Genomic DNA, 144,179 nt, shown 5'->3' with positions numbered 1-144,179 from the left:
GGAGACCAGGCAGTGATAGGAGGAGACTTGACCTGGGTCGGTGAACACACGGTACACACACGGGGGTCCTCGGGTTATGATACAGTTCTGTTCCTACAACAGTAACGCAGCACAACTTTTGGTGTAAGCCGAAACACACCCTAGCCTAAGTCACTTATCTATCCTAACGTGGTTGTAAAATCATAATCTAGAACATAAAAACACAAGTAAGCCACAAAAAAAGAAAAAGGACATAAATATACTGTACTGTAGTAACAGAAAAAAATCACAAAAAAATTTTCTTACTTTTATTCCAAACTAGCTTGCCCAAATAGTCTGTATGTATGCTGCTAGTGGCATAAGCCCAAATACTCATGTCTCATTGTTTTTAAGTTTTAAGGGAGTGGGTGTCATAAACTCAAAACATCGTATGTCAAGACTGTCGTAACACAAGGACCCCCTGTATATAGAATGTGTTGTAGAATTGTGCTCATGAAACCTGTATAATTTTGTTAACCGGTATCACTCCAATGAATGCAACTAAAAAAAAAAAAAGAATTCTAAGAATTAACTTCTAAAGAATCAGACTCTGACTTTCAGACGTTTTAGCTCCAGGATATTTGCTGGTATTCAGCCAGTTATCTGAAGAGACTATGTTGACCAGAATGCAGTCCCCTAAATGGAAACTCCCAACCTCCTACTTTCCATTCTTTTTTTTCCTTCCTCCTCCACTCATAAAAACCCCTGTATGTGTGTCCAATTGTTTGTAACAAGAGTACACCATCTTCTCAAGTTGCTGGCTCTTGAATAAACCTACTTTTCTTCCACTAAAAAAAAAAAAAGGAGGTTTATAATTGTTTGTACGGAACATAATACAATAATTAAATACTAATACAAACATGAACTCTGTTTCATGGTCACAACTATCAATCTACTTTTGCCCCATCCAGCACACTGATCACTTTAAGGGTTAGGTCACACACACATACTTTTCTTTTTAAGGTCTTTCTTTTTCTGCTGTTTTTTACTTGCAAAAGTAAAAAATACTTATGAAAAAGTCAAACAGCACAGAGAGATGTAAATCCACTTTCAATTACCGCAGGCGAGTGTGCCGAGTGTGTCTGTAACCTCCCTTCTGTGGGACATGCCCGGCCCCAGTGCTCAATTCAATGCATACAGAATCATGTTCCTCACCAGGCTGGATGGAACCTTTAAGGTTGTCAGTTACTTCATTTTATGAATGGGGACATTGAGACCTTGAGAAGAACAGTAAACTCAGTCAGGGTCCCTGAGCTGGTTAGTGGCAGCGCCGTAAATAGCTCTCACTATCCTTAAGGCAGCCTTTGCCGGTCACCCCTCAAGGGGACCCCACAACCACAGGGCTGGTGAAGCTCCTGTTTGTCCTGCACCAGCACCTCCTCTTCCTGCCCCCACCCCTCCGGGCCCCTTCTTGATTGGAGCTGAGGGAATGGGAGGGCAGATCCCAGCCCCCCAGGCTGTCAGATGCAGCCCCCAGAACCACTCTCTGAGGCTGGTGTCCAGCCGAGGGCGTCCTCCTCAGTTTGGGGCAACCCATTCCCTACACCAGCACCAACCTCCCATACGCAGTGCAGTGGGATTCACTTTCTGAAGCAAAATGAAAATTAGAAGGTGTCTCTTAAAGCAAATAGATATTCAAAGAGAATGCTACCTTTCCAGCTGAAACAGAGGTAAAGGAAAGGCAGAGGGGGTGGGGGGTGGGAACTCACACAAGTTCTAGGTTGTAATCTAGGCTCCCCAGGACCACCCTCTAACCGGCCCTCCCAGAGCACCCAGAACTGTCAGGGCCACAGAACGGGGGTCTCCAGGCTGCTCAAAGCCACACAGCTGGAGATCTAAAGAGTTGTTTGCACAAGGTTTGCCCAACGTGAGGAGAAAACCCCTCTAGACCAGGGGAGGGAGTTTCACTAGAGGGTCTAGATCTGTGCTGCCCAACACGACAACTGCTGTCACAGGTGGCCTCTAAGCACGGGAAATGTAAGGGCAAGATGCACACCTGATTTTAAGGACAGTTCAAAAATAAGTGTAGAAATCTTATTAATAATTTTATGTTAATTATGTTAAAGTGATAATCTTATATATCACTTTATATAAGATGACATATGATAAATCACACATATTTAAAGGATGTATACCCCATGAAACTACCACTGTAGTCAAGGTAATGAACATGTCCCCAGAAAGTTTTCTCATGCCCCTTTGTAGTCCCTTCTTCACACTCCTCAGCCCAAGATAATCACCGATTACTCTCGTCACTATAGAATATGCATATTCTAGAATTGGAATCATGCATTTTTTTAATGTTTTCACTCAGTATAATTGTGAGATTCCTGCACAGTGTCACATGTACCAGGTGTTCATTCCTTTTTCCTGCTGAGTTGTTGGTCAAGTAAGTTTATAAATAGGACATATATGCTTGCTCGCTTATAGTTTGCATTGGGTATGGGGACAGGCTATAAGCAGGCAGGGTTGTTAAAGCCTAAGGCTTAGTTTCAAAACTAAGCTTTTCCCCACACCCTTGACTGTTGCATGATGTGGGGTAGTGAACTCTCATGAGGAATCCCATTATGCCTCAGATAAGTGACTTTGTATCAGAGACTTCCTTGTTTATATATTGAATTAAAGGTTTAAATTTCTATACTATAAAATGGGGCAGAGGAGCCCATACTGGTGGGAGAGCAGAGAAAGGCCACGTGGAGGAGAGGAGAAGCAGCCAAGATGGCGGAGTGCTGAAGGAGAAGCCAGTTTGTGCAGAGAGAAGGATATGGGGAACAGAGGTGAATAAGGCTGGTGAGGTAGAACCTTTGATTCTACGAAACTTGGATAAATCAGTGGCTTTGGGAGTCCTGAATGGAAAGGGAAGTGTTTTCTCACTGTGTGTATTTTTTACCTGCCGGGTGCAAGCTAGGATTAAAGCTAATGGCCCATCAGTTCTTGGCCCCATTGTTTCATTACCATCTGTCCGAATCAAATGTGAACCTGCATGGGCCAGGTGGTTGTGATGGTGGCCGTGGCTACTGGCTTTACAGTAGTGTTCTATCATGTGAATACACCACAGTTTGTACAGCCTTTAGACACACTTTGGGGTTGCTTTCAGTCTGGGGCTATTACAGACAGAGTAGCTATGAATACTTGTTTACTTCTTTCTTTTGACTTATTTTTAATGTTACAACTAGAAAATTTAAACATGGCTTGCATTACATTTCTATTGGACAGTTCACATCTGGATTCTCTTTTAGGCCCACCATTTCCCCAGCTCAGGCCAACTGCCTATTTACAGGAGTTTAATTCAACATACTGGTGCCCTGGCCCAGGTGCAGAGCGGGAAGCCGTTGTCACAGAGGTGCAGGGCCTGGGGAGAGGGGTATACCAGGTACATCTCCCCTCTGTGCCCCCCAGACAGGCCTTTTCCAGGGATCACCTCAAGGCACTGGCCCTCGAGGGGAGGGCAAGCAGATGCATAAACAGTCACCTCAAATTCAACATGAGAAGCCAGAGAGAGATGCTTAAAGGCTCTGGTCAGGCAGCAGAGGAAACACTTCCGCCTGTGAGGCTGGGGAAGGTTTCCCCAGGAGATGATATATATATATTTTTTTGTATTTTTCTGAAGCTGGAAACAGGGAGAGATAGTCAGACAGACTCCCGCATGCGCCTGACTGGGATCCACCAGGCATGCCCACCAGGGGCGATGCTCTGCCCCTCCGGGGGGTCATTCTATTGCTACCAGAGCCACTCTAGCTCCTGGGGCAGAGGCCAAGGAGCCATCCCCAGCGCCCAGCCATCTTTGCTCCAATGGAGCCTCGCTGCGGGAGGGGAAGAGAGAGGCAGAGAGGAAGGAGAGGGGGAGGGGTGGAGAAGCAGATGGGCACTTCTCCTGTGTGCCCTGGCCGGGAATCGAACCCGGGACTTCTGCACGCCAGGCTGACGCTCTACCACTGAGCCAACCGGCCAGGGCCCAGAAGATGATATTTGAACTGGGTCTTGGAGAAAGAGTAGAATTCACCATGCAGAATGGGCAAAGGGCTTTGTAAGAGCAGGAGAAAGCTCTGAAATGCCCCAGGGCAAGGCAGGCTCCAGGAACGGGGAGCTCTGAGCAGAGAGGAGGCCTGAGCTGGGGGCTGGGGTGGCCGTGAGCAGTCTGGAGCAGACAGCCCAACCACCTGGACAGGCTGGGGAGCTGCTCTGCTAGGTTGAGGTCCTTGCCCTCTTGTAAGTGACACTACAGAGCCTGGAGAAAGAGCCAGGCTAACTGCACTTTGGAAAACACTCAAGGTAGAAAAACATGAGTGATGTGTACGTGGGTGATCCACTGGGAAGAGACAACAGGGACAACTCTCCTGAGTCCTGGGGAGGTGAGAAGCAGATTGAACAGGAATCGGCTCCTAACTGGATGTCAGGTGGGCAGACAGGCCCAACGCTGGGGTCCCTTATGGCAGCACTTCTGGGTGGATGCTATCTTCTCTCGTCCAGACTCTGACCTCAGCCTCCCCCCAAGTGTTCCTTTTACCCTGTTCAGACCACCCACCACACTGTTGGCACAGGGAGATTTAAACTCCCGCTGTCTCCTGCGAGCTCAGTGTCCCCCGTAGCTCCCCACCACCCACAGAATGACATCTCACTTCCCTGGGCTGCCTCTTCTCTCCACACCCTGTGCACACCAGCAGCTCTTCCCTTCTTCCTCCTCTATCTGTTCTTTTTCCTCTCTTCCTCCTCCCTCCCTCCCTCCCTCTCTCTCTCTCTCTCTCTCTCTCTCTCTCTCTCTCACACACACACACACACACACACACACACACGATACAACAGTGCATTGACTCTTCATCCCTATGTCATCCTCATGTTCCATTGGCCTGTGTGCCTTGTCATGTGGCCCAGCCTGGACTGAACACAAAGCCTTCCTCTCTTCCACCCAGTCTGAGCGCCTTCCCCAGCAGCTCTCCCGAGGCCCGAGGCCCCGAGCTCACCCCTGCTTCCCTGTGCACTCGGTGCCTCACCCGCGCTACCCTCCTTCATGCCCACTAATCTGTCACCTCTTGATGGCAGCAGCTAAGTCTTCAGTTTGGGGAACTGGAGTGCTGGAGACAGATATTGAGAACAACCTGATGTTGGCAGTAATGGCCGTAGGAAAGCTGAGATAAGGAGGGTGTGTAGGATGAGGGCGGAGCCCCAAGGACAACGCTCTGGGTTGGCACCAGGATTTCTGACCCAACACAATGTGAAAAGAGGGTCAGAGGTGATTTCTCCAGATGGAATAGTTACTCTAGCCTCTGCTCTGAAAAGTCCTGGGGGGAAAAGCCGTACGGAGATAAAATAGCAAGAGGTCTCTGCCCTTAATAATTAAGATGAAGAAGGCAGAACAACCATACATTGAAGGACACATTGAGTGCCCAATGATTTGCCAGTGCTTTAAAAGGACCAACAAATAAATGGGCAAATCAGCACTGAGTTAAATAAATACTTACTGAGTTCTTACAACATGCTCAGTGTTGTCTGGGAGCTAAGAGATACCATAAGGCCCCGTGTCCTTGTCTGTAGCTGTTACTACTCATACTGGGGAGGCAGGATCCACAAGTATGAAGACAATGGGAATATATTGCTCACTAGGTGGGGATGACCGTTGAAAAAAGCCGTAGGTGTCGGGAACAGGGCTTACTCAATGTCACTGTGCACACAGAATACCCAGGGGTCTCGTTCAAATGCAGGTTCTGATTCAGCAGTTTCCAAGGGAGTTCAAGATTCTCCATTTCCCACGTGTTCTGAGAGGAGGCTGCTGCTGCTGATCAGGGACCCATCTGGAGTAGCCAGGACCTTGTGAGGGGAGAAAACCAGGTAAGCCTTCACTCTGTAAAGAGAGAGGCCATGGCTGGAGACTGAGGCAGGGTGGACCGGACCAGGCGCAGGCAGGGGCGTTCCCGCTGGGGCAGGGGCCTGAGCAGGGACTTGAAGCAGAGGGAGGCTCACAGGTGGGGAGACCCATGGGCCCAGGAAGTCAATACACTGGAACTAAAAGTTCTCACTAGCCAGCAGCAGGAACTGAAAGGGACTAGGACATGTGGAGTCTCACATGCCAGGCTGAGGAGTTGCAATTTATTTAAAAAGGGAGTGGTAAACTGGGGCGGGTTCCTGAGTCAGACTGCGCTGGCTGACACATTCAGGGAAAGAAAAGGGCAAGGAATGTGCGTTCACGCAGAGGAGAAGGGGAGATGGAGTACAGTGGCTCTCACTTCTTACTTTAAGACATTCGGTTCAGCTCCTTGATGCTGGGCCCCCATCCCTCACCCTGCGTCCCCTTGCCTCACTCCAGACCTTGCTCTCTGAGTCCTGGTGACGGAGGACTACGTGTCAGATGATCCGGGAACACGAGAGAAGAAACCTTCTTCTGTGGTTCTGTGGAGCCTTTCTCTCTCTCCACGGATGTATAAACAATTCAGCAGCAGCACACGATAGAAGTGAAGGGAGGGGGACCCACATTAACTTCGTGCAGGCAAATGATAAGCTGGCAGGTTTGGCTCAATGGGAGGAGATAAAAGCTCCAAACAAGGCCAAATGACTCTTGGGATCCGAGCCTGGTACGGATACAAATGGAAATAAAAACTATATAAACAGCGGCACAATCACACCATTCAGGGCTCTTCATTAGCAGCCAGCTTTCCAGGGCTGTGGCCCACAAAGACAACTCCCCTTTCTTCTCCCTCCTCACTAATGTCCAGGCTGGTCAACAAAAGGGGGCAAAGAACAAAAACAGCTCTAACTGGGGAAGCTCTAATTGATGAGGCTCTGGGGAGAGGGCCTTTAGGGAGATTAATTTTTTGTGCGCAAATCAAAACACAAATATGATGAGTCAAATGAGCTGAGGACAGGCTTCCTGCAGAGGATTCTGGAAGTGCCAAGTGCCTCTGCTCAGAGCTCATCACAGCCGCATAACAAGCCAAGGGTCACATCCACCAGCCCCCGCTTCCCGGGGCCTGAGAGAGCCTAGTTCCCAAGACGCTGCCTTGCACAGGGGCCCCACTCCCAGCCAGGCCTGTGATGTAACACTCACTCCCATAGCGCCTCCACTCTTCACTGTAGGGCACAGAGTTCATTCATCGGGTTATCACGAAGTATCATTATTGTGGGCAGTCATTAGGGTGAGGACACACCGTTTTACTAAAATCCACCTGTTACTGAACTTTCAGGGTCCAGAGGGGAACTTCTGCCCACAAACTACAGGTTTCTCTCATCTTCTTCCCATTTGGTTGACATTCCTAATCAGCAACACGTCTCCAAGAACCTCTTCACATGACAGAGCTCTCTGACTGTATGTTCCCCTACAAACCCTGCTCTCCAGCCGGGAAGATTTCTTCATACTCATCCTCCAACCCACGCTCCTCCCCAGGCTTGGAGCTCTCTGCTATTTCCCTGCTGCCCACCTCTGTCCTCGTAGCCTCACAAACCTCTGTTTTCTCACTTTTAAATGGGATAATAATCCTTCCTGTACTTACCTCAAGGGCTGTTGGGAGACTCAAATGACATGAAGCACATGAGAGCAACCATGAATGATATACATGTATTAATAGCAATGTCTCGATGGAGGCCATCGCATGGACCATTTTGTGAGTACCAAAAGTCTTCCCCTGTATTGTTAAATGAGACAAATGTGTGTGTGTGTGTGTGTGTGTGTGTGTGTGTTTCCAGCTACCAGGACAAATGAAGATTCTTGCACATCAATGCCAAAATGAACTGGCAACATTTTTAAATGATGGCAGCTCAAACAGCCACAGCGAGCCATTCTCACCTTGACCCCTTAGTGCAGGGGTCCCCAAACTACAGCCCTCGGGCTGCATGCGGCCCCCTGAGGCCATTTATCCAGCCCCCACCGCACTTCCGGAAGGGGCACCTCTTTCATTGGTGGTCAGTGAGAGGAGCACATTGACCATCTCATTAGCCAAAAGCAGGCCCATAGTTCCCATTGAAATACTGGTCAGTTTGTTGATTTAAATTTAATTTTCTTTATTTTAAATATTGTATTTGTTCCCATTTTTTTTTTTTTTTACTTTAAAATAAGATATTTGCATGCCTGACCTGTGGTGGCTCAGTGGATAAAGTGTCAACCTGGAAATGCTGAGGTCGCCAGTTCGAAACCCTGGGCTTGCCTGGTCAAGGCACATATGGGGTTGATGCTTCCTGCTCCTCCCCCTTCTCTCTCTCTGTTTCTCTTTCTCTCTCTCTCTCCTTTCTAAAATGAATAAATAAAATAAAAAAATAAGATATGTGCAGTGTGCATAGAAATTTGTTCATAGCTTTTTTTATAGTCTGGCCCTCCAACGGTCTGAGGGGCAGTAAACTGGCCCCCCATGTAAACAGTTTGGGGACCCCTGCCTTAGTGGGTCCCAGAGAGTCTGCCACGCATGCGCACATGCCTGGTATTCACTCAGTTTCCACAGTCCCTGCTCTGGACCCACTGCTCTGACGTCAGGTGGAAAGGTGGGTGCCTGGGAGAGGGAAAGCCAAAGAGAACAGAGAAGATGGGAGGGTTTCTTTACCCTAAATTTAAATGTTGCTTTGCTTGGTGCCTTCTGGCAAGATTTTATCACTTAGAACAGTGGTCTCCAAACCCCGGGCCACGGACCGGTACCGGTCTATGGGCCATTTGGTACCAGTCCACAGAGAAAGAATAAATAACTTACATTATTTCTGTTTTATTTATATTTAAGTCTGAACGATGTTTTATTTTTAAAAAATGACCAGATTCCCTCTGTTACATCCGTCTAAGAATCACTCTTGACGCTTGTCTCGGTCACTTGACACATTTATCCGCCCCACCCTAAAGGCCGGTCCATGGCCCAAAAAAGTTTGGGGACCACTGACTTAGAACATAGATTGCGCTTGCTGTCTAGCTCACGGCAGCTGCTGGAAACAGCTGCACAGAGCTTCCCCAGCTCACAGGCTCAGAAGCGGAGGGAGAGGGGAGAGAGGAGCAACATGGCAGGCCCGCAACGCAGCTGCCTTCCACCCCTCCCCAGCCAGCCAGCGGTCACTAAGCTGCAGGGTTAGTCTCTCATTTTCCCAGCTGATAAGGATAAAGGAGTGTTATCTACTATGGGCAGCCCCTGGCTTTAGGGGAGGAGAAACCCCAGCACTGTTTTCCTCAACACTTACAGGCCCGGCTGCCTCAGCCCAACAATGCTGTTGAAAAGATAATGATGTGGGGCTGCTATGGTCAGGTCGTTAAAGTCTTTTCCGAATGACACTCACATTGCCACTTGTATTAGTGTCCTAGGGCTGCTGTAACAAATCACCATAAATTGGATGCCTTGAAACAAAAGAAATTTCTTCTCTCGCACGTATGGAGGTCAGAAGTCCAGAATCAGGGTGCTAACAAGACTGGCGCCTTCTGGAGTCTCTGAAGGAGAAGCCATTCCACGCCTCCACCAGGCATAGACCTTGGCATCCCTTTGGCTTGTGGCTACATCACTCTAGTTTCTGCCTCAGACTTCACATAACCTTTTCCTTTGTGTCTGTGTGTCCTTACCCCTTATAAGGACACCTGTCATTAAAACATTGGACCTAGGGCCCACCTTATGTCCAGATGATCTCAAAATCTTTACATCTGTAAAGACCTTCTTTTCCAAATAAGATTACCGTCACAGCTGCTAGGGGTTAGGGCTCAGACGTATCTTTTGGGAGGCCACTATTTGACCCACTGAAGAAGCCAACGGGGAAGAGAGAAGATGACGAAACTGCACTGAGCTTCTGTTCAAATCTGTAAAAAGTCATGGGACAAGGTAGTGACTGGAGTTATTCAGCCAAATTATGGTAGCCAGGGCCATCGGGCACTGAATGAGCCTTTAGCATGGCTGTAATAGGGAAGAAGGGGCACTAAGTTGGGATCTGTCCTCCATGAGACCCATAGAGGGCACTGGGTGGTGGGAATACAGTCACGGGGAAAGAGCCATGTCATCAGTATTTCTCTCCACTTACACTCACCCTTCCTCCCACCTCACCTCTGCCTGCTGGGTAACCTCTGACTGACCCAGAGCATCTTACCATCCCGGGGATGTGAGCAGCAGGCTGAACCCTGAAACTCTCCCAGCAGCCTCTGGGTCTAGCACTCTGCCCTCCTGCCTCGTGGAGGTCAGCCAACTCTGTCCGCTCTGGGGCTGCTTGAGGAGCTGCACTTCCACCACTGGTGTGTGAACGCGGGATTCAGCCTTTCACTTTCTTCTGCTGCTGTTATGTTTACAAAAGGAAAATCCCTCTGTAGTAATTTAGGTAACAATCTAATCTAACAATCAGAAAAAGGCACACAAGGTACAAAAATTAGAAAAGTTTCTCTCTGTAAGGGAGAAAATAGTGAATGAATCACCATTCTTAAGTTTTAAAAGAACCGTTCTGTTCCTTAAGTTATTAATGTCACCTCCCTCCAATAAATCCCTGACAATTGCATAAACAGAGAAGATGTGTCAGTGATAGTTACTAAGAAACTCCTGAGACCTGGGATTGCAGGTCTGTGGGCAAGGCCATGTCTATAATATATGGCTTGTTTTTTCGGCCTGGAGGTCTATTAACAGTTGAAAGTCAAACTTTTCCCCACAGTGTTAGGAAGAGGAAGTATGACAAATGTGGTCTAAAAATGTTCTAAGTTGAGTTTTACAGTTGAAAACTATATAGTTTAGTAAACTGTGTCAACTCAAGAAATTTTCAAAATTTCTGTGGATGAGTGAAGGGGTTGGACATCAGCACATATTTGCTGAGTATGTACTTGTTTTGGTCACTCTAATAGGTGCTAGGAATATAGCCAGGGACAGCAATTCAAACTTGTTCCTGCCTTCATAGAGAGGAAAAGAGGCATTAAATTGATCATTACACAAATAATTGTAACTGAGTTTATTGCTACAAAGCAAGAGTTTGGGGTGTCACCAAGGCATACAACAGGGTACTGTGCGCACCAGCAGATGATTTAAATGAAACACAAGACGTAAGTACGTTGCCCCACTGATAATGAAATCCACAGTGTATCTCCTCTGAAGGGTTTATACACACTCCCCTCTCTCTCGAGGACAGTAGATGGAGGTCCTTGCCCCTCCAGCAGCTATAAGTACTTGAAAAAAATCTTCAGACAGGTTTGGGGGCCATGTGCCCAAAGAGCCCAAAGGTATCGTAAAGCCCCTCAGTGTGGGAGAGAGGTGCTCTTGGAAAGATGAATAGAACAGAAGCAGGTCCCCAAGGCGAAGATCAGGAATCAAGACTCTAACCACCTCATGCTTATTAGGATGGCTATTATCCAACAAGTCAAAGGACAAATGTTGGCAAGGATGTGGAGAACAACACTATACAATTATTGATCGACTTACGACCATTCGACTTTACGACCACAATCGCTAGCCAAGACTGCTCCGCGTCTGGCAGCTCAAGCGTTGCCCAGCTGGGTGAACAACAGTGCGGACCAGCTTCCGGCAGCACTACCATCTCCGCGTGCACCATTTCAACTATTATCCCAGACTCGGTACAGCAATTTGTGTTTTGTGTCTTGGATATTTTTCATCAAACCCCTCCCAAGATGTCTACCAACAGGAAATTGTCTTTGCAAATATTAAACCAGTTGTACCTGTAATACAGTGTTTTACTTAAACCTGACGAATGTAAAAATAAAAAACAAAATGGTGTAGAGATGATACAAATGGCATAAAATGAACAAAGAAAATTATGATATATAACAGTAATGAAAGAAAATTATGATAAAATATGACTTAAAGATTTTTATAACATCGTTTCACAGTACTGTACATATAGCCTACTCAACTTACAACCAAATTGTGTTACGACCGATCTGTCAGAACCAATCGTGGTTGTAAGTCGAGCACTAGCTGTACATTCTTATTATTGGTGGAAATGTAAATTGGTGTAGCCACTATGGAAAACAGTATGGAAGTTCCTAAAAAAAAATTAAAAATAGAACTATCCTGTCATCCAGCAGTCCTATTTCTGGGTATTTATCCAAAAGCATTGAAATCAAGATCTCAAAGAGATATCTTCCCTCCCATGTACGCTGCAGCACTATTCACAATAGCTAATATAAAAACAACCTAAATGTCTGGATAAAGGAAATGTTATATGCGTACACAGAGTATTATCCAGCCTTAAGAAAGAAGAAAATCCTACCATATATGACAACATGGATAAACCTTGGGGGTGTTATGTTGAATGAAGTAAACCAGTCACAAAAGGACAAACATTGCATGAGTTTATTTACATAAGGAATTTTAAATAATCAGTCTCATAGAAGCAGAGAGTAGAATGATGGTTGTCAGAGGCTGGGGGGAGGGGAAACAGGGAGTTGCTGTTCAATCTGTATAAGATCTCACTATGTGAAGCAAATGAGTCCTAGAGATCTACTGCACAACATTGTGACAATAGTTAACAATACTTCAGAACACTTCAAAATTTAACAGGCTTGATCTCATGTTGTGTTATTATAGGGAGGAAGGAAGAGATGAAGAGATAAAGAGAGGGAGGGAGGAAGGTAAGGAAAAGAAATAGGAAAAGAAGACTTAAGACCAAGGGTTGACAAACTTGGCTATAGGTCAAATGCAGCTCTCTGCCTGTTTTTTGTAAATAAAACTTTATTGTCACACAGCCACACTCATTTATTTATATATTGTTTATGGCTGCCTTCACACTCCAACAGCAAGTTAAATAAAGTTGTGACAGACACTATATGACCCACAAAGCTGCAATTCCTAACTACCTTGGACAAGGTGTCGGCTATGGGTCATCTGGTATTCACATTTCTGTTCTTGATATTCTTCTACCAGAAAACTTAGTACATTTCCCTACTGCTGATTAGTCACTCCATCCACAGACTGGATTTAGCCTATTTGCCATGATTCTAATACATATGCTCAAGGTGGGTGTGTTCAGTAAGGTAGCAACCAGACTCACGTGGCTATTTAAATGTAAATTTAAAATGATTACATCTGGTCCTTTACAAAAAGAATTTGCCACACCTTGCTTTAGATTCCTCAGACTTTTACCACCACACCAAAACATGTCAAACATTTTTACTTGGACTGCTTTGGAGGAAAGAAGGCCAAAACTCAAAAAAAAAAAAAAAAAAGTCCGTGTGCCAAGAATATCAGAGCACACTCAACAGCACCTGTGAGCCAGGCTCTGTTTTGGAAATGTCACTGCATTTAGTCCTCACGTCAGCTTTGTCAGATAGTAATAACGTCGTCATTTTACCCAGGAGAAGACAGACGAAGATGTTAATTGCTGAAGTGACAGAGCCATATTCAAACTTAGATCTGCCCATCTTTCTGCTTTATTACTGCATTCAATACCCTGTTTGCTGCTTAAAACATTTCTATGGACTTATTTCATCACTTTGGATAATGAGATGATTAGTAGGAGCTACACCAAGTGAATTCACCCTGCACAACAGATAGTGTCAGGCTGTCCCCACAGCCCAATGTCACTGCTGGCTCCTGGGAGACTGGAACCTTGGAGGGTCAGTTACAGTTGGGTTGCTTCTGGAGTGCTTATGGTTGTGTGCTGCCGTAAGGCGCAGAGACCGGGTGCCATTCAGGGGAACGTCTGCCTTTATTATAAGACCATCAAAGACCTAGGTGCTCCCTGCCAGGCTTTGTCAGATTGTAAACACTCATGCTCCTCCTCTCATTGAGGAAACCATAATTGTGAGGCAGTCCTGGAAGCCCCATCAACTAAGGACAGCTGTGAGACCAGGGATGTTTAGTTCAGCAAGGACGAGGCTGAATGGCAGCATGGAAGCTCAGTATTATTTCCTCGGGAAGCCTTGCCCTTCTGTATGTCCCGTTAGAGTTGAGAAGGAAGACCAATAGTTGAAAGTAAAACGTAAGTATATTTTTGGCTCAAAAGTTGAAAGAAATGTCCCAATGACTGCAAATATGTAACAATGGTAAAGATGAGAGGCCCACTCAACCCTGAAGGTGCCCAAGCAAGAGCTAGCTGACATCTGTCAGGGAGTTATGGTGTGGATTTCTGGAAAGCAGAAAAAGTAAGACTGCTTTACCTCTACGGTCCCCTCCAATTCTAAGAGCCCCACAACTCTGTGAACAAAGAGACCAGTCTGAAGATCACAGTGGGATAAATCAGTACTTTGAACCAATTCGCTCTTTCCAACTCCTTCCATACTCTAATCACAACATCTTACTAAAAGCTAGTGCCTGTTATCAACCAAGGCCTAGGCATCTATGGTCACAATCCAGGACTAACCAACTATTTATGACATAACTGTAAGAATGATTTTTCAGTTTGTCAAGCGAAACTGTAAGATCTGGCTTTGGAATACGCAGCAGAGGATGGGTGATCAAAACAATAGTATCTAATGTTTACGCTAAACTGTGCCATCTACAGGGGGACCTACAATCCAATTAATCTTCACAATACCCCTGCAAAGGAAGCAAGCCGTGTTAGTGCTTCTTATCCATTTGCACAGTGTGAGGTATCCAGGTTCCCCCACAGAAGCAAATGGCTACAGACCTAATGAGCGAAACCTCGAAGACAGTATGGATCACGTTGGTAGATAACATTTTGATCAATGCCCTACAGAGACTAGCTGAGAATTTAGAACACTTAGTTAAAATTTGTTTGTGGTTTTTTATAATGCAGATGGTCATTTTGACACATGGACCCCGGCAGAAGCGAATGGATTGCTCAGGACGTCACGTACTTACAGTATATAATTATTATAAGCCTACCAGTATTTTCCAGGACTTAAATCTTTAGTATGAGTTTCACATCCGGGGAGGCCAGATACTGCAACGGATAATTATCAAGGCTCCTGCTATTTAAATATAGGTTGTCATTACTGTTCATTGCTCCTATCATTGGTATTGGATTTTATAACCTGCATTCCCATCAGGTCTGGATTGAATCATCTTCTCTTCTGTCACAACACTGGCCTTTGGAGACACCCGGTAGGAAAACAATGTGCAAATATTAGTTAACCTACATGCTGATTAGAGGATGTTTACAAAAAATCACCCAGAGAAACCCTCCCGTGTTGCTGGGGTTCTGTGACAGTGATTAATGAGCCTGTGAATCACTGGAGATAACCACCTTTGCTTCTAAAACTGGAAAACATCCCTCATCAGAAACACACCTAGCAGCACTAGAGGCAGGCAAAGCTTTTATTTCAAGACCAGGGTTCCTAGGCTTACTGTAGCGATCACTCCGTAAGGCATGCATACGTTGAGTCACTATGCTGTTCACCTGAAACTAACATAATATTGTATAACAAGTATAATTCTTAAGTTTAATTGAAAAAGAAAGAATTGGGCAGACAGATATGGGGTAAAGAGCGGCCATTCCAGGCAGAGGAGCCATGTGAGTACAGTCAGGAAGGCACGGAAACGGACAGCCTCTTCAGTTTACCCAGAGCCCGGAGTGTGTGCAAGAGGCAGCAGGAGGCTGGACAGGTGGCTCGGAGCTGCAATGTGAAGTCCCTCTGATGGCAAGCTTCGGAGAGTACTTAGTGCTGTAGTCCAGTGCTCATGACACATGCATCTCCTGATAGAAGTACAATGGAACATCAACAGTTTTTTTAATTACCAGATGAAGCACACCTTTATAAAACTCTAGAATGGAGTTTTTAATCCCAAAACACATTATCTTCAGGTCAGTTTTTCTAACGACATTTGTCACGTTTGTCATCGATGGCCTCACAGGAATGTTTCATAGCGTTTCTTCCCCGACCCCTGCTCGCCTAGGTGATGGAGCGGGAGCGAGCAGTTATGAGATTTCTTCTGGAACACCTTGAGTTTCACTTTCATTACAGAAATGGCAACTAGAAAAGCACAAGGAAGGCCCAAGGATCTGCCTTGTCTCGGAAATTCTGACATGGACCCAAACAGGAAAGTTGTTTTCTAGGCTAATCAGTTACAAAGATGCTGCCCTGACTAAGCTGGGCATGTAGTTTAGGGCAAAGCAGAAGGGAAAAAGAAAATGGAAGTTTTTACCAGTGGTAGGGATGGGAGCAAGTCAGTCTTCAGTCCTACCCTATTGGCCTGGTGGATGTAAGAGAAAACTATAACCACCCACACTGGAGTACTACTGAATAGCGCTAAAGGCGTGGCTTCATTTTATTTTCTTAAAAGGAGGTTCCTAGAGCCAAACACTTTAGTTCAGTCTGGTGGGCGAGTACTGTATTCTGACGCTACACTGAAGAAGGAAGTCACCTGGCCTAGCACGTGGAAGACCCAGGTTCTTTCCCTGGTTCTGCAATTCTGAGTTCGAGTAAGATCTTTTCTTCTTTTGACTTTAAGATTCATTTGGGAAAAGAGGGAAATTGTACTTGGTTGACTGTACATACTGCTCACAAAAATTAGGGGATATTTCAAAATGAATATGAAACTGTAAAATATCCCCTAATTTTTGTGAGCAGTATAATCCCTGCCATCACGGGTCTTCAGTGATTCATCGCCAGCCTATGCTGACGCCAGCTTTGTGGAATGACAGTGGTCTTGAGCGATGGTCATGACTCCACCTCCCCACCAGATGCCAGTTTCACCTGAACCACACTAAGTGTAATTCCCAGGCGCCATTAGTATTAACCTTTGCACTGGCCAGGGTAGAGAGGTTTCAGTATAAACCAGTAAGACAATGACCTAGGAAACTAATGGTCTCATCTGGTTAGAATGAAAAAAGAAGGTTCAATCATCATCTTCTCACCAGCGTTATTGAGAACATTTATGCCACAAAGAGAAACACCATCAATGACTTTGAGGGAATTCCACGAGGCCACAACACCATCCTTTCCAGCTGGGTCACTAAGGTTGGCCAATCCCATACTCAGCTCACAGTCAGTGCTTTCTCTCCTTCCCTATTACCCACTCTGCTCACTCACCTGTACGCTGTCAGTTTCCCTAACCACCCATCACAATGTGATTCTACGAGGGCAAGGGCCATAGTTAATTGTTCTTTACCTCATCTTTGTTTTCTGAACAAATCAAATCTGGGGAAGTAATTAAGAGGACACAAGGCAAAGCATGTCACATTTCCCTCTGAGAACGACGGGGAAAGCTTCGGTTGCTCCACAAACCATCAGCTTCGTGGTACAATAGAAATCAGAGCAGTGGCTTCTGTCAGAGGCAGGTCGGAAATAAAGGAGGCTTATCCTACATCTGATGATCTATAACCTGCAAGGTTCTCATATGGATGAAATGCATTTTCTCAAGTGGCAGCCTGGCTCAAAGCCACCGGCTGCTGTTACAAAAGCCATGTGCTGCACTTCTCCGGGAAAGAACTATTTCCAAGTCATTCCTCCTACTGTGGTGAGACGTAAGGGTGAGAAGCAACAGAACAGGTGGCGGCAGGGAGCAATGAAAGCGGAGAGTGCTCCAGGCCCAGGGAAAGCAGAGCACACAGAGCAGCTGCTGGGAAGACAAAGGGCTCCGCCCGTCTGTCTCAGTGTTCCTGCCCTGAGAGAGCACTGAGTCACCGCACGATCCTACCATTCTGGCATTGATCGCCTCAAATCATTAAAGTAAAAATCATATATTTAAGTTGTAAATCTAAGAAACCAAGACCCACACTACAAAAGTTTAAAGTTTTTAAATATTTTTTTCAAGAGGCAAATTTTAGATACTAGAAAAAAATATGGTATTTGGAACTCATCATTCCTCAAGAAGGCTAGAAAGCTGGAAAAATGTGAACATCCATAAAACAGGCTCTAAATTTCTGCCTTATTGTACATCCTTATCTAAACAGTATCAGGATGATAGTTACCACAAATGGGAAAAAGAAAAAAGCCTTACATATACGATGTTGATGATGATTACAGAACACAGAAATTGCACAGGTATTTTGGATGTTGTATGCAAAACCTCCTCTGAAGAGCCAATGGCAGGCCCTGGGGGATTCTGGTCCTGGCAATGTACCAGGACCACAAGCAGCTACTCTCCAGGTGCCAGAGGCTGTGATCCTCCCAACCACGTTGCTGACAGCCCAGACTCTGAAAGAGCTACCAAAATCAATACTGATCACTAGACAATGACATTTAGAGGACAGCAAACACTAGATTGATTGTGTCAGGGCGTCATTTGCTAGAGTCAAATGCTTGCATTTCCAAATGGCAAACCCTTTTCAGGAGCAGATGTATGACAACAGACAGGGGCAGGTCTGGCAGTGCTGAGAGCCATGGAAACTGTTTTGCAAGCTGCTATCATTAGGCAAGAAATACTCCTAAACCTGGCATCGTTGCATAATGAAGACAGGTTTCAACTCCTCATCCACCACACCCACTGTCTAAAAGCATGCTAAAAGGACAAGTATGCATGCAATAAAAGGGACTAGGACAAAGTTAACAGCTTCCAGATAAGCTATGCTGTCAGAAAACTGGGCCTTCTAGAAACAGCAGGAGAGAAGCCCAATCTCCAGTGCTCCCTAAGACCACCTGCCGTTATCCCTCTGAATAAGCGGTCAACGGGGGCGCAGCGTCTTGCTGCATCCCCGCAGTGCAAGAAGGAGAGGGACCTGGGTGTGTGGTCAGTCTGCAGACGCATTCTTTCCTTTTCTGAGTTTTGTCATCTTCCACATATGTAGCTGGGAACCAAGAACATGCAGGCTGCCATACAAACACGGCGGGTTCAGTCTCAGATGGCTTCTCAGCTAAACGCTGAGAACAGGAAGGTGCGTTGTGCTCACCACAAGCAGCCTAACTAAGCACAACACACATCCTGGGTTGAGTGTCGACACAGTCAGTGCTGTGCTCAGCAACAACGGCTCTGCGGGTCCCTTTTCCTCTAGGAGCTGCCTTCTCTGGGCAGAATCCACACATTTGCCCTCAGAAATCTGGGAAGGATGGGCAGGAGCTGGTGGGGTGGAAAGGTTATGGCTTTAGAGCAGGGTGGACCCGAGTTACAATCCTGGCTTCTGTCACTTATTAGCTGAGTTGTCTATACCCTTTCCACTAAGCTCTCTGAGCCTGTTTCCCCAAGTATAAGCGGGGACTAATAAGACCCAGCTTCCATATCTGTTTTAAGAATTCAAGGTAATATAATATTTAGCAGAGTGATTGGCAATAGAAAGTACTCAGTAAACCGTAGTTATTATTATTAGTGATCATCTATTAGTGACCAATACTAATGCTCATTACTATGTGGGAATGATAAAAAGGGAAGCAGGAAAAAGAGAGAGATTGGCACAAACAATGAAATGGGCTTCACTTGTATCATAAGCATTTTCAAACTATCATGTAGCCCCCACACACACACAGAAAATGTACACCAAGGTGTACTGAGACGTGTTTTGGAAATGTGTACCTGAAACCTATATAATTATGTTAACCAGTGTCACCCCAATAAATTCATATAAAAAAAGAAGAAGAGAAAATACTTAGCAGGCCAAAATCCTGCCTCCCTCAAAGATTTTATGAGTGTATAAATGGTCTTTATTGTAGCTAAGTAAGTTTCCCACAGCCCTGTGATTGGCAGCAGGCAGGTTTCATCCTGTTTCCGTGGGTAGGAGAAACTGAGGTACAAAAGATCACCAGCTCTCTGAGTGAGTCAGAGATACCACCTCAAAATAAACCCAGGGGCACCTCAGTCTCTACTCTTTCTGGACTCAAACTGTTCTAACAAATGATTTATATAGGTACAAATTCCTACCTAAAAAAAAAAATAGTCCAACAATGCCACTCCCTAGGTTTTGACATCCAGGAAGGTGACCTGCGGCAGCCCGGGCTGGTCATCCACAGCACACTCTCCACCCTGTCCTGTGTCAGCCTCTCCTCTCTCGGTTGAGTCTGGTTCTCAAAGGAGTGAGCAGGAGCGCACACAGACAGAAATCCACAGCACACCCTCTTCCCTATGGCTGTACGGGCTCAGCCAACAGTGGCTGTGTCCACTCCAGGCATCTGCCAATCACTCAGATCCTGGAATTGTGTATCCCACTCTCTAGTTCTTGGGAACACACCTGTCCTCCCAGCAGGCCAGTTCAGATTAGGTTCACAGAACCTGGGTTGAACACAGGCAGAGCGCCGCTGCTTGTTGTGTAAGAGCAATGGCTTCATCAGAGGCAAGCCAGTTCCTGCCAGTTTGCAGGGCTCCGCTCTGGATTTTGTTTCCCATTTCACTAGATTATTCTCCCATCTCTTGGTCTAATGCCTCCTGCATACACACCCTGGGACAAGGACCTTTTCTGCTGAAACGTGACCACCTCACAAAGTCCTGAAGGAAGTGAGGCTGACTCCTGTGGCCCAATGGCTGCCAGAGACCACTGAGCAGTTCCCTTCTCTCCAGGTCCTTCCTATAGGCGGGCAGTTCACGTTTCCACTGGAATCCCTTGGTCAAGTAGTTGCAGAGTGTCCTGATCTTGTACATTTAGGAGGATAGTCAAGTGAGGCTTTTATAAACAGGCACTTGGTTTTGTGACTAGCAGTGTCTGTTGAATGAATGAATGAATGAATGAATGAATATACATTTTATCAACACTCCTGTGCTCTCATTTTATGTCTTGTTACTTTTTAGTTGAATTTAAGGGACAATATGACAGCCTTTATAAATGCAAATTCAAATTAAGTTCTTTCAGAGACTGCAGCTATGTTCAGGACGTGCTCAAGAGAGCAAATGCAAGGACCGAAATCATCCACCTCATTAGTAATTTTTCCCACTAAAGTGACTCAGAGTACCATCAACTGTCACCTAATTCAGGGACCACAGGTACTCCTCTGTATTCAGGGAGAGGAAACCAAAGCAACTTCCTGTGACAAGTTCAAAAAAAGCCAAAGAATCGAATAACTTAGAAAGGGCTCCCTGGGCCCGTGAGACTGTGCTGCCACGGTCACCAAGACAATAGCAACATGACAAACGTCAGGAGCATGGGGGCCTGTCTGCAGAGAGTGCTACAAAGCCCACCTGTGCTTGGGCCCTCGTTTCTCTCCTCTTCTGCTGGCTAATGCGACTGCAGCAAGCAAGGCAGAAGCTCAGCATCGCGGGGCGTCTCCCTCTCCCTGCACATTCCTCATGCCAGTCCCCTTGGTAAATGTTTGCTTTAAATGTAATCTGCAGCTTTACTATGTCCCCAGCACACATTTTTAGACTCCTGCATCCTCAATTCTTATTCCAGCTTTATTCCTTTCGGTTCTGATGGGGGAGTTTCAGAGTCAGAGCACCACAGAGTCCTGGGGGATGCAGACCACTGTTTCTTTATACTATATAGCTTCTCCGCGCCTCACACACGGGAGGCACTTGGTAAATATTTTTAGCAAACCGCTCCACTCATTGCTCCCTGAACTCATCGGGCACATTTCCATCTCAGCCCTTGCTGAGCCTTGTCTTCCTGCCAAGAATGCACTCTCTGCTTTTTTCCATTTATGCAAATCCTGACTGTCCTTCAGGACCAAAATCAAACCATCTGAGACCTGAGCCTGTTCTTTTAGCAGTTAACATACTGTTGTTGTTTTTTAAATTTGTATCTAGGCCTTCTCTCCCGTTACTCTGAAGTCCTATATGCTCCATCTGAGCTGAAGCAACTTGCTAGGACCCAAACCAGTAGGCTGGCCAAGAAGAAAAAGGGGTCCAGGACCCAGGCTTTGTGTCAGGGGTGGTCAGGGTCTTTTCCAAATCAGACACAGGGATAACAAATGAAAGACACCCACGTGGAGTCAGAGTCTATGTGGAGTCAGAGACTGAGACTCTAAAAGGCAGGAACAAAGGAACAGAACAGGTGCAGAAGCCAAGGCCAGACTGTGAGCAGTCCAGAGCAACGCCCGTGGTTGGACAAGGCTCGTGAGCTCTAACCCTGATGCTGAAAGTCCAGGGCCTGGCCCTTCGGACAGGAGAGGCTGGCCCTTCGGGATGTGCGCCCTGACACTGGCTCTGACACTGTTGTACAGGAACTACTGAATGCTGTATTATAACACATTCATTCCTACCCAGGACCTAGTACAGTGTTACACAAATCATAGGATTTCCATTGGAAAGAAAGAAGGAAGGGAAGAGGGAAGGGCAACAATGGAATGTTAGTTCACACCCTTCTGCCAGTTCAGAAGGCCAGAATGAGCCCAGGCAAACTGCTCTCTTCACACCCGCCCACTCTGACCAACACAGCCAGTTGTCTTGGTGTGATTACATCTTTCCTGCTCTGGGGAGGGCTTTAATCTCTCTGGTAGGTCTTGGGTTCCTCCAGCACAAGGACTTTACCTGCTCTTCTTTTTGTACGGACCAGTGAGGCACTAATTCCAGCCACCAAGGTGGGTCCGGAGGGTAACACCGCACCACTCACAAGGGGCTCTGGATGAGACACTGCTTCCTGCTAAGCCCGGGTGGCTGGGGCACGGCTGTGGGTTCCACCATTCTGGTTTTCCCACAGTTGTCTTTCTCCACTGCCCCCTAGAACACCCAAAGCCAATTACATCAAGAGGGGAGCAGAGTCCCCTCCAAAAAGCCTTCCCCAGGCCTCCCCTTGTGGGAGAGGGGGCAACTGTGTCCTCATGATTCTCCCCACAGCCATCAGCAGAGGGACAGGGCCTAACACCAGATCCACATTGACAGTCCCTTCTGAGTCCTGCCGAACACACCACTGCCAAGTGCACCAAACATGGACAGGCTGTGAGCACGACTTGGCCTTGGGACTGGGTCTGCTTTGCCTCCTTCTACTATTTTTCAAGGCAGAATCACACCCAGGGAAAGGAAAGTTACTACCTTCCTGGACAGATAGCTCCGCTGGTTAGAGTGTATCCTGCTAGTCAAAGGATGCCGGTTTGATCCCTGATCAGGGCACATACAGAAACAGATTGACGTTCCTGTCGTTCCCTTGCTCTCTCTCTAAAATCAATTAATAATATTTTTTAAGTTACTATCACGCTGTGGTGCTTACAATAGCATCTCTGCCTAATCACGTGCAAGCTTGGGAAGCTAAGTACAGCAGGGGAATTCTGCGCAGTAAAAACGAAACCCGCACTCCTCAAAACCAAAAGAATGGGAAATTCTGCTCCATTAGGTGAAATCCGACTTCAGATCCACTGAGGGTAGAGGGAGGAAAAAAAAAGCCCGTGTGACGGGTGAATTAAAGCAGCCAAGCAAAATCCAAACAACAAAATGGAAGTGGTGTGTCGTTATTTTTATAATCAACATGAAAAAGAGGCAGGACGATGGGATGGAGAGGCTGACCCAGTCGCAGCTGCAGAGAAGCGGCTCTCTGAGTAGACAGGTGAGTGAGGGCTCACCTTTCCTGTTCTGGGCCCAGTTTTATCTCTGAGCAAACAAAGCTTGTCTCTTATCAGCTGGAGTGTACACCCAGCACCTGAAGCACACAGAGGCTTCCCAACCTCCCTGTAGACTGCAACCCTATGGGTATAATGTTACATCCATTGTGCAGACAAGGAAACCGAGTCCCAGAAATATTTACTTCAGGCCTTCTAATTAGAAAAATAATGTAATCAGAACTTGAATTTGGCTGCTCTAACACCAATCTTAGAAGTCCCTGCACTGCCCCACGGGGCCTCTGCAGGAAGGGAAGGAACTCAGCTAGGCAGTCAGTGAGGTCCATGGGCTTCTCTCATCCTTTTAAACAGGAGGTGAGAGCACAGACTCCCATCCAACCCCCAACCTGCCCTATTATTCCAGTTAACCCCTGGGGCTCAACAGACTTTAGATGACTGTAAACTGGTCCGAACCAAAGACATTCATTCAGCCACACTCTTTTATGCTAAAGCTACTTTTGGTAAAACAAATCTATACAGAGAGATTTCTACTACGGAGGCCCTACGCCCCTCAATCAAAGGGAGATAATGGGTGGGTGACATGGCTTCCTATTTTAGGAAATCTGTCAGTTTGCTATCAGTATGGCCTGGGCCTCTGGCCAAAAAGTCCCTGGAGACAGGAAGAGTGAGGAGTTGGGGCAGCTGTAGAGAACTCACATCCCCATCAGAGGCTGGAGGGCCATAGGGAGGGGTGACTCAGGCCCTCTGAGCTCATGATAGAGCAAGGCCACTGCGGCCTGGCTCCCCTTCCAACTCCTCAGGCAGAGGCACAGCCTGGCCCTGAGCCCATGGGGGGGGGGGGTTGAGGGTGTGTTGCCCCTCCCCCAACAAAGTGGAGAACAGACCCACACCCATCCTCTACTCCTATTCCTCCTCAGGTAGAGGTGGCCCCCTGCAGTAGCTGGGTGACCCTGGGCAGTTTCTTCATCTATTAAAAAAAATGACAGTGCCTGACCAGGCTCATCTACAAAGGCTCATCTGCTAATTTGCAAAGGAAAATGTGGATACTGACCCTTATTTCTATTTTCAAATAGTGTATGTCTCTTTGCCATAGAGCGTCGAACTGGGACGCAGAGGACCCAAGTTTGAAACCCTAAGGTCGCTGGCTTGAGCGTGGGCTCATCTGGTTTGAGCAAGGCTCACCAGCTTGAGCCCAAGGTTGCTGGCTTGAGCAAGGGGTCACTCGCTCTGCTGTAGCCACCCCGTGCCCCCCTCCCCCATCAAGACACACATGAGAAAGCAATCAATGAACAACTAAGGTGCCGCAATGAAGAATTGATGCTTCTCATCTCTCTCCCTTTCTGTATGTCCCTATCTGTCCCTCTCTGTCTCTGTCACACACACACACAAAAAAGTGACAGCAACACCTACATCATACATGATTACGTGAGGAGAATATCTGTGAAGCACCTGACACATCGTGGACACAACTAAAAGGTATCTGAGGATTCTCTTCCTCCCGGAACAATCCTGAATTCTCCTGCAGCCCCAGCCTCTCACAGATCTTGTCCTCTGTCCTCAACCACAACCCACCTCGAACCCCACACACATTCCCTTCCACCCTGCTGCAGACTCCTGTCTGTAGCTCCCTCAGTCCCAGGTCTGGGCCTCAGTCCTGCTGTATATTTTAAATGTCAAGCACTGAAAGAGCATTTGCGACATACCCAGCACTCTTCTGAGACCTTTCCAAATCCAGGTTTCTCAAGAGTGCTGGCGCAATGCACTGCGGAGTACAGAAGAAGATCCACGCGCATCTGGGGCAGTGAGACAACGGCCGGACAGCCCCCAGGCGCGACGCGTTCCCCTTCATCACCACAGCGTCCACCTCGTGCTCCCAATGGCACCCATGAGGTGCTAATTTGCAAAGGAAAATGTGGCTACTGACCCTTATTTCTACTTTCAAACAGTGTATGTCTCTCTGCCAGGTGTTTTCAGCCTGACTGCAGATTTCTGACGTTAACGTGCTATCTTTCTTTAAGAACTTCCCCTGGCTCAGCCCCGCCCACCGTGCAGACCAGGACAGAAGCAATCTCACCAGCTCGGGCCAAACTGCTGTGCCCACGGATTACCTGTGGACACCCTCTCCTCTCAGACTGTTTCCAACTCAACAGTAAGAAGGATGTCACTGACAAGCTGAGGTCCCAGCAGACCTGGTGGGGGCGGCATAGGCGACAGTGTCAGCAACTTCCAGAGAACGAACTGAGATGTTTCAAGCTAAAAAAAAAAATCTCTGCACGGACCTGAGCCAGTGCAGCACAATGCAGTGTGATTGCAGGGCACAGTGTAAAAATCAATGCTGCACGAATGCAGCACCTACCAAAACAGCCAACCTCTTCCCAGGATCTGGCAGCTCCCACCCGCGGCAGCAAGAACAAGTGAACTTTTTAAAAATAGTATTCTGAGCTTGAGAAACAATGAAAAACAAATCACGGGCGCGCGGGAGGGGTTGCTATAAAGTCCTAAAGCACCTCTGCAAGAAGCTAAAATAAGATAAATCGCCGGAAGGGCTGTCAGCCTCCTCTTTATGGCCCCTGTGAACTAAGGGTAGTGACGAGGAGGAGGAAGCTATTGTGTCCTCAACATCAACCTCATCATCCAGCAATGGCCACATTCATCGCTGGACACAGCTCCTCCTCAGCCCCTGGGCCTACCTGCAGGTCAATGCAGCAAATAAAGAGGCTAGATTTGTTTAAAGATGCTGGTTTGGGGATAACAAGAAATAAAAAGAGAGAGATGTAGAAGCACCAGCTCCTAGCAGACAGGCCTACTACCAAGTATTTGAGACTGTGCCGACTCCTCTGGCAACATAAGGTGGTGGGTGGCCCAAAGCACGGGCTTTGCTTGTGTCTGTCCCCCTGCCGGCTCTCCCTTCCCTGGGATCTTCACATTGGAGCACGTTTTGAAAGTACCAGGGGACATCAGATTTGCAAGGCCTTGTCCCACATCTTTTCCTGTTTCAGCAAGGACACTGTTTTGTGGTTATTTATTTACTGATACTTTGCAGACAATTTTCTTCTAGGCCTAGGCTGCTGCCCACCACCACGTCCCACTAGGAAATGAATGCTGCAGGAGGGTTGGTTTATTAGCTGGAGAAAACAGGAAAGCCTTACACACCCAGAGCAATGGGTCCAGGACATGGGGTGGTTTATCTAGGATAGGCGGGTTCCCCTTCAGGATAGGAAGGGGATCCTGAAGTGTCCCGCCACGGGAGCCCCTCTACTGCTGTGCTTCGTGCTCTAAGGCTCATGTCTTGAGAGGACATCCCGGTATTTGATAGCCCAAGCCAGGCATTTGTGCCTTTGTCCAGCAAACAGAGGTTCCACTCAAAGTGAGAAGTCACCTCTGGTGCACACAATCCTAACAGCACCTGGCCTGAGCTGCATCCAGTACACCTGCCTCCCTTCCCCTTTTCTCCAGCTCAAAGAATGGGAAAGGGTGTCTCTTCTGCCCAGCCCACAGCTGAGGAGCTGTAAGACACAACCTGAGGTGATCTCCCTGGTGTGGTTGCTATGGCTCCCTGCAGGGCTCTCCATCCAGACACAGCCTGCAGCTCCTTAGGCAGAAAGGCAGAAGCCTAGAGGTAATAAGCAGAGACGTTGAAACCTCATTTCAACCAACACATAAAATCCTAGTCGACAACAACGAGCATTTGACTGCCTTTTATACTCCCTGTCAATCCTAGAGAGCAGAGGTTAAAGGAAACCTTGAGAGAGCAGGACTGATGAATGGGAAAGAACAAAGAACCCTGCCAGCCCATAACGCAGAAAGGAAGCCCCTGGCACATGGCAGGTGCTCAATAAGTATGTGCTAGATTAACAAATGAATAAACGCAGCTCAAGAATGGTTTAGGCCTCTTGAAGGACATTTTCTGGAAAAAAAAATATGGTTGGAATTAATAACTGGTACCATTTGGTATATCATTTTCTGCCTTCTGAAATGCTTTCATGTGTTATTGAATTTGATCTTTGCAACAAGAAAGGGCACTAGAGCTGGGCTGGAAAATCATCCCCATATTGCAGCTGAGAAAACTAAGGTGCAGAGAGGGGAGCTGATTGACTCAGCGCGTCAGTGGAGGTCATGTGATGGGACCCATCCCCCACACCCACTGATGGCTCCACCACAGGCCCTCCTCCTCCCCCTTCCCTGGGCACTGGACACCTGAGAGGCAGCGGGGGACTTGGATGTGCACTGAAGCCCTGTCCATGCCTCTGCTCACTGGGGCCTCGAATGATAAAATATTTATGCGGCGATAAGACCTTGCCCTTCAGATCAAATGGCTGCCCTTGCCTGGATCGCCTTACAGTAAAATAGACCCAGTGTCAGTGTCTGCTGCCCGAATGGCTGGAGGTCCCCCCACTCCAGCGTGCACTTGAGCCCGGGAGAACTGCTCCCCACTGCACCCTGCCCACCCCCTATGATAGGGAGAACCAGGAGATAGGCACCTCTGAGGAGCTAGAGAGAGCTAGAGACACCGCGGTGCAGGCCAAGCCCCACCCACCCCGCTCCTCAGGGCCCCAGGCTGCTGGCCTGGCTGTTCCCGTCCTCCCTTGGGGATGCAACCAGGGGCCTGCTTAACACGGTCACTGCCCGCAGCCTGCCACAGGATCTTCTCCCCAAAGGTCGGCCTGTTGAGCAGAAGACAGCTTTCTACTGCTGGGAAACATTCAGGATAAAAAGCACAAATGTGGGGACACTACAAAGACCGAGGAAAGTGGACAAAGTGCCACAGTCACTGTTCCAGTGCCTTCCCCCCTCGCTGGTGTCCAGAGTCTCTTTGGCTTCAAGCACGTGAAGCCACACCCCAGCCCGCTACTCTGAAAGCCCCTGGCTCAGCCTGTTGTAGAGTGATTTCAAAAATTAAATGAAGTAACCTATAAGAGTCATATGAAATGTTTGAAACTAGATATGGTACATGGTAATCGAGTTAGCTGTTACTCTCCGTTTAACTCACCTCCCCTGTTCTCATCCACTAGGAGGCCAGCCCCTGAGGAAGGCCTCATCCTGGGCACCCCTGCTGGCTGGCGTCTGGTCTGGTCAAGGGGCAGCACCCAGCAGGAAAGCAGGGGCAGGGGATTTCCCCGTCCCCTCCTTGCTTTGGTGCCCTGACTCTGGAGGCCTCTCCATAGTTCCAGCACCCACTGGCTCGGGCACCAAGATGCCCTCCTTCCCTTTGCCCTTTAGCCCAAGGGAGGTAATGGCTCCCCATGGATACAAGTCTCTGGCCACCTCAACCTTCCATGTTTGTTCCCTTAACCCTGTCTGCACCTCTGTGAATCCCTTTTTCTAAAGTGTTTTAATTTGAACCACCTGGGATAAATTACGTTTCCCTGTCAGGCCCCTGAGAAGCTCAGAGACACGCATATCTGTGTCTCATCAGCTGAGAGGGTCTGCCTTGTCCTCCTCTATCACCGTGAGCTAATCAGATGAGAGGGACTACCTTGTCCTCCTCTGTCACCGGGAGCTGAGAGACTACAGCGTCCAACGCTGGTGAACTGACCTCCAGCGCTGAACTTCCAGATTCCCAGAGAGGCGAGCTTGACCTTCCTTCCTCCTTTCGTCTTTCTAGAGGCAGCGGCCTCGCTGCACATTCCTACAGAGCAGCTCAGCGTGGGCTGCCAGCAATCTGACATCAGGGTGGAAGAATACAGAGGCCTCAGAGGTTGTGCATTTTCTGGAATCTAATGATTCTGCTGATCCTGTGGTGGTTGGCAATAGCTATTTCAATTTCGAGATGCTTAAATCACCTCTTTGTTCTTTCTTCTGCGTAACTAGGGCACCACTAAGATCGGAAGAATTGCTGTTTGGGGTAGGCAGGGGTTTTTTTGAAGGGGAGGTGGTTGGGGGAGGTTGTTCTTTTGTTCTTTGGGTTTTTTGTCTTCCTTCTGGAGGAATCACACCATGCACTTGGATGAAGGTCAAGTTTGTTTGGGATTTTCTCCTGCAGTGGGGCCACAGCTGATCCCTTCTTCTGTCCCTCGGGCTCTAACATTACTCCCTCCTCTTGCTTCAGGGTGGGCGTCTAGTTTGAAAGATCCATGGCCTCTCCTTCTCTGTTTACCTCCCTGCATCTCCCAGGGAGCTGTAAGCTTCACTGCCAGGTGCTGTTCATTACATGTTTATTTATCAAAGGCCTGCCATGTGCCAGCTGGGACCCTGGGCACAGGGCTTCAGTGGTGACCACACACTGACCCTGCCTCCAGGATCTCACAGTGCCACAAGAAGGGAAGACAAGAATAAGTTCAGGGAATTAACAGGAGCTCCCGGGAGGGGTGTGGGGGTCCCACCGGGCTCTGCCTCCTGACCTTGAACATTCTAGGGCAGGGATCAAGTTCACAGTTAGCCTATTTTCCACACCTCAGAGGAAATGTGCTTCATAAATAAGTAACCACACCTGAGCTGCTATGCAAATAAGCTCAGCCCTGTGCTCTGAATAGCCAGGTCCACTTTTCCACTAGCCTCTTCTCTCCCTCTGTGCATATTTACACAACTCATTTATCATGGTCTGTCATTACCTAATGAGACAACCAGCCTGGAAAAGAAAAGACAATTTGAAGGGCCTCTACCAGGTGTCCTTGAGCCTGAATTCCTTTCAAGGGCCAATGTTTAACCTGGCTGGTCTCATGCATTAAAAAAAAAAGCAAGCCTGATTGGTGGTGGCACACGTGCTCACGCACTAATCAAGCAAAGTGCTTGCAGTTGGGAAACCAGCAAGCAAGCCTAACACAGCTGTTTTCCCCACAAGCACTGCCTGGGATGCTGAGGTCCCAGGTCTGAAACTCCAAGGTCGCCAGCTAGAGGACACGGTTGCTGGCTTGCTCAGCTGGAGCTCCCCTGCTGCCTGCCATAAAGTAATCAATAAAATGACTAAATTGCCATTACTACAAGTTGATGTTTCTCATGTTCCTTCCTGTCTGTCTCTCTTAAAAAAAAAACAAAAAAAAACAAAAAAAAGGCCCTGGCCGATTGGCTCAGTGGTAGAGCGTTGGCCTGGCGTGCGGGGGACCCGGGTTCGATTGCCGGCCAGGGCACATAGGAGAAGCGCCCATTTGCTTCTCCACCCCCACCCCACCCCCTTCCTCTCTGTCTCTCTCTTCCACTCCCGCAGCCAAGGCTCCATTGGAGCAAAGATGGCCCGGGCGCTGGGGATGGCTCCTTGGCCTCTGCCCCAGGCGCTAGAGTGGCTCTGGTCGCGGCAGAGCAACGCCCCAGAAGGGCAGAGCATGGCCCCCTGGTGGGCAGAGCGTCACCCGCCCCTGGTGGGCGTGCCGGGTGGATCCTGGTCCGGCGCATGAGGGAGTCTGTCTGACTGTCTCTCCCCGTTTCCAGCTTCAGAAAAATACAAAAAAAAAAAAAAAAAAAAGACAACTGCTACAGAGAATACCAACAGTGATAGCTAAATCCATTTAGATTAAGAAAAAGGGAGGGAGGCCAGCAGAATGAAACTGGCAGGAAACTCTCTTGCTGCAGTGAACTCCCCTGAGTATTTCAAATTCAGCTCAAGACAAGTCCTGTCTCACCTTCACTTGACTTACCTCACAGGAGAGATCCCAGACAGAGGCTCAGTGCAGCTGCAAGACAGGAAGCTAAGACCTTTTTAATTTCATTTCAGACTGGTTTCCACAGTGTTCTGGGGATTCTAAACCTTCACTCCCCCAAATATAAATACATCAGGCTATGGTATAACTAATCCCATATCTTGCATTTATTTGGAAAAGGAGGCTGAAATATTCTATGTGGGAGAGATAGTAAGCAAAAACTAAATACGGAATCTGGTATCCATTTTGTTCCCATTTCCTTTTGTGAAAATCCTTCAAATCAAAAAGTCACTGCATGTTGGCCCTGGCCATTTGGCTCAGCGGTAGAGCGTCGGCCCGGTGTGTGGAAGTCCTGGGTTTGATTCCCGGCCAGGGCACACAGGAGAAGCGCCCACCTGCTTCTCCACCCCTCCCCCTCTCCTCCTCTCTGTCTCTCTCTTCCCTTCCCGCAGCCAAGGCTCCAACTGGTGCAAAGTTAGCTCCGGGCCCTGAGGATAGCTCCATGGCCTCCGCCTCAAGCTCTAGAATGGCTCCTATTGCAGCGGAACATCGCCCCCTGGTGGGCATGCTGGGGTGGATCCTGGTTGGGCACATATGGGAGTCTGTCTGCCTACCCTCAACCCCACCCCCGCTTCTCACTTGGTGGGGGTGGGAAATACACACACACACAAAGTCACTGCATGTTGGCGTTAGAAGAGATGTTGGGGATCACTTAGACCAATGGTCTCTCCTCATTTTAGAGAACTAATCAAGAAGACAGGCCATGATCAAAGTCCCCCAAACAGGCGGCTAAGCTAACCCAGGCTCCAGTCCAGTGTTCTGTCGGCTGCACTGCCGCCCTGGGAATTCATGCACAAGGTACTGGCAGAGGGCAGAGGGGGAATATGTGCCCACTAAGGGAACAGTGGAAAAACTCCAAAGAGGAAGAAGCCAGTTGGCCTGTAGCTCGCCATCCAGGCTGGATGTCACGCCGTCTGGCTGCCACACAATTCAAATTGGAAGCAGGTGAATCTGTCTGATGGGAGCTGAAGGAGGGCAGGGAGGGAGAGGGTAGGAGGAAGAGGGAAGAACACAGAACAAACAGAATCTGTGACTGCATTTGCTCTGTCGACTAGGGTGGCAAGGGCCGGGTGGGAATGAGAGCAAAGCAAACAGGTTCCTGAGAAGGGAAAATGCTTCTTGTGTAAATGAGCACAGGGTCAAGGCAAATTTCAGGCAGGAGCAGAAGACAGGGAAAGCTGCCACGATGAACACAGTGATGCCCCCACCCCAGGCCCCTTCCTGAATGCAGGGTGTATTCCCCTCCGTGGTGGGAATGCTGCTGGAAGAAGACTCTCAGCCATTTGGCCCTCTTTGGGGACAGCTTGGACTAAAGGAAGCTGCCCTGCCCAAGGTAACACAGCCCCCATCCAGAGACTCATCCACAGGAATATAAAGGCTGGCCCCTTGCCCCAACTGGTGACACCTCAGGGCCCATCATAGTGTTAGATGTTTCCATGTGGTCAGCTGAGTCCTTTGTTGGGATTGTTTCAGAGCTTAATTCTCCCTCTGCCCAAGCCTGCTGCCTTGCTCTCCCCTCCACTACTCCCTAGGGAACAGCCTGCACACAAACCTCCATCTCACAGTCTTATGAAACCATATGACAACTGTTTGTCTAAGTTAATATACAGAGCTCCACTGAAGGCAAGGAGAAAACCTCTATCTGTTGAATCTGGTTGAATAACTCACACCTGTGAAAAAACACTGCCCAAGTCCTGATTTAGTGAATGAAGTTAAACGCTGTTGTAATGCCAGTGGTCGAGGCCAGGCAAGTTTACACTGAATTCAAGCAGACGGTAGAGAAACTGCAGAGCCGGAAAGCGTCAGGCCATTACTTGTTGATTGGAGGTTCACAGAGACAGGCAAGCGAGTGAGCAAAGGAAAACCACTTTTTGCAGTGGAAGGCAAGAGATCAGAAAAATTGCCCCTCACAGTGGCGGCTGAAGGAATCAGGGAATCGCACCTCGTGGTGGCGGGAGAGCGATCTGGGACACTTGCCACTGAGGGAAAGTACCCATAGCTTTTCATTAAGACACACATGTAGGCCCTGGCCGGTTGGCTCAGTGGTAGAGTGTCGGCCTGGCGTGTAGGGGTCCCGGGTTCGATTCCCGGCTAGGGCACACAGGAGAGGCGCCCATCTGCTTCTCCACCCCTCCCCCTCTCCTTCCTCTCTGTCTCTCTCTTCCCCTCCCGCAGCCGAGGCTCCAGTGGAGCAAAGATGGCCCGGGCGCTGGGGATGGCTCCTTGGCCTCTGCCCCAGGCGCTAGAGTGGCTCTGGTCGCCGCAGAGTGACGCCCCAGAGGGGCAGAGCATCGCCCCCTGGTGGGCAGAGCATCGCCCCCTGGTGGGCAGAACCTCGCCCCTGGTGGGCGTGCCGGGTGGATCCCGGTTGGGCGCATGCGGGAGTCTGTCTGACTGTCTCTCCCCGTTTCTAGCTTCAGAAAAATACAAAAAAAAAAAAAAAAAAAAAAAAAAGACACACATGTAGCTTTCTGCTACATGCTCACACAAAGTGCTTGCAGCTGGGAAACCAGCAAGCAAGTCTAACACAGCTGTTTTCCACACATCCGTCTAGGTTAGGGGTAGTCAACCTTTTTATACCTACCGCCCACTTTTGTATCTCTGTTAATAGTAAAATTTTCTAACCGCCCACCAGTTCCACAGTAATGGTGATTTATAAAGTAGGGAAGTAACTTTACTTCATAAAATGTATAAAGCAGAGTTACAGCAAGTTGAAGCATATAATAATAATTACTTACCAAGTACTTTATGTCGGATTTTCGCTAAGTTTGGCAGAATAAAAAATCTTTATATAAGTTGTTTTATATATAGTTGTTTTAACTATAGTTAAATCTATCTTTTTATTTATACTTTGGTTGCTCCGCTACCGCCCACCATGAAAGCTGGAACGCCCACTAGTGGGCGGTAGGGACCAGGTTGACTACCACTGCTCTAGGTGACAGATGGTCACCTCACTGCCAAGCCCAGTATATGTAACTGAGCCATCCAAGTTCCAGAGCAATGAGACTGAAGAGGCCTCTTGCAGGACCACACTCTACCTACACCTCTTAGCCAGGAACAAATTCAGGCAATTCTTCAAGACCTTAAAGAAGATTCTAAAACCACCCTTGCAAAGTTGATAAACTTTAACTATCACAAGTGTTTCCTGAAATACATCTAAATTCCTCACACCCTGTATTAATTTATTTTTGTTATCTTAGAGGTAAAACAAAACAAAACAGCATTTAGAAGCTTCTCTATTTAGAACCCTTAATGATTCTTCTTCAATCCTTCTTCAATGTGAATGATCCCATTTCTACTAGTTTTTCTGCAAAAGGTCATGCTTTCAACCCTATCACCATCTCTGTGGCTTTCTGTAAAGGCCACAAAGGAACCTCTTTCAAATCTTGGTTTGAGTGTTAGTTAATTTAATGGCTATGCCAGTTTCTCACGTTTGAGAGCCAACTTTATCATCCTGTGTGGCAAACGGCACTCCAGGACAATAACAAGTCACACCTACACGCTGTCCAGGGAAACTGCCTTGGTTTCCACTCTTCAAAGTAGGCATTTCTGCGGCTTGGAGATCTCGACAGGGCTTCTAACTGAAGAGGTAGGGAGGGATCAAGAGTTGAGAAGAAAAAAGGTTAAACCTGAGGCTGCACGGTTCCTGGGCCAGAGCAGCTGCTGTGCCCCCGAGAGCAGAGCAGCGGGGAGAGGAGGTTCTGCAGAACTCGGCCAGGCGGGCCGCTCACATTTGGGGGTTAATGTACTTCTTCTGCCTGTGAGAGAAATCTGAGCACACTAGTTACTTCTTTCTTGCCAAGAATTCTTAAGATATTTAGATATTTTGGTAACGAACTGGAAGTACGGTAAGTCCTATTTTCTATTTCGTTCATTTGTTTCCCTGCACTTACCTTAGGGCACTTTCTGGCTCTGCGTGAAAGTCACGATTTACGGGAAAGAAATCAAGGAGGTACATTCACTTACTTCGTTCTCTTCGATCCTCTTTGCAAGAGAATTACCCAGTAATTATTATGTTTAACTGTGGATTGGTAGAGCTTTTATATTCATGCGGAAAACTGGTGATTTTCAACCATTTTGCATGGAAGGCCTAGAGACCTGTCCGCTAGTCATGACTGCTTGCAGCGGAACAGGGAGCGCTACCGGCCTCTAGTGGAGAGAGGCCGGAACAGCGCTAAACATCCTACCGTGCACACGGCAGCCTCACACAACAAAGAATTATCTGATCCAAAATGTTGATAGTGCTGAGGTTGAGAAACTCTGATTTACAAATAATTCCATGCCCTCCTAAATGTATTCACCTCTTCAGAAGATTCAGGCATTGCTGTTTCTCCTCCTTTCGACACTCAACTGGCCTTGGAGAAATTACAAGCTCTTAACCAATGAGCTCAGTGTCTTGTATTTGATGGAAGCAGAGGAACAAAGACAGCAAGTGAAACCTCAACTGTGAGGTGAAAACAAGCTTGCCCTTGGCTCCTGGGCTCCGTTCAAAAGATATGTGTTATGCAGGGATCTGAGAGCAGGCAGGCTGAGTCATAAAATAACAAGGATTCTCAAAATTGCTTCCTAGGTCTGGGTCCTATTCAGAGGCACCAAGAGATGTCTCTTAATTCCAACTCTGTAATAATCTCATCTCCCCACTTTGAATCAAAGAGTGAACACTGTGTAAGCAGAATAACCAGGTACCTTCTTCAACTGGTTTTGAAACCATCTCAATGATTTTCAGAAGACAGACTCCCTACAATCTAGCAATACATTGATCAGCCTGGGATACTGTTGTGTGTACATTTCTTACTTTTCTGATGAGTAGACTGGGCAGGTCAATATTTTTCAAAGCTAAAATTTTAGTATAAGCAACAACTTTGAAGCTAGCCTGTTCTTCAACCTGGAATAACACAAACAGAAAAGTCAGCCAGGCCACAAGGGCCTGCTCAAGCATATAATTGTGGGATTGCTGCATAACGGCAGGGTCCTACTACAAACGGCCTTTGAAATGTCTTGAAAAGAAACCCTATGTTAGGTACTCAACTCAGGGACCTGGGTTTTAAAGAGCATTTTATGAATTTGACTCCAATGGCAAGAGAAGTGAAGGCAAAAATTAATGAATGGGACTACATCAGACTAAGAAGTTTTTGCTCAGCAAGAGAAACTGATAACAAAATAAACAGAAAGCCAACTAAATGGGAAATGATATTTTCAAACGACAGCTCAGATAAGGGCCTAATATCCAAAATATACAAAGAACTCATAAAACTCAACAACAAACAAACAAACAATCCAATAAAAAAATGAGAAGAGGATATGAATAGACACTTCTCCCAGGAAGAAATACAAATGGCCAACAGATATATGAAAAGATGCTCATCTTCTTTAGCTATTAGAGAAATGCAAATCAAAACGGCAATGAGATATCACCTCACACCTGTTCGATTAGCTGTTATTAGCAAGTCAGGTAACAGCAAATGTTGGAGAGGCTGTGGAGAAAAAGGAACCCTCATACACTGTTGGTGGGAATGTAAAGTAGTACAACCATTATGGAAGAAAGTATGGTGGTTCCTCAAAAAACTGAAAATAGAACTACCTTATGACCCAGCAATCCCTCTACTGGGTATATATCCCAAAAACTCAGAAACATTGATACGTAAAGACACATACAGCCCCATGTTTATTGCAGCATTGTTCACAGTGGCCAGGACATGGAAACAACCAAAAAGCCCATCAATAGATGACTGGATAAAGAAGATGTGGCACATATACACTATGGAATACTACTCAGCCATAAGAAATGATGACATCGGAACATTTACAGCAAAATGGTGGGATCTTGATAACATGATACGAAGCGAAATAAGTAAATCAGAAAAAAACAGGAACTGTATTATTCCATATGTAGGTGGGACATAATAGTGAAACTCAGAGACATTGATAAGAGTGTGGTGGTTACGGGGGGGGGGGAATGGGAGAGGGATAGGGGGTGGGGAGGGGCACAAAGAAAACAAGATAGAAGGTGACAGAGGACAATCTGACTTTGGGTGGTGGGTATGCAACATAATTGAACGACAAGATAACCTGGACTTGTTATCTTTGAATATATGTATCCTGATTTATTGATGTCACCCCATTAAAAAAATAAAATTATATAAAAAAAAAAAAAAAAAAAAAAAAAGAAACCCTATGTCTAGAACAAAGCCCTCATCTCGAGGCTCCAGCTCACCCCACCCTCATTCCTATTTCAACTGAACAGCTCAAAGAAAAAAAGTGCTAGAATTTTAAACATTTTCATGTAGAGTAACATTTTTTTTTTCTTTAAAGGGCCATCCTCCTAAGAACACAAATCCGCCAAGAATGTCCTCGAGGAGGATTCTGGGAGGACGGAGGAGTAACAGGCACCAGGAATCTGTCTTCCTACAATTACACTAGCAAATCCTGTCTGACGTAACTATTGCGGAACTCTGGAGTCTATTGAAGACTTGCAACTTCCAGGGGAAGTCTTGGACAGTAAACTGCAGTTAATTCCAATCAATTTCAGCTCTTATACAGTAGCAGCTACCCATCCCACACTTCCAGCCTCATGGCAAGAAGTTGTGTCCCCATTCCTGGAGCAGCTTACACACAGATTGCCAGAGCCAGGGTGAGCAAAAAGGACCCGTCTTCCAAACATAGGGGATCTGTGCTCTGATCACTGACTGCTGCTCCTGATCTCAGAGATGCCAACAAAATGACAACTGGCCATTGCTATTATACCTCCCTCCACTTTTGCAATATTCCACCCCTTCTGGCTAAAGTGACTTCCAGGGGATTTAAGAAGCTGGCCAGTACTCTTTTTTCCCCTCCCTTCATTTTTTTTCTTTTTCCCCTTCTGGGAGTCAGACACAAAAGAGAAGGGCATTCCCCAAAACCATCCCATTATACAGGGGAAATTAGAAAGTCATCATACACACCCAGGGCCAGTGCAGGCTCAAAGAAAACCTGAGAAGGGCTTCAGTTCGCACCTCAGGAAGATCACCAGCACAGAGACAGCCTCCAACAACCAAAACAAAATAAAGCAGCAACAGCAAATCCTGAGGAAGATGGGGAAAATCTGATGTCCAGAGTTACCGCATTTTTAGATTCAAATGTCCAAGTTTTCAACAATAAATCACAAAGCACATAAAGAAATAGGAAAGGGGGAAGAATCAACAGAAAATGTCCATGAGAAAAGAACTGATAGCAGATCTATTAGGTAAAGCCTTAAAAATAACTGTCATAGAGATGCTCTAAGAACTAAAGAAATGGTAAGAAAAGTCAAGAAAATTATGCCTAAACAAATGGAAATATCAATAGGAAAAAAAATCACAAAAGAAACTAAACAAAATTCTGAAGTTGAAAAATATGATAACTGAGATGAAAAACTGACTAGGGGAAGTCAAAGGCAAATTTCACCAGCAAAGAAAAAATCAGCAATCTTGAAGACAGGACAATGGAAATTATTAACTCTGAGGAACAAGAAAAAAAATTGAAGAGAAGTTAACAAAACCTAAGGGACCTGTGGGGCACCATCAAGTGGGGCAACATATAAACTGTGGGGATTCAAGAAGAAGAGAGGATATTTGAAGAAATCAGAGCTGAAAACTTCCCAAATTTGATGAAATACATGAAATAAACATCCAAGAAGCTCAACAAACTTCAAGATCAACTCAAGGAAAGCCACAATGTGACACATTATAATCAATTTTTTGAAAGACAAAAATAGAGTCTTGAAAGCAGTCAAAGAGAAGCAACTCATCATGTACAGGAAATCTTCAATAAGATTGTTAGCAGACAGCCCTGGCTGGATAACTCAGTTCATCTGAGCGACTTCCCAAAGCACCCCGGTTGCGGTTCCATCCCCAGGTGGGATGCATACAGAAACAGGTCCATGTCTGTCTGTCTGTCTGTCTCTATCTCTCAAATCAATTTTTTAAAATATTTTTTTAAAAAAGTTTGTTAGCAAATTTCTCATCACAAACTTTGGAGGCCAGAAGGCAATGCTAGTCAAAGTGCCAAAAGAAAAAAAAACAAACTAGAAACTAAAGAGGCAGGGATAAATTAAGACTTCTCCAGATAAACAAAAGCTGAGGGAGTTCATTACCACCAGACCTGCCCTGAAAAACAAATGCTCCACAGAGCCCCGCAGGATGAAATGTAAGGACACTGGATAGTAACCTGAAGCCATATGAAAGAATAAAAATCTCAATAAAGGTAAACACATAGGCAATTGTAAAAGCCAATACTGTAGCAATGGTTTGTAACTACACCTTTTGCTGTCTACATGATTTAAGAACCTAACACGTTTTTTAAAGGTATTAGTCAGCCCTACCTGTGGCACAATGCATAAAGCACCAACCTGGAACGCTGAGGTTACCGGTTCAAAGCCCCTGGCTTGCCTGGTCAAGGCACATACAAGAGAAGCAACTACAATGAGTAGTTTCTCTCTCTCTCTTCTAAAACCAATCTTTAAAGAAGTTATTAGTCTAAAAGCTAGTATGACTATAACTGGTTTATAACTCTTGGTTTTTGTTTTCTACATAATTTAAGAGACTAATGCATTTAAAGGAAATACTAGTTTATGGTTTGGGGCACATAGTGTTCAAAGATGCAGTTTTGTGACAACAACCCAAAGGGTTGGGGATAGTTGTTACCGAAGCGAAGTTTGGGGAGGGAGGGGACTTGCTGCATCCAGAAGAAGGGAAAGGCACCTGGGTGTGCAGTGAGTTTGCCCCTACAGTTCTTTCCTTTTCTGAGCTTTGTTGTCGTCCACACAACTGGGAAACAGGAATATTCAGGCTTCTATACAAAAAAAGCGTGGGTTTGGTCTCAGATGGAGTTTAGCCAAGGGCCAAGAAAAGATAAGGCATTGTATTGTGCCCACCCCAAACAGCCAATCACAAAAAGACAAATGCTGTATGCCCAATTATATGACTTAGTCAAAGTCATAGACACAGAAAGTAGAATGGTGACTGCCAGGGGCTCAGGGAAAGCAGAGAATGAGGAGTTCTTTATGATGGGTATAGAGTTTCATTTTTACAAAAATAAAAGTTATCGAGATGAATGGTGGTAATGGCAGCACATTATGAATGCATTTAATATCACAAAACTGTACACATAAAGTGGTTAGGATGATAAAATTTTATGTCTGTTTTACTACAATTTTTAAAGTTAGAAAATGGTCCTCATATTACCCAAGCTTGTAAACCAAATGCTATTTTTCAAAATATGATCAGCAACAATAAGCAGCAGCCTCACTTCTTCCCCAGAAAAACAATTCCATGTACTGGAGCAGAGGTGAAGGTCCTGCTGGCATCTCTACCGCCACCTGCTGAGCCAAATCATACTATATTCTCATCAGTCCCAACCAAAGACAGGTCTTTATGCTGCATATGCTTCTCTTTTAACTCTAAGAACTGACGTCTCTCTGCCAATCGCTTTCCCACCCTCATTATTGATCCTAATATCAGCAAAAACTTTTTTCTATATGCTGAAACAGGAAGTTATCAATATAAGTAGTCACCCAAGAGAAGCTGGAAATAACAGCATACAGACTTTTCAGACTGTTGCTCTTTGGATTGGTTAGGGCCTGCAATTGAAACCCCATGACTGTTGACCCATAAATCCCTAGATCTTTAAGCAACACGGCAGAGATCTTGATATGGCATTGGTGGAATCTGCCTCCAAATTATACATCCTCATATTGAGTCTGTGCTTTCAAACTGTGTGAGCATGTGTGATAATAGAGTTTCAAAAGGAAATGGACGGGGGTTTATTAGATATCTCAATCTGTATACAGCGAGTTCGAGGATGACATGCACTTTATGTTAAGCATATATGCACCTAAAGTTGGCTCTTTTTGTAATAGTATTATATGATCTGACCCAAGAAAACAAGATAATAGAATATAACAGAAACATCTTCAGTAGCCTTAACGGTCACTATACATGGAGCTTCAAGAGTTTGCACTCCATGGAGCAATGAAAATTAGTGGTAATTATTCCTGAAGGCAGTTTGATAATACAATGTGATAATGGCAGCCCCCAGAACCACCATGGAATTTCTAATAAAAAGCTAACTAAATAGACAAAAGGATTCAATTAGGAAAATCTTCAGAATGTATCTCAGTAGCCTTTTTTAAACAACTGTAATATTGCTTCTTTTCCATCTTTATTACAATACCGTTGGGGAAGATTACTGATAGAGTAATCCTTTAGTGTGAGAAATAAGGATGTCAAACTTCCTTAAGAAGCATGTATCTTTTCCTCTTTCTTTTTTTTTTTTTTTTTTTTTCATTTTTCTGAAGCTGGAAACAGAGAGAGACAGTCAGACAGACTCCCGCATGCGCCCGACCGGGATCCACCCGGCACGCCCACCAGGGGCGACGCTCTGCCCACCAGGGGGCGATGCTCTGCCCATCCTGGGCGTCGCCATGTTGCGACCAGAGCCACTCTAGCGCCTGGGGCAGAGGCCACAGAGCCATCCCCAGCGCCCGGGCCATCTTTGCTCCAATGGAGCCTTGGCTGCGGGAGGGGAAGAGAGAGACAGAGAGGAAAGCGCGGCGGAGGGGTGGAGAAGCAAATGGGCGCTTCTCCTGTGTGCCCTGGCCGGGAATCGAACCCGAGTCCTCCGCACGCTAGGCCGACGCTCTACCGCTAAGCCAACCGGCCAGGGCATCTTTCTAACACCAACTACACCTGCGCTACTTTCCAAGTTCCTGTGTATTAGAAATCAAAATGGCTTCTATTCGGCACTGGCAATACATATATTCAATAGTAATGCTATTTTTTTGGTTAAAGAATCCTGTCTTCTACTACCAAGGCATCAGTAAATTGGGCATTCTGCAGTACCTTTTTCTGAATGAGAAAATATGGCAGATCTTTACTTCCTTTATCCACTCAAAAAGCTTCAGTTAAAGTGAATGATAACAAAAAAGTTAAATCTGGCCTCCTGAGTTAAGGAAAGATGTTTCAAACTGATGGCCTATAGGTCAAGTTTGGTCTGTACGTGTGTTTTGTTTGGCTTACACAGTACTCTGAAAATCAAGACTGCTCACATCAAATCTACATTTCCAGCTCCTGATAGGGTAATTCTTAGTCCATAATCACACAAGACAAAAACTGTCTGGAGCACTGAGGTCACCAGCCTGGTGTCACCAGCTCAGTTCTGGGTTTACCAGCTCATTCTCAGGTCAAGGCACATATGAGAAACAATCAAAGTCTGTACAACTAAGTGAAACAACAAGTTGATGGATCTCTCTCTCTCTCTCCCTCCCCCCCCCCATGACTCTCTTTTTTCTCTCTCTCTCTCAAAAAACTTAAAAATCCTCAAATGCCCCTATGCCTAACTATGAAACATCTCACTCACTTGTGGTAGTGTAACAGGCTTCTGTAGATAATTGTGACCTTTTGTTTGAAGTCTAAGTAAAGAACACAAGGATAGATTGACAGATTCCCAGGACAGATAATTGACAATAAAAAAGGAACAAATGAAAATAAGCTAAGTAAACAATAGTACCTTTATTATGTATCTGTTTTTTTCAAAATTTATTATTTTAGAGAGGAGCAAAAGAGAGAGAAGGGAGGAGGAGCAGAAAGTATCAACTCCCATTTGTGCCTTGACCAGGCAAGCCTGGGGTTTCGAACTGGAAACCTGTGTTCCAGGTTGATGGGTTTTCCACTGTGCTACCACAGGTCAGGCTGTATATATTTTTTCTTTTTTTTTCTTTTTTTTTCTTTTTTTGTATTTTTCTGAAGCTGGAAACGGGGAGAGACAGTCAGACGGACTCCCGCATGCGCCCAACCGGGATCCACCCAGCATGCCCACCAGGGGGGGACGCTCTGCCCACCAGGGGGTGATGCTCTGCCCTTCCGCTGCGTTGCTCTGCTGTGACCAGAGCCACTCTAGTGCCTGGGGTAGAGGCCAAGGAGCCATCCCCAGCGCCCGGGCCATCTTTGCTCCAATGGAGCCTTGGCTGCGGGAGGGGAAGAGAGAGACAGAGAGGAAAGAGAGGGGGAGGGGTGGAGAAGCAGATGGGCGCCTCTCCTGTGTGCCCTGGCCGGGAATCGAACCTGGGACTTCTGCATGCCAGGCCGACGCTCTACCACTGAGCCAACCGGCCAGGGCCTGTATATATTTTTTATTCAAAAATATAACAAATTATAACTACTAACAAATTGACAATGTTATAGGTTCAATAATAATACACTGGTTTAACTTTGTCAAAATACTGTTGTTTTTTTCAAGAAGAAAAGGAAGAAATTTATGATCTTTACATAAAATGAAAAAATAAAAATATACCAATGAGGCCTGTTCTTTGATTTTTTACTTATGTTTTAGCAATCTAACAGAATAAAGGCAACCAAAAAGGAACATTTTCATATGTTAAGGTTTAAAAAGTGACTGAATGCAGTGACTATTTCTTAATTAATCCAGGATTTAGAAAAAATCCTGTTAACAAGTCTTCATTAGTTTAAATTGCCATTTCAGAAAATTTCCAAACCTTTCCAAGTGAATGAAATTAATAGAAACTCATTTTGATAAATGCTTGACTATAATAGTTAAACAGAAACGTAACTAGCACAGTTAAGTCTCTCGGGCTCTGGAGGTAACATTTTCCTCTCCCCACTGGTCTGATGGAAAGGACACCTAATTTGAAGTCAGAGAAACTTAGTTCATTATGACCCCTGCAATATGATCTTCAGCATGTTATTCTGCCTTCTGAACTGCCTTTGTTTCACCTATAAAAATGAGGATAATAATATCTATTTCTAAAACTGGTGCAAGAATTTAATAGGAATATATAGTAAAACAGCTAGCACAGTGTCTGGCACACAGAGAGCACTTTAAAAATATTTTCTCCAGCCTTGGCCGAGTAGCTCAGTTGGATCGAGTATCATCCCAATACACCAAGATTGCGGGTTTGATCCCCAGTCAAGGCACACACAAGAATCAACCAATGAATGGATAAAGAAGTGAAACAACAAATTGATATTTCTCTCTCTCTCCCTTCCTCTCCCTCTAAAATCAATTTAAAAATTTTCTTTATATATGGGAGGCAAAAAGGTGTCCCATATTAAAATGGGGGGGAAAAAAATCCATGAGGGATAAATAGGTGCAGAAAAACGGATTTTTAGAGCAGTAAAACTATTGTGCCTGATAGTATAATGGTAGACACATGTTATTATAAACTTTTCCAGATCTATGGTAGGCACACCAAGAGGGAACCTCAATGTTAACTGTGGACTTTGGATGATAATGAAGTGTCATCCATTATAACAAGTGTACTACTCTGGGGCAACGTTGATAATGGGCGATGCTGTGCATATGTGGGGGGAGTGGGTATATGGAAATCTCCATACCTTCTGCTCTATATTTCTCCGAACAGAAAACTGCTCAAAATATCTATCTTTTAAAAAGTCATAGATTTAGAAAAATATGACTTATGTTGGCTATTTCTAATCCAATGCAGAGTTTCATTACAGCAGAGGAGAATAATGTTACAAATCAAATATTAATGCAGTGCTGACCCTAAAGAGTATAGCTACTAGAATGAGTTAATATAAAGCCATCAATATACAACCTAAAAAAAAAAAAAAAAAAAAAAAAGTAGTTCAACAGAAATGCACACATATGTTCATGTACAAGCGTTCATGGAATGTGTATTAACCCTACACTGTAAACAACTTAAATGTCCATCTGGAACTGGGGTAGAACTGGGGTATATTTAAACAATGGAATAAAAATAGTGATAAGAATGAACAACTAGGCCCTGGCCGGTTGGCTCAGCGGTAGAGCATCAGCCTGGCGTGCGGGGGACCGGGGTTCGATTCCCGGCCAGGGCACATAGGAGAAGCGCCCATTTGCTTCTCCACACCCCCCACTTCCTCTCTGTCTCTCTCTTCCCCTCCCGCAGCCAAGGCTCCATTGGAGCAAAGATGGCCCGGGCGCTGGGGATGGCTCCTTGGCCTCTGCCCCAGGCGCTAGAGTGGCTCTGGTCACGGCAGAGCGATGCCCCAGAGGGGCAGAGCATCGCCCCCTGGTGGGCAGAGCCTCGACCCTGGTGGGCGTGCCAGGTGGATCCCAGTCGGGCGCATGTGGGAGTCTGTCTCTCCCTGTTTCCAGCTTCAGAAAAAATAAATAAATAAATAAATAATAAAAAATAAAAAATAATGAACAACTACACACAACATGGAAAGGTCTCATAAGGTAATAAAGAAAAGACCCAAATACACACAAATACATTATAAAATCATTTATATAATATTTAAAATCAGGCAAATCTCATCTCTGGTATGAGAAGTCAGGATAGTGGCTATCTTTGGGAGTGGATAATAGTGACTGGAAGGGGGCTTCTAGGATTCCAGGAGTATTGTTTTCTTACCTGGGAGTTTGTTACACAAATATATATTGAGCCCTACAGTTATAATCTATGTATTTTTTAGGATGTATTATTATGTATATGTATGTTTATATACCAATAACATTTCCCAAAAAATATAAATAAAGCAAGAGTAAAGTTAAATCACAAGATTGGCATTAAACATGAAAGATGCCAGGTCCAGCCTGGGTATTTATTCATTCAACTACTTACTGAAATTTACTTTGTACACAGTACTGTGATTTTGGTAATATAATAGCAACTGTTATGGGTTCTGTTGTGTCCTCCCAAAATCCATATGTTGCAGCCCTAACCCCTAGTAACTCAAAATGACCTTATTTAGAAATAGGGTCTTTACAGAGGTAATCAAGTTAAAATGAGATTATCAAGGTGGGCCTTAGTCCAATATGACTCGTACTTATAAGAGGTCATCTGGATATAGACATTCACAGAGTGATGATGACAAAGAGACATGAAGAAGATGGCAACCTCTAAGCCAAGGAGAGAGGAAGAGGCTAGAGCAGATTCATCCCTTACAGTCCTCCAAAGTAGCCAAGCCTGCCAATGCCTCCATCTCACTTCTAGGCTCCAGGACTCTAAGACGATACCACAAGGCTGTGATTTTCAACCCGTGTGCTACATACAGCACACCGACATGCCACAAGAATTTTTAAAACATGCAATATCTGACTAATGAGGACCATTGACCTCTTTTCCCTTACACTGTCAAATTAAAACAGCTAACACAACACCATCTAGTGTGAATTAATCAAAATTATACCTACTTATTTTGTAATATTGGCAAAAAATATATATTTTTTGGTATGCCACAGAATTTTAGTAATTAGTTTACATGTGCCATAAGATGAAAAATGTTGAAAATTGCTGCCATAAGGAAGCAATCAGACAAACTTAAATTTCTGATGGTTAAGCCACTCAAGTTTCTGTACTTCGTTTCAACAACCCAAGAAAACTAATACAGTAACTCCTCCCCCATTTGTCACACCCTCAAAAGGTATTGTCCTTGTCTTCAATAAAAAGTATTGTTCAGTGACTACAATCATAATTACTCATAATAACAGCAACAAAGGTCAGCCTATAAAAGGAAACACTGGCATAATTATAGAGGTCATCAAAGGCTTCCTTGAGGAAATTTTAAGTAAGAGTTGAGGTAAAAGAAATGACTGGCTAGGTAAAAAGAAGCCCTTTACAGGAGGAGCAGACAGAGGGCAAGTGTCTAGCTCAAAGAAAGTCAAGAGCACGGTGTGAGATAAGTCTATAGAAGCAGCTAGAATCCTGATTATGCAAGGTGTTTTTAGTGCATGTTAAGAATTTTGGGCTTTATCTCAAGAAGCAATGAGATGAGGAGGTGGGAGGAGGTAGAAGAGGGTATGGGGGAATAAATGGTGATAAAAGGAGACTTGTTTCAGGGTGGTACTCAGATGATGTATTATAGAATTGTATATCCAAAAATTTTATTAACCAATGTCACCCCAATAAATTCAATAAAGTAAAAAAAAAAAGCAATGAAATAACTAAACATTTGACAAAACGTGAAGTACTCAGCATCACCTATGATGTATCCTTAACAAAATAGTTGAGTCTAAATTTAGTCAAGTCTTTAGCACTAACTCCCATTTATAGGAAATATGGGAAATAAAAGAACAAGTTAAATAATAACAGGAAACAGACAAATCTAGAATGTGGAATATTCCCTGTAAGAACAAGGTCAGGCCACCCAGTCAGGAGAGGCATACTCTAGATTCAGAGACACAGCAACCAAATAGAACACACAAATCTTGTTTACATCCTAATTAGAACAACTCAACTCTAAAAAGGCTTTTTTTTTTTTTTTTTGACAGAGACAGAGAGAGAGTCAGAGAGAAGGACAGACAGACAGGAAGGGAGAGAGATGAGTAGCACCATTTTTTGTTGCTGCATTAATTGTTGTTCATAGATTGCTTTCTCATATGTGTCTTGACTGCGGGGGGCTACAGCAGAGCGAGTGACCCCTTGCTCAAGCCAGCGACCCTTGGGCTCAAGGTAGAGACCATGGGGTCATGTCCATGATCCCACGCTCAAGCCAGTGACCTTACGCTCAAGCTGGTGAGCTTGCACTCAAGCCAGATGAGCCTGTGCTCAAGTCGGCAACCTTGGGGTTTTGAACCTGGGTCCTCCGAGTTGCAGTCCAATGCTCTATCCACTGCACCACTGCATAGTCAAGTTTAAAAAAGGCATTTTTTAAACAACTGGTAAAATTTGAAGATGGACTGGATAATTCGATGATACTAAAGAGCTACTGTTAGTTAGTTTAAGAAAAAAGTATCAAAGTTTTTATAGAGAGAGAAAGGAAGGGGAAAAAAGGGTAGGGAGAGAAAGAGAAGCATCAACTTGTTGTTTCATTTGGTTGTGCATCCATTGATTGCTTCTCATATGTGCCTTGACTGGGATCAAACCAGTGACCTCGGCTCAAGACCATGCCCAGCAACCTCAGCACTCTGGGTTAATGCTCTATTCACTGCGCCAGCATCAGTCATGCATAGTTAGTTACTTTTTAAAATGTTGAATCTTGCCTGACTGGTGGTGGCGCAGTGGACAGAGCATTGACCTGGGACCCCAAGAACCCAGGTTCGAAACCCTGAGGTTGCCAAGGTTGCTGGCTTGAGCCTAGGTTCATCTGGCTTGAGTGCAGGCTCACCAGCTTGAGCGCAGTGTCGCTGGCTTGAGCGTGGGATCATTGATATAATCCCATGATACCTGGCTTGAAGCCTAAGGTTGCTGGCTTAAGCAAGGGGTCATTGGCTAGCCTGCCCCACTCCACATCAAGGCACATATAAAGAAGCAATCAATGGACAACTAAAGTGCCGTGCAACTACGAGTTGATACTTCCAATCTCTCTCCATCTCTCTCTCCCTCTATAACAAAAAAGAAAAAAAAAGTTGAGTCTTTATACTGAAATTGCGATCTTGATAGGAGAGACCATACACAAAATAGGTATTTAGAATGTGTTATTAATGCTGATATTGATCTTGGCATTTAAAATTTAGGCAGAAGCCCTGGCCGGTTGGCTCAGCGGTAGAGCGTCGGCCTGGCGTGCGGGGGACCCAGGTTCGATTCCCGGCCAGGGCACATAGGAGAGGCGCCCATTTGCTCCTCCACCCCCCCCCCCTTCCTCTCTGTCTCTCTCTTCCCCTCCTGCAGCCAAGGCTCCATTGGAGCAAAGATGGCCCGGGCGCTGGGGATGGCTCCTTGGCCTCTGCCCCAAACGCTAGAGTGGCTCTGGTTGTGGCAGAGTGACGCCCCGGGTGGGGCAGAGCATCGCCCCCTGGTGGGCAGAGCGTCGCCCCTGGTGGGCGTGCCGGGTGGATCCCGGTCGGGCGCATGCGGGAGTCTATGTGACTGTCTCTCCCCGTTTCCAGCTTCAGAAAAAATAAAAAAAATAAAATAAAATTTAGGCAGAAGTTTAAAAAGCATTGGGAAGTCACATGTAATTTTGTGGAATGACTGAACTTTTGAGTTATAAATGACAAGAGGAATTACATAGTCAAAATAAACTCATGAGGAAAAGGACACAGCTAGATGGCAGAGCCGAGAGTGCAGCCCCTTGCCGTGTGACACCTGTTTCAGAGCAGCGTGGGGGCTTCTGACCGCTCCCTAGCTCTGTGGCTCACAGCTCAAGTCTTTCTCCTCCCCCTCTGTACTTCAGAAAACTGCCAAAGGTAAGGCTAACAGAGAAGGAATAGTAATGCGTGGAAGAAAAACATTTTAAAACCAAACTAAAATGAACAGTTAACAGCAACAGCAACAACAGCTACTATTTCAAGCTTTTTCCAGATTAATGTCCCTACTTCTTCCTCCACGCTTTCAAGGACACATTTTTCTTTTTCTAAGTTCTATCAACAGACACATAATAGCTTTCTATCAATCATACAAGTTTCAAAGAAAAAAATATTTTAAGCCATTGGTACATAATAAAATAATGCTGCTGAAATAAACTTTTGTTCCCTTCCTTTTTTCATCCTTCATCTTTTCTCAAAAAGCTCAGCTAATGTAAAGGTGAGAAGGCCAAAAGTCAAAATAATATTAGTTATTATAAGCCTTTTACTAATATATTGCTTTTTAAACTATATACATTACTTTATTTATTTATTTGACAGAGAGAGAGAGAGAGTCAGAGAGAAGGACAGAGAGACAGGAAGGGAGAGAGATAAGAAGCATCAATTCTTCGTTGTAGCACCTTAGTTGTTCATTGATTGCTTTCTCATATGTGCCTTGATGGGAGGGGGGGGCTCCAGTAGATTGAGTGATCCCTTGCTCAAGCCAGCGACCTTAGGCTCAAGCCAGCGACCATAGGGTCATGTCTATGATCCCATGCTCAAGCCAGAAACCTTGGGCTCAAGCTGGCGACCTTGGGGTTTTGAACCTGGGTCATCTGTGTCCCAGTCCAATGCTCTATTCATTGCACCACAGCCTAGTCAGACTACACATTACTTTCAAAAAATATACATTTAAGCCTGGCCTGCGGTGGTGCAGGGGATAGAGCGCCGACCAGAAACGTTGAGGTTGCTGGTTCCAAATCCTGCAAGGGCTCATCCACAGGGGATCAAGGCACAGACAAGCAAGCAATGATCAGCTAGAGTGAAGCAACGACTTCCTGTCCCCCTACCCTCCTCTCTCTGTAAAATTTATAAATAAAATCTGTAAAAAAAAAATACATTTTGAAAAACTGAATTATAATTATCCACTAGTGTGTTTAGCCATATATGGGAAAATTGAAAATTCAGTCAGTATTCTGGATTTATAAAATAATCCAAGCACCCTAATATTAGTGTAGACAGATAGCTTAACATAGACAATAAGGTGTGTCAGAGGCGTTTTCACTCTGGAGAGCACAGCACGCCTTCCCTGCCCTCCTCTCTTCCCCGCACTGCCTTTGCCTTCTCTCTCCTGAACTCCAAGGGCCCTTCTTCTGCCTCTGTAACTCATTTCCTCAGCACATGCAGCCCAGCAGGCTCACTTCTATTACCTCGGTAGTTTTCTAAATTTACTTTCCCCTATAATTTGAAAAAAAAAAGGATAGATATACAGAGTTTAGTAAGTGTAAACAAGTAAAGAAATGTGGTTTGGGGACCTATTACATAAAAATAACAGTTATCTTCTACCAAGTTTCTCCATTATGTTATATACTTGTACATACCTATCACTGCTCCTCTCAACAAACCTTTCGGAGATATCACTGCTCATATTTTACAAAAGGTAAAAGGTAGGACAAGAACTTGAATACCAGGCTCTCTGATTCCAAGTAAATATTTTTTCCACTCTAAAATTAAAAAAATATATATTATATCCAATTTAAATTTAGGAGAGGAAAACTTACGCTGTTTACTCTTCCTCTAACAGCAGCTTATTTTTACCACGTTTCATGATCAAGGCTGGCATCCCGTTGGTATGCTGTGGTGTGGCATCAGGGCTGCATGTTGTTCTGATTAGGTGGGTATCTGTTCTGATTGACTGGTGCCCATGGCATACTGACCATTAAATGTTTTGAAAATCACACCTATCCGTGACACAGAATTCTTGAGTTTTTAATTAAGTGCTCAGATACGTGAAATCATCCAAACCCACTTCTTATGACATTTTCTGTGCCTACAGGTATCTCAGGTCTACTTCTATGCAAAATGTGGCTTGTCCTCTCTCTAGGTAAGAACATACTATGGTTCTAATTTTATAGAAGCCTAACATCTGCCATTTATATATACAAAGTATGGGGCACATCTTTAAATCTGTAGTGCAAAATTATTACACTCTATGTTTTCATCAGTGAATCGAACATTGAATGAAATCTTGTTTTTCTTGTTAGAAGCCAGGTTTATGGCATTTGATATTTGGGAAATGAGTCTGACAGAATACTATCACACCTTCCTTAGTTCTTGCTGTCAAATTAGATGACCAGAAAGGAACATATCTATTGAATATACATAAGCTTATGCCCTTAGATAGAAATACCTAAACTGAATTTTATAGTTATATTCTTGGATTTTATCAAGATTCAATATAAGAAATGACCATATGGAGGAAAAACCAATAATATAAATGTTTCAAAAACAAATCTAAATATCATGATAACAAAAGAAGCATGATTTATTTCTGAGAGCTTCATACTCTAGATTTAATTATAAGTTAGTTATTCCAAAATCAGTTTCCACAACCAACATACATAAAATGTTGTAGAAGCTCCCTCAACTGGTTAAGATACAGAACTACCAAAACACATGCTGCATTAAGTTGACTGTATCATCCTCTTCAGAAATTTCTGTAAGTCCAGCCTGAGATCGAAGGATGAACATTATATCATCATATAATCTGTCAAAACCATTCTGTAAACATACGTTTGCCACTTCTTGCCACTTTTCTAGGCAGCAAAATGGATCGTTTATCATAAGATGTTCTATTGCACCTAAGAAAAGAAATACAATATTATCATATAGCACTTACTCTTACTTGATAATCCACACTTAGCAATTGTTCAAAAATATAAAGGGATATCATTTCAACTCAGTAACTCTCAAACCTGATTCCTGTACCCGAGTTCAATAAGTTTAATGTGCTCAGTCCCGCTCATGGTAGTCCCTCTCCTCCTTCTCCACTAACCTTTTCAGTCCTCAATTCGACCCTCTACCATTCTCATATTCCCCACTCCTCCCCTGAATTCCTCCTTCGTAGGTTAGCAGGTGCTGACGACTACAAGGAAGGGAGCTCAGAAAGTGAAGAATATGGGCTCAGCCTTATTCAGAGTCGATAAGGTACCACTAGAAACTATCAAATAACCGAGAGCTCACAGGTCTAGTTTTCATGACCCTTCAAACCCTTTTATAAATGCATTAGTAGTGCTGACCCAAAGAGTGAAAAAACTCTGGCAAACCCACCATTCTATCTCTAAATAGAGACCTCTTAATAATGGGGCTTCTATAATAAATATTTTTCTAAAGGAAATAATATTATTTATTTTTGAAAATAAATTATACTGACCCTCTTTGGGACATATCTATTGATGGAACTCATTTCTTATCTATTACTTGCATTGCTTAATGATACATAATAAAAGAGGTTTTCATTTTAGAATCCTGTAATCACTTACTTTTTTATTTCTACCATGATCATTATTGTTTTATCAAATAAAATGTTTTAATTGATGTATAATGATAATTTCAAAATTATCTTCCCCAATATTTTCATGTAATTTACTATTCTTACTTTGACCCTATATAATAATTTAAAATCAAGTTGTCTGTTCAAGTTCCTATACTAAATTAGAACAGCAATTTTCAACCAGTGTGCTGCAAGAATTATTTATTTATTTATTTATTTTGTGAGGGAGACAGAGAGAGAGACAGATAGGGACAGGCAGACAGGAAGGAAGAGAGATGAGAAGCATCAATTCTTTAATTGTTCATTGATTGCTTTCTCATATGTGCCTTGATCGGGGGCTACAGTAGATCGAGTGAGCCCTTGCTCAAGTCAGCAATCTTGGACTCAAGCTGGTGAGCTTTGCTCAAACCAGATGAGCCCGCGCTCAAGCCAGCAACCTCAGGGTTTTGAACCTGGGTCCTCTGCGTTCCGGTCCGATGCTCTATCCACTGCGCCACCACCTAGCCAGGGCTGCAAGAATTTTTAAAACATGCAATACTTGATTATTTAGTCAGAGGCACTGACCTCTTTTCCCTTAGACTGTCAAATAAAAAATTGACAATAGCCAACACAATATTCATCTGGTGTGAATGAATTAAAAATATACTTCTTTTTGTCAGATTGGAAAAAATTTACTTTTTGGTGTGCTGCAGAGTTTTAGTAATTAGTTTATGTGTACCATCAGATGAAAAAGGTTGAAAATTGCTGAATTAGAGACAGGAAAGGAGATATAGTTATTTTTTATCCTAATACAGAATAGGTTCAGAATAAATATCATATATAAATTTTATTTACATATATATTTAATTTAAGAATAAAAATATAGTTTATGCTTAAACATTTAAAATACATATAAAATTACTAAATATACACCTATGCTAATATAGTTTTTATAATGTTAGCTATCATAATTATTATGATGTTCACCTCACGCTTCATAAAGATTCTCTCTTCATTCTAATTCCCTCAAAAAATATATGCTATTGCTGACAGACTATCATTAACATGGTGATCTTTACATTTACAAACTCAAGTTAACTCTTGTGAAGAAAAAACTCAAAATTGATTTAACTGAAATATAATAATCTTGAACCTTTCCCTAAATAACCCACTACTATTTCTTACATATCATTTTACTTTACTTACCTTCCCCACCTTTACTTGTTTCTTGAAGTAGCTTAATGCCAACTTCTTCCATATCTACAGAGAACAAATAAAGTACAGCAAGACCAAAAGATAATAATGGTGTTTTCCCATTCCATTCTTTAGTGAGACACTGAACTAATTCATGGTTGGGACATAACTTTATTAGCTGCATCAGGTCATCTGAAAGCAAAAATGAAAAACTATGTCTCTACAGCCTAAAGTAATAATAGAGACTGAAACTAGCTAATGTTTATACTTGCTAATCAACATTTCTTTTCCAATCCTTCCAACAAAGAGGACCAAGAAAAATATTTATCAAAAACCTATAATGAAAGAAAGGTGATAAAATAAAAAGGATTAAATGGTCAGTCAGGAAACCTGAATCCTCATCAGTGCTCCACCAGTCACTCAATCTTTTGGATCTCAGTTTCTGCATCTTAAAAGTGCTAGACTTGGTATCTCCAATTTTTAAGTTTCCACCTAATACTATGTTATGTTTGACTATATCTTATTGCTCGTATTAGAGCCAACTTCTAATGACTATAATGTCTTTCTTTCTGTGCCTGCACAAAAAAAGGGGGGGCTCAGTAATTTTTTTCCTAAAAATATCAAGCATTTAGATACTCAAAAATGAAGATTTTAAGAAGCCATTAGCCAGGTCAAGTAGCTAGAGGTTGGGCCATATAAAGTTGCCTAGGCATCTGGCCATTTTTTACTCCAAAAAAAGCAATTTCATATAGTTTAATCTATTGGTTAATCAATGACATAATCAAAAGCTACAATCATAATTTATATTCCTTTTTTTTTTTTTTTTTTTTTTAGTGAGACATAGAGAAACAGAGACAGACAGGAAGGGAGAAAGATGAGAAGCATCAATACTCATAGTTGTGGCACTTTAGTTGTTCATTGATTGTTTCTCATTCTTGCCTTGGTCGAGAGGCTCCAGCCTAGCCAGTGACCCTTTGCTTGAGACAGTGACCTTAGACTCAAGTCAGTAATGTTGGCTTCAAGCCAGCAATTGAGCGACCATGGGGTCATGTTTATGATCCCATGCTCAAGCCAGATGTGCCCACGCTTAAGCCGGCGAACTCAGGGTTTTGAACCCGGGTCCTCAGCATCCCAGGTAGATGCTCTATCCACTGTACCACCACCTGGTCAGGCTAAAATAATTCTTACCTATGGAAGAGTAATAATATAGGAACTAAATCTGTATACAGATAATAATAAAATAATTTTAAAGTGTATATAAAATAAATATCAGGTAATTCCTACTATGCCAGACCCTGTTCTGTTGTTGCATGCATATAGGCAAATTACTTACCTCTCTATACCTTAGCCTCTCTGTAGAAACATGGTGGGGGGTTTTTTTCCATCTATAAAACTGGGATCGCCTGACCTGTGGTGGCGCAGTGGGATAAAGCATTGACCTGGAACACTGAGGTCGCCGGTTCGAAACCTTGGGCTTGCCTGGTCAAGGCACATATGGGAGTTGATGCTTCCTGCTCCTCCCCCTTCTCTCTCTCTCTGTCTCTCTCTCTCTCACTCCTCTCTCTCTAAAAAATCAATAAATAAAATATTTAAAAAAAAAAACTGGGATCATAATAAAACCTACTTCAGGCCCTGGCCAGGTGGCTCAGCTGTAAAGCATCGGCCAAGTGTGTGGAAGTCCCAGGTTTGATTCCTGGCCAGGGCATACAGGAGGAGTGACTGCTTCTCCACTCCTCCCCCATCTCTTTCTCTCTCTCTCTCTCTCTCTCTGTCTCTCTGTCTCTCTCTCTCTCTCCTCCCCTTCCACAGCCATGGCTCCAATGGTTTGAGCAAGGTTGGCCCCGGGTGCTGAGGATGGATCCATGGTCTTGAGCTCAGACACTAAAATAGCTCAGTTGCTGAGCAACGAAGCTGTGGCTCAGCCAGGCAGAGTATTGCCAGGTAAGGGCTTTCCAGGTGGATCCCAGTTGGGGTGCATGCGGGAGTCTATCTCTGCCTCCCTGCTTCTCACTTAATATAAATAAATAAATAAATAAATAAATCCTACTTCATAAAGTAACATAAGGATTAAGTGAGATAATGCAGGTAAAAAGCTGAACTATTAGCTATTATTAAAGTAACAGTATCTGGCATGCTATTATACAGTGAATGAAGAAATTAGTAATTTTAAAAAAAGATTCTAAGTAAGTCAATTTATTGTTTGAAAATAATCAGATTCATATTCTTTTTTCTAGAAAAACGTGGCCTGAAAGTGCTATGTTTAGTTTCAATTTTGCAGCTCTTAGAACTGTAGTATCTAGCCTGGACATCAGGACTGACACAGGCCTGAGATACGGGGAGACGTCAGGACTGCCTGTACACTAACGTTGCTGCTGAACTAATTCTTTTTATTTTTATTTTTTATTTATTTTTATTTTTTACAGAGACAGAGAGTGAGTCAGAGAGAGGGATAGACAGGGACAGACAGACAGGAACGGAGAGAAATGAGAAGCATCAATCATTAGTTTTTCATTGCGCGTTGCGACACCTTAGTTGTTCATTGATTGCTTTCTCATACGTGCCTTGACCGTGGGCCTTCAGCAGACCGGGTAACCCCTTGCTGGAGTCAGCGACCTTGGGTTCAAGCTGGTGGGCTTTTGCTCAAACCAGATGACCCCTGCTCAAGCTGGCAACCTCGGGGTCTTGGACCTGGGTCCTCTGCATCCCAGTCCGACGCTCTATCCACTGCGCCACCGCCTGGTCAGGCTGCTGAACTAATTCTTAATAAGAGACAAGATTACTCAACTAGGGTCACTATAAGGTTCACAATTCTCTCAGATTACTGCCCAGTTGCAACCTGGGTGTTTCAAATTTTGAAATGAATTTTATTTCATCAATTCTTCATTTCTAATGCTTATATCATAATTCAGAACATTATATATGACAAATAAGTTCAGCTATTTTTTTTAAATCCTTTAAGTAGCATGGTAAAACACACTGCAAAATTTATCTTTAAAACTGTATATTTAGTAGAAGAAATCTACTTATCAGAAATCTACTTGCTTGTATGCTCTGGACCTGCTTGAATATGACTTTGGTTCAGGACCATCAGTTTATTGTTTATTAAATGTTTATGTATTGAGAAAATACATAATGTATTTGAATGTCAAGCATAAAAGTCAACCAGCTTAACTGTTCTATTGAAAATGACAAAAGAAATCTACTTATCAGTATATAGCGAATGGACTTTATAATGTAAAGCCCAAATATTGCCTACTAACATGGGTGATAGATCTTAAAATTAAAGTCCAGAATTTGACTGTATAACAATAAGTAGGCTTTGTACTTACCAGATGTCAAGTCCTTGATTTGGTGTATGTATTCCATGGCCTCATGAATCTGACCCTGTTTACACATGCAAAGAACAGCTTTGCTGTGCAGGTTACACTCATTGTAGATAATCTGAGCTAGAGCCAGGCACTTGGACTTGTTATGGGTATTCTGCTCCCCATATTCACAAATCACATCCCCAGCCTCCTCAGAAAATGTGAGCCTAGTGAAAGCAGATGAATAAGGCACATATTAGAGACTTATTGATGAGAGGATGAAAATGAAATATTTGAAAATTCAGCACACTAGAAGTGGATTTTCTATGGTCTGTAAGAATTCCAATTAGGCAATTAGTGTAGGAGAAATTAAACACATCTACAATTTAACAGCAGGAACAAAAACAATCAGCATTTATTTCTTTGGGGGAAGAACTTTTGGCAAAAATGGGCGCAAGTAATTTTTAAAATCTACAAACAATGTTAAAACTCTCCTGAAAAGACTGGTGGGATTTCAAATTATAAAGTAAACAAAAATTCTCTTCCATTTGAGAGTGTCAAATGTTTCTCTACCCGCTGGTCTTAGGCAACCCCACCCTTGCATGAGACCACATTTGCACGCTATGGAAGTAGTTATCAGGCAGTCAGTGATAGTTGGCATAGGGTCTTGGCCACCTATTTGTGAAGCTTGCTTGTATGCTCCGGACCTGCTTGAATATGATCTTGGTTGTCCCTGATTTTGATGAGTTCTGTAAGGCCAGTGGCTGTGGTCATGGCCATTCAGGTTCTCACTGGATTTGGGCAGATGGTAAAGGAGCAGTGGAGCCAGAAGATGGTGGGCCATTCCATTTATTAGAGTCTCTGAACAGTGGACAAGTAAACAGTCAGGGCTCCCAAGTTCCTCAGCATTCTGGGCTCACCCGGACTCACAGGCCCCCACCAGCCTCAGCAGTCCCCAGCAAAACAGCCAGGTGGAAATCAGGGTTCCCAAGTCCTGACTCTGTCTCCAGTTCCACAACCCGGACTCATTCTCTGGACTCACCCTCTGGACTCCTGTCACCACTCCCTCTCCCTCTCTTCTCCCTCTCCCTCTCCTTCTCCCTCTCCCAGCAAAACAGGCAGGGGATGGGGGTGGAGGGGTGGGGGGTGGCCTTCTCCAGCAAACAATAGCAAACAATGGCCCCCCAAGCAGGAAGGCAACTCGCAATTTGCAATCTGCTGCCCTGAGGGCAAGAACCCACAGCCTTCCATAGACTATACACACATGGCTCTGCCCCTGTACAAGCAAGCAAACTTAAAAAAAAAAAACACATTTGTTTACCCAACAGGCTCTTTTGAGCCCATCTGACCTTATGACTTGGTGAGTCTGCACAACTCAGTTCATGATAAGGAATTCTAGTTGCACAGTCATTGATGTTCTATGAATAAACACTCCAACTTTAGCAGGACCTTAGTTGTTTTTCAAATGGTATATAGCTGTCTGTCAGATAGCAGATGACTTACTGGGATGTCTCTGAGCAGCCCCATGCCAACTGAAAACTGTTAGTGGGTAAATCAATAACCATGGTTTGCCTGACTAGGTGGTAGCGCAGTGGATAGAGTGTAGGACTGGGATGTGGAGGACCCAGGTTCAAAAACCCAAGGTAACTGGCTTGAGTGTGGGCTCATCCGCTTGAGCATGGGCGCACCAGCTTGAGTGCAAGCTCACTGGTTTGAGTGTGAAATCATAGACATGCCCCTATGGTCACTGGCTGGAGCCCAAGGTTGCTGGCTTAAGCAAGGGGTCACTCACTCTACTGTAACCTCCCATCAAGGCATTTATGAGAAAGCAATCAATGAACAACTAAGGAGCCACAACGAAGAATTGATGCTTCTCATCTCTCACTTCCTGTCTGTCTGTCCCTATCTGTCCCTCTCTCTGACTATCTCTCTGTCTCTGTCAAAAAAACAAAACAAAACCAGTTTGATAAAGCTTGCTAACCACAGTTAACCCATCAGATAAGCCACCAAGACCATCAGATGTATAAGAGTAAAAAGAATCTGCCTGACTTGTGGTGGCGCAGTGGATAAAGTGTCGACCTGGAAATGCTGAGGTCGCTGGTTCGAAACCCTGGGCTTGCCTAGTCAAGGCACATATGGGAGTTGATGCTTCCAGCTCCTCCCCCCTGTCTCTCTCTTCTTTCTCTCTCTCTCTCTCTCTCTCTCTCTCTCTCTGTCTCTCTCTCTCCCTTTCTCTCTCCTCTCTAAAATGAATAAATAAAATTTAAAAAAAAAGAGTAAAAAGAATCTAACATGGGTAATAGAAGAGAAAGATGGTGAATACTAACTAAAAGTGATGAATCTCAAAATAATTATAAGTGCAAAAAGCTGAACCAAAAAGAAAAAAGAATACATAACATATGATTTTACTTATATAATATTCTAGAAAATGCAAACTAATCTATAGTGACAGAAAGCAGATCAGTGGTTATCTGGAGATGGGGAGGAATGTGAATGGGGGAGCGAGGAAGGAAGGAGGAGGCATTAGAAAAGCAGAAATATAGGGACACATTTGAAGGTCATGGATATGTTTATTATCTTGATTGTAATGATTTCACAGGCAAAACTTGTCAAATTGTCCACTTTAAACACGTGCAGTTCATTATACATTAATTATATCTCCATATCTGTTTTTTTTAAAAGCTAATCAAATTGTACACTTTAAATATGTATACGTTACTGTATGTAAATTACATCTCAATAAAGTTATAAAAAAATTTATAGCCATAGGACCAATTATAACGACTAAGACTATAGTTCATCCCACTAACCCTCCTCTTATATGTTTCTCCGAGAATTATGACCATAGAATCCTGGAGAAGTTGTGCCTGGATGGGGTGAACTTAATGTGAGAAGCAAACAGATGACTGATAACCTTTAGCATTTTAATGATGTTGTATCTTAATATGGGGCTCTTTTGGTTTATCTTGTTTGGGATTCTCTATGCTTCCTGGGCTTGTATGTCTACTTCCTTCACCAGATTAGGTAAGTTTTCTGTCATTCACTCTTCAAATAGGTTTTCAATTTCTTGTTCTCTTCTCCTTCTGGCACCCCTATGTTGTGAATGTTGGTATGCTGGATGTTGGTATGCTGTTCTGTTATCTTGTCCATATGCTCCTTACTGGGCCAGTACACTCTTCCTCAGTTACTCTAAGACAGGGGTCAGGAACCTATGGCTCACAAGCCAGATGTGGCTCTTTTGATGGCTGCATCTGATTCACAGACAAATCTTTAATAAAAAAAAAAAACAACGTTAAAAATATAAAACATTCTCATGTATTACAATCCATTCATTTTCTACTGCTCATGTTCATGGTTGCAGGTGGCTGGAACCAATCACAGCTGTCCTCTGGGACAACACCAAATTTTTATTGGATAATGCATAACGTACACGGGTCATTGTGAGGTCAGGAAGTAAACTTCCCTTCTTTTAATCAAGTTGTCAGCTAGCTAATTGCAAAAACCCTTTTGACGAAGAAGATGGCTAAAAGAAAAACAGATGAGGAGTATCGTCCTTTTCAGCAGGAATGGACAGAGAAATTTGCCTTTGTGGAGAGAGCAGGTTCTGCAGTGTGTCTAATATGCAATGATAAAATTGCATCGATGAAATGGTCAAATATAAAGTGGCACTTCAACACACGCCATACTACATTTGCATCAAAATATCTAGCGGGGGACAGCAGGAAGAAAGCATGTCAAGAGCTACTGTGCAGAATGCAAGCTAGTCAGCAGCAACTCCATGTTTGGACCCAATAAGGTGAATGGAATTTGGCTATCTTTGCTGGTGCTTTAGCAATTGTGAGAAATGAAAAGCCATTCATAGATGGGGAGTATGCCAAAACATTCATGCTTGATGTTGCCAATGAACTTTTTGATGACTTTTCGGATAAAGATAATCAAATGAATAAAAGACATGCCTCTGTAGGCAAGAACTGTTCACTGATCATACCATCATGATGGCAAATCAAATTGAGGCAACACAACTGAAGGACACAAATGCAGCACCATTCTTTTCTCTCGCTTTGGATGAGTCAACAGACATAAGCCATTTATTCCAGTTCAGCGTGATTGCAAGGTATGCTGTTGGTGACACACTACATGAGGAAAGTCTTGCTGTTTTGCCTATGAAAGAGACAACAAGAGGAGAGGATTTATTCAAGTCTTTCACTAAGTTCACTAAAGAAAAAAAATCTACCGATGGATAAACTTATTTTGTTGTGTACTGATGGTGGTCCGTGCATGGTGGGGAAAAACAGAGGATTCATAGTGCTTCTTCGTGAACATGAAAAGAGACCCATCCTAAGTTTTCACTGCATCTTACAGCAGGAGGTGCCTTGTGCTCACATGTGTAGCAAGCAGCTTGGTGAGGTAATATCGCTGGTCATTCAGGTGGTCAACTTTATTGTTGTCTGAGCTTTAAATGATCACCAGTTTAAAACACTGCTGGATGAAGTTGGGAATAATTATCCTGGTCTGGCTTCTGCACAGCAATGTGCATTGGTTGTCAAGAGGGAAGGTGCTCAGCCATTTCGTGGCATGTCTGAGCAAAATCCAGACTTTTCTTGAAATGAAAAACGTCGAGCATCCTGAGTTAGCTAACACTGAGTGGCTCCTGAAGTTCTACTATCTCATGGACATGACTGAACATCTGAACCAGCTCAATGTGAAAATGCAAGGCGTTGGAAATACAGTCTTATCCCTTCAACAAGCAGTGTTTGCATTTGAAAACAAGCTGGAACTCTTCATCTCCAACATTGAAACAGGTCGTTTTCTACACTTTGAAAAACTGGGAGAGTTTAAAGATGCATTCACAGCAAGTGACCCTGCTCAACATCTTGATCTCCAGCAGCTAGCAGGCTTCACATCTAATCCCCTGCAGTCATTCAAAGCACACTTTGGAGAATTTCGTGAGCGCACTCATCTTTTTAAGTTCATCACCATCCACACGAGTGTGCAGTGGACAGCGCCGACCTGAGTTACATTCCCGGTGTCTCCATCAGAGAGTTTGAGCTACAAGCTGCTGACCTGAAGGCCTCAGACATGTGGGTGAATAAGTTCAAGTTACTGAATAAAGATTTGGAAAGACTTGCACGACAGCAAGCAGAGTTGGCGAGCAAACACAAGTGGGGAGAAATGAAAAAACTTCAACCGGCAGACCAGCTGATTGTCAAAACTTGGAACGCGCTTCCCGTCACATACCACACACTGCAGCATGTGAGCATTGCTGTACTAACAATGTTTGGCTCTACGTATGCATGTGAGCAGTCTTTCTCACATCTAAAGAACGTTAAGACCAACCTACAATCACATTTAACGGGTGGAAGTCTCAATGCCTGCATGAAGCTTAACCTCACAATGTATCAACCAGACTACAAAGTCATCGGCAAAACAATGCAGCACCAGAAGTCACATTAATGATAAGAAGTACTTTATTCATCATTGGTTAGCAATAGCATAACAACATTATTAAAAAGAATTCAGAGACTTATTGTACTTTAAAAGTGTTGGTCTTACATAAATGCACACATTTACTTGTATTTAGTGTTAAACATATTGTATGGCTCTCATGGAATTACATTTTAAAATATGTGGCGTTCATGGCTCTCTCAGCCAAAAAGGTTCCTGACCCCTGCTCCAAGAATTGGCTGTCAGTGGGTCAGAGGTTCCTCTACTCTAGTGAATTGCCCTTGGCTGGTGGGAGCCACTATGCCCATGAAGTTATGCACTCCCACCCCATCCAGACAGCCTACAACCCCTGATAGAGAGATATAAATGGCCAGCCCCTTGCCTCAATGGGGATCAGTTGTGTGGTGCCGTTTATGCTTCAGAGCCATCCCTCTATAAATAAGGCCAAGGTTAGAACTTGCCTGAGGTCACAGCCTTGCTTGGCTCTTTCCTCATCCCTGTTCTGCTTTATTTATACATTTTTATTCTGAAGGCCTAACTCTGTCAATCATGTGCAACTAAATTCCTGTCTCAGGCTTTAGTTCCAGAGAATCCAATCTAAGGGAGCCCTTGTACTAATCGACCAGTCTGTGTTCAGATCCAACTCCAAGGAGCCACCTCCCACCTGTTATTTCTGGTTTGTATGTTCCCCTGAATGTCCATGCTCCTCCTGTTTATGAATTTTCTCCCCATTTTATCCTTTATATGTATCTACAGCCTGTCAGGAACCAGGTTCCTGCCTTATTCCTCTATACAGCATGATACATACAGATCAATCCTTTTCTATCCTTACTAATCAACTTCCATCCACCAGGAAGTGGTCAGGAATCATCTTGTGAACTGCTAATGTGGGTCAAATAAGTTTTCAAATATGATGTATATGTTTGCTCGCTTATAGTTTGCATTAGGTATGGGGGACAGGCTGTAAGCAGGCAGGGTCCTCACAGCCTAAGTCTTAGTTTTAAGACTAAGCATTTCCCACCCTTTTAATACTAAGATCTTCTCAACATTAAGCTTTTCCCCACACCCTTGAATGTTGCATGATGTGAGGTGAGGCATTCTTATGAGGAATCCCACTTATGCCTCAGATAAGTGGATTTGTATCAAAGACTTCTTTATTTGTATACTGGCTTAAGGGCTTTAATTTCTACACTATAAAATAAGGGAGACCAGGAGCTCTCACGCTCAGTTCCTGAAATTAGCATGGCAGAGGAGAGGCAGCCAATATGGCGGAGTACTGAAGGAGAAGCCAGTTTATGCAGAGTTTGTGCAGAGAGAAGGAGATGGGGAACAGAGGTGAATAAAGCTGGTGAGGTAGAAACCTTTGATTCTAGGAATACTCAGATGAGTCAATGGCTTTGGGAGCCCTGAATCAGAAGGGAAGTGTTTTCCACTGTGTGTATTTCTCGCCCACCAGGTGTGATCTAGGATTAAAGGTAATGGCCCACCAGTTCTTGGCTCTGTTGTTTCATTACCATCTGTCTGAATCAAATGCAAACCTATATGGGCCAGGTGGCTGTGATGGTGGCCACGGCTACTGGCTTTACATTCAGGGCTGCTGTGAGTCAACTCCTGATCAACTGTGACTAGGCCCATTACTCCATGAATGCTTAGTGAATACTTTCTTACTGATTAGTTATAATAGGGACCTGAAGTAAATGCTGAAATAATGTATTGATAAGAAAACTATTAAATTTTTTAAAACAACTTCATTAACCAAATATCAAAATTAAGGTAAAAATTCAATTGTTCTTACCTTTCCTGAGTGACCCAATTGATAACTAAATTTAAACGCTTTTCAGATAATCCACATTTGATTCCTTCCAGGGTCAGTTCTGCATCAATAGGCCTTCTGTGAGCATGACTTGTACTAAATATAGCCTCAAAAAATAAGAGTAAAGGAAAAGGCTTTCCTCTAATTTTTCCAACAGCTACAGAGAGAAGAACAGTTTTTAAGTCAAATGCTTTAAGTAATAATTTGCTTTTTCTTACTTCATATTATTTTCATCTCTTTGCATTTTCTAAAAAATTTTAATCTAAAATTACATATTTGTCATTTTTAACTAAGGCTTTTGAATTCAACTTTGTATTTTGGATAATGACTAAACATGACATGCTTTGTGAAAACCAAGGCAGTGATTAAAGTGATGTGTCTATGAGCCAAGGAATGTCAAAAATTGTTAATAGTCACCTAAGAATTAAGAGAGAAGCATGGACTGTGAGAACTTTAGAAAGCTGAAAGAAGCCCTGGCCAAACAGTTTGGTTGGTTAGAGCATCGTCCCAAACTGCAGAGGTGACCAGTTTGATCCCTGGTCAGGGCACATACAGGGATAGATCGATGTTCCTGTCTCACTCTTGCTTTCTCCTTTCCTCTCTCCAAAATCAATAAAACCAACATTAAAAAAATGAAAGACTATATCAGCAGCAGACTTGAACTATAAGAAATATTAAAGGTTGTCTTTCAAGCAGAAAGAAAATAATACCAGATAGAAATATGAACCAACAGATAGGAATGAAGAGCAAAAATGGTAAAAATTTAGAAATATACTGTTTTCATATACTATATCATCTGAGAGTAGAATGTGGTAAATTAAAGATTTAATCTATAAAACCTAAAGCAACAACCAAAATAAATCAACAGAAGATTATAGCTCATATATCAACAAAGGATAAAAATAGAATCATAAAAAATGAAACAAATCCAAAAGGAGGCAGAAAAAGAGAGAAAAAGTAACAAAGCAGAGTTAAGGAAAACAGAAAACAAATAAAATTCAGCCATGTCAATAATCACATTAAATATACATGACCTAAACACTGCATTTGAAAGACAAAGATTGTCAGATTGTATTAAAAAGTAGGACCCAAGTATACATTATCTAGAAGACATTGACTTTAAACAAAGACACAAATAAATTGAAAGTATGAAAATATATACTATGCTAATACTAATCAAAAGAAAGATGAGGCTCTGACAGATTGGCTCAATGGTAGAGCATCAGCCTGGCATGTGGAAGTTCCGGATTCGATTCCCGGTCATGGCACATAAGAGAAGTGCCCAACTGTTTCTCCACCCTGCCCCCTCTCACTTCTCTTTCTGTCTGTCTGTCTCTCTCTTCTCTTCCCCTCCTACAGCCATGGCTCAATTACAGTGAGTTGGTTCTGGGTGCTGAGAATGGCTCTATGGTCTCCACCTTGGGCGCTAAAAAGTGGCTCCAGTTGCAGTGGAGCAAGGGCCCCAGATGAGCAGAGAATTGCCCCTTAGTGGGCCTGCCAGTATAGATCCTGGTCAGGGCACATTCGGGAGTCCATCTCTGCCTCCCCTCCTTTCACTGAAAGAAAAAAGAAAAAAAGAAAGATGCACAGTCACCTGGCCTGTGCAATGAATAACACATTGACCTGGAATACTAAGGTGACCAGTTCAAGACCCTGCACTTGCCCAGTCAAGGCACATACAACAAGCAACCAATGAACAACTGAAGTGAAATAACAATAAGTTGATACTTCTCATCTCTCCTCCCTCTGTAAAATCAATAAATCAAATCTTAAAAATAAAACAAAATAAAATAAAAAGATGGCCTGACCAGGAGAGACCTGAAGATGGCAGCGGAGTAGGCAGACACACAGACTCCCAGCTCACACCACCGAACTGGATTATAAACTAATTTATGAACAATCAGCATGAAAAACCAAATCTGGACTACAAGAACAGCTTTCAAAAACCAAGGAGCAAAGAAGAAGCCACAACAAACCTGGTAGAGAGCGCCTGAATCTCCCCTGCATACAGGAACAGCGGGGTGGGGGATGAGGCTGGGCTCTCACTCCAAGGAAAAGAGCAGTAAATACTGCTCACAGCCACTTGCCTGGCAACCAGGGAACGAGGTATGTTGAAAGGGCCCGCTTGTCTTCCAAAAAGAAAGGAGAGAGAGAGAGAGATGGATGGTGATGGGGAGAGGAATATAGGTGATGACATGAAAAGCTGACTCATTCAGTGCTGGAGGCGGCCATAACTGGGGGAGGGGCTGATCCTTCCATAAAGCAAAATACAAAAGTACTTCCAGGTCACAGAGATACAGACATCTCTCCAGCTCCAATCAGTGCAACAAGACACAGCTGAAAACAAGAAGTGGGGAAGAGGGGCAGTAACTCAGATCTCCATGGAGATCTGAGATACACCTCCCCTTACTGAAACTGAGAAAGCAACCCACCCCCAGAGAGATTAACTAGCAAAAGAGGACTTCAGAGCCTCATGTCACACCCACCGCATTCCTGGATACAGTTTCAAATAAGCCCCCTGCTGAGATCAGCAAACAAGACAATCACCTGTTAAGAAAACAAACAAATCAAGACTTCAAAGTGGCCCAAATCCTAAAGTGGATTACAAATAATAGCTGATGCCAACCCAAGAAGAACTAGAAACAACACAAGTAAAAACTGGAGGCAGACAACACCAAGCCTAGACTCGACCAGCTCTACAAAGAAAACACCCAAACATCCAGGCACAATGAGAAGACAAAAAAGCATAATCCAAATGAAACCACAAGAGAAATCTTCAGGATATGAACTGAGTGATATGAAAATAATCAAACTTCTGGAGGCGGAGTTTAAAATAATGATTGTAAGGATGCTTAGGGATCTTAGAACAACAATGGATGGTCATCACGAACACCTAAATAAAGAAATAGCAAGTATAAAAAAGGATATTGACATATTAAAAAAGAATCAGTTGGAGATGACAAATACAATATCAGAAATGAAGACCACAATGGAAGGAATTAAAAACAGCATGGATAGAGCTGAGGATCGAATAAGCGAGATGGAGGACAACTGGACTGAAGGCATGAAAGCAGAGAAGAAAAAAGAAAAGAGACTCAAAAAGTCTGAGGAAACTCTTAGAGAGCTCGGTGACAACATAAAGAGAAATAACATCTGCATCATAGGGGTTCCTGAAGAAGAAGAGAAGGAACAAGGGATAGAGGCTTTGTTCAATCATATCATAGCTGAAAACTTCCCTAAATTAATGCAGGAGAAACTCTCACAAATTCAAGAAGCACAGAGAACCCCACTAAAAAGAAACCCAAAGAAACCTACACCAAGACACATCATAATTAAAATACCGAAGTTAAGTGGTAAAGAGAAAATATTAAAAGCTGCTAGGGAAAAAAAGGCTATCACCTACAAAGGAGCCCCCATAAGGATGACATCTGACTTCTCAACAGAAACACTTGAAGTCAGAAGGGAACGGCAGGAAATATTCAAAGTAATGCAGAACAAGAACCTACAACCAAGACTACCTTATCCAGCAAGGCTATCATTTAAAATTGAAGGAGAAATAAAAAGTTTCGCAGACAAAAAAAATCTCAAGAAATTCATTACAACCAAACCAATGCTGCAGGAAATGTTAAGGGGCATGGTGTAAACAGATCAAAGTGGGAAAAGAATATAGCAAAAGAGGAATACAGCTTTAAAAAATAAAATGGCAATAAACAACTACATATCAATAATAACCTTAAATGTAAATGGATTAAATGAGCCAATCAAAAGACATAGGGTAGCTGCATGGATAAGAAAACAGGACCCATACATATGCTGTCTACAAAAGACACACCTTAAAACAAAAGATGCACATAGGTTGAAGGTTAAAGGATGGAAAAAATTTTTTCATGCAGATGGAAATGAAAAAAAAGCTGGGGTAGCAATACTTATATCAGACAAAATGGACTTTAAAACAAAGAATATAGTAAGAGATAAAGAAGGCCACTACATAATGATAAAGAAAGCAATCCAACAGGAAGATATAACTATTATAAATATCTACGCAACTAATATAGGAGCACCTAAATATATAAAGCAGACTTTGATGGATATAAAGAGCAAGATCAACAGCAACACTATAATAGTAGGGGATTTTAATACCCCACTAACATCACTAGAGAGATCCTCAAGAAAGAAAATTAACAAAGAAACAGCAGACTTAAAGGACACACTAGATCAACTCGATTTAATAGATATCTACAGAACCTTTCACCCTAAAGCAGCAGAATATACATTTTTTTCACGTGCTCATGGTACATTCTCTAGGATAGACCACATGTTAGGGCACAAAACTGGTCTCAACAAATTTAAGAAGATTGAAATCATATCAAGCACTTTCTCTGATCACAATGGTATGAAACTAGAAATCAACCACAACAGAAAAGCTCAAAAATTCTCAAACACATGGAAACTAAATAGCAGGTTGTTAAATAACGAATGGATTAAGAATGAGATCAAAGAAGAAATAAAAAAATTCCTAGTAATGAATGATAATGAGCATACATCAACTCAAAATTTATGGGACACAGCAAAAGCAGTACTGAGAGGGAAGTTCATAGCACTACAGGAACACTTTAAGAAGCTAGAAAAAGCTCAAATAAACAACTTAACCCTGCATCTAAAAGAACTAAAAAAAAAAACAGCAAGTAAAGCTTAAATGTAGTAGAAGGAAATAATAAAGATCAGAGCAGAAATAAATGACATAGAGGCTAAAGAAACAATACAGAAGATCAATGAAACTAGGAGCTTGTTTTTTGAAAAGGTAAACAAAATTGATGAACCTTTAACTAGACTCACCAAGAAAAAGAGAGAGAGAACTCAAATAAATAAAATTAGAAATGAGAGGGGAGAAGTAACAACTGACACAACAGAAATACAAAGGATTGTAAGAAAATACTATGAAGAATTGTATGCCAAAAAACTAGACAACCTAGATGAAATGGACAAATTCCTTGAAACATACAATCTTCCAAAAATAAATCTGGAAGAATCAGAAAACCTAAACAGACCGATTATACCAAATGAGATCAAAACAGTTATCAAAAAACTCCCAACAAAGAAAAGTCCTGGGCTAGATGGCTTCACAAGTGAATTCTACCAAATATTCAAAGAAGAACTAACTCCTATCCTTCTCAAGCTATTTCAAAAAATTCAAGAGGAAAGAAGACTTCCAAGCTCCTTTTATGAGGCGAGCATAATTCTGATTCCAAAACCAGGCAAAGACAACACCAAGAAAGAAAATTATAGGCCAATATCCCTGATGAATATAGATGCTAAAATCCTCAACAAAATATTAGCAAACCAGACCCAACAATATATGGAAAAAATCATACATCGTGATCAAGTGGGATTTATTCTGGGGAAGAAAGGCTGGTACAATATTTGCAAATCTATCAATGTGATTCATCACATAAACAAAGGGAAGGAGAAAAACCACATGATAATTTCAATAGATATAGAAAAAGCATTTGATAAAATCCAGCATCCATTCATGATCAAAACTCTCAGCAAAGTGGGAATACAGGGAACATACCTCAACATGATAAAAGCCATCTATGACAAACCCACAGCCAACATCATACTCAATGGGCAAAAATTAAGATCAGGAACAAGGCAGGGGTGCTCCCTTTCACCACTCTTATTCAACATAGTCCTGGAAGTCCTAGCCACAGCAATCAGACAAGAAGAAGAAATAAAAGGCATTCAAATTGGAAAAGAAGAAGTAAAGCTATCATTATTTGCAGATGATATGATATTGTATATAGAAAATCCTAAAGTCTCAGTCAAAAAACTACTAGACCTGATAAATGAATTCAGCAAGGTGGTAGGATATAAAATTAATACTCAGAAATCAGAGGCATTTTTATACACCAACAATGAACAGTCAGAAAGAGAAATTAAGGAAACAATCCCCTTCACTATTACAACCAAAAAAATAAAGTATCTAGGAGTACATTTAACCAAGGAGACTAAAGACTTGTACTCAGAAAATTATAAAACATTGATAAAAGAAATCAAGGAAGATACAAACAAGTGGAAGCATATACCATGCTCATGGTTAGGAAGAATAAACATCATTAAAATGTCTATATTACCCAAAGTAGCTTATAAATTCAATGCAATACCAATTAAAACACCAATGACATACTTTAAAGATATAGATCGCATATTCCAAAAATTTATATGGGAACAAAAGAGAACACGAATAGCCTCAGCAATCTTAAAAAAGAAGAATAAAGGGGGAGGTATCACACTTTCTGACATCAAGCTATACTACAAGGCCATTGTACTCAAAACAGTCTGGTACTGGCATAAGAACAGGCACATAGATCAATGGAACAGAACAGAGAACCAAGAAATAAACCCACAGCTCTATGGACAACTGATATTTGACAAAGGAGGTAAGGGCTTACAATGGAGTAAAGACAGCTTCTTCAACAAATGGTGTTGGGAAAATTGGACAGCAACCTGCAAAAAAATGAAACTAGACCGCCAACTTACACCATTCACAAAAATAAACTCAAAATGGATAAAAGACTTAAATGTAAGCCGTGAAACCATAAGCATCTTAAAAGAAAATATAGGCAGTAAGATCTCTAACATCTCTCGCAGTGATATATTTGCTGATTTATCTCCACGGGCAAGGGAAATAAAAGACATGATAAATAAATGGGACTATATCAAACTGAAAAGCTTTAGCACAGCCAAAGACAATAAGAACAGAATAAAAAGACAAACTACACAATGGGAGAACATATTTGACAGTACGTCTGATAAGGGGTTAATAACCAAAATTTATAAAGAACTTGTAAATCTCAACACCAGAAAGACAAACAATCCAATCAAAAAATAGGCAAAAGAAATGAATAGACACTTCTCCAAAGAGGATATACAGATGGCCAATAGGCATATGAAAAAATGCTCAACATCACTAATCATTAGAGAAATGCAAATTAAAACCACAATGAGATATCACCTCACACCGGTCAGAATGGCGCTCATCAACAAAACAACACAGAATAAGTGCTGGCGAGGATGTGGAGAAAAGGGAACCCTTCTACACTGCTGGTGGAAATGCAGACTGGAGCAGCCTCTGTGGAAAACAGTATGGAGATTCCTCAAAAAATTGAAAATTGAACTGCCTTTTGACCCAGCCATCCTACTTTTAGGAATATACCCCAAGGACACCATAGAACGGTTCCAGAAGGAGAAATGCACCCCCATGTTTATAGCAGCATTGTTCACAGTAGCGAAAATCTGCAAACAGCCCAAGTGTCCGTCAGAGGATGAGTGGAATAAAAAGCTTTGGTACATATATACTATGGAATACTACTCAGCTATAAGAAATGATGACATCGGATCATTTACAATAACATGGATGGACCTTGATAACATTATAAGGAGTGAAATAAGTAAGTCAGAAAAAACTAATAACTATATGAACCCATGCATAGATGGGACATAAAAATGAGACTCAGAGACATGGACAAGAATGTGATGGTAACAGGGAGTGGGGTGGAGGGGTGGGAAGGGGGAAAGAAAGGAGAGGGAGGGGTGGGGGGAGGGTAGGGGCACAAAGAAAACCAGATAGAAGGTGACGGAGGATGATTTGACTTTGAGTGAGGGGTATGCAGCATAATCAAAGGTCAAAATAATCTGGAGATGTTTTCTCAGAACATATGTACCCTGATTTATCAATGTCACTGCATTAAAATTAATAAAAATAAGATAAAAAAAAAAGATGGCCTGACCAGGAGGTAGTTCAGTGGATATAATGTTGGACTGGGACACAGAGGACCCAAGGAATAAACCATGAGGTCACCGGCTTGAGCGCGGGCTCATCCAGCTTGAGCACGGGCTCACCAGTTTGAGTGCAGGGTCACTGGCTTGAGTGTGGGATCATAGACATGAGCCCATGGTCACTGACTTGAACCCAAAAGTCACTGGCTTGAGCAAGGGGTCACTCACTCTGCTGTAGCCCCCCAGTCAAGGCACATATAAGAAAGCAATCAATGAACAAGCAATCAACTAACAACTAAGATGCTGCAACAAAGAATTGGTGATTCTCAGCTCTCTCCCTTACTGTCTGTCTGTCCCTCTCTCTGACTCTCTCCGTCTCTGTAAAAAAATAAAATTATAGACAGCCACCTGGCTGGGTGGCTTGTTGGTTAGAGCATTGTCTCAAAGTATAGAAGTTGCTGGTTCAATCCCCATATAGGAACAGCATGATGTCCCTGTCTCTCTCTGTCTTCCTCTCTCACCAAAATCAATAAATTAAATAAATAAATAAATAAATAAATAAATAAATAAATAAATAAATAAAGATGAACTAACATTTCCAATACCAAAATGTACTAGAAAACCATACTAATCAAAATACAGCCTGACCTGTGGTGGCCCAGTGTATCAAGAGTCAACCTGGAATGCTGAGGATGCCGGTTCAAAAAAACCCCGGGCTTCCCCGGTCAAGGCACATATGGGAGTCGATGCTTCCTGCTCCTCCCCCCTTCTCTCTCTCTCTCTCTCTCTCTCTTCTCTAAAATGAATAAATAAATAAAAATAAAAAAAGATGACAAAATACAGTGGTACCTTGAGATACAAATTAAATTCGTTCTGTAACCAAGCTTGTAAGTCAGTCAACTCGTATACCAAACTGCTGATACTGGACCCATGTGCCAACGCACCAAATAGCGGCAGCTTCCTGAATCATTACTTGTATCTTGGAATTTCGTTTGGATCTCGAAAAAAAATATGGACCGAGTCGCAGCTCGTATCTTTAAAAAAAAAAATTGTCTGTTGCTCTGTTCGTATCTCAAGGTACCACTGTAGTATGATATTGGCATAGGATGAACATTTAGACTCTAAATGAACAACAGAACAGAATTAAGAGCTCAGAAATAAATACTGGTGGAGCGGTCTCCCACACGCTCCCAACTCTCAGACTGGTGCTTTCACCTCACAGGAGACTCAGTAGAAACTGTCAGAAGAGCAGGCAGGCCACACTTCTGGGTCTCAGAGGCCACACCTACCAGACTCCTAGGGCCACAGCCTACTGAGGTCTGTGAAAAAAGTCTAGACAGACTGACTTCTGGGGCCAAGGGGTGAAGCAACACCCAACACCCTTTCTAATCCCTTAGTTCCCCAGGCTCTAGACTCTAGCAGAGGTTTATTCAGTGGCTGATTCCAACAAGTAGCCAGCAGACAGAAGCTGCAAAAGGACAGACTCAGGGAACCTTGGACTTTTAAGTGGACTTTCCCCAGACCCAGATTGCTTGTAGCTCCAAGAAGGTTGTTGAGGGTCAGTCATGGGCAGTATTTCCCACTGGTCTGTGCAGGGTTCCTGCCAGGGAGCTCCAGGGCTGGCACATCCAGTGGCTAGCTGCAGAGAGCATCGGTTCAGGACCTAACAACTCTTGCTAGAGTGGTATTCTAAGGAAGGGCTCCTCACACCTGGCCCAGCTGAAGTGAGTTCTGCTCTCTGTGATCAGGACCAGAACAGTGGTTCATTTGCACTGGATAGGGTAGAGCAGGCGTCCCCAAACTATGGCCCGCGGGCTGCATGCAGCCCCCTGAGGCCATTTATCTGTCCCCCCACCGCACTTCTGGAAGGGCCACCTCTTTCATTGGTGGTCAATGAGAGGAGCACTGTATGTGGTGGCCCTCCAACGGTCTGAGCGACAGTGAACTGGCCCTCTGTGTAAAAAGTTTGGGGACCCCTGGTAGAGCTTCACAGTAAGCTGGCCTGGTGCTAGATATCCTGCCCTGCAGGGCAAAATTCCACAGGGAGAAGGGAGAAAGGCTTAGAGCATGGACATTTAAAGTGTGAGTCCCTGTGAGCATACTGTTGAATCTGGTTAAGAAGATTAGCCACTTTCTGAAGGCACAGTCAGTCCCAGGAGAAAACTCTCTGCCTTTCTCCTTGAGACCAGTGTCTCATCAGCTATAAGAACTTCTGCAGAGGGGACTGTTGGCCCCACTTGATCTGAACCTGCTGCTCACCTTGCTGGAAAGAAATAAGATTTGAGTACCCAGCAGTGGCTGGGGGATTAGTCTCTGGAGTAGGGGCCATAATCCCTGCCCAAGAGACCCCTAAAGTAGGGGGACCCACTAATGTTGTATTCCCAATCCCAGCTGCCTGAACCTAACAAGATTGCAACCTGTTGAGGGTTTGGTTAGGTGAGGCCAGCCTGGATCCACACTACAGTCTTTCTAAAGAAGACTCTGGGAAGACCAGGCAGTTGGAAGAGGAGGTGGAGCAGCTGAAAAATGGAGGCAAATCTTACGAAGCTTGGGGCTTTTACGGAGTTGCTGTCAGCTCTAAGCAGGACGAAGCTGATCCTTATACACAGGTTGGCCTTTTCCACACTACCCAGGCACAGATAATGCAGACACAAACACAAAAAGAGCAGTAGCTGCAGACAAGTAGCCCACAGTAGGTTACAAATAACAGCTGATACCAACCCAAGAAGATCTAGAACGAACATAACTGGTAGCTGGTGGCAGACAGCACCAACCACAGACTCAGCTAGCTACATAAGCAGCACGCCCAAAGGAGTCCATACACAGACAAAATGGGTAGACAAAGAAATGTGACCCAAATGAATCAATAAGAAAAATCCCCAGAAAAAGAACTAAATGAAATGGAAGAAACCAAACTAGCAAATGCAGAGTTTGAAATAATGATTTTTAGGAAGTTCAAGGATCTTAGAGCAACAATGGATGGACATAATGAGCACCTAAAGAAAGAGATAGAAAACATCAAAAAGAACACTGAAATCATAAAAAAGAACCAATCAGAAATGACAAATACAATATGAGAAATAAAGACTGCACTAGAAGGAATCAACAGCAGGCTGGAGGAAGCAAAAAATTGAATCAACGATTTAGAAGACAAGATAAATATAAGCACAGAAGTAGAGCAGCAAAATGAAAGGAGGCTCAAGAAGACTGAGGGAACTCTAAGAAACCTCTGTGACAACATGAAGAGAAACAATATCCATATCATAGGAGTTCCTGAAGGAGAAGAGAATGAACAAGGGATAGAGAACCTGTTTGAAAAAATCATAGCCGAAAATTTCACTAAATTGATGAAGGAAAAAGTCACACAAGTTCAAGAAGCACAGAGTCCCATTAAAGTGAACCCAAGGAGGCCTACACCAAGACACATCATAATTAAAATGCCAAATTAAGAGACAAAGAAAGAATACTAAAAGTTGCAAGAGCTAGGCCTAAAGAAAGAAGAGTGAGTGGGGCGGCAAGATGGCGATGGAGTAGGCGGACATACCAACTTCCACCTCCCAGAACCAAAGTGGATTACAAACTAATTTTAAGAACCATCATCTGGAAAAACCAACTTTGGACTAAACTAAGAGGACTCTTTAACCAAGGAACACTGAAGAAGCCACACTGAGACTGGTAGGAAAAGCGGAAACGTGGAGAGGGCTGCCCAGCTCCCGGGAGCAAATGGCAGCCCGGAGAGACTCGCATGGTGGGAAGTGAGTTTAGCAGAGAGGGGAGGGCCCTGGGCCCCAGGAACAAAACCCCAGCCTGCAGCCCCAAAGCCTAGAAGAAGTGTATGGACAGTATTTAGCTGCAAAACAAGTCAGATTACTGTTTGTGAGAAAGACAGATTTCTCAGACCCAGGATTCTTCTTAAAGGGACCGCGCAGAAAAGCTCTCTCACAACCACTCACCTGGGGCTCTGGGGGACAGGGAGAGAGGACATGACCGGAGTAGCAGGAAGAGAGTGTAATCTAGGAGGCAGAAACACTTTGAGGAACAGCTACCCTAACCTGTGGGCTGAGTCACCCCCCAAATCTGAAGTGAATATTTTCCCCGGAACCAGCAATACTAGCAAAGGGAACCAGGACACCAGCCAAACAAGCTCTTCTGCAGCACTCAGAGCAGAGTCGCTTAGAAGAAGGGAGCCTTAAGGAATATAGGAATACAGTATTGAGTGCTAGGGTCTAAGCTGCAGCACCCACACCCACACTGCTGAGGGCTCACCGGAGGGCAGGCGGCGGCCAGCATGCGAAAGTGTGGTCCTGTTAGCAGGGGTGGAAGCTGGGCCGGCCATGACTGAGGCTTAGCGTGAGCTCAGTATCACCCAGCAAAGGCAGAAGGGGTGCACAAAAGTGGTCAGCCAGATGCGGGCCCGCCTGCAATCGCGCCCACTGGGGAAAGGCGAAAGCCTGGGAACTGCAGAGACCTGCGGCTGAGCGCCGGCCCACAGAGCCATGGCTTGCGGCCGGACTCGCGAGCAAAGCTCCACCCACAGGGGCCAGGCGAAGACCCACAGCTAGCAAAGGTGCTCAACACTACCCACAGTGTCAAGGCTTGTGGCCCCAGGCGTGGCACACAGCCCCACCCGCGGGAGCAAAGCGAAGGCCAAGGCTTGTAGACCAAGGCTCGTGAACACAGCCCCTCCTGTGGAGGAGAGGTGGAAACCACAGCAACAGGCACAGCTGGCAGACGCCAGCAAAGCCCATATGCGAACACCCAAGGCAGCAGCAGAGGGGGTGGTGGACCTGCAGACAGACCACACCTAGGGAACACAGAGGCCACATCCATTGGACTCCAGTGGGCACATGGGCACACCCTTCTTATACACAGATAAAATGGGAAGGCAGAGAAATGCAACCCAATTGAATCAAGAGAAATCCCCAGAAAAGAACTTGAATGAGTCAGATATAACCAAATTACCAGATGCAGAGTTTAAAATAATGATCGTAAGGATGCTCAGAGATCTTACAACAACAATAGATGGTCATAATGAACAACTAAATAAAGAGATAGCAAGTATAAAAAAGGACATTGAAATAATAAAAAAGAATCAGTCAGAAATGATAATAACAATATCAGAAATGAAGACAAAATGGAAGGAATTAAAAGCAGGATGGATGAAGCTGAGGATCGAAACAGCAAGTTAGAAGACAAGATAAACGAAGGCACAGAAGCAGAGCAGCATAAAGAAAAGAAACTCAATATGTCTGAGGAAACTTTAAGAGAGCTCTGTGACAACATGAAGAGAAATACCATCCACATTATAAGGCTTCCTGAAGAACAAGAGAAAGAACAAGGGAGAGAGACTTTATTCAATCAAATCATAGCTAAAAACTTCCCTAAATTGATGCAGGAAAAAGCCACACAAGTTCAAGAAGCACAGAGAATTCCATTAAAGAGAAACCCAAAAAAATCTACACCAAAACACATCATAATTAAAATACCATAGCTAAGTGATAAAGAGAAAATATTAAAAGCTGCTAGAGAAAAAAAGGCTATCACCTACAAAGGAGCCCCCCATAAGGATGACATCTGACTTCTCAACAGAAACACTTGAGGCCAGAAGGGAATGGTAAGAAATATTCAAAGTAATGCAGAACAAGAACCTACAACCAAGACTACTTTATCCAACAAGGCTATCATTTAAAATTGAAGAAGAAATAAAAAGCTTCCCAGACAAAAAAAAATCTCAAGGAATTCATTACAACCAAACCAATGCTGCAAGAAATGTTAAGGGGCTTGTTGTAAACAGATCAAAGAAGGAAAAGAATATAGCAAAAGAGGAATACAGCTTTAAAAAATAAAATGGCAATAAACAACTACATATCAATAATAACCTTAAATGTAAAGGGATTAAATGAGCCAATCAAAAGACATAGGGTAGCTGTGTGGATAAGAAAACAGGATCATATATATGCTGTCTACAAGAGACACATCTTTTTTTGTGGCAGAGACAGAGATAGTCAGAGAGAAGGAGAGATAGGGACAGACAGACAGGAAGGAAGAGAGATGAGAAACATCAATTCTTCGATGCAGTTTCTTAGTTGTTCATTGATTGATTTCTCATATTGCCTTGACTGGGGTACTACAGCAGACTGAGTGACCCCTTGCTCAAGCCAGCGACCCTGGGCTCAAGCTGGTGAGCCTTGCTGAAACCAGATGAGCCTGTGCTCAAGCTGGCAACCTCAGAGTCTCGAACCTGGGTTCTCAGCATCCCAGTCTGATGGTCTCTCCACCTGTGCCACCACCTAATCAGGCAAGAGACACATCTTAAAACAAAAGATGCACTTTGACTGAAGGTAAAAGGATGGAAAAAATATTTCATGCAAATGGAAATAAAAAAAAAGCTAGGGTAGCAATACTTATATCACACAAAATGAACTTTAAAACAAAGGCTATAGTAAAAGATAAAGGAGGTCAACCACATAATGATAAAGGGAGCAATCCAACAGGAAGATATAACCATTATAAATATCTATGCACCTAATATAGAAGCATCTAAGTATGATATATAAAGCAGACTTTGATGGACTTAAAGAGCAAGATCAACAGCAATACTATAATAGTAGGGGATTTCAATACCCCACTAACATCACTAGAATGATCCTCAAGAAAGAAAATTAACAAAGAAACAGCAGACTTAAAGGACACACTAGATCAGGGGTATTCAACCTTTTTATACCTACCGCCCACTTTTGTATCTCTGTTAGTAGTAAAATTTTCTAACTGCCCACCGGTTCCACAGTAATGGTGATTTATAAAGTAGGGAAGTAACTTTACTTTATAAAATTTATAAAGCAGAGTTATAGCAAGTTAAAGCATAGAATAATAATTACTTACCAAGTACTTTATGTCAGATTTTTGCTAAGTTTGGCAGAATAAATCTTTACAAAACAACATACTATAGTTAAATCTATCTTTTTATTTACACTTTGGTTGCTCAGCTACCGCCCACCATGAAAGCTGGCACACCCACTAGTGGGCGGTAGGGACCAGGTTGACTACCACTGCACTAGTTCAACTTGATTTAATGAATATGTTCAGAACCGTTCACCCTAAAGCAGCAGAATATACATTCTTTTCAAGTGCTCATGGTACATTCTCTAGGATAGACCACATGTTAGTGCACATAAGCTGTCTCAACAAATTTAAGAAGATTGAAATCATATCAAGCATTTTCTCTGATCATAATGGTATGACACTAGAAATCAACCACAACAGAAAAACTGAAAAATATTCAAACTTTGAAACTAAATAGCATGTTATTAAATAATGAATGGGTTAACAATAAGATCAAAGAAGAAATTTAAAAATTTCTAGTAACGAATAATAATGAGCATACAACAACTCAAAATTTATGGGACGCAGCAAAAGCAATACTAAGAGAGAAGTTCATAGCATTACAAGCATACCTTAAGAAGCTAGAAAAGGCCTCAGCAATCTTGAAAATAAAGAATAAAGTGGGAGGTATCACACCTCCTGATATCAAGTTATACTACATGTCCATTGTAATGAAAACAGCATGGTATTGGCATAAAAACAGGCATATAGATCAATGAGACAGAACAGAGAACCCAGAAATAAAACTACGCTTTTATGGTCAATTGATATTTGACAAAGGAGGTAAGAGCATACAACAGAGTAAAGACAGTCTCTAATAAATGGTGTTGGGAAAATTAGACAGGTACATGCAAAAAAATTAAACTAGACCACCAAATTACACCATTCACAAAAATAAACTCAAAATGGATAAAAAACTTAAATGTAAGTCATGAAACCATAAACATCTTGGAAGAAAATATAGGCAGTAAACTCTCTGATATCTCTCGTTAGCAATATTTTTGCCTATATATCTCCATGGGCAAGTGAAATAAAGGACAAAATAAACAAATGGGACTATATCAAAATAAAAAGCTTTTGTACAGGAAAAGACACCATTAACAAAATAAAAAGACAAACCACACAATGGGAGAACATACTCGCCAATATGTCCGATAAGGGATTAATAACAAAAATGTATAAAGAACTTCTAAAACTGAACGCCAGAAAGTTAAACAATCCAATTTAAAAATGGGCAAAGAAACTAAACAGACACTTCTCCAAAGAGGATAGACAGGTGGCAAATAGGCATATGAGAAAATGTTCAATATCACTAATCATCAGAGAAATACAAATTAACACCACAATGAGATACCACCTCACACCTGTCAGAATGGCACTCATTAACAAATCAACACACAGTAAGTGCTGGTGAGGATGTGGAGAAAAGGGAACCCTCCTGCACTGCTGGTGGGAATGCAGACTTGTACAGCCACTATGGAAAACATTGTGGTGTTTCCTCAAAAAATTAAAAATGGACCTGCCTTTTGACCCAGCTATCCCACTATTAGGAATATATCCTAAAACAAAATCACTGTTTCAAAAGAAAAAATGCACCCCCATGTTTATTGCAGCATTGTTTACAATAGCCAAAATCTGGAAACAGCCCAAGTGTCCGTCAGTGAACGAGTGGATTAAAAAGTGGTGGTACATGTACACAATGGACTACTACATGGCCATAAAATAGAAGGAAATCTTACCTTTTGCATGGATGGACCTGGAGACTATTATGCTAAGTGAAATAAGCCAGGCAGAGAATGACAAATATCATATGATCTCACTTATATGTGGAATCTAATGAACAAAGTGAACTGAGGAACAAAATAGAGGCAGAAGTGGGGTCACAGGAACCAGAGGTACAGCTGTCAGAGACAAGGGAGATGAGGGGATGGGATCAGAGAAGGTAAAGGGATTTGTGAAATTATATATACATAACAGAGATACAGATAACAGGACAGCAAATCCCAGTGGGAAGGGAGGAGGGAGTTAGGGGGAGGGGGGCAAAGGGGTGTAATGGGGAACATGGGGGTGGGGGTGAGGGAGTTATATTCAGTGGGACACTTGAATCCATGTTAATATAATAAATTAGAATTAATAAAAAATAAAGAAAGAAATAAACGCTGGTCAATTGATTTTTGCCAAAGGGGCCAAAAAATTCAATGGTTAAAGAAAAGTCCTTTTCTTAACAAATGATGCTGGGAAAACTACACACCAATATGCAAAGAAATGCATATGACCCCTACCTCACACAATATGCAAAAATTAATTCAAAGTAGGTCACAGACCTAAATATATAAAACTCTTAGAAGAAAACACAGTATCTTAATTTAGGTAAAGAATCCTTAGATACAACAGCAAAAGCACAGCCATAAAAGAAAAGATACAACAGCAAAAGTACAGCCATAAAAGAAAAGATACAACAGCAAAAAGCACAGCCATAAAAGAAAAGATACAACAGCAAAAGAACAGCCATAAAAGAAAAGATATAACAGCAAAAGCACAGCCATAAAAGAAAAGATGCAACAGCAAAAGTACAGCCATAAAAGAAAAGATATATAGGTGGCAGAGTGTATAGAGTAATTACCTGGGACCCTGAGGTCCAAGGTTTGAAACGCAAGGGCTCTCATGAAGCTTGAGCACAGGCTCACCAACTTAAGTATGGGGTTGCTGGCTTGAGCATAGGATCACAGATATCCCATGGTCAATGGCTTGAGCCCAAGATCACTGGCTTGAACAAGGGGTCACTGACTCGGCTAGAGCCCCCTGGTCAAGGTATGTATGAGAAGTGATCAATGAACAACTAAAGTGACACAACTATGAGTTGATGTTTCTCATCTCTATCCTTTCCTTTCTTTTTGTCTGTCTCTCTCTTTCTGGCTAAAAAAAAGATAAAAATAAAAATCCTTATTAAAAAAATTAGGAGAAATATCTCTGAAGATTAGGCACAGATTTCTTAGGTATGATACTAACATAACGATCCATAACAGAAAAATTCTCAAATTGGACTTCAAGAAAATTAAAGACTTCTACCCTTAGAAAGAACTACCTTATGACCCAGCAATCCCTCTACTGGGTATATACCCCAAAACTCAGAGACATTGATACGTAAAGACACATGTAGCCCTATGTTCATTGCAACATTGTTCACAGTGGCCAAGACATGGAAACAACCAAAAAGCCCTTCAATAGATGACTGGATAGGCCCTTGCCGGTTGGCTCAGTGGTAGAGCGTCGGCCTGGTGTGCGGAAGTCCCAGGTTCGATTCCCGGCCAGGGCACACAGGAGAGGCGCCCAACTGCTTAGAGGCGCCCAACTGCTTAGAGGCGCCCAACTGCTTATCCACCCCTCCCCCTCCCCCTCTCCTTCCTCTCTGTCTCTCTCTTCCCCTCCCGCAGCCAAGGCTCCATTGGAGCAAAAGATGGCCCGGGCACTGGGGATGGCTCCTTGGCCTCTGCCCCAGGCGCTTGAGTGGCTCTGGTCACAACAGAGCGACGCCCCGGATGGGCAGAGCATCGCCCCCTGGTGGGCGTGCCGGGTGGATCCTGGTCAGGCGCATGCGGGAGTCTGTCTGACTGCCTCCCCATTTCCAGCTTCAGGAAAAAAAAAAAAAATAGATGACTGGATAAAGAAGATGTGGCACATATACACTATGGAATACTACTCAGCCATAAGAAATGATGACATCGGATCATTTACAACAAAATGGTTGGATCTTGATAACATTATACGGAGTGAAATAAGTAAATCAGAAAAAACTAAGAATTGTATGATTCCATACATTGGTGGGACATAAAAACGAGACTAAGAGACATGGACAAGAGTGTGGGGGTTATGGGGGGGGAAGAGGGAGAGGGAGAGGGAAAGGGGAGGGAGAGGGGCACAAAGAAAACTAGATAGAAGGCTGACTTTGGGCGATGGATATGCAACATAATTGAATGACAAGATAACCTGGACATGTTTTCTTTGAACATATGTACCCTGATTTGTTGATGTGACCTCATTAAAATTAATAAAAATTTATATATAAAAAAAAGATACTGTTAAGAGAATTAGAAGACAAGCCAGAGACTAGAGAAAACACCTGCAAATCATTTATCTGATAAAGGGTTTGTAGTCATACAATGAAATACTGCTCATAAATAAAAGAATGAACCATCAATTAATACACCAAATGGGTTAAGTTAAAAATATTTATGCTGAGTGTAATAAGTCAGTCAAAAAAGAATACCTACTATATAATTTCATTTATATAAAATACTAGGAAATGCAAAGCAGACTGAAAAGAGAGTAGAGGTGGCCTAGGGCCTGGAGAAGAAGCTGTGGTGGGGAGAGAGGGATCACTGAGAGAAATAAGGGAACTCTGTGGTGGTACACATGTCAAAACTTATCAGATTGGGTACTTTACTTTGTTGTATGTATGCCAGCTTACACAAAGTCATTTTTAAAAGGAAGTGGAACAAATGTGACAAAATATTAACATTTATTAATGAGTGCATGGCTGTTATATTTCTCCATACTTTTCTGTATATTTGAAATATTTCCTAATTTAATTTAGAAAACCTAATCAAACCTTTTAATGTTACAGCTAAGGGAACTGTGTAAATGGGAGAGATAAGACTGGAATCTCCCAGTTCAAAACTTTCTATTCTATCATGGGGAAAAAGTAGAACTTGCAAACATATATAAGGTTTAGAGAGAAACGCTTACCCTTAAATTTATTCACTGTCCCAATGTTTTGAAGAATTCTTTTAGGACTGCTTGCTGCCAAACAAGCTGCCTTCTCATATTCACCAAGTGAGATTAATTCATTGAACCTACAGCCGTTGTATTTCATTATACATTAAAAATATTGTATATAAACAAAAAAAACTGATTAGAAATGTCTAATACAGACTAAATATAGTGACATAGTAATAGAGAAAAGCAGTTGCAATAAATTATAACTAGATTCATATATTCTATAAGATGGTCTTTCTCTTTTTTCCCCCTAATATTCTGTCATTTGTAGCCTCAGAATAAAACTCTCGCCTGCCAGTTGACTTTGAACCTGACCCTGTACTTAATTCCTATAGTATTTATAGCAAGCCATAAAAAATGGACAGAACATGAAGTGAATTTACAATGAGCTCAGATATTTTCTCTCATAAAGTCTCCAGGTAAAAGGCGGTGTCAGGGGAAGAAAGGGCAATCTGCTTAAGTGGCTCACCCAGAGGAAATATTAATTGAACACAAAGGCTGTTAAGTTGAAGATCAAGAGGTGTCCATGGATTTCAGAAGCCTAAATTGCTCTGCCAGGCATGAGACTCCCAAGTAAATATGAGACTAACAAAGCAGAAAGGATACTAGTTCAAATAACTTAAGCCTCTACTAATCTTCCTAGGGCAGAATGTCTTCAAATAAGCCCTTACCTCACATTTAAAACTATGGCAAACATGATTTACACAGTGTTGCAAATGAATGTGGGACCCCAGAGAAGAAAAACACCAATGTAATATTAAGCCATGGGTAGTCAACCTTTTTATACCTACCGCCCACTTTTGTATCTCTGTTAGTAGTAAAATTTTCTAACCACCCACCGGTTCCACAGTAATGGTGATTTATAAAGTAGGGAAGTAACTTTACTTTATAAAATTTATAAAGCAGAGTTACAGCAAGTTAAAGCGTATAATAATAATTACTTACCAAGTACTTTATGTCAAATTTTCGCTAAGTTTGGCAGAATAAATCTTTATAAAACAACTTACTATAGTTAAATCTATCTTTTTATTTATACTTTGGTTGCTCAGCTACCGCCCACCCTGAAAGCTGGAACACCCACTAGTGGGCGGTAGGGACCAGGTTGACTACCACTGTATTAAGCAAAATACAGAAAACTTTTAACCTCAACAAGGGTTTATCTCTCATATCTAAAGTTGGTAGACTTAGAAAAGCATACAGTGTAAGGAAAAAACACAGGCTTTGTTGTCTCTCAAACTAATCTTCACAAATAAGTAACATATCAACATGCAAATCAACAGCATGAAAACTGTTTAACATTGGGAATATTACATATGTTGATTACATATGACTTTATAGCCTATGAATTAATCTCTTAAAGAATAAAGTCTTAAATTTCTTTAAGCCTCTAATATATATTATATATAATATCTTAAGTATCAAGCAAAAATATACCTTCTTAATATGTAATAGAATGAAAATAGTGAGAAAAAAGCAAGACTAATTTGGTTAGGTCCTAACCGTTAGGATTATCTGACTCAAGAAGAAGACATTCTCAAAAAACATTTTATAATACCAAGTTGATGGTGAGGAAATGCAAGAAATATATAAATAAAATTTAAATCAAAACTATAATATACGCATATTCTCTGAAATATTTCCTAGACTACCAATACAGTATTTTTTCACAAAGAAGCTATTTTTTTTATTCTAGCTTACTTTCTAATTTGTCTACTAGAGTAAAAATTTAAAGATACAAAAGCTAGACACTACAGCTCGTCAAGATGCTAAATAAATGTGCTAAACATTTAATAAGTAAATATTAAATATGTACTTAATAAGTATTTGAATATATATTAAATAAATGCAATATTATTTTAACAAGAAAAAATCAAAGCTTAAAATACTTGCCTTTCAATGTAGTAAAGCAAAATTTCAGCTTCTTTTGCCTTGCCTGGATCGAATAGTTCTTCAAAAATGCCTTGGTCAACTATAAATACCAAAAGACCCACCAGATGATATTTAAGGTTATAATCAAGAGAAAATAATGAGCATATAGATGTTTAATACCGACAACTTAATGCTGGTTTCTAATAGCACCAACCTCCTCTAAACTGAGTAGCCACCCTTTCCCTTTCTTCCTTATTTTAAGGTACATTTTCAGATATTATCTGTGGCTCCCCACATCTATTCTTTACCAATTATCTGTCAGCTGTTGAAAAAAGACGCCAATAGGGCAACAGAGACCTAACAGAAATAGTACATTTTTGCTTTCTTTAAACTCAGCCTAGGAAAATTCCCACTCTTTAGCTTTCTGGGGGGGAGGGGTAAGTAATGTTTTTTTAAATAAACTACCGTGTGGCCCTGGCCGGTTGGCTCAGCGGTAGAGTGTCGGCTTGGCGTGAGGAGTCCCGGGTTCGATTTCTGGCCAGGGCACACAGGAGAAGCGCCCATCTGCTTCTCCACCCCTCCGCCGCGCCTTCCTCTCTGTCTCTCTCTTCCCCTCCCGCAGCCGAGGCTCCATTGGAGCAAAGATGGCCCAGGCGCTGAGGATGGCTCTGTGGCCTCTGCCTCAGGCGCTAGAATGGCTCTGGATGCAACAGAGCGACGCCCCAGAGGGGCAGAGCATCTCCCCCGGTGGGCATGCCGGGTGGATCCTGGTCGGGCGCACGAGGGAGTCTGTCTGACTGCCTCCCCGTTTCCAGCTTTGGAAAAATGAAAATAAATAAATAAATAAATAAATAAATAAACAAACTACCGTGTATTTCTTTAGTTTCCTCAGCTTGATTCAGGAAGCTTTGAAATGAGCTGCTCATATCAGATTTTATCCATGAAATAAGTGCATTTAAAATATTCTGCAGTCTTTGATGACTATAAAGATAAAAACATCAACAACATACTGAACCTAAAATAACATAGAGAAATATTAGAATAAACACAATAAAAGCTTAAAACTTGAAATCAACTTGTGTACCGAAACTGTAATTCTTTGTTCAGATTTTCAGCTATATCTCGCCGTTTTAGTACCACAATCATTTCCTCCTCTAAATCTGCCTTCTTCTGAGCTGGTACATATTTTTTTGACATTAGTTGTTTAATTTCTGCATATTTATCTTCAAGATGTTTCAGGTATTTATTGAGAGCATCTAAATTGACGGATTTTTCGAAAGTCATACCTATGGGAAAAGGGAACAAATCAAACAAGCCAAGCCACATGTGGGACTCTTGTGCTCAAAAGCAAAATAGGTCAGAGAGTTCTCTATGTCAAAAAATAGTTAAGAAATGGTAGCATGAGCTTATAGTTTACTGAACATAAACAGAATTAGCATACAATTTTAAATGGCTAGCAGTTTTTAAACATAGCAGTGAGGATTACAGGAAGACTGATTGTCCAAACCGTAGCATCTTAAAAAAGAAAATTTAAACGACCTCATCACCACATCTTGCAAACCCCTGAGTATTGCTATTATTCAGTAACACTAAGCGTATCTGCCTCCCAATTCAGGATTTCTGCCTAGTGATATCTCTTTAACCAAATCTGCCATTAAACTACTACAGCTAACCCCAGGGTAATCTAGCTCTTCTCTCCAATGCAAAGTTTATAAATGCTAGCCATATCTTCAGTCCTCTCTCCCTTTCTAATTGTGCCTTCTACTCATTATTCATAACAATACACACACACTCACACACACTAAAAATGACTTCCTTTCTCCTTCAGGCTAATTATTGCCTTTAAAGGCATACCTAAAAATTCTCCTCCAGAAACTCCCCTGGATTAATTCAATTCAATTTTAATCATTGCCTTACCCTGAATTCTCTCAGCATTTAATCAACTTGTCAGTTATTCTGTACTTATTTATATATATCTTACTTATGTTTTGTTAGTCATAAATTTATATTTAAAAGGGAATCTAGTCCCTGCCCGCACCAAACACTGGCTAATCGTTCAACCTCAGTTGAAATCCTCTGGTGTGGAGTAGCTCATTATTTCAAGACATAACTTCTTCCATTGAATAAAAATCTAACTTCCTAAATTTCCACCTATTGATTCTGCTTCTGGATAAACACGAGCTGAAATCCATAAGAGTTTTCAATAGTTATCTATTCTCAAAGACTTCTTTGACTGACCAGGTCATAGTGCAGTGGATGGAGGGTTGACCTGAGATGTTGAAGACCCAGGTTTAAAACCCTGATGTCACCAGCTTGAGCACGGGCTCACTGGCTTGACTGCGGGTTCACCAGCTTGAGCACAGGATCATAAACATGACCCCATGGTCGCTGGCTTGAGCAAGGGGTCATTGGCTCAGCTAGAGACCCCCAGTCAAGGCACATGTGAGAAATCAATCAATGAACAACTAAGGTGCAGTGACTAGGAGTTGATGCTTCTCATCTCTCTCCCTTCCTGTCTGTCTGTCCCTGTCTCTCTCTCAATCTCTCTCTCGGGCGCTAAAAAACACACACACCAAAAAAAAAAAAAAAAAAAAAACAAAACACTTTCTTGTCTCCAGGATGAATTATTTGTAATTCCTCTATCTATTCATCATACAAACCTCTCAACATCCTTGATAAATTCATCAATATGAATTAATAATATTCACCAGAACTTAACACACTACAGTTGTTTCATGTATTAACCATGGGTTCTCAAACTCTAGAGGACATCAGAACAACCTGGAGGACTTGTTAAAACTGTTAGGCTCCACCTCCACCTCCACCTCCACCCATTCCCATCACTGGAGTTCTGACAGCAGTCAGTCCGCTGTGAGGCCAAAGAATTCGCATTTCTAAAAGGTTCCCAATTAATGCTGCTGTTGACCAGGAGCCACACTTTAAGAACCCTTACACTTTACAGAATCCAGTCAGACTGGAACTCCTTTAATCTTTTAGGGTTTTCTCATTCCCTTGTTTCTACCTAGAGTCCTGGCTAAAGTTGTTTGTAAAGTATACATTAAGTCCTGGTATACTTGGAAGATATACACATAGCACATATATATTCATTCACGTAATAGATAATAACTGAGAAGAGTTAGAATTTCTTTCAAATATTTTACAAAAAAACACAGTACCTGGAATTGGTTTTGAAGGATTTTTGCAGAAAGTAAAAGGTTTTACTTCTTTTATGTCATACTCTGCCCTAAGTTGTTTCACTTTGTCTATTTGCAATTGAATCTTTGAAGAATTACTTTCAATAACCCTCATTCTGAAAAACAAAAAGGCTTTCTTATGTTTCTATCAACTAACTTATTTAATCCTAAAATGTAAAATAAAGCAGGTTAAATAATTAATTTATTTTGCCTAATTATCATTTTGAACCATAATAGATTTAGGTGGAAGATTATAAAACAGTGCCCCCCCAAAAGTTTTCTAACCTCACAAGTGAGGAACAGTTATCTCTCAGAGCATCAATATAATACTATGATTCATAACCTTATTGAAAATGTATGTGTTAAACATAATAATCTGGCCACAATGTACCATGTCTATTCCTTTAAGGTGAAAATTACCTTTGCAATTTAAAAATTATTTTTGTAAGTAATTGTATTCATTTCTTAGGGCTGCCATTGCAAATGACCACAAACTTGATGGCTTAGAACAACAGGAATGTATTCTCTACAGTTCTGGATGCCAGCAAAATCAGTATCCCTGGCCCAAATTCAAAGTGTTGTCAGGACCACGCTGGGGGAGAATCTGTTCCTGTCTTGTCCTGCCGCTGAGGGGTGCTGGACTCCTGTGGCCACATCATTTCAGTCTCTGCCTTCGTGGCTGCACTCCCTTCTCCTCCTCTGTCTGTCAACACTCCCTCTGCCCATCTCTAATAAGGACACTTGTGACTGAGGTTAGTAAACTTGTGACACTTTTGCCATATGGATAACCTGAGATAATCTCCCCATCTCAAGATCTTTAATGTAATCACATCTGCAAAGACCCTTTTCCAAATAAGATAACATCTACAGATTCCCCAGATTAGGACCTGATATCTTTAGGAGCCATTATTCAGCACACTACAGCAATTTTGATCCTAGAGCAAGAGCAGCGGTCAGGAACCTTTTTGGCTGAGAGAGCCATGAACGCCACATATTTTAAAATGTAATTCTGTGAGAGCCATACAACAACCCATGTACCTTACACATTATCTAATAAAAATTTGGTGTTATTGTCTTGGAGGACAGCTCGAGCCACTTGAAACCATGAACATGAGCGGTAGGAAATGAATGGATTTTAATACATGAGAATGTTTTATATTTTTAACGTTATTATTTTTTTTATTAAAGATTTGTCTGCGAGCCAGATGCAGCCATCAAAAGAGCCACATCTGGCTCGCGAGCCATAGGTTCCCAACCCCTGAGCTAGAGGAATAGTAGCACTTCTCTGGGATAAAACTGAATTCCTCCTAAAATGGGGATCTCAAATACCAAGAAGTAGATATAAACCTCTTTTAAGCACTATTTGAAGTCTACTTCCTAGCTTATCACTGAGATGTTGGCCCAGGGAGAAAATAACAAATTAAAATAAATTAGATAAATAAATGTCACAGAGTTTTTGGCAAATTGAAAACAAGTGTGTCAGTAGATAACTGCTGTCTGTATCTGATTCTTGGTAACTATAGGTTGGTCAGAACAAGAGCTTGCAGTATTTATGAAAGTGGAACTGCAAAAATGAAATATCTTTCAGCTTTCATCCATGTAAACTTATGCTTGTGAAAGAAAGCAATGTTAAAAGGAAATAGACTTTTGCCCTGCCCAGTTGGCTCAGTGGTAGAGCATCGGCCTGGCGTGCAGGAGTCCCGGGTTCGATTCCCGGCCAGGGCACACAGGAGAAGCGCCCATCTGCTTCTCCACCCCTCCCCCTCTCCTTCCTCTCTGTCTCTCTCTTCCCCTCCTGCAGCCAAGGCTCCATTGGAGCAAAGTTGGCCCGGGCGCTGAGGATGGCTCCATGGCCTCTGCCTCAGGAGCTAGAATGGCTCTGGTTGCAACAGAGCAATGCCCCAGATAGGCAGAGCATCGCCCCCTGGTGGGCATGCCGGGTGGATACCGGTCGGGCGCATGCGGGAGTCTGTCTGACTGCCTCCCCATTTCCAACTTCAGAAAAATACAAAAAAAAAAAAAAAAAAGGAAATAGACTTTCAAAAGAATTGAAAGCAGGGACCCACACAGATACTTGTATATAAATGTTCATTGTAACATTATTCACAACAGCCAAAAATGGAAACAACCCAAGTATTCATCAACAGATAAGTAAACAAAATATAGTATATACATACAAGGGAATATTATTCAGCCAAAAAAAGGAATTAAATCCCAATATATGCTACAACACATTGAGAAGTATCTAAGTGTTGCCTTTTTCTGTAGCTACTTTTATGATCTCTATCTTTGACAATTTCACTATAATAAATCTACTTGAGTATTTATTATTTACTTGCGATTTTGGGGGCCTTTTATATCAGTGAATTGCTATCATCCACCAGTTCTAGAATGTTCTCAGCCTTTACCCCTTCAAATATTATCCCAGTCCCATTTATCTTCTTAGAGTTGTGATTAAACATATCACTTTTTCACCTTGTTTTCCATGTCTTTTTTTAAAATAGCTTTATTCACATATAGTTCATATTCCTTAAAACTAACCCTTGTAAGGTATACAATTTAGTGAGTTTTAATTTATTCAGAGTTGTGAAACCACTACCATTTCTAGTTCCAGAACATTTCATCACCCCTAAAATAAGGCCTGTTCCTATTAGCAGTCTGCTAAGCAGAAGGTAATTTTCTATGCAGACCCCAAGACTGGGGCAGCTTATCCTTGGTTCACTCTGTAAGTGCTAGCCCTTTATCATCACAGCTTTATACAGGGAGGATTTCCCGTCAACTACACCCCTAGGGCAGATTCTGGGCTCTGTCTTTCGTGCCACACTAGAAACTGAAGTGTGTGATCACCAATTTGAATAAATGCTCTCAGGACCTTAGAAGCTTCAGTGTTCCTCTATTTTTTTGTCTTTCATTATGATTTTGCCCTAATGATCTCTTACTATCTTGTCAGCTTCTCATTGCTTTTGGAAATATTTTTAGAAAATGTTTTATGTCGCATTTTCCCTCAGTTGGAAGATTCAGCATCAGCCAGCCATATTACCAGGTCAAACTTTGCATAATTTTCCAAGTTGATTGGAAATTATAAAAATAATGTGCCCATCATTTACCATATGGAAGGAACACTGGAAATATGAGACAACTCAGTAAGAGTGAGCACCTGATCCTTTCCTAGTAGGTTACTCACATTTGTACATCACAGAATTAAGTGCTGTAATTCAGATGGTAATTATGAAATTGTACTATCAGGCCCTGGCCGGTTGGCTCAGTGGTAGAGCGTCGGCCTGGCATGTGGGAGTCCCGGGTTTGATTCCCGGCCAGGGCACACAGGAGAAGCGCCCATCTGCTTCTCCACTCCTCCCCCTCTCCTTTCTCTCTGTCTCTCTCTTCCCCTCCTGCAGCCAAGGCTCCATTGGAGCAAAGTTGGCCCAGGCGCTGAGGATGGCTCTATAGCCTCTGCCTCAGGCGCTAGAATCGCTCTGATTGCAACAGAGCAATGCCCCAGATGGGCAGAGCGTCGCCCCCCTGGGGCGTCCCTGTTTCCAGCTTCAGAAAAATACAAAAAAAAAAAAAAAGAAATTGTACTATCAAATCTTCCAGCAAGAAATTACCTGGAGCACCTACCTGCATCCCTCACATTGTGATACTACCAATTATCTGAAGAGATGTAATTCTCAAACATAACTTTAATCAAAAAATATAGTAATTTCAAATATATATATAGAGACTATATATATAGTCATTTGAGATATATATATATATATTCATTTCCAGCTGGTAGGAAGTGTAACAAGAAAACATAGCTTCCAGAGGGGTGCACAATGCAAGGTGTAGAGAGTGTTATATTGAGTCGGACACTTGAAACCATGTTAACACAATAAATTAAAAATAAAGATTAAAAAATTAAAAATTAAACATAGCTTTAAAACAAAATTATAATTCAAAAAGACAGAACCACTGTTTATAGTTACACTAGCTAGTTAATGATCACCTACTTACTAATATACTTACTTTGCTTCAAGTTGGATTATTCTTTTCCTGTGATATACCAATGTTGTGGGCTCTGCTGCCCAAACTTTAAGTTTTCCATGAAGATAAAATGTAGTTCTTTGGTCTTTCTTTATTTTCTCAATAATGGCATCATATTCTTTTTTGATTGAAGTAAGAATGGATTTGTATGCAGTAACATATTCTATTACCTGAAATATGATTTTTCTGCCTATGGTACTGAATTTTTTTTCTAGAACACTGTCGATCAAAAGCCTTACAAACAGCATTATAGATTATTTTTTAAATGAAACATGATGAGCAAATTAGAGTCTAAAATTTTAAAAATTTGAGTTTGCACAAATATGACTAGATATTAAAGATAATATTTCCTAAATATGTGGTCTTTGTGAATCATTACAGTACTGCAAACTTAAATATGAGGAAAAAAGATCATATTTTCTCTTCTTGGTATGAACACATACATATCATATACGCCAGTTAAAACCAATACCAGGTTTAATTATCCCAATTTTGGGTCTTTTAAATATAATTACATATCGTCCCTTAACCACCTCCAAATCTAGTTTTCCTCCCTCCCTCCTTCCTTCTCCCCTGCCCCACTTCCTCCCTCTCTCCTCCCCTTTTTTTTATTTTACTTTTTTTTTTTTTTTTACAGAGACAGAGTCAGAGGGATAGACAGGGACAGACAGACAGGAACAGAGAGAGATGAGAAGCATCAATCATTAGTTTTTCATTGCGCGTTGCGACTTCTTAGTTGTTCATTGATTGCTTTCTCATATGTGCCTTGACCGCGGGCCTTCAGCAGACTGAGTAACCCCTTGCTGGAGCCAGTAACACTGGGTCCAAGCTGGTGAGCTTTTGCTCAAGCCAGATGAGCCCGCGCTCAAGCTGGCGACCTCGGGGGTCTTGAACCTGGGTCCTTCCACATCCCAGTCCAACGCTCTATCCACTGCGCCACCTCCTGGTCAGGCTATTTTATTCATTTTAGAGAGAGGAGAGAGATAGTGGGAGAGAAAAGGGGAGGAGGAGCAGGAAGCATCAACTCCCATATGTGCCTTGACCAGGCAAGCCCAGGGTTTCGAACTGGCAACCTCAGTGTTCCAGGTCGACGCTTTATCCACTGTGCCACCACAGCTCAGGCCCTCCTTTCCTTTCTATTTTCCTTTTTTTTTTTTTTTTGGTTAATCTCATATATGTGTTACCCATGCAAAAATAAATAAAAAACACTCAAAATAAGTTAAAAAACAAAAAAGTTATAATTTACAATTTCCAAATTGTGCTTACAAGGATTTCAGAAGAGATTGATGTGTAAAGAAAATAGATGTAATTAACCCATAATTTTCTCTGAAAGCTCCAATTAGGCTTTCTACCCCTGCTACATTTCTAGTCTCTGGTATCCCCCACTAATTTCCTGTTAGCTAGACAATATCTAGAAAAAATTATCCAGAAAGACATCTGGTATCTCAAAAAATGATATGAGATTATTGATCAATGGCAAGTACCAGGAGAAGATATCTGAGTGGGAGGTATTAGTTGTCTTTTTGACATGACCATACTACCTATCAGTTCAAATAAGAAGGGCTGCCACCCAGGAACCCATAATAAAACAGAAGTCAGTATTCTGTGGTCTTTCAATTAAGCACCCTGTTGTTCCTGGCCATCCTCCAGTCCCCACACCTCTGGGATGTGCTACAACAATCCAAGACAACTCAGATACATTAATAGATTTGTAGTGAGACATTCATCAGCTCCCATATCAGCTTCTGTCTGCTAGAAGAAAGAGATTTCAGAACACTCATGGGACTGGCATGCCACAGGTAGAATAGTTTTGCTTGACTCACAAAATGTTTCAAAATTTAGGAAATTTTACCTGAAAACTGTATTTCCAGCTTCTCCCGAAAGCTATGAAAAATCTACCAACATGGAACCACCATTCCTCAAAGGCAATAATCAGCTGGAGCTGTAGACCGAACTGGTTCTTCATTTTACCAGTCCCACATGATTCCTATTCTCTTATAGCCACCCCACTCAACTCTTTTAAATGAACTTCCTTGACTCTGGAGGCATTCAAGTTTGAAGCTTTTGTATTACAGCGTCCATTAAAGCCAGGAAAAACAGAACTAGACTTACTAGGTACTGGGGTCTGAGAGAGAAGAGGAACAGCATCCATTCCACCTCAGCGCTCATATACGGACCCAGACTATTTGTACAACATGCTACCAGAAACACAAAAGACCAGCCACTTGCTGGAATCCAGCTGCCTTGAAATTCACCTGTTTCTCTAGAAGCTCACTCTTTCAAGCTTTGGTCTTCTTTGCTTACTAAGTCCTTGGCTTTCTCTACAGCCTACCCTCAAGTCCTCCTTGCTCTGATTCAAACATGCTTCACCAGGTCAAATACTCTGTGATTTTAAACAGAATTTAGTATTTGTTCCCTGGTGTCAAGTACTTAGAGATGCAAATTGAAGATCCTTCCAAGAGTGGAAGGAAGATTAGAGAACATGGTCGTTCATAGATTATTAACAATGCACTGTGCTGGAATGTGAAAATGGAAAGGCAAATTATCTTAATGAAAAGCTAGTAGAAAAGTTTCTGTAAGTACTAAAATATTTATATTTCAGATCCCCTCTTAGCCATGAAGAATAGGTACAATTGCATTTGATAAGTGTACCATGTACAAAGAGCCCAAATGACGATACTGAGGGTAGAGAGAAAAGGACTATAGATGTAGATATTATCTTTTATTTAATACCATGTCTTTTCTCTAAGAATTAAATTTATCAAAACTACCTCCAAAATGACTTTACTATAACTATACTAATTTAAAACAGACAGCTCTTCATGTAAGAAAACTATGACAAGTGTTGGCACTTGGGCATGCAAAAATAAGCATATCGGCCCTGGCCGGTTGGCTCAGTGGTAGAGCGTCGGCCTGGCGTGCAGGGGTCCCAGGTTCAATTCCCCGCCAGGGCACACAGGAGAAGCGCCCATCTGCTTCTCCATCCCTCCCCCTCTCCTTCCTCTCTGTCTCTCTCTTCCCTTCCCGCAGCCAAGGCTCCATTGGAGCAAAGATGGCCCGGGCGCTGGGGATGGCTCCTTGGCCTCTGCCCCAGGCGCTAGAGTGGCTCTGGTCGCAACAGAGCGACGCCCTGGAGAGGCAGAGCATCGCCCCCTGGTGGGCGTGCCGGGTGGATCCCGGTCGGGCGCATGCAGGAGTCTGTCTAACTGTCTCTCCCCGTTTCCAGCTTCAGGAAAAAAAAGTACAAAAAAAAAAAAAAGCATATCACAGTTATGACAACTTTCCCTTGCCAATTTCACAGAAGTAGGGTCTCAGTGTAATTCTTGATATTTACAAAACCTAGTCAAAACAGTATCTTTAAACATTCATCTAATATATTCCTTAATGGTTAAAACACCAAAAGTAATATCATTAATCATAACAACATATAAAATCAAGTTAACCTGCCAATGTACCATTTTCAAGGACTTTCTAGATGACTTACAAGGAAGAGTGTTTCTCTCTTTTATGCTCTTGTGGATGTGCATTAATTTTCTTAATTCTTCTGGTAGATACTTATCACTGCTTTCTGCTCACTTTTCCTTATAGGGAGACACACTATTTTTATTTAAGAACACAGAAGACTCATAGTGTGTATAATACTTAATAATTAAAGAAAAGACTGAGTTCCTATTTCACCAGTGACTGTTTTACTCAGAGACCAACAGTTTACAGAAGTCTTAAGATAAGTAATCATTTCTTCTAGAAAAGGAGAAAAGAATGCTGATTTCATGTATTATACTGTACAGGCACCTTTCAAGGGGATTGTGGGTAGAAAAAAAAAGCAAGGCAAAAAAATTAGGACTGTCAGAGCAACTGCAATTGTTCATAAGGAAAAATAGGCATTGCTAAAAACTTTCAAAGCAAAATCAAATGTTATATAAGCCATATCATTTTCTTTTCTTCTTTTTTCCTTTTTATTGATTTTAGAGAGCAAGGAAGGAAGAAAGAGAAAGAAAGAAACATTGATTTGCTGTTCCACTTATTTATATATAAATACTTATTGGTTGATTCTTATATGTGCCCTGACTGGCAACTGAACCCACAACCTTGGCATAATGGGACGATGCTTTAACCAACTGAACTACCCGGCCAGGGCCTATGCAATAGCACTTTCTGATATTATCTCCATATTGCCAATGTTCAGTCTGGTCAAACCCCCTGTTTGCAATTCCTATCTAGACTGCTAATCTAAGGAGTATCGATTTAATATGCTAGATCAGCGATTTTCAACTGGTGTGCTGCAAGAATATTTAAAACATGCAATACCTGACTATTTAGTAAGGAACACTGACCCTTTTCCCTTGTCAAATAAAAAAAATGACAACAGCCACAACAATAGCCATCTGGTGTGACTGAATCAAAATTACATCTATTTTTTTTGTCAGATCAAATAAAAAAATTTTTTTTGGAATGCTGAAGAATTTTAGTAAGTAATCTGTGTGCCATGAGATGAAAAAGGCTGATGATCGCTGTGCTCGATCAAACCTGAACCAAGATTTTAATTAACGATACCACAAACGAACTCAAGACAAGGAGCCACCAGGTTCCTGCTTGCATCCCAATCCCTCACAAATCCTATACTTTCAGATGAAAGGTCAAAATGTTGTTAGAGGGCACACCTTGGTGTTGCTCAAAAACTGATAAAAAAATAAAAATTGCTAGCTTGCAGGTAAGCTAAAATAGTTGAAACACTCATTAACTGTCTAGTAACAAATGCAGCATTGCATTTTCCCCATTCACCCCTTTCGAACAAAATGGACAAACTTCTCAAAATTGATATATGTAGTTAAACAAGCAGTTGTGTAACTGAGACAGAAATATTAGTTGCCAAGAAAGATCATTTCTTCTCCATGGAAACTCCATTGTCTTAAGAGCATTACGATACCTTATCAAAAACATTTCGGTAAATGATGTAATATTCATCAGCAGGCCCTTCCTCATTACAGCCCACTCTTTCAGTTTCTGTAGTTATGTATCTTTGTATACTTTCCAAAAATTCCTTGTCACTTCTACTAAAGATAGGTGGGAGAACCGCATGTTTATTTATTGCTTGAACCGCCATGTCATACTCTGCATACTTATTCACCAGAGGAAAGTTAAGTCTTGGCTTGCTTTAGCAACAAAGCCAAAACTTTGATAAGCCTGAAAAAAAGAAAGACCATCAATTAATCTAAAGCTTAAAATAAATTCAGTCAAATATTCATCTAAAACAAATGTAAAAAAAAATGTCCCATGGATCTCGGAGATAAATATGATATTTTAACCCATGAATTAAAAGTTCTAATCTATTCTACTGTCATGTACTATCCCTTTGGGGTCGAAATACCTACCACCAGTCAATGAAGAGCTCTTTTCTTACTAACCAAGCATATACATCATATGTGTGATGGTTTCTCAATATTCAACACTCTCTAAGAGAAGGTTCAGCATTTTATTTGTTTCATGTGGGAAACCTAGTTTGGAAATCTCCTGACGACACAAACAAGGTCAAATACTTCACTACCTGCTTGCCTCCCCAGCCAAGTCGCAGTCCTCCAGCGCACAAGAGCTATAAATAATTCATGCGGGGTTTTTTAGAGTTTTATTTATTAATTTTAGAGAGAGAAGGGAAGGGAGAAAGAGAGAAGAAAACACTGATTTGTTGTTCCACTTATTTATGCATCCTTAGTTGATGCTTGTATGTGCCCTGACCAGGGATCAGTCCACAACCCTGGTATATTGGGACGACACTCGAATCAACTGAGCTACCCATCCAGGGTCATGCATTTATTTTTAGAATAAAATTTATTATAATTCTTATCTTTAATATATATATAAATGTACTGACCGAAAAGTAACAAGTCAGGACTTTTTCTAAAATCCATCCATGATGTCAAAGATAACAAACAGCACCTTTCTGAGTAGTTTTCAAACTACATTCCACTGCTCTCAGTTAAGAATCATTACCCAACTAGAGTTGGATACAAAAGTTGGTATCTGAGATGCAGCCATACTAACATCAAACAAAACCCATGGCATGCTAAAAAATGTCTGGGAAGGCAAAACATTCTATATAAGTATATAATCATAGTATAAATTTTAGGAAAAAACCCCCAGAAAGTTAATAAAAACCAAAAATCATTCAGAAACCCACCACCCAAATGTAATGACTACTAAATATTTTGGTGTTATTTCCTTCCAACTTTTATAATTATAATTTTATATTTATATAATATATATATAATTATAAAAATTAGGGACACTCTATATTCAGCTTTGTATCATAATTTTTTCACTTAATACTAAAAGTTTAACTTTTCCATGTTGTTAGTTTCCAAAATCATAACTTCAAATGATTGCATAGTATTTCATCATATGATACACCATAATTTATTTAAACATTCTCCCAATGTGGGATGTTTTCACTATTATAAATGCTTTGATGAATAAATGTCTAAATCAATTTTACCATGTTTGGGCAATAGCACTGATATTTAATTATCTGAAATAACATATATGACCTATAAATACAACTAAGCCATATATAGGAAGAGGGAGATAGCAAAATAATTTCAAAGTTTAAAAGACCTAATTTGGCCCTGGCTGGTTGGCTCAGCAGTAGAGCGTTGGCCTGGCGTGCGGGGGACCCGGGTTCGATTCCCAGCCAGGGCACATAGGAGAAGCGCCCATTTGCTTCTCCACCCCCCCTTCCTCTCTGTCTCTCTCTTCCCCTCTCGCAGCCAAGGCTCCATTGGAGCAAAGATGGCCCGGGCTCTGGGGATGGCTCCTTGGCCTCTGCCCCAGGCGCTAGAGTGGCTCTGGTCGCAACAGAGCGACGCCCCGGAGGGGCAGAGCGTCGCCCCTGGTGGGCGTGCCGGGTGGATCCCGGTCGGGCGCATGCGGGAGTCTGTCTGTCTCTCCCCATTTCCAGCTTCAGAAAAATACAAAAAAATAAAATAAAATAAAAAATAATAAATAAATAAAGACCTAATTTATCTTTTTAAAATTAACTAAATAATAAAAAAATCAATTTATAAATGTAAAATAGTTCCAAAAAGGTAATAATCTGAAAATAGACCAACAGTTTTCCCACATGAGAAGTCAATTTCCTTATTCATTTATTCAATCAGTATTTTTTTTTATTTTTTAAAATATTTCATTTATTGATTTTTAGAGAGAGGGGAGAGAGAGAGAGAGAGAGAGAGAGAGAGAGAGAGAAAGAAAGGGGAGGAGCAGGAAGCATCAACTCCCATATATGCCTTGACCAGGCAAGCCCAGGGTTTCGAACCGGCAACCTCAGTGTTCCACGTCGATGCTTTATCCCACTGTGCCACCACAGGTCAGGCCTTAATCAGTATTTATTGAATGTCTACTAAGTGCCAGGCATTGTTTTATAGCTAGAGACTAAGCAATATAATATAAACTCCCTAGCTACTTGGAGCTTACCATCTAGTAAGGCAGACAGACTATAAATAATGCAATTTCAGATAGTAAAAGATAAACATCAAAGGAGAAAGAAATGGGTAATCATTCAGGCAACTGAATACCAGTGGCTACCTATTATCCTTAGGATAAAATCCAAGTTCCTTTACTTCATCTATGAATGTCCTATAAGAACCTAGGACTTTTTCTCTCTGATCAAATTTAGTGTTTTCATAACTCCCACGCCACTCCATGAAGCTGCTCTCTTACCTAAGGGTCTTACATAATTCTCTCCAATGCCCGCATTCCCTCTCTTTAATCCCCTCCACTTTCCTCCCCCTCAAGGTACACAAGTCCTACCAACTCTCATTCACTTGGCTTCTACTGGCTTTTCAGATCTCAGCCTATACAGCTCCAGGAAAGCTTCCCTGAATTCCCTTAAACTTGGTTAAGTGCCATTGCTATGTTATCCCATGGTTCTGTGTCCTTCCTCCACCACGGTATCACCACTTGAGGCACACCGTGTTACGGACTTTGTTTATATTCTGTCTTTTCCAGTAGGCAGTAAGTTTAACAATATCAGAAACCAAAATGTTCTCATTCCCCATTATACTTCCCCACCCATATATATACAGTCCAGTGCATAATACAGTTTCTAAGAGTACATACCAAACAAATGCTTCCTTAATAATCAGCAATCACTGAGAAGTTACCTGGTCTACTCAGAAGACACGATTTGCAGTGCCCTCAAACTGAACACAGCTGAAGTGATTATTTCTCAGCATCTATGAAACGGCACTGAGTTACATAAACCAGCTCAGATTACCTTTCGTTCATTCATTCATTCATTCATTCATGTTTGACACTTAGGGATACAAAGAAATCCCAAAGGTTCCGAATCAGCTCTATTGGGTCTGCTTAAAAGAGCCACTGCTACAGAGCAGAGGAGGCAGTGTGACAGAGGCGGACACAATGGGCCCAGAGGGGCATCTCGCTAGTCTGTGGGAAAGGGCAGGAAAACATCAGGGACATCTAAAGAAACCACATCTAGGACAATGCTTAAGTTGTACTATATTTATTTATTTAATAAATATACAGGGGCACCTTCTATGTGTCTGCCACTATCCTAGATGCTACAGACATAGCATTGAACAAAACAAAGTCCTTAACTTCCCAGGGGCTACATTCAAGTAGAGAGACAGACAACACAGAGTAAAAATATAGTATGACAGTTGGGGGCAAGTTGTGGGGGGTAATGGAACCAGAAGTGAGCGCTAGAGAGGAAGGAAGGTGGGAAGAGGAAAGCCCTCACCGGTACAGTGACCTTTCAGAAATCTGACAAAAGTAAGTCATATAGGCCTGACCTGTGGTGGCGCAGTGGATAAAGCGTCGACCTGGAAATGCTGAGGTCGCCGGTTCGAAACCCTGGGCTTGCCTGGTCAAGGCACATATGGGAGTTGATGCTTCCAGCTCCTCCCCCCTTCTCTCTCTCTCTCTCTCCCTCTCCTCTCTAAAATAAATAAATAAAAATTAAAAAAAAAAAAAAGTAAGTCATATAGATTCCTGGGAGAAGAGTGACTGAAGCAGAGAGAGCAGAAAGTCCACTCCAGACAGGAGGACATGTCTGAGGACCAGCAAGAAGGCCAGGGGGACTGGAAGAGAGTAAGGGAGAGGAGAAAGAGATAAGGTCAGAGAGGTAGCAGCTAGATCAGGGACGACACACGGCCTGGAAGGCAGGGTAGCTAACCAGCACATGAGCGCCTTTGTGCAGGTTAGAAAAGATGCCCTTTCCCTGGACAAAGTGGAGAAGAGAAGTGTGGCCTCCAGTCACTCCAGTCCTGAAGTGACAGTCTCACTTATAGGAATTTAGGTTTTACTCTGCGTGAGATGGGAAGCCGTTGGAGGGCTGTGGGCAGAAAAATGACAGCTTTTTTTTTTTTTTTTTTTTTACATATTCAAAGAATTGCTCTTGCTGCTGTGTGAAGACAAGGGTCAAAGCCTGAAGAACTGCCTGGCGGCTACTGCAATCATCTGGGAGAAAAATAATGGTGGTTTAATGAAGGATGCTAACAATGGAGATGGTGACAAGTGTTCTGCATACATATTAAAAACAAAACCAAGAACATTTGCTGAGGGTTTAGATGTAGGTAAGAGAGAGCAGTGAAAGATGACCATAAAGTTTTTGCGTTTACAGATTTAGAAAGATGGGAACTGCCAATTATGGAGCTGGAAAGAACAACTTCATGAAGGAGTCTGGGGCTTGCCTATTAGAGATGTTCAGTGGACAGCAGAATGTGTGAAGATGGAGTTCAGGTGAGTGATCTGAGTGAGAGATGTGTTTAGAAGTCATTTGCATATAAATGGTATTTAAAAGTTATGAGAGAATAAAAACGATCTGGGAACTATAAACAAAGAGGTTTAGGGCCTGGGCCTTGCGGAGATACTTGAAAGCTTAAGGTTCTGGTAGTTCAAGAGGAAGTAGTAAAGGAGCCTATAAATGAGTGTCCAGGGCGGTAGATGTGCGAGCTGTATCCTGGAAGTCAGGTGAAGAGTGTTTCAAAAAGGGAAGGAAGGATCAACTGTGTTAAATGCTGCTGACAGCCTAACCTATGGTGGCACAGTGGTTAAAGCGTTGACCTGGAATGCCGAGGTCGCCAGTTCGAATCCCTGGACTTGCCTGGTAAAGACACAGAAAGCAAATACTATGAGTGGATGCTTCCTGCTTCTGCCCCCCTTTCTGTCTCTCTCTCCAAAAATCAATAAATAAAATACAAATAAATAATAAAATAAATAAATAAAATCTTTAAACAATGCTGCTGACAGATCAAATAAGATTAAATGACCACTGAATTTAGCAACATGGAGGTGACTGGTGACCACAAGAGCTATTCCACTAAAATGGTGGGGACCAAAGCCTGACAGGAGTCAATGAAATGGAAGAACTGGAGACAATGAGTATAGACATCTCTTTCAAGAAGTTTTGTTATAAAGGTAGAGACTCACTGGAAGAATATGAGGCAAAGAATGGCCCAGGAAGAAGAAATGGATTCTTCAGAAGTGCCAAAGCATGAGAACACATGTCAGGAACTTCAATTAGCTCAACAGTATAAAGCGAGTACCAGGTTTGGCAGATTAGGATGTAATGGAGGCAGAGGATGAATATCATACTTAGGAATTTGGATTTTAATCTGAAGACGAAGTAGAATAATGTAATCATTTTACATTTTACTTTTTTTTTAGCAAGAGAGAGACAGACAGACAGGGAGACAAAGATGAGAGGCATCAACTTGTAGCTGTGGTACTTCAGTTGTTCGTTGATTGCTTGCTCATAGGTGCCTTGACTGGGGGGCTCCAGCTGAGTCAGTGACCATCTTGCTCAAGCCAGTGAACTTGGGCTCAAGCCAGCGACCATAGGGTCATGTCTATGATCCCATAAATAAGCCAACAACCCCATGCTCAAGCTGGATAAGCCCACACTCAAGCCAGTGACCTCAGGGTTCCTAACCTGGGTCCTCAGCGTCCCAGGTGGATGCCCTATTCATTGTGCCACCACCTGGTCAAGCCATTTTACATTTTAGAATATTTTGGAGACAAAAGTGAAGGTGGGTTAGTACCCTGGCCAGGTGGTTCAGTGGATAAGGCGTCCTCACCGCCCACCAAGGTCATGGGTTCCATCTTTGGTCAGGGCACATTCGAGAAACAATGAGTGCACAACTAAGTGGAAGGAGTTCATCAACCCCCTCCCCCAAATCAATGGAAAAAAGTTTCTTTTATAGTGAAGGTGGATTAGAACAGGAAAGACTAGAGGCAGGTTAGAAGTTAGACACTGAAGCCTGACCAGGCGCTGGCGCAGTGGATAGAGCATCGAACTGGGATGCGGAGGACCCAGGTTCGAGACCCCGAGCTCGCCAGCTTGAACGCGGGCTCATCTGGTTTAAGCAAAGCTCACCAGCTTGGACCCAAGGTCGCTGGCTCCAGCAAGGGGTTACTAGGTCTGCTGTAGCCCCCCCCCCCCACAAGGCACATATGAGGAAGCAATCAATGAACAACTAAGGTGTCGAAAGGAAAAACTGGCCCTGGCCGGTTGGCTCAGCGGTAGAGCGTCGGCCTAGCGTGCGGAGGACCCGGGTTCGATTCCCGGCCAGGGCACACAGGAGAAGCGCCCATTTGCTTCTCCACCCCTCCGCCGCGCTTTCCTCTCTGTCTCTCTCTTCCCCTCCCGCAGCCAAGGCTCCATTGGAGCAAAGATGGCCCGGGCGCTGGGGATGGCTCCTCGGCCTCTGCCCCAGGCGCTAGAGTGGCTCTGGTCGCAATATGGCGACGCCCAGGATGGGCAGAGCATCGCCCCCTGGTGGGCAGAGCGCCGCCCCATGGTGGGCGTGCCGGGTGGATCCCGGTGGGGCGCATGCGGGAGTCTGTCTGACTGTCTCTCCCTGTTTCCAGCTTCAGAAAAATGAAAAAAAAAAAAAAAGAAAGGAAAAACTGATGATTGATATCTCTCCTTGTTCCTGTCTGTCTATCCCTCTCTCTGACTCTGTCCCTGTAAAAAAAAAAAAAAAAAAAAAAAGACTGAAAATTAAGGAGGGCCTGAATTGGGGGATGGTAATGCAGGGGGGGAAGACACAGAGATAAAAAAAAGATTCCCTTCTAATCGCCCTGCCTTGTCAGGAGAGCATTCTACATAGTAAGACTTTCTCTTAGGATCTTTGCCACCACTCGCAACGTACAAATTGGAAATCTACAACTAGATAACCATTCTGCAGATTTCTTTCCCCTATGGCTTCATTTAAAAAATTGAAAATCAGTCAACATATTAAACCTTTTCACACGACAAACCAGGCTCAGAACCTTCCTTACGCTAGCAGAGACCCACGGTTGAATGCAGAGGAGGCTACAGGACAAAAAAGGATAAACAGGAGCTTCTGAAGAAGCCATCCGTGTTTCCAGTTTGCTGGGAGTTGGCCACAGCAATTCCCTAACCACCTCCGTTGGCAGTGAACGACGCTTTCGTTCCACTGACCTTTCCCAGCCTCTTACCCTATCTTCCTAGTAATTTCAGACCGGTTTCCACCTTCCTACAAAGCATCACCTCGCTTCACCCTTCCTCCCTCCTCACCTATATCCCTTCCTCCAAACCCCCGGCTCTTGTACTTGTAGATAGTAACCAGGAAACCCGGGGGTGGGGGGTGGAACTGCATCCTGGGACAAGTAGTCCCAGACCAAAGAAAGCAGTAGAAAACTACAATTCCCAGAAGACACTTCCATTTCCTCTTCATCTTCAATGAGGCCCCTTAAACCCCACCCCCTTCTAGAGACCCTGACCCTTCCCTCCCCCAGTCACGTCTACTCTATAGGAAAAAAAGCCTTTTAAGACACTCTTGAGTTGTTTAAATCTATTATCTCGAGAGCATTCTTGGAGATGAAAGTGATATATAAGCCCAATATTGGGAGAGAAGTGAGGTTCACGAGCTAGTTCGACAGCCGCTGTGACAGCAATCAGGCATTTGGTGTGGTCGGCTAAGAGGCGGGGCCGCCGGCGCGGCCCCGTGGAACCCTGTGGGCCTGCACCGCGCTCTTCCTTTCCGGTCCGCCATCTGCGGTGAGTGTGTGCCTCTTGGCCGCTCCCTGGCAGCTCCTTACCAATTTCCCACTCCTGTGTACCCAGGTCTAACCCGCCTCTTCTTTTTCCTCCACCTCAGGTGGAGTCGCCGCCAGGATGCAGATTTTCGTGAAAACCCTGACGGGGAAGACCATCACTCTTGAGGTGCGGGCCAGGTGGTGTGAGGAAGCCAAGGCCTGAGTGAGGCCGGGAGGTGGATTTCCTGGCGGCGCTGCTTTCTGCCTATGTTTCCGAGCTTGGGTTCTGAAACCTGGCGCTGAATAGGGTTGTTTGCTGAGCTGGGGGAGGGGGCTGGGGCTGGTGTTGCATGCCTACAGTCTGGGCCTGGCCCCTCCCTAGTGGCGCCGCCGGGCGGCCGCAGCAGGGGTCCCGCGGTCGGGCGGGCGGGCGGGCCGGGGCGAGGGGCGCGAGCACGTGTGGCCCGGCCGCCGGTGGCAGCCCTGGGAGGTGGCCTGTCACCGAGTCAGTGATCAGCGCTCTTGGGGAAGGAAGCTGCATCCCCCTACTTGGCTTGCTTCAATTCAGATAGAATTGAACGCTTTTTCTAGTTTCTCACAGTGTTTACGTTTCAACACTCTTAGGTCGAACCCTCGGATACAATAGAAAATGTAAAGGCCAAGATCCAGGATAAGGAAGGCAAGTAATATTTCCTAGTTCAGAAATATTCACCTCCAGGGGCTCCAGCTTACCTGTATAGATGCTGCACATAGGTGCTCTTGGGGTGGGAAGAGGTCAGATGGACAAAATGAAATACTTTTGGAATAACAGGTTAGACAAACGTTTATGAGCTTGGAGCCAAGCTGCAGTGCATTTCACGTAGGTGAATTGGGAGGAGTATTTCATTCTCTACACCGTTTCCTGGTTTGCAAAATGAAGACTGTATTAACATGCATTAAGTGTTAATAAGTGAGGCAAAGTTTGTAAACATTTAAAACCATGCTTAATCTGCAGTAAAAACTCACAGCTCTTAGTACCATTTGATTCAGGATTATTCCTTTGTAAATCTTGAGCAGAGACTTTTGTTCTGCTGTGGCTTAATTTGTTGGGCTTTATTTCTTTTCCATTAGGAATTCCTCCTGATCAGCAAAGACTGATCTTTGCTGGCAAGCAACTAGAAGATGGGCGTACATTATCTGACTACAACATTCAAAAGGTGTGTTTTTTGGAAAGAGCAGCCCTTTAAACATCTTAAAATTTTTGAGAAGCACAAAAATGTGGCAGACTAGCGTTAGATTAGCAAGATTTCCCAGTTAACTCATCCACTAACATTTGAGGAGTAAGTACTGCTACACTTTCTCACATTCTGGATTTTGCCGATTTCATCTTGTGGAACAATAACTAACTAAGAATCAACTCTCTGCTCCCAAGATTCCTTCCTCTGGTATTGTATGTGTGCTTCCTATTGCATCTAATTAGAAAATGTGTGATGCTAGTTTTTCATTCTTAATGAACATGAATTTTAGTGTAATTGGTTTTAAAGCCTGTTTCATGTTGTTTCATTAACAGGAGTCCACTCTTCATCTTGTGTTGAGACTTCGTGGTGGTGCTAAGAAAAGGAAGAAGAAGTCTTATACCACTCCCAAGAAGAATAAGCATAAGAGAAAGAAGGTTAAGCTGGCTGTCCTGAAATATTACAAAGTGAGCCGATTTATAATATAAAAGTTCTTTTCCTGTTTGATATTTGTACAAACTTTAGCTAGTGGGGTTTTGATTTTGAACTTGGATCTGGCTTCAGTTCTTAGCTCTACCACTTGCAAGGCCGGACTTTAGAGTTCTGAACTTATTTGTTGTAATTATTGGTGAGGATTTGGGTTTCTTTGGTTTCTAAGTACTAAAAACTGCCATTGTGTGATTAAAAGGTTATTTTCAGTCACTTAAATTACACTTCAGAATGTGTTGTAAAATTGTCTTAACAACTGGTTTGTACTTTTTAGGTGGATGAGAATGGTAAAATCAGTCGCCTTCGCCGGGAGTGCCCTTCAGATGAATGTGGGGCTGGAGTTTTTATGGCCAGCCACTTTGACAGACATTACTGTGGCAAATGTTGTCTGACCTATTGTTTCAACAAACCAGAAGACAAGTAATTGTGTATGGGCTAATAAAAGATATGTACTAACGTTTAATTTTATTCCAATGACTTTTTTTCTTTTGGTGACAAAGGGACAAATAGGGACAGACAGAAGGGAGAGAGATAAGAATCAATTCTTCGTTGAGGCTCCTTAGTTGTTCATTGATTGCTTTCTTACATGTGCCTTGACCTGGGGGGAGGGGCTATAGCAGAGTGAGTGACCCCTTGCTCAAGCTAGTGACCATGGGGTTGCCATGCTCAAGCCGGCAACCTCAGGGTTTTGAACCTGCATCCTCTGTATGCCAGTCCAAACTCCATCCACTGTGCCACTGCCTGGTCAGGCTCCCACAACTTATTAAAACATCAGATTGATGGTTCATACCATTTTTTGGATAAATGATTACTTTGGCTGAAGAGTCCCTTTATATTTACTATCAGCTGTATAGTTAATAAACCAGTTTGTGTTGTCAGGTTTTTTTTACCTTAGAAGTATTAACATTTTGGACCAGATAATTTGTAGTGGACGTTACCCTGTGCATCATAGGATGAACAGCGTCCCTGACCTCGACCCACTTGATGCCAGTAGCACTCCACCCCAGTTACCACAACCAAAAGTGGATGCAGACTTTGCCAATGACCCCTGGGTGAGGAAGAACACCATGTGCCTGCTCCCAGCCCCTGCACTGGGAAACTGATTTGTGTGGTTTTGGTGTTTGTTCCCTAAAGAGACAACAAATTTCATACATAGGAAATTTAAAAGCTGAACTGTAAGTTCTCCCTGGGTGATTTGGCTGGGATGTTTGCTGTCTGCAATACAAGGGAATACACTCTGGTGTCCAATGTTGAGTGTGAACTCAGGAATTTGAGCTCTAACGTTTGTGAGTTAGTCTTGTTGACACTGAAAATACAGTTTTGAGCAGTATTTGATTGGTACCATATTTGCCCGTTGAACTCTATTCAGAGAGGACTGCTCTTGATACTCCTAAGTAAAATAGTGACTTGAAGTTAATTATTACATTCAATGATATGCTAATAATTCCCTTTTACTGCATTCTTACCAGAATTTCTAGTTGGAGGCATCCTTAAATATTTAATTTTTCCTATTTTGACAGTTAATGCATGTTAATTAATACTTGGGGGCTAATGACCAGTAGTATTCTTACCTTCAATAATGCAAAACTGGTTGCTCTATAATAAAGATACTTAATCATTTACATTTTTAATACAGTTTTAAAATCCTGGATCCCAAGAGGTCTTAACTGGAACTTCCTTTTCTTCATAACAAACAATTTCATCTCCCACTTTAAATTCTAACTTTTCTTCATCCAAACTGAGACCACAATCCATTCCAGTTTTGATGACTGAAACGTCATCTTTATGGTGTTTCAGTGAGGTTAATGAGCCTTTAAAAAAATGAATAAAATTTAAGGTTCATATACTTAACAAATACTAAGTGCTGTGTAGTCCAGTGTTAAAAGGAAAATTACACTGGAATTGCTATAAATTTTACAGCTGGAAATCAAAAATGAAGTAAACGACTTGCTTTGTAGTGAAAGATACAAAATCTCCCATTTTAAAGAGAGGCTGACACTGCAGAACATTGGACTGTACGTAGGGTTGGAATAAGATCAAGCAGGGTAAAAGACATTCAGGCAAAAAGGACGGAAGCAAACAAGTATGTCGAGTGGAGGAGACATGACTGGAAAAGTAGTACTTTAGAAGTTAAAGAAATCAGACAAGGACTAACAATCTTGGAAGAATCATCAGAACTAGTAAAGGGAGGGAACCAAGCAACTGGAGACCAGTTATAAACACAAAGGAGTGGCTTGAACCAGGATTATAAGAGTGAAAGACAGGTTTCCGATGGTTACAGAGAATTGTCAGATTTTCGTGACTGGATGTGACATAACATTTCCCCATGTATTAGACACCATTTGAAAAATTTGGGGTCTAAAAACTCTTAATACAGTGGTTATAGCATTTCAAATGCCACAGATGGAACTGAGGACGAGGCAATATATGAAGACAGTGACTCATCAGACATGAGGACAAGTTAATGCAGGGGGAACCTCTGGCTCGCAAGCCAGATGTGGCTCTTTCGATGTCTGCATCTGGCTCGCAGACAAATCTTTAATAAAAAAAATAACGTTAAAAATATAAAACATTCTCATGTATTACAATCCATTTCCTACTGCTCATGTTCATGGTTGCGGGTGGCTGGAGCCAATCACGGCTGTCCTCCGGGACAACACCAAATTTTTATTGGATAATGCCTAACGTACATGGGTCATTGTATGGCTCTCAGAATTATTTTAAAATATGTGGTGTTCATGGCTCTCTAGGCCAAAAAGGTTCCCGACCCCTGAGTTAATGGATGGGAGTTTTGACAGTGATGAGGAGTTGTATGAATTTTATGATGAATAAAAGTTGAGTTCAATAACTTGATGTAATACATTTTTTCTCAAATTTCGGGCCCCAAAATTAAGGTGCATCTTATACATGGGAGCATCTTCTACATGGGGAAACACAGTAATAGAAACAGATTTTGATGTTGCTTACCTTTCCAAATAACATGTCCATTACGAATTAATTTAAATTTTTTTTGTTTTTCTAACTGTCCCTTTTGGACTCTGCAGCCAGCCACAGGAATTTTTTTCTTCCCTTCTGTTACAGAGAAGGTAGCTAGTATAGAAGCCTCACCTTTAGGAAGAAAAAAACATTAAGTTCAGAAAAGATTCTGAAAAATACATAATTTCTGACATTTTGTAAGGCAAGAACTAAAGATGTGAGAAGAAAACAAGCTCATACATAGAAGTCCTGGTTTGTTTTTACTCCACCAACTTTATTTTCCTGACCAGAATTAAAAATAAAAAGATAATTCTTGGATATTCTTGGAAAAGAAAAAAACATGCTTACTAAGAGTAAATGAATGAAAAATGGAACTTACTTTTTTGGCTGAGTAAAGTGCACTATTAGGTGGTAATTGTTAATGATAAGGTTAGTACAATTCCTGTCTGCTGCATGAAAACCTTGTTTTCAACTGTCCCTTATACTTTCTGGGTGAGATCATTTGTTATTACTTGAATTATTTTTAATCTCACAACTGGTAACTTCTGTGGCTCAGTTTAATTTTTTCACAAACTGAAAATTAAATTCCAGCAGTGACATGGTACCATACACTATAATGTACTGATTTCTTAGGATTAGTGTTATTTGGTGCTTGCTTACTTCTAGAAACCCTCATGACTGAGTTTTACAAATTGCTCTTAGCACAAGAATATACAAACCTCTAATTGAGGAAATATCAGCCAAATCCAAATTAACGAACATTCTACAAAGTCATGGGCCTCTATACCTCAAAAATGTCATGGTCGAAAAAGACTGAAAAATATTAATCCATAATCCTGGACTAATGGAAAAATATATATCTATAAAGTCTTTATTGGGTCAATGGAAAAATTTTGAATATGTATTATCGTTTATATAAAAGTACTAATGTTAAAAATATAGTACTAATGTACATCCTTGAGCTTAGGAAATGCAAGTATTTAGTAGCAAATACAAGCTCCCAAATGATACAGAAAAAAACTGGAGAGAATAAAGCAAATGAGGCAAAATGTAAATATATTGCTGAATTGGGTAAAGGTTACACAGAAGGGAATTCCTTATACTTTTCTTGTAATTTTTCTAGATATTTAAAACTATTGCCTGACCTGTGGTAGTGCAGTAGATAAAGTGTTGACCTGGAATGCTGGGGTAGCCAGTTCAAAGCCCTGGGCTTGTCCTGTAAAGGCATATATGAGAAGCAACAACTATGAGTTGTTCCCTCTCACTCTTCCCCCACCCACCTCTCTCTCTCTCTCTCTCTCTCCTCTCTCTAAAATCAATAAGTAAAATCTAAAAAAAAAGCCCTGGCTGGTTGGCTCAGTGGTAGAGTGTCGGCCTGGCATGTAGAGGTCTTGAGTTCCATTCTGATTCAGGGCACACAGAAGAGGTGCCGATCTGCTTCTCCACCTTTTCCCTCCTTTTCTTTCCCTCCTATAGCCATTGCTCAATTGGAGCGAGTTGGCCCCGGGCTCTGAAGATGACTCCATGGCCTCTGCCTCAGGTGCTAAAGAAAAGTTCAGTTGCTGAGCAATGGAGCAACACCCTAGATGGACAGAGCATCGCCTAACAGGCTTACTGGGTGGATTCCCGTCAGGGTGCATGTGGGAACCTGTCTCTCTGCCTCCTCTCTTGTCACTGAATTAAAAAAAAACCAAAACACTAAAAATAAAAAAATAAGAATAAAAAGCCAAAAAATCTGAATATGGGGAGGAAAAAGAACACATAAAAGGATTCAGTCACCCTAGCTAAGTAGTTCATTTGGTTAGAGCACTGTCCCCATATGCCAAGGTTGCAGGCATGATCCCTGGTCAGGGCACATACAAGAATAAATCAATAATTGCATAAATATGTGGAATAACAAATTGATGTTTCTCTCCCTGTCTCTCTCCCTTTCTCTCTATATAAATAAATATATAAATAATCAATAAAAAAATTTTAATGATTCAGTCAACAAATTTAGCATTTAATCTGGCTAAGGAATATGCTAGAAGACTATTTTTAAACGTTTAATATTTAAATGTAAAGTGTCGGGAGCCGATCCACTAATGCTGGCTAACTAGGTCACAGCAGGAGAAGATCCACAACTGCTGGTTGACAAAGTCACAGCAAAAGAAGATAGAGTCACCACAGTGAAGACCAACAGCTGCGGGTTGACAAAGTCACCGCAAAGGAAAGGCACAACGATACTTCCCCCTTTAATCTTTTGAATTAATCTGGCCTTATATTCCCCCCTTTCCTGGGTGTGTGCTATTATTTATGGCACAGGGATAATAGTACCGTGCTTTCCCTGTAGATTTGTAGTAATTTCTTTGGAAATGAGACAGAAGGTGTAAGTTCCACAGAAAAGCCTGTAAGCCCCTTTAACTGGGCTCATAAACATAAGAGGCTGGCCATGATATTCCTCATAAAGGGTTAAGTTTGTAGGAGAACTTCTTCTTATTAATCATGTTAGAAAGAATAAAGTTAGAACTTAGCTAGTATATGAATATAGTAAATAAATAAAGTTTAACTAGACATTAGAATCTTAGGTAAAGTGTAGTGGAGTGGCCTGTTGCGTGGCCTTGGATAGGAGTGCAGCTGGCTAGTAAAGAATGTCTTGTTAAAAGACTTGTTTTGTCACTGAAGACAGTCACTGGGCTTTTCTCAGTAAAACATTCTCATGAGATTTTTGCATTTTCCAAGGATAAGGAGAGGAATGTGGTGGGATTCATAGCAGCAATAGCAACTAATGCCTTCTGATATCATGTTGCTACTAGCTATCTTGCAGGTGCACTCTATGTATCTCTAAGTAAAAATTACTCTTTATACTATGTCAGTTTCTTAATAGCAAGCCTTTTGTAGTCTTGTGAGAAAAGAATTAGGACACTACATGAACTCAAGGCTATTTGCCTGAGCAAGCGGTGGTCCTTTGCTAGTCCTTGATGATTTTGTCTGCAATCTCTTTCTGTGCCCTTGACTCACAACAAGAGTAAAATAGTTATTAATTAGTACTAATCTTTTAGAAGTTTGTACCGATATTGTTATTACTATTCAAGTTATTGTACAACTGTACTTTGAATAACTTACCACCTGACTTGTAGCTTATAGATATGAATTAACTGTTATCTAGAAATATGTAACCATAGTGAAACTAAAACAATAATGTATTCAAAATACCATGTGATTATAACTTAGTGTGTGTGCATAAAAAGTAAAGTTAGACCAGCCATTGGCGGAGATGCCTGGCAGTAAATGCTAACCAGAGAATAAAGAGAAAGAAAAGAATTCGGCTCTCTCACTCGATTTTCGCAGATGCCGTCTCCTCCTGTGGGACCCCTGGATCCCCCCCGGGGCTGGACCCCGGCAGTAAAGTAAATTTTCTTCACATGGTAAATTTCTCTGCCAGTTTCAGGACAAAATCGACAGCTCTTCCTACAACAGAATAATCTTTATGTGTCCCACACCAGTCTAATTTGTATTACAATTAGTTGTTCATGTCTAAACTTTGAGGGCAAGTTTTTATCGGCCTACTTGCCTACTTGTATCCTCAGCACCTAAAGTATTGCAGAGAGCAAGTATTTACAATATACATGAAGTTGCATTCAATTTCTATGTGTAGTAGTCATTTTTTTAGAAAATAGGATATGTATTAGAACAGTGAATGCATTTTAACAGTAAAATACATTTCCCCTAAACCTAAACTTTGCTTTCAAGTGTCATTTACAGCATCTAAGCTATGAATGTTCAAAAGAAACCGCCCATAAAAAAAAAAAAAGAAAGAAACCGCCAGTGACCACCCACCTACTGTGTACTCTTCCACAGCACAGGGCAACCTGGTGCTCAGCTCCTCCTGCAAATCTTCAATGAGACGGTAAATGACTTTGTGAAGTTTAATTTTTACTCCTTTCTTTGCAGCTGCCTGCTGGATACCACTGCCTGCATTCACATTGAAGCCATATATAACACCTGGCAATCAGAAAAACAGTCAATAAAGGAGCACAAATACTGCACCAAATAGTTTCTCTTTCAAACAGAAACTCAAATCTATACTGTTTTATTTTCTTCTACGTAAATTAAAAGCAAGTTGGAGACATGAGAAATTCAGTAATTTTTTTCTCATGAAAACTAGTAAATTTTCAAATTAATATAAGGATTTTATAAATTCTATTGTGGCTTGGTTAACAAGAAAAATTTCCTTATGAAAAAAGTTTTCTTTCTCTAAAAAAATCCATTCACCTAAGAAACATTATTTGTGACCTGTGGTGGCACAGTGGATAAAGCATCGACATGGAATGCATGGAATGCTGAGGTCACTGGTTCAAAACTCTGCGCTTGCCCAGTCAAGGCACATATGAGAAGCAACTACCATGAGTTGATGCTTCCCACTCCTATCCCACTTTCTCTCTCTCCCTCTGCTCTCTCTAAAATCTTTGGGGCATATGTCAGGTGTGACTAGCCAAGCAATAAAAGACAGACGCAAATGGTTCAGTGTGTTCTAGGGAACACAGTTAAACAGAAAATGAAATCCTTACCATGAAATGTGTCAGCAAGGTTAACATCATTTTCACTAATATCACCCACACCAAAATGAACTAATTCAAGTTCACATTCATGTGAAGCATCATAGGTATCCATAATGTCCAAAATGGCCTCAACGGAACCATCCACATCACCTAAATGCAGCAATAGTTTAAAATTAATGGTGTTAAAAGTTAGGCATTACTGACACAAAAATAATAAAAATCTACCTAAAACCATAATAGGAATGGCATTTACCATTAAATCTATGATACTTTTATTTAGGTTTAGTATTATTAATATATACTTAATTAATAAAGTATAATGAACCAAATGTACATTCACAACAAAATTAGCAAGAGGGAAGAGACAAGAGGGTGAAAGAAGTCAAAAGGTACAAACTTACAGTCATAAATAAGTCATGGGGATGTGATATAAGCATGGTGACTATAGTTAATAATACTGTACTGCTGACCTGTGGTGGCACAGTGGATAAAGCATCGACCTGGAACGCTGAGGTCGCCAGTTCAAAATTGGGCTTGCCCGGTCAAGGCACATATGGGAGTTGATGTTTCCTGCTCCTCCCCCCTTCTTTCTTTCTCTCTCTCTCTCTCTCCTCTCTCTCTAAAAATGAATAAATATTATAAAAAAATACTGTACTGCAAATTTGAAAGCTGCTAAGAGAATAGATTTTAGAAATTCTCATGCCTGACCAGGTGGCATAGTGGACAGAGTGTTGACCTGGGACGCAAAGGACCCAGGTTTGAAACCCCAAGCACATTGGCTTGAGAAAGGGGTCACTGGTTTGGCTTGAGCCCTCAAGTCAAGGCACGTATGAGAAGCAATCAATAAACAACTAAAGTGCCACAACTACGAGTTGATATTTCCCATCTCTCTCCCTGTCTGTTTCTGTCTGTCTTCATCTCTGTCTCTCTCTCTCTCAGTCTCTTACTAATAAATGAAAAAAAATTTGTTTTCATACAAGAAAAAAATTGTAAATATGCACGGTGATGGATGCTAATTAAATATTGCAGTAAACATTTCAAAATATATACAAATATCAAATCATTATGTTGTATACCTGGAACTAATATGTCAATTATACCTCAATAAAAATAAAAGTCAGCGCTGGCCGGTTTGCTCAGTGGATAGAGCATCGGCCCAGTATATGGAAGTCCCAGGTTTGATCCCCAGTCAGGACACATCTGCTTCCTTTCCCCTCCCTCTCACCCTTCTCTGTCTTTTCCTCTCACTGCCAGTAGCTCAACTGGTTCATGTGTTGGTCCCAGGTGCTGAGGATAGCTGTTGATTAGAGTATCAGCCCCAGGTGGGGGTTGCCAGGTGGATCCAGATTGAGGTGCATGTGGGAGTCTATCTCTCCTCCTCTTACTTAAAAATAAATAGTCTCCCCCAAAATACTGAGAAACTTTTGGCTTAAATTTAATGGCTCAAATTAATTGGGAGAATAAATAAATACTATATTCCAAAAATGTTAAGTAAAAAGTCACTTTTAAGGAATATTTGAGATCTTGCTCCCCAGCACATGTCATCAGTTTTAGCTCAAAGAAACTCATAAAAATTCAAAATAAAGAAGTCACCTTTAATAATTATAGGAAGTATATTTGAATCTCTTTCTGTTTTCTCTTTTGGCCTTAAGAACTTTTGTTCTTTTTTTTCTTGGTACTTTATAAATGATCTCTCCTTCCAGTGCAAAGTGCCATACTTCTCACGGGCTTTCCGATGTGCTTCTTGGTGCTCCTTTCTCTTTTCTTCTATTATTTTTAGGTCCTCCTCATTTCTCTCCTGTTCCTGCTCATACTTCCTCCAGTCAACAACTTCACGTGCCCTTGCCTTTACAGGGAAAAAACAACAGGCATTATTTAATGAAATAGAAACCAGTAACTGCTGGGTTAAAAGCTTTGGTGTTTCTTCTCACTACGAAATTTAGTTTAACTCTATGAAACCACTCATTTTATAAGTGTCAAGAAACTTATAAAATTTTAATTTGGAAGCTTTGTGTATAATTGAAATATTAATTTAAAAATCCTATCTCAAATTTTAAAAAATTCTACAGCCAAATTTAATAAAGGTCCCACTAACCCCCTCACCACTCCTTATAGTCTAGAATTATCAACATTAGTTAATAAGTTAACATTAGCCTGACCAGGCGGTGGCACTGTGGATAACCTCGAGGTCGCTAGCTTGAGCGTGGGGTTGCTGGCTTGAATATGGAATCATAGACATGACCCCATGGTCACTGGCTTGAGCCCAAAGGTTGCTAGCTTGAAGCCCAAGTTCGCTGACTTAAGCCTAAGGTCCTTGGCTTAAGCAAGCCCCCCAGTCAAGGCATATATGAGAAAGCAATCAATGAATAACTAAGGTGCCACAACGAAGAATTGATGCTTCTCATCTCTCTCCCTTCCTGTCTGTCTGACTCTATCTGTCCCTCTCTGTCTCTCTCTCTGTCACAAAACAATAAAATAAAATAAAATAAGTTAACATTAATATATTCATTTGGTATAACTTTATATAGAGGGTGGGGCCAAAGTAGGTTTATAGTTGTTAGTATGGAAAAGAATATAATAATAAATAATAATACAAGAATAAACTGTGTTTCATGTGTTCACAATGATAAATCTACTTTTGCCCCACTCTTTAGATTGATATTTTAAATCATTATATCATATCTAATATATAGAAATTAAGCTTGATATACCTCTGACTCTACTTCAAGAATTTCATCTCCTGCAGAAGGGAGGTCTCTCCATCCTATAATTCCCACTGGCATGCTGGGAGAGGCCTCATTAATTGTTTTTCCATTTTCATCAAACATTAAGCGCACTTTTGCCCAAGTCTTCCTAGCAACCAGAATCGAGCCTTTTCTTAAAGTTCCTCTCTGAATTATTGCTGTAGTAACAGGACTAAAATGAAAATGAAGGTAGTTATTCTTAATGCCATAATCAGGATGTAACAGTACTTTCTTAAGCAGAGCAAAGATATCTTTATGAGACTTACATATATATAATATGTACACATAGTGTTAATTTCACAACTTCTTAATTTCTCAAGCCATTTTTCATACTACAAAAACATTTCTTCACAAATGTTAAAAGGTGGAGGCAACCCAAATATATATCAATGGAAGAATGGATAAATAAAGTGTAGTATATACATATAATGGAACATTTGCAACCTTAAAACAAAAGGAAACCCTGTCACATGCTACAACATGGATGAACCATGAAAGGTCATTTATGCTAAGTAAAAAAAGTCAATCAGAAAGGACAAATACTGTATAATTCCACTCATGAGAAAGATATATAAACTGGTCAAAACCATAGAAACAGAAAATGGAAAGGTAGCTGCCAGGCTTGGGGGAAAGGGATGGAAAATTAGTGTATCATGTATAGAGTTAGTTTTGCAAGATGGAAAAAATTCTACATTCAGCTCTAGCCGGATAGCTCGGCTGGTTAGAGCATTATCCCAAAGTGCAGAGGTTGCCAGTTCAATCCCCAGTCAGGGCACATACAGGAATAGATCGATGTTCCTGTATCTCTCTCTTGCTAAAATCAGTAAATAAAAAAGAAAAAATGTATTTATATATATAATATATATATTTATTATATTATGTATAAAAAGAAAAGAAAAAATTCTAGATTCCATTGCACAACAATGTGAATATACTTAATACTACTGAACAGTACACTTAAAAATGATTAAGATGGTAAACTTAATGTTCTGCATCTTTACCGCAATAAAAAAACATTTTTAATTGAATTTATTGGGATGACACTGGTTAACATAATTATACAGGTTTCAGGTGCCCAATTCTATAACACGTTTCTGTACACCGTATTGTGTGTTAACTCTCCCAAGTCTTCATCCATCACTATTTACCTCCTTTATACCCTCTTCCACAATCACCACATTGCTGTCTGTGTCCATGAGCTTTATTCTTTTTTGTCCTTCTTTGCTCAATACCTCTACCCTCACAAAAATTTCTTTTATACAGTTATAGTGGTGGAGGGTGCAGATAGCTGAGTGTTCTGACGGAATCCTAAAACCCTTTCTTTAATGTGTTAAGCAGTGAGAAGGCTCCTTTTGCTGATAGGGAGGGAAATTAAAGACGAGAACAGCATTCCAAAGACATTCCTATATGCTATATTAATGGGTAAGGACAAAAGAATTTAAAAACCCTAAAATGCAACAAGTGCTATTTCATTCCAACTTATATTAGTCTATAATTCTTTTACCAGTTAAGTCAGTGGGTAAAAAAAAATATATTGAAAACTTAAATCATCTAAATATGACTATTAGATATATACAGAGAGTTGTAATAGTCTAACAACTGCATTTTTGTGTTGTGTGCTGGTGCAATAAAATACTTTTCAAAAAATGCTTTGAAAATATTGTTCATAGACTAGCCATATCATGCAATAAAAAGAACACATTATTATATGATCAATTTACAAAAACAATAGAAAAAAGCATTTTAATAGTCTTACCCTCTTCCTTTGTCTGTGAAAGATTCTATTACTGTTCCTTCCACTGGACCAGTGGGGTCTGCTTTCAATTCTAATATTTCTGCAAGAGTAATTGTTGCCTCTGCCAAAGCTATCAGATTATCCCCCTTTAACAACAAAAAAGTTGTTAATATTCATTAATATCTGATAATGTAAATACCAGGGTCAGAAAACCAAGTAATCATTGTCAATTATATTTTTCTCTTAAGTATTAAAAGCATGAATTATGCAATTGGAAGGAGGGAGGGAGGGAGGGAGGGAGAGAAAGAAAAAGGAAGGAAGGAAGGAGGAGATAAGCATGAAAACCTGACCCAGGGACAGATCTTGCAAAAAACAGTGGCAATTTTTTATAAAGGATGGCCATTAGTGGTGCTGGTTATACCCTTTCATAAACACATGCTTCATTCATTCTTTCTCTCCTTCATCTGTCTTTATAATTGTTTTCTTCCTCTCATTTTCTTTTCTTTTTTCTTTATTTAGCAAGAGAGAGACAGAGAGAGGTAGGGCTGGGGTGACAGACCGGAACAGACAGACAAGAAGGGAGAGAGATGAGAAGCATCAACTCATAGTTGCGGCACTTTAGTTGTTCACTGATTGCTTTCTCTTATGTGCCTTGACAGGGTGGGGGCTCAGCTCCAGCTGAGCCAGTGACCCCTTGCTCAAACCAGCAATGTTGGGCTCAAGCCAGCAACCATGGGGTCATTTCTATGTTCCCATGCTCAAGCCAGCGACCCTGTGCTCATGCTGGTGAGCCCCAACCTCAAACCACACAGATCCGCACTCAAGCCAGTGACCTCAGGGTTTCAAACCTGGGTCCTCAACACTCTATCCACTGCACCACCACCTGGTCAGGCTCCTCTAGTTTTCTTTACAATGGTACTTCACCTTGAAGTTCTATCCAATGTTACACGTTTTCATAGCCATACAAAACTAAAAAAAAAAAAATCACTTCACCTCCCTGGCTCTCCTTTCCTCAACTGTAAAATGAAGGGCTAGATGACATGACTGTTACACCTTTCATGATCCATGTTTACTATGCTTTCTCTTGGCCAAAATCATGAAGCTGATTGGTGATGGAAATGGAACTGATAGGCAAAGGGATTTTTTTCATTCTCAGTGTTAGCTAAGAGATTGATCACAAGTGTTACAGAGTAAAAAACACCACACAGAGCCTGACTAGGCGGTGGCGCAGTAGATAGAGCGTCAGACTGGGATGCGGAGGACCCAGGTTCAAGACCCCCAAGGTCACCAGCTTGAGCATGGGCCCATCTGGTTTAAACAAAGCTCACCAGCTTGGACCCAAGAGCAAGGGGTTACTAGGTCTGCTGTAGCCCCCCCCCCCCCCCCCCGTCAAGGCACATATGAGAAAGCAATCAATGAACAACTAAGGAGCCACAACAAAGAATTGATGCTTCTCATCTCTCTCCCTTCTTGTCTGTCTGTCCCTATCTGTCCCTCTCTCTGTCTCTGTCACAAGGGAAAAAAAAAAAAGAATGTACTAAGTGGGAAACTGATACTTAACAGCACCCTGCATAGGATAATTAGAAAATGCTGTCACAGAACAGGTACTAAGCTTACTTAATGTTTTTCAATCAGAAAAGAATAATTGGTAATTTTAAAAAATAGAATTCATAATAAATAAAAAACTTATAGCATTTTAATTTTTCTATTTTTTTCTTTCTTTTTTTTTAGTGAGAGGAGGAGAGGCAGAGACAAACTCCCACATGCACCCCAACCAGGATCAAGCTCACTAGGGGGCGAAGCTTGGCCCATCTGGGGGCCTTGCTTCATTGCAACTGGAGTAATTTTTTAGCACGTGAGGTGGAGGTCATGGAACCATCCTCAGGGCCCAGGGCCAACTTGCTCCAAATGAGCCATAGCTGCAGGAGGGAAGGAGAAGAGAGGGGGGGGGGTGGGAGGAGTGAAGCAGCAGATGTGTGCTTCTCCTGTGTGCCCTGGCCAGAATCGAATCAGTACATCCACATGCCCGACTGATGCTCTACCACGGAGCCAACTGGCCAGGGCCGCATTTTAATTCTTAGAAACACTGAGTCAATTACTGACAAACCACAGCCAAATGATTCATCTTTGTATTAGTGAAATTTTTATTTGTTTAAATCTTTCTTAAATGCCCCATTTTTCACTATAAAAACAAGCACTTTTTATTATAAAGTAGATTTCATTTCTGCTAAAACAGTCTTTAGCCTACTAATACTCTATCTCCACAGTATTCATAATTTATTCTCCTCATTCTAAGTATCTCATAATAAGAAAAATCATTAGGTTTAGAGCTAATTACCCACCACTCGGCTATGTAACCCTGGACTGGTGACCAACCTTTCTGAGCCTAATTTCTAATCTGTCCAACAAGGATGATACCAGTTTTGACTAGTACTCAAAGACTTTTTAAACAACAAGAGAAACTACATGCATCATAATGTTCTATAGGTATAATGCTAGTGCATTCCCCTCTGAACACATCATCTACGCATTTACCGTAAGTGCAGAGACATGCACTGCTTGTACATCGCCTCCGTAATCTTCACACACCACATCATAAGCTAGAAGTTCTTTTTTCACCTTTTCAGGATCAGCCTCAGGTTTGTCACATTTGTTTATGGCAAGAACAATAGGCACTGAAAAAGACAAAGTTAAGGAGTGCAGATAATGACACCTTCGATTCCAGGTATTCACAATAAAGACACCAACCTTTTCTGGCTTTCTCTTTACTCAGTGGATGTACTTCATTAGTAAAAAAAACATAAAAAGGGCCCTGGCCGGTTGGCTCAGTGGTAGAGCGTCGGCCTGGAGTGCGGAAGTCCCGGGTTCAATTCCCGGCCAGGGCACACAGGAGAAGCGCCCATTTGCTTCTCCACCCCTCCCCCTCTCTTTCCTCTCTGTCTCTCTCTTCCCCTCCCACAGCTGAGGCTCCATTGGAGCAAAGATGGCCCGGGCGCTGGGGATGGCTCCTTGGCCTCTGCCCCAGGCGCTAGAGTGGCTCTGGTCGCGACAGAGCGACACCCAGGAGGGGCAGAGCATCGCCCCCTGGTGGGCGTGCCAGGTGGATCCCGGTGGGGCGCATGCGGGAGTCTGTCTCTCCCCGTTTCCAGCTTCAGAAAAATACAAAAAAAAAACACCTAAAAAGACCCACTTTGGATCCACTCTACTCTGCTATCTACATATAAAGGATGGCAGATGTGAGATGTCAAAACTTTAATTATAAGCATAATCTGAATTAAGAATAGACACTTAAGATGACTTAAAACAACAAAACTAAAGGTATGCTGGGCAGAGCAAGGCCAGTCCTTTAACCTGAAAGCAAGATCAGCAACTATACTGGAGAGAGTCTCCAGAAAAAAAAATCAAGAGAAGATTCTAACTCAATTCTAATGCTTCTAGATGATTTGCCTCTTGTTTCCAGGAGCTACTGACTCATTGTTAAAACCTAACATTCTACCCGGGGGTGAAATTAGGTATCATTACCGTAAACTTTCCTTTAGGATTTACAGAAACTCTTTATTCATACATTTAGCTCAGTGATTGACACATAGTATATTCTCAATAAATGTTTACTTAATAATAATCTTATAATCTATTTGTCATTATTAAACATAGCCTCTTATTAGAGAAACCACACAAAATTCCAGGAGATAATTCTCTGGTTGGGTTTCACCAATTCTGCAATTTTCTCAGGTATCAAAGAAACAGATATTGAAATCAGACACACAAAAAAGCTATGCAATCTACTATCTTCCACTGTGAAAAAGTACATTCCATATTGATAAGCTGGAATTTAACAGAAAGCAAGAAAACAGGTATAGAAATCATGATATAAAGAATTTATCATATATCTTAACCAACTGTTCTGTTAGGGGATCCCTGGGACATTTATCACTCTTCTTTTTGTTATAGTCCCTCAAATCATTAAGGACACAGTCCATTCTACAAATGCAATTTGGAGAAATTAAAAAGGAAAGATAGTTACACTGAAAGCTAGAAGATCAGATTCCAAATGCAGACATGGTGCAAATTAACTGTAATGAGAGGAGTTCCTGCCATTCTCTGGTCTTAGTTTTTATGTTGTGAGATGAAAGAATTTCACAAAATCAGTGGTTCTCAACCTTTTCCCCTTACCAAGAAAACTAGGGGAGTATTTTGCTCTCCATCAGGTACATTTTCCCAAGACAACAGCATTTTCTCAGTGGGTATACGGTCATATTATCCAGATAAAAACAAATATGCAGAGTATTTGTGTATGTTATAATTTTTAAGTGATGAAATAAGGGAGAAAATAGCCAAGTAGTTTTCCAAAAGTTTAAATTTTATACCTTTGACCAAATAAAAATTTATTTAAAGCACCTGAGAGGAAGATTTACCTTTAGAAAAGAAGTCAACAAGATGATAAATGAATAAGAAATAACAATTAGAACATCACTGCTTTGTAACTTCTAATGAATTTAGGTGATGGGTACATAGGAGGTTTGTTATTCTCTGCTTACTTTTTTTTTAAATTATTTTTATTTATTTATTCATTTTAGAGGGGAGAGAGAGTGGGGGGGGGAGCAGGAAGCTTCAAGTCCCATATGTGCCTTGACCGGGCAAGGCCAGGGTTTTGAACTGGCAACCTCAGTATTCCAGGTCGACGCTTTATCCACTGCGCCACCACAGGTCAGGCTCTCTGCTTACTTTTATATCTCCTTAAAATATCAATGATATAAAGTTATTTGCAGCTTAACCTGTGGTGGCTCAATGGATAAAGTGTCAACCTAGAACGCTATGGTTGCCAGTTCGAAACCCTGGGCTTGCCTGGTCAAGGCACATATGGGAATTGATACTTCCTACTCCTCCCCCACCTTCTCTCTCTCTCTCTCTCTAAAATAAATAAAATCTTAAATAATAAAGTTATTTAAGACTGCTATAGTCTCACCCTATGCCAAGTTACCAGTAGAAAAAAGACTGTACTTGGGCCTGACCTGTGGTGGTGTAGTGGATAAAGTGTTGCCCTGGAATGCTGAGGTTGCCGGTTCAAAACCCCGGGCTTGCCTGGTCAAGACACATATGGGAGTTGATGCTTCCTGCTCCTTCCTCCTTCCCTCTCTCTCTCTCTTTCTCTCTCCTCTCTAAAGTGAATAAATTTAAAAAAAATTAAAAAGACTGTACTTGGGATCACAGGTTCCAAATTGGATCCTGTTACTCTTCATAGTAATGATGTCAGTGGAAAACATTTCAACTGTCTTTGAGCCTTATCTGTAAAAACAGATATGATAATCCTGAGATTGCCATGAAGATTAATTGAGCTGCCTGTGCAATGCCCCAGAACAGTGACTCCTATAAGTTGGCACAGCCACCACAGTACCTTGAGCATCTTTGGCATGCTGAATAGATTCCACAGTTTGTTTCATCACTCCATCATCCGCAGCTACAACCAATATGACAATGTCAGTGACCTGAGCACCTCTAGCTCTCATTGCTGAGAAAGCAGCATGTCCTGGAGTATCAAGAAAGGTTATCTTTTCCCCAGAAGGCAGAGAGACTGTGGAAACAGAAATCAAGGAACATTAAGGACCCAAATATGTATTTCCTTAATATGAAGTACTATATGTGACATTACCAAACAAAGTAATTGTTTAAAAAATTTAGCCCTAGCTGATTGGCTCATATCTTGGGTTCAATTCCTGGTGAGGGCACACAGGAGAAGTGACCATCTGCTTCTCCACATCTCCCCCTCTTGCTTCTCTCTCTCTCTCTCTCCTCCCTTCCCATAGCCATGGCTCGACTGGTTGGAACACATCCCCCAGACACTGAGGACGGCTCCATAAAACCTTCTCCTCAGGTGCTAAAAATAGCTCTGTTGTGCACATGGCCCTAGATGGGCAGAGCCTCAGCCCCAGATGAGGGTTGCAGGGTAGATCCTGGTTGGGGCACATGCAGGAATCTATCTCTCCATCTCCCCTTCCTCTCACTTGGAAAAAGAAGAAAAAAATTTAAATTAAATTAATTTTGAGAGAGAGAGAGATTGATTTGTTGTTCTACTTATCTATACATTCATTGGTCAATTCTTACATGTGCCTGACCAGAGATCAAACCCACAATCTTGGTTAAGTCGTAACAATGATGTAACCTACTGGGTTACCGGGCCAGGGTGAACACAGTAATTCTTTAAAATAATTTTATTCCTTCCATTAATCTTAATCAGAACACTACAGATCATCATTTCTCAACGAAAAGTGATAACATACCAGCGAGACCTGTAGGGTTTTCTTTGCATGTAATAATTTCAAACTAAAACTCGTATTTCTAGAATATGACTACTTTCATAAGTGAACCAACTGGTATTTATTCTAGAGAGAGAATACACTGATAGTTATATAGGCAGCTGCCCCTACATTAGCAAACATCAGCTGTACAACTGCCTTGAGCAATAAAGGCAATTTAGTATAGTTAGTAGTTCAAGATTTGAGTCTAAAAGCCTTGGGTTTAAATCCAGGCTTTGCCACTTACTAGCTGTGTACCTTTACCAAATAATGTAACTTAATCCAGTCTCAGCCTCCTAAGTTGTAAGTAGGAATATTAATACCTATGTAATGACACTGTTTTGAAAATTCAAAAAAAAGCATATAAGGTGCTTGGTACTGTGCTGTGCACATGCGAGGTGCTCAAATGATGGCTATTATATATTTAATTACTATCAGCAACATTATTACAACCTAGCATTGAAGAATTTAAACTCATTAAAACCAAACTAAGAATAGACTAGAATAAAAAGGTAATACAATTTTCTTCTTATAGAATGTACAAAATAACCTCTACATTTTATCAAACCAATGGCTTTAACAGTTAGCCTTCCCTTGTACTTTGGATTTGTATATTTCATACTATGACACTAGGTTTAAGAAAATAATATAAGGAGTTCCCAAGCACATTTCAAGGTAGTTTGTGTTCATACCAAGAAAGGCACCAATGTGCTGAGTGATGCCTCCAGCTTCCATTGCTGCCACTTGAGTTTTTCGCAGTTTGTCAAGTAACGTCGTTTTCCCATGATCAACATGGCCCATTATAGTCACAACTGGGGACCTTGGGATTAATAAAGCTGGATCTGCTTGGGGCCTACAATTAACAGCAAAGGAGTTTAATGTCTTAAACTTCAGAACAGTTCATAGCCAGTGAATTGATTTGCTGTTATCTCTGTGAACTACCATTAACAATAAAACCCAACATTCAGCTTGATTAGATATAAATATTTTCCTCTTTTATACATACAATGACTTATGACATGCTGACCCACCTACAGTTAGCATCTTCATGACAATGAGCAGAGCCAAATACATTTTTAAAATTCAGGATCAATATACATACTTGGAAAACTAGGAAAAATAACCCTTCGTTTAATAACTTGAATAATACTAATGCTTAAATCACCTCAAAGAAAAATTTAACATCATTTTAATTGCAAAAGATATTTTAAAGCAAATCTTTCCATTAAAAAGTGTGAATAAAACCATGTGGTCTTCCTCCCTCAATATATCTGATCAAGTTTTTACCTTCTCACAGCATCTTTATTTTCTCTGACTTTGTCCTGTTTCAATTTGCTCCATTTTAACTTCATCCCTGCCTTCTTTATTACTTCTTTGATCCAGACTTCATCTAAATGTGAGTCTGCTTCTAGTGAATCTATGTCAATAGCAGTGTTCATTAAAGCTTCATATATATAATCTGGGTGGAATAAAATAAAACCTTTTAGGATCATGAAATTAAATGTTCAGGAAGTGACCTCTACTAGTAAATATTTATATAAACAGTACATTCAATTGGAGAAATAACTATATAAGCTTATCTGTTTCTCTAATGTTAACATATGACAAGCTGAAAAGAAAATAATCTTTAAAATATGACGCATTTATAGAAATTGGAATTTCTGCATATTCATACATTTTTGGAATATTTATATACCTTATGAACAATATGAACCATCAATAAAACATTAAATCACATGTTGTATACATTTAGTACTGAATAGTTTACCATAGTCTAGCTCTTTGAAAACTTATAGTTGCATATGTCATGCATATATAAATGTGTGTGTATATACAGTCAATTCTTGTTATTCATAGATGTTATGTTCTATAAAACCTTCATGAGCCCTGCCTGGATAGCTCGGTTGGTTAGAGCATCGTCCCAAAGTGCAGAGGTTGCTGATTCAATCCCTGGTCAGGGCACATACAGGAACAGATTGTTGTTCCTGTATCTCTCTTTCTCTCTCTTCCCCTCTCTCTAAAGTCAATAAAATAAAGATTAAAAAAAAAAAAAAACCTTCATGAAGCCTGACCACATGGTGGTGCAGTGGATAGAGCATCAACCTGGGACGCTGAGGACCCAGGTTCGAAACCCCGATTGCAGGCTCATCCGGCTAGAGCATGGGCTCACTAGCTTGAGTGCGGGGTCACCGGCTTGAGCATGGGATCATAGATAAGACCCCATGCTCACTGGCTTGAGTCCAAAGGTCACTAGCTTGAACCCAAGGTCACTGGCTTGAGCAAGGGATCACTGGCTCTGCTGAAGCCCCCCACCCCTCGGTCAAAGCAGATATGAGAAAGCAATCAATAAACAACTAAAGTGCTGCAACTATGAGTTGATGCTTCTTATCTCTCTCCCTCCCTGTCCCTGCCTGTCACTCTCTCTCTTTCTCTTGCTAAAACAACAACCACAACAAAAACCTTCGTGAATACTGAAGAGCAGACACTATATGATTGCTCTGAGGGGAAATACAATTCTGAATAATATGACCATTTCCATTTGTTCTCTTAATATTTTCTGGTGATAAAATGATTACATAATGTAACTGCAAAGTTATAAAACTGCAAGACAGTATACTAATTTCCTATTCTTTATGATAATGTATATGCACAAAGAGTGGTAACACTTTCAGGCAAGAAACATTAAAATTAGAGTTCTGCTATAATTTACAAAAGGACAATTCTTGAGAGATAATTTGGTCTGTGACTAAGAAGAGCATGGGCTCTGGAGCCATACTCTCTGGGTTCAAATCTTGGCTCTATCACATACTAGCTGTGAAATCCTGGGCAATTATTTATCTTCTCTATGCCTCAGTTTATCAACCTATAAACGGGGATAATAATCATACCTACCTCTAGTGCACTGTGAGAATTAGAGTTAATAAAGTATTGGTAAACAGTAACAGTCCAATAAATGAGTTATTATTAATATTTTCTTTTTTCCAAGATTCTGCTTCACTTGTAACTTTATTTTGCTATGATCATAGGCTATTTCTTGCTTACTGAATTTTATTGTCAGTTTATATTGAAAACTGAAATTTTTTTCTAACAATCCTAAATTGGTAATAAATACATCAATGGTGCAATGAAGAAATGAGGAAAAAAATAACAATGATAATGTATATATTTATAAATCAAAATAGTAGTATTAAAATTTGTAGTTAATATTATGAATATATTTTTGCTGGCACACAGATATTGTCAAAATTAGTAAAAAAAGGAAATTATTCAATTATAGAAAATGAAAGGAAAATAAATAAATATAGATATAGTCCCTCAGTCCAAAAAACATTATTTGGACTTAATCTAATATCCCACAAAATTTCTGGGGGAAAAAGATTAGCTCAAATTAAAAAACTCATTTCCACTTTAATAAAAAATTTATGGTATTGATTGATTCTAGTAAGAAAAGAGGAGAAAGAGAGAGGGGGGGGGGGACATCAAACTGTTCCTGTATGTACCCTGCCTGGGGATCGAACTGGCAACCTCCACACTTTGGGAGGATGCTCCAACCAACTGAGCTATCCAGCCAAGGCCATTTCCACTTTCATTGAAAGCCAAATCTAAGAGAACTTTATTTGGCAGAGTCAAAAAAACAAATTAGAGTTTGTGATCTAAAGTGAAAAAAATTAGAATGATTTCATAAATTTTTAAACTGACAGACTAAATTTCATCCTTGAATGCCTTAGTCTTAGGTCTCATTGCAAATAAAATACCAAGTACTCCATATTCTCACATTTTTCCTTATAAAATCATGTGGCTCACCTATGTCCTTTTCCATTACTCTGGCCATCTCCTCAACAGTCATTCCAATCCATACTTCCACCTCCTTTTTAGATTTTGTTAACGACTGAGATTTCCGTGATTTTTCTTCCTATTAAAAATTCAGGACACATGAAAAAGAAGAAAAAACTTTAAAGTGACAATTTATATTTATTCTGGAATATCTACCACAATCAGCTTCTATTTCTACCAATTAACACTGCCATAAGCAATTAAATCTCAGACTAAAATTAAAAATCCTGCATCCCCAATTCACTATTACATACCAATTTCCAAGTAATCAAACTCATCAGTGTTACTGAACAACTAACTAGAACTTCCCTTCTTCACAATGATTTATTCTCTAGAATGTAGCATAATGAAATAAAGATTCTGTAAATCAGTTGTTTTCAATCTTTTTACATTTGGGGACTGGTGAAAATAGGAGAATTATTTCAGGGACCAACCACAAAGGCAGAAATCACCCTGAGCATAAGCAATATCAACTAAGATCACTGGGTCTATAATCTTCATACAATCTCTGAGTGGTTAACTTCTTTCACAAACTGGCATGAGATTTCTTACAGATCAGTCCACGGATCAGCGGTTGAAAAACACTGCTGTAGATGACAAAATGCTCAAAATGGACTTCTACTCATGGTTCTAGGCACTTTCACTTCAGACCAAATACAGTAATGATAGAAATCCATAACTACCTTCTTTGTTACTAGAAGCCTATATTGAGATAATGCAGTCCCAAAGAGCATGTCTGTTTGCCAGGGCTGGAGGTACTGCTGAGCTGTCCACACTGGGTAAGCAGATGAAAACACACACCGCCACTGTGCTGATGTTCTTCTTTGACCTAGGCTGTGCAGCTGTCTACAAACAGTGTGCAATCGTAACACATTCTCCAACTTCAGCATCTTCTGGGTCATGTTTCTCCTAGAAAAACTTTTTAAGGTAATATTTTGGTTAATATTTAAATCAAGTTAGCAGATATTAACTGGATATCTACTACATGCAAAGAAACGTACTAGAGTTACAATGAATACAACTGGATTCCTGCCCTGAAAGAGCTCACAGTCTAGTAGTCAGAGTTGGGATTCCATACTAACACTGTCTAGACATTAAGTATTATTATTATTATTAAAGCTCCCACTATGATAGAACTGAAATACAATAACATTTATAAAGGGCTCTTTTTCACTCCTTAAAAATATCAACTAACCAAATAAAGTGATTTTGAACTCATCAGCTGTTAAACACCTACCTATGGCCCTCATTAATTACCAGTTTAATGTACAACTTCAAATCATGTTATATAAAGATTCATATCTGCCCTCTGCTAACCTCACTTCATCTCTTACACTTTTAATAGTACCCACACTCCTACATGCCAGGCTTTTGTTATTCTTACCTACCTGTAATCTCCAAAGGTTTGTCATCTAATTTTGAACCTTTGCATAGCTCCCACTATTTGGAATTGTATTTCAACACTCACTATTTTCCCTCTTCCCCCCCCCCACACCCCAAGATGCTTAGAGAGGGAAGAAGGCACCAAATAAATATTTATTAAATAATGCCTTTTGAATATCATTCTTGGAATGAAAGAAGAGTTTATTGAGGAAACAATGCAATAGAACTAGATTGTATTGTTTAGAACTCAGTACAGTAGTATAGTTCTTTTTCTCCTTGAGTCTTCTACTCCTTTGCTTCCAAGACTGTACTTCTACAGCTTTGATTTTCAGGTTTTCTTAAAGAATTTTTAAACTGATTTTAGAGAGAGGAGAGAGAGAAAGAGGGAAAAGAGTAGAAAGCATGAATTTGCAGTAATAGTTGCTTCCTGTATGTGTCCTGACCAGGCAAGCCCTGGGTCTCCAACCGGCAACCTCAACATTCCAGGTCAGTGCTCCATCCACTGTGCCATCACAGGTCAGGCTGCTTTTTTTAAGGGGAGGTGCAACAAAAGTAATGTAAGAAGTACATGTTTCTCCCTCCACATGACATTTGCTGATCACCAGTTTCCAGACCGTTTGAACTTGTTGATTTAAAGTTTAATAAGCCAGAGTCACTTCCTTCAGAGTTCACTGTCTTTAAAGTGTTCCAATATAATTTTCAGGCATATTAAACATCTCAAATATGTTTAAAATATGTTATTTAAAATATTAAATATGTTATTTAGCCCTGGCCGGTTGGCTCAGTGGTGGAGCATTGGCCCCAGATGTGGATGTTCTGGGTTTGATTCCGAGTCAAGACTCACAGGAGAGGTGCGCATCTGTTTCTCAATCCCTCGCCCTGTCACTTCTCTTTCTCTATCTCTCTCCCTTTCCTGCAGCCATGGCTCAATTGGAGCGAGTTGACCCCAGGCGCTGAGGATGGCTCCATGGCCTCTGCCTCAGGTGCTAAGAAGAGCTAGTTGCTGAGCAATGGAGCAATGCCCCAGATGGGCAGAGCATCGCCCCCTAGTGGTCTTGTCCTGGGTGGATGCTGGTCAGGTGCCTGTGGGAGTTTGTCTCTGTCTTCTCTCCTCTCACTGAATAAAAAAATAAAATAAATAACAATAAATAAAAAATCTTATTTAAATACAAGTCCCTGGACTAAGTAAAGAATGCTTAAGAAGCATGGGATTCCTTAGGGTGGAAAATAATTTTAATGAGTTTAAAACCAGATTTGACAAGGACACACATTAATGAAGTAGGAGGAAAGGCCCTACATGGAGATTAATCAAAGCACAGATATATAATTAAGGCTGGAATTAGAAAAACACAATGGGGGCAACAATCCAAATATCAAAACTGGAAGGAACCTTACTCGCTCTAAGCCCTTCATTTTACAGAAAAAGAAAACGAAACCTGGAGAGATTTTAAAAACAAAACATAACAAAAACAACAACAAAAACACAAACTTCTCCAAGGTCATACCGCTAGTTAATGGCAGTCAGAAGTAGAACCCCGGCTTCCTGACACCCAATTCGGCGTTCTCTCGCTGCGAGGATATTCATCGAATCTGAAAAAGGGTGTTGGAAATATGTAGTTGCACTGGCGGAAACGTCTGACTATTACAGTTGGAAACCTTGGAACTTATCTGAAAGGTAAAAAGAAGCCACTGTAGGAAAAGTACGGATCTGGGTGGCTTCACCTCGAACCCAAGCCCAGAAAGCCTTGGGCACAGAGGAGGCGGGGTCTGGGGGACCGCACCTGCCGCGGTGCTTCTGACTGCATACCTCTTTGATATGCTTGAAGTAGGGTCATTAAGAAAATAAATGCATCATGGAAAATCTTCCGAAAGAGCGATGTTTATGATCTGTGCCACTGATACTTTAGGCCAGTTACGCCACTCGGACGACCTGGCTGAAGAAACCACTCACTTAGCTTCTGTATAAGGCTCGGGGGTCTGGATTCTCCGACCTGGAACAGTTCACTTTCCAGACCCGGGAGAACTGACTGTCGATCAGTGCATCTCTTGAAACGGTCCCCAGTAGGTTTCCGGTGACGACGGAAGCGGTTCTTCCCGGAATCCGGAAGTCCGATCGGAAAAGTCGCTATTGCCGCAAGGACGGAGGCGATCTGCTAGGTGTGCGTCCAACCAGGAAGGATTCGAGTTAAGCTGTAACCTCTTCCCCCGTCAGCTGCGCGTCGGGGGTCGCTTCTGCAGCGCCCTTGCTTTTCTAGATGTTACCTCTCTCCTGGGGCTGTGAGCGCCTCGGTGCCTACCCTCGAGGAAAGTTAAACGGAGAAATGTGGGAGAAATGATGGGTTCATAACGAGAAGGAAAAAACTACCAGGGAACGTGGCGGTAGAAACAGTTCTGGGTAAGGCGCGCTTTCTCTTTCAAAAGTCGCCTCCTGTGCGGAACATTTGAAGTAGTAAAAAGCCAGAGTGCGTCCAAGCCTAGCTCATTCCCAGTTGCAAAGACTTGGGGACGCTCTATAAACTCTGTGCTTCGGTTCTGCAACATGGTAATGATAGTAGCTGCTTTACAGAATGGCAATAAGATTTATCAGAGCACTTGGTTCGCAATAAGGATTTGCTGTTGTGGTTATTACAGCCTCCTCCCAGAGCATTTCCACACCTTGATTAGATGTGTCTTTTAGCCCCATACTCTTTAACAATAACCACCAGTACTTCTCAAAAGTGTAAGTATTGTTTTATCTGTCCTCGTACCCAAGGCTAATGATATAGAGAGAAAGAAGAGTTTCTTACTCAAAAGTACACTGTTATCTCCCTTTCATAGTTTGACCACCTATCTCCTATCTCCACCCCCTTTTTTATGTTTGTCTCCTGGGTGCCTACAACAAAGGTATGCAATCAGTATTGCTGAATGATTGAATGGAAATCTCTGTCCTGGAAATGTTTGTTTGTTTGTTTGTTTGTTTGTTTATTTTAGAGAGGAGAGGGAGAGACAGAGAAAGAGAGGAGAAACAGAGAGAGAGAAGGGGGGGAGGAGCTGGAAGCATCAACTCCCATATGTGCCTTGACCAGGCAAGCCCAGGGTTTCGAACCGGTGATCTCAGCATTTCCAGGTTGACGCTTTATCCACTGCGCCACTACAGGTCAGGCCCCTGGAAATGTTTTTAATGAACCTAACACTCATACTTAAAAATGAAGTTCATTCCAATTGCTATTATTTTACTTAATATTCGCAAACATCTACTGAAGTGCAATTTCTATAAGAAATTGTTCTTTACTCTTATTTGCCTTGCCATGCAGTTGAAAAACAAGCAGAAATTGGTTAATGGAATATCAATGTAGTGGTCATATCTTTCCCCAATATTAAAGTGAAAATAATTGATACTTTTCTAATCATGAAGGTAATACATGTTAATGTAGCAAATTCAAGCACTATATAAAAATATAAAAAGGGCTTTTAAGAAAAAAGAATTCGAAAGAACAAATGAGCCAACCTGAAAGAGCTCCCAATGGACAAAGATGGAAACATTTGAGTCAAAAGATAAAAGCCTGACCTGTAGTGGTACCGTGGATAAAAGCATCAGCCTAGAATGCTGAGGTCCTGGATTCAAAACCCTGGACTTCCCTGGTCAAGGCACATATGGGAGTTGATTCTTCCTGCTCTCCCCCTGCCCATTTCTCCTCTCAAAAAAATGAATAAACTTTAAAAACTTTTTAAAAATAGTATTGGATTGTAACTAAAAGTATCAAACACGTATACATACATCTATACTGATAGAAATAATTAAATTATGTAGGAGCAGGGATAATTCCAAATCATAGATAGATAGATAGATAGATAGATAAATAGATAGATGTATAATTTCCACTAGGAGGTAAAACTTAAATCCTCGAGTGAGGGCTGAACTTAGTGACTTGCTTCAAAGAATAAGGTATGGAGGGGAAAAATAGTAACTTCACAGTGGAGAATGCTGGCAAACACCACCTTAACCACCAATTAAACAAGATAAACATCAACATTTATGTTGATATCACATACCCCTTGAAATGTTGTGATGAAAACACTCCATCTCTTAGAGTACCCTTCTCAAAAACCTATAACTGAAAAGCCTATGAGGAAAAGGTCAGGCAAGCCCAAATTGTTATATTAACAACATTTTAAAATCTCTTTCATTTGGTTTGGTTTATTGCTAGTAACTTATTGGTTCCTCCTCCCTGTTATAAAAATATGCTCAACTACAAATTCTTAAAATATAGAAAATGTCAAGAAAAATTTAAAAATACTCTGTTCCATTAGCCAGAGATAATAACTATCTCAAGAAATGTATCTTTAGCAAGTCAGACTTTAGTTGCTCGCTCTGTTATGTGGGTGACGGAGCCATGACCCCATTTCTCTTGCTCTTTGGGTCAACCACACTAACCATCTTTCAGTGGGCCTTTTTTGGCTTGCTTGCCTCCCAACCTTGCACAGTGTCATGCTGCTTGCACTACCTGGGCCACTCATCTTGTTGCCCTCTTAATTCCTACTCATCTTTCAGATCTCAGTTAAAGCTTCGTTTCCTCAAAGAGGCCTTCCTTGACCCACTTGGTTCTCCCCCAAACTGGGTGAGGTTCCCCTATTATGGGTCTCACAGCATTGCATGTGTCCTTCTTAGCACTAGCCACTCAAGAAATTTAACATTTGTTTTGGGGATTATTTGACTAATATCTCTGTTTTCCAACAGACTGCTCCACAAGGGCAGGGGCTCTATCAGGTTTTGCTCACCACTATCCACCAGCCCTTAGCCGATCTTCAATCATATTTTTTTGAACTTAATAAGACCTAAGTCTCCACATGTTAACCTCAGGTTGAGATCTCTTTCCTTCCACAGCATCATGCAGGAAACTGAGACTTGGAAGCTAGACAGCTGGACTGTGATATTACTGTCCTTTGTCACAGCTCCTCATTGAGCAAAGATGCTCAGAGGGTTCTTGCGCCACATCTGCTTTGGCAGGGTGGCCCCAGGTGGACTGCCTTCCACTGATAGCAGGTGCCCATCTTGCTATCAACTGAGGTACACAGTGTCAAAGAGGGACTGTTCTCTACACTCCCATCTTTCACTCCAGTCCTCACCCTCTCTTTTGACTCTCAGGAAACAGATTTCCTCATGGACCCATCTGCTTTCCTCTCCTTTATCCTAGGAGCTAACCTCCATGTCTCCTGTCCTAGGATAATTCCTCTGCCTGTAGAAGAGGGCCTTAGAAACCAATTTTCATGGAGTGGGATTAGGGAAAGAAGATGCTATTTTTTTTAAAAATTACTGTTACACTAAAATTTTTAAGCAAAATTTTTAAGGAGTATATTGTCTATACACTATTCTTCTATAATTCTTCTTCCCCATTTACTGAATTGTATTTCCCTGTATCTTTGACTATTGAGAGTATGATTGAGAATATAGAATTCCCTAGGAAGATGTCACCTAATTTATTTAAAATATCCCTTTATGGTGAGCTATTCCTGGTTTCTTAGCATAGCAGGTAAGCTCCTTTGTGCCTAGTTCTAGGCTTGTCTCCTGCAAACAGGCCTCTTATTCTGCTCTGCTGTTCACACCAAATCACATCATGCTTTTTCACCTCCATTCCTCAATTCCTGCAGTTCCCTCAGCTGGAGTACATTTATTTCCTACAAATTCCTTCAAACTGGTATCATCTTCCTCTAATGCTTTCCTTGATGCTCAACCCCAGTCTGCTTAGTGCCCTTCTGGGCTCCCAATGCTTCCTCAAGCATCTCCTGTTATTGCATTAGGCACATTTTCTTGGATTTACACCCTGTCAATGTCTCAGTTCTCTTTGCTAGGTTTTAAGGTCTATGAGAGAAGAGAGCATGGCACATATTGAAGGTATGTTGAAGAGACACAGACTGCAGCTAGCATCTCCCCTCCCCCATTACCTTGCTTTCCTTTTATGTATGCACAGCTTCTTAGGATGGCTTTCAACTCACCTGTCCTGGGGTTGCTCTTTGTTTCACTCAATAGTGGGTATTACTAACATTCTTCAACTAGTAAGTGCAATGATGTCCAGTCCCTAGTGGTTGATAAATCTTTTGGCCTTTTTATTTCCTTTTCCAGGTAGGCTACAGTTGTAGCTGTTTCTTTACTTCAAGCATACATAAGATGAGAGTTCCTTGTCTAGGAGCCTAGCATAATTCCATCTTCTAGCTCTCTTTACCAGGTTCTCTTCTTACCTGTCAAGTACTCACTCTTCCTAATGATAACAAGAGTATTTCACTCAATGTTTTCTTGTAGAAATGCCACACACTTTGTCTTTTCTGTTTGTAAAATAATTTGGCAACCTGCATTTATCACCCCACTACTAGAATCATGAGATTTCATGTTGAAGTTCTGTGACTAAATATCTAGTTCCTCAAGTTCATGCTGATAATTAAAACTTAATCTGTTTCATATAGGGGGGATAAATGGTGATGAAAGGAGACTTGACTGGGGATGGTAAACACACAATGAAATATACAGATGATGTATTATAGAATTGTACACCTGATACTTACATAATTTTATTAACCAATGCCACCCCAGTAAATTCAATAAAAAAATAAACTTAATCTGTTTCATATTGTTTTTTCCAATATAAATTTGAAATTGTATTTGCTTTAAGGAAAAAGCCAAAGATAGCATTTCTTTTGTATTTAATATGATGCTGACAAATAAATGTTGCTTAACCTGGGTTAAGATAGTTTTTATACAGTGACATAAAGTACTTTAACCACAGACAAAGTCAGCTCTATTTTATTATAAAAATATTTTATTGTAAGACTAGTTTTGAGCAGTATACTTGGTCATTTAACAACAGGTAGACTAAAATTAGAGAACATTAGTCTAGACCGGGAGGAAAATGATAATAGTTTGGGCTAGGGCAGTGATTTTCAACCTTGTTCATCTCACGGCACAAAGAAACTACTAAAATTCCGCAGCACACCAAAAAAAAAAAAAATGCTCAGATTAAAAAAGGTATAATTTTGATTAACGTACAAAAAATAATAGTAATTATCTACCCTTTTTGTTCGAAGATGACTTAAAAAAATAGGTGCCTAGCCTGACCAGCGATGGCACAGTGAATAGAGTGTCAACCTGGAACACTGAGGTCCCAGGTTCAAAACCCCAAGGCTGCTCACTTGAGATGGGCTCATCCTCCTAGAGCACAGGCTCACCAGCTTGAGTGCAGGGTCGCTGGCTTGAGCATGGGATTATCGTCATGATCCCAAGGTTACTGGCTTGAGCTCATGGTCACTGGCTTCAGCAAGGGGTCACTGGCTCATCTGGAGCTGCTCAGTCAGGGCACATATGAGAAGCAATAAGTGAACAACTAAAATACTGCAACTATGAGTTGATGCTTCTCATCTCTCTTCCTTCTTGTCTCTGCCTGCTTGTCTCTTTCAAAAGAAAAAGTCAGATACCTATCTTTGTATATAAAGATTTCTGGTACCAAGAATAACCTATCAGCTGCAATCTTATTATGAAATGTGACCAGTAAGCTGCAACTTTTAAACATTTCTGTAATGTAGTATGTTTGCTTTTGTTATTGACCTGAATTTAGGTGGCCATGGGTAGGTAGTAAGTAGCCCATTGTTGGTTCTAGAATCAGTGATTCAAGAATTAAATGAAACAAGAATTAGAGTGGAAACATGGCTTGATAGTTTTAAAAGATGGGTTCAGCTGAGAAGTTTTATAATTGTGCTATCCAAGGCCAATTCTGGGTGAAATTGTGAAGTCAGCTATGATGTCCTTCTCTTTTGCAATTTCCTCCAAGGCCGCTTTGTGGTTGAGGACCCAGACACTCTGCTGTGTCTTCTAAGGAGGCTTCCTTCTCCAGGCCTTCAAGTTGCACCCCAGCAATGACCTAAACTTATTCACACTAAGGGGCCCAAGAACATCTATGCTTATCTGGGTTTGAGGTTTAATCTAAATTCATAAGTGAAACCATACCACAAAATTTCAGGCCTCCTTCAAGCGGTGAGTGAAAGGTTTGAAGGATAGCAGAAAACACCCCACACCAAGAGGTAGGCAAACTGCTTCTGAAAAAGCCGAACCCTCATTGCCAAAGCTAATTACTTATAGATGAGTAACAAAAGCTAACTTTCAGAAAATGTAAAATTATAATTTCAAAATTAAAAACAGAAGTCTTAAAAGGATAGGGATTTTAGCCCTATCGTTCCTCTCTCCCTGTTGCTTCATAAACTCAGGGAGTTCCCTGGTGAAACCCGAAACTGTTTCCCCGACACAGAGGGCAAGCTGAAACCAGAGGAGGTAGGCCACTCCTATTGGAAGGTGACAGTTTTATTAGCAAGGAAACTTACTTAGGCGGCTTGTCTTGGGTGGCTGCAAGACGAGATCTCCATCCAGATTTAAAAGTTTATACAGAGACCGTAACATGGTTCAGTCACCTAGACTGTCCAGATGGTCTCAACAGATCACCCTTTCAAGGCTGCCTCCTCAGGCAGTGGGAGGTCTGTAGTCCCAAGGACAGGGGGATGGGCGAGGAGCCTCTGATGGCCCGTTAGCTCTGGGTCTCCCGGGGGCCGGGTCCTCTCAACTCTCCCTAACCTGAACGTCGTTCCCAGCTCTCCTCCTTAAACAGCAGGTACGTTGGACTTAGGCACCAGAAGCGGGTTAGGGAAGGCTATGAGAACGAAGGCCCCTCCCTTTTGTGGGACACCTGGTGAAGCGATCGATGCAAAGGTCTCTGCTGACAGCTGTCAGGGCCGCCGGGGAGAGGCGCGAGCAGAGGGCACCGTCCACCTCCGGAAGGGGCGGTACTGCGCCTCCGGCGGCCTTCGTTCCCTCCAGACACTTCCGTCTCAACCTTCCGGGATGCCGGATATTCCCTCCCCTTCCGGTTCTCAGGCCCTGCACGACAGCAGCATGTCCTGCACCGAATTGCGGGCCGCGCTCCAGCAACAGCTTGACGCGCTCGCCATCCGCACGGAGGTCGTGGAGCACCCGGAGGTGAGGCACTCCTGCCGGGGCCGCAGGGCCGGAGGGTGGGCGCCACTTCCGCGGCTGTCCGGCAAGGCCCGGAAAACCTCACGTCCCGGGGGTAACGTGCCGTATAATGTCCCTTCTGGGCATTTCCCGATTTCCAGTAGGGATGGGACCCGACAAGAACTTCAAAGGTTTCTCGATTTGGGATTGTTATTGTGAGAAAATTTATTTTCTTCTTGAATTTAATCACATTTCATGTTGAGAATTAGGGCAACATATTGAGAACTTGTGCCTCTTAAACTGGTGTGTACTCTTCATGTGTAGCTGAAATAACTTATCAAGCAATAAACCGTCTCTACAGTAGCTACGATGTATCAGGCATCATGCACACAGCAGGGCACCAAGGTTAGACATTTTGGTATTTTTAACATGATTTAGTGCATGTGAAGATTTGCAAATATTTCCCGGAACCAACTGTAACTTGAGAGCTGCAGGGACATACAAGTTTCTGCGCGGGGCTGGAGTAACAGCTGTCGTAATGGTAATAGCTAAATATGGTAATCTTCATATGGTAGAGAAGTATAATAAAAGTCAGTCTTACCTTAACAAATTTAACGTAAAAACTATATCATCTCCGGGGGAGGGGAGAAAAGAGGAACAAATATATGGTGACACAAAATGATTTGACTTTGGGTGATGGGCACACAGGCAATCAACACTTCAAACGTTATAGAGACATCCACCAGAAACCTATGTACACTTATTGGTCAATGTTATCCCATTAAATTTAATACCCAACCTGAGCAGGTGGTGGCGTAGTGGATAGAGCATGACCTGGGACGTTGAGGACCCAGGTCTGAAACCCCAAGGTTGCCAGCTTGGGCTCGGGGTCTCTGGCTTGAGCCCAAAGGTTGCTGGCTTGAGCAGGGGGTTACTAGCTCAGATGGAGGTGCCCCTCTTGCCCGCGCGTCAAGTATGACAGTTGATGCTTCTCATCTCTTCCTCTTCCTGTTTGTCTCTCTCAAAACAAAGTTATCATTTTCTCTGATCTTCCCTCCCATGTAGTCCACTCTCCCCCTCCTTACTTGTGTATATTGCCAGTTTCCTGATGTTCTCTTATTATTCTAGGGTCTCATTCCCTGCCCTCTCATCCTCACTGTGGTTATATATATATTTGTAGATAGGAGGTTGTCAGCTGGTCTGGATGTAATGGAAAGCTAAGGAATAGCAGTCTGGGCTGGTATAAACTTTCTGAATAAGAAAAAGCATTTTAAAATATGAGGGCTTGGCCAGCCCACTGGAATAGAGAACTGACCTAAGAGAAACTACTTGAGGTCCTGATATGAGGAATTCAGGTGGTAAGGTCCTAGAACTATTTTGTAATTGATCTCTACTAGAGAAATCCAGGCCACTAAGTACTTTCTAACCTTGCTGGTTTCACCTAAAAAGCAAAATACATATAACTGTGTATGCAGTGTATGTATATTATTTTAAAATTTCTCATGTGATATTTTACAGGTGTTTACAGTTGAAGAAATGATGCCTCACATCCAACATTTGAAAGGAGGACATAGTAAGAACTTATTTCTTACAGACAAAAAGAAAAAAAGCTATTGGCTGGTGACAGTTCTTCATGATAGACAGATGAATTTAAATGATCTTGCCAAGCAGTTAGGAGTGGGGAGTGGAAAGCTGCGGTTTGCTGATGAAACAGCCATGCTAGAAAAACTAAAAGTTGGCCAAGGCTGTGCCACACCCTTGGCACTATTCTGTGATAAAGGAGATGTGAAATTTGTTTTGGATTCTGCTTTTTTGGAAGGTGGACATGAAAAGGTGTACTTTCATCCAATGACCAATGCCGCAACCATGGGATTGAGCCCTGAAGACTTTCTTACATTTGTGAAGAAGACAGGACATGATCCCATAATACTAAATTTTGATAAAAACTACTGATTGGGCTAATGTTTAGAATACATTCATTTCTGAAAGCTGTATTTCTTATTTGTAATTTGTAAAGAGCATTAAGGGTGGTAATATTTAGCACCTTTGATTTGATTACTACTTACATCATTTTAGGAGAGATATTTCATCTTAAAGCTATTTTTTTTTTTAATTTTTAGTGAGTTGAGGGGAGGCAGAGACAGACTCCCACATGTGCCCTGACCAGGATCCACCCAACAAACCACTAGGGGGAGATGCTCTGCCCATCTGGGGCCCTTGCTCTGTTGCAACCCCCACTGCCATTTTGGGGCCTGAGAAGGCCATGGAGCCATCCTCAGTGCTCAGGGCCAACTTGCTCTAATGAAGCTTTGGCTGCAGGAGGGGAGGAGAAAAGAGAGAGAGAGAGCAGTGAGAAAGGGAGGGGTGAAGAAGCAGATGGTCACTTCTAATGTGTGCCCTGACCAGGAATCAAACCGGACATCCACACACCAGGCGGATGCTCTGAGCCAACTAGCTAGGGCCTTAAAGCTATTTTTAAAAGGATGTATTGAAGTGTTAGATCCACCCCTCCCCGCATCCTCCATTCCCCATGACTCATTACAGGAATGCCTTCAAGATTAAGAATTTACATCAAAACTAAGATTAGTTAGCCTGACCAGGCGGTGGCGCAGTGGATAGAGCATCGGACTGGGATGCAGAGGACCCAGGTTCGAGACCCCGAGGTCGCCAGCTTGAGTGCAGGTTCATCTGGTTTGAGCAAAGCTCACCAGTTTGGACCCAAGGTCGCTGGCTTAGCAAGGGGTTACTTGGTCTGTTATAGCCCCACGGTCAAGGCACATATGAGAAAACAAGCAATGAACAAATAAGGTGTCGCAACGAAAAACTAGTGATTGATGCTTCTCATCTCTCTCTGTTCCTGTCTGTCCCTATCTATCCCTCGCTCTGACTCTCTGTCTCGGTAAAAAAAAAAAAAAACAAAACTAAGATTAGTTAACTAAGATTAATTTACATCTTCATTAGGGGGTTTAATATAGTTGAAAAAAGCAAGTGATATGTAAAATTACACATATGATAGTGTACATATAAGGAAAAATTAAAAGGAATATAAGAATATATTAAATTGTTGATATTGATTATCTTTGGGGGATGAGGATTAAGGAATAAGAACTCTCCAGCAAAATAATTAAAACAAACATGAGGCAGGGGCTAAAAATTTCCATTACTGGGTGTGTAATTTTAAACGTGTTTTTTTTTTTTCAATGATACAGTAAGCTAATTAACTTTTTATATAAGTACATCTTTAGAAATTCTTAATATAGAAAAACACTCAAAACAGGGATGGAAAATGTAATCATTATACCATTGAAGTTATATTTTAATGCTCAGCAGAATATTTACAGGCCATTAGAAGGATTTGTTTAGTCTTTGTTCAAAGGATAAGTGAACATAAACAAGTTTCTTCAGTCCTCTAGGTTACAGTGGTTTTCAACTGCTGGTTTGGGTCTATAATCTTAATACTACATTAGGGTGATTAACCTATACAGACCAGCATGAAATTTCTGGTGGACCAGTGGTTGAAAACCACAGCACTCATCTCCTTTCAATTATAGAAACATATAAGATCCTAAGATTATGTACTGTGAGTTGTCATATAGAATGTAGTTAAAAAACAGGAAAATTGACATTTTTTTCACCTCAAATTCAAATAAAATCAGTTGAGGGTCTGGCATAGACTATACTACAGAAATAGTCTACAGGTCTTGTCATATAATTATCACTTTCCTCTAGTACAATTAAATGGGATATTTATAAGATAGCTATATTTTCCTAAGTTTTTTTTTTTTTTTTTTTTGTATCTTTCTGAAGTTGGAAACGGGGAGGCAGACAGACTCCTGCATGCGCCCAACCGGGATCCACCTGGCATGCCCACCAGGGGGCGATGCTCTGCCCATCTGGGGTGTCGCTCTGCCACAATCAGAGCCATTCTAGCGCCTGAGGCAGAGGGCACAGAGCCATCCTCAGTGCCTGGGCCAACTTTGCTCCAATGGAGCCTTGGCTGTGGGAGGGGAAGAGAGAGACAGAGAGGAAGGAGAGGGGGAGGGGTGGAGAAGCAGATGGGCGCTTCTCCTGTGTGCCCTGGCCGGGAATCGAACCTGGGACTCCCGCATGCCAGGCCAATGCTCTGCCACTGAGCTAACCGGCCAGGGCATTTTCCTAAGTTTGATTACTCAAAATATGATTTCTATTGGTAGAGAAACTGTACTTAATTTATACCAATATGTGTTACTAAAAGGCAAAGTAAAAGTAAAAACATCATTTCTTGATACATGGTTAGAATCTATAAGTCTATTCATTGCAGAATTTTTATAAACTATAGAACAGCATTAAGAGATGTGGAATCAGTTAAAAA

The 144,179-nt window shown here is 41.9% G+C and overlaps 4 protein-coding genes and 1 non-coding gene across 8 annotated transcripts; 3 read left to right on the top strand and 2 right to left on the bottom strand.

Moving 5' to 3' along the window:
- Positions 1 to 51,464: 51,464 nt before the first annotated feature.
- Positions 51,465 to 105,217, bottom strand: CLHC1 (clathrin heavy chain linker domain containing 1). The gene is made up of 12 exons (XM_066372385.1): positions 105,112 to 105,217; positions 97,559 to 97,815; positions 92,614 to 92,801; positions 88,588 to 88,721; positions 86,496 to 86,697; positions 86,280 to 86,392; positions 85,433 to 85,511; positions 83,513 to 83,619; positions 64,088 to 64,262; positions 56,872 to 57,074; positions 53,555 to 53,734; positions 51,465 to 51,677 (listed from the first exon to the last, which is right to left on the bottom strand). The coding sequence occupies exons 2-12, from the start codon at positions 97,733 to 97,735 to the stop codon at positions 51,481 to 51,483; spliced, it is 1,755 nt and encodes a 584-aa protein (XP_066228482.1). The 5' UTR covers positions 97,736 to 97,815; positions 105,112 to 105,217; the 3' UTR covers positions 51,465 to 51,480.
- Positions 105,218 to 105,682: 465 nt separating this feature from the next.
- On the top strand, positions 105,683 to 107,822 carry RPS27A (ribosomal protein S27a). The gene is made up of 5 exons (XM_066378254.1): positions 105,683 to 105,838; positions 106,276 to 106,330; positions 106,762 to 106,847; positions 107,201 to 107,332; positions 107,629 to 107,822. The coding sequence occupies exons 1-5, from the start codon at positions 105,791 to 105,793 to the stop codon at positions 107,776 to 107,778; spliced, it is 471 nt and encodes a 156-aa protein (XP_066234351.1). The 5' UTR covers positions 105,683 to 105,790; the 3' UTR covers positions 107,779 to 107,822.
- An 80-nt stretch (positions 107,823 to 107,902) lies between these two features.
- On the bottom strand, positions 107,903 to 132,921 carry MTIF2 (mitochondrial translational initiation factor 2). Of its 4 annotated transcripts, none has more exons than XM_066378250.1 (15): positions 132,642 to 132,921; positions 132,366 to 132,528; positions 130,161 to 130,395; positions 129,448 to 129,556; positions 126,931 to 127,102; positions 126,336 to 126,496; positions 124,746 to 124,922; positions 121,886 to 122,025; positions 119,372 to 119,496; positions 117,583 to 117,787; positions 116,465 to 116,717; positions 114,881 to 115,021; positions 114,150 to 114,314; positions 110,322 to 110,462; positions 107,903 to 109,165 (listed from the first exon to the last, which is right to left on the bottom strand). In XM_066378250.1, exons 3-15 carry the CDS (start codon positions 130,377 to 130,379, stop codon positions 108,993 to 108,995), a joined length of 2,181 nt encoding a protein of 726 aa, XP_066234347.1. In that variant the 5' UTR covers positions 130,380 to 130,395; positions 132,366 to 132,528; positions 132,642 to 132,921; the 3' UTR covers positions 107,903 to 108,992. The 4 variants fall into 4 exon arrangements, with proteins under 4 accessions (XP_066234347.1, XP_066234346.1, XP_066234348.1 ...); XM_066378249.1 differs by having other exon boundaries at positions 132,668 to 132,921; XM_066378251.1 differs by having other exon boundaries at positions 132,366 to 132,450; positions 132,668 to 132,921.
- Positions 122,160 to 122,235, top strand: TRNAS-GGA (transfer RNA serine (anticodon GGA)). The gene has a single exon. It is a non-coding gene; the product is annotated as a tRNA-Ser (tRNA).
- A 6,134-nt stretch (positions 132,922 to 139,055) lies between the features above and the next one.
- Positions 139,056 to 143,426, top strand: LOC136400896 (prolyl-tRNA synthetase associated domain-containing protein 1). Its single transcript, XM_066378248.1, has 2 exons — positions 139,056 to 139,852; positions 141,347 to 143,426. Exons 1-2 carry the CDS (start codon positions 139,529 to 139,531, stop codon positions 141,779 to 141,781), a joined length of 759 nt encoding a protein of 252 aa, XP_066234345.1. The 5' UTR covers positions 139,056 to 139,528; the 3' UTR covers positions 141,782 to 143,426.
- Positions 143,427 to 144,179: the final 753 nt, after the last annotated feature.

This window comes from Saccopteryx leptura, chromosome 3 (genome assembly GCF_036850995.1).
Source record: "Saccopteryx leptura isolate mSacLep1 chromosome 3, mSacLep1_pri_phased_curated, whole genome shotgun sequence".
In the NCBI taxonomy this organism is placed as follows: Eukaryota; Metazoa; Chordata; class Mammalia; order Chiroptera; family Emballonuridae; genus Saccopteryx; species Saccopteryx leptura.
Note: the sequence above shows the minus strand (reverse complement) of the source record. Positions and strands in the feature narration are given on the sequence as shown.

Bases quoted from the DNA above. Each gene is read 5' to 3' on its own strand.
- MTIF2 (XM_066378250.1), bottom strand. From the start codon at position 130,379: ATGACCCAGAAGATGCTGAAGTTGGAGAATGTGTTACGATTGCACACT. The intron at 129,557-130,160 runs GTAGTTATGGAT...AATTTTTAATAG, and splicing joins GGCTTCTAGTAACAAAGAAG to GAAGAAAAATCACGGAAATC. The intron at 127,103-129,447 runs GTGAGCCACATG...TATTCCACCCAG, and splicing joins AGTAATGGAAAAGGACATAG to ATTATATATATGAAGCTTTA.
- RPS27A (XM_066378254.1), top strand. From the start codon at position 105,791: ATGCAGATTTTCGTGAAAACCCTGACGGGGAAGACCATCACTCTTGAG. The intron at 105,839-106,275 runs GTGCGGGCCAGG...CAACACTCTTAG, and splicing joins GGAAGACCATCACTCTTGAG to GTCGAACCCTCGGATACAAT. The intron at 106,848-107,200 runs GTGTGTTTTTTG...TTTCATTAACAG, and splicing joins CTGACTACAACATTCAAAAG to GAGTCCACTCTTCATCTTGT.
- LOC136400896 (XM_066378248.1), top strand. From the start codon at position 139,529: ATGAGAACGAAGGCCCCTCCCTTTTGTGGGACACCTGGTGAAGCGATC. The intron at 139,853-141,346 runs GTGAGGCACTCC...GATATTTTACAG, and splicing joins AGGTCGTGGAGCACCCGGAG to GTGTTTACAGTTGAAGAAAT.
- CLHC1 (XM_066372385.1), bottom strand. From the start codon at position 97,735: ATGGCGGTTCAAGCAATAAATAAACATGCGGTTCTCCCACCTATCTTT. The intron at 86,393-86,495 runs GTACACAAGTTG...TTATCTTTATAG, and splicing joins AACAAAGAATTACAGTTTCG to TCATCAAAGACTGCAGAATA. The intron at 85,512-86,279 runs GTAGTTTGTTTA...TGGTATTTATAG, and splicing joins GGAAACTAAAGAAATACACG to TTGACCAAGGCATTTTTGAA.